At 38.1% G+C, this 121,896-nt stretch overlaps 1 protein-coding gene across 1 annotated transcript; it reads right to left on the reverse strand.

The window, feature by feature from the left end:
- Positions 1-31,152: 31,152 nt before the first annotated feature.
- Positions 31,153-121,399, reverse strand: CHSY3 (chondroitin sulfate synthase 3). Its single transcript, XM_063296723.1, has 3 exons — positions 120,366-121,399; positions 117,318-117,601; positions 31,153-33,661 (listed from the first exon to the last, which is right to left on the reverse strand). Exons 1-3 carry the CDS (start codon positions 121,147-121,149, stop codon positions 32,099-32,101), a joined length of 2,631 nt encoding a protein of 876 aa, XP_063152793.1. The 5' UTR covers positions 121,150-121,399; the 3' UTR covers positions 31,153-32,098.
- Positions 121,400-121,896: the final 497 nt, after the last annotated feature.

Here is a 121,896-nt window from a genome sequence, read left to right on the forward strand (position 1 = left end):
TCCTTTGGGAGCTCCTTTTATTTTGTCTTCAGCCTGGTGAGATACATCTGGCTGACTGATCCTAACTCCGCCAGAGTTCCTGCACTTAATACCATTCTTTTTTTCAATGGAATTTTTTTTATCTGAGGCTTTCCCATACATGCTTCCCCTAAATAAGGCTTTCCTATGTTATCTTTCACTTAGGACTCTTCTACAGTATAGATTTCAGTTGCTTAATTCCCATGTGTAGACTGGCTGAAAATGAAATTGGTTTAAGAAATCTCTTTCTGGATTTCAGCCTCTTCCTCCATTTCAGCCATAGTGATGGCCTACTCTTCTGTCCAGGCCACACTTACTATGGCCCTACTTCTTTATCTTCTGACTCATCCTGGGAAAGCAAGAACCAATTGGCTTCCTTTCCATATGGAGGTCTTTGAGGACTTCTAGTTTTAATTGATAGTTATTTTATATGAGCCTCTTCATTGATTCTGCCTTATATTTGACACCTTCCCACTTGATGTGTTCACTGGTGGACCAGCAAAAAGGAAAACACCACAATTTTATAATGCTTCCTGATACTGGAGCTAGAATGGGAAGTTGCCAAGAGAAGAGAAGAAGGGAGGAAGTATTAGTTTTACCATTAGTTCTGTCATGAATTGTAACAAGGAATTTATAGAACTCTTGTCAATTTAACATGGGGAAGGAGGGAGGGAGGGAGGGAGGGAGGGAGGGAGGGAGGGAGGGAGGGAGGGAGGAAGGAAGGAAGGAAGGAAGGAAGGAAGGAAGGAAGGAAGGAAGGAAGGAAGGAAGGAAGGAAGTCTTGCTTCTCCACAGGTCCAGCAGCCCAGGCAGTGAGGCAGTAACCAGTGATGAGGGACAAGGGGGTGTTCCCTCCAGAGTGCCCAGTAGCCAGGTGGAGTGGAGATGTTTACCAACAATGAAATGAAGCATGGCAGGCTAACCAGAAAACACTGCTTGAGCTGACACAAATTGGAAAACACTGATTTTGACATGTACATGACAGAAAAGAACAGGTAAAGATTGCTTCCCAGTGGGTTGGGGGTGGTGACACTGTACAATCTTACCCTAAAAACATGGTTACTTGCCTTTACTGGGGCAACCCAGTCGTACAGATCAAACCTTGCACATAATGCTTCCTCTCTTACATCACCACCTCTCTATTTCTCTATTCTGTGCTTGGAATTCAGGACGGTTGCATATCTGCTGTGACAGACAATGCTAATCAAGAAAAATGGACTTCCGGTGGCTCCCTGAGCTTTCTTCTCATGAGGAAGCAGCACTCTTCTTGAGCATGTTTTGGATGAGAATGAGGCAGAGCCAGAGTCATGATGCTCCGTCAGAAATTCCTACTGCCAATTCAGCAGGAGTGGAGAAAACTAGTTTGTCAGAAGTTGGAACTACTAAGAGATCTAAGCTAACCTACTCACCTGATGATGCTATTGTTCTAAACTCTTAATCAGGAGGGAACTGTTCTCTTGCATATCAGACAGTCAAAATAAAAGCTGGGGGAGTGACAGAAAGTAGAACAAAAGACATCTGGAGCAGCCAAGAAGCAGCGTGTGCTACAAAGCACACACAGAATATCAGTGGGAGGCTGTTAGCACATGAAATGCCAGCAGGAATGAGACAGAGAGTGTAGGTGGGTCTACTGCAGCTGCCACTGCTGTCTGTCCAGCTCAATTATGGGCAGGAATTGAGAAACTCACGTAAAAGACTTTTGTTCTGTGTTCCTCCCAAATATGTTGGAAATAAAAGAAGACCATGGAGGTAAAGTAATTCCCTTTTGAAGAAAAAGTCAGTCATAAAAGTACACACCTGACTGGGAACCTCCCATTTCCTCTTAGTTGCCTGGTGTTTACCATTTGTAGTAGACTTTCTGATATGTATACAAAAATATTTAAATTTATACAAAAATATTTAAAACACCTTGCCAAAGAGCCAAGATTGATCCAACTTTACTTCCAGTTACCTTACATTCTCTGAAGCACCTCAGACTTGTATCTTATATGAGGCAACCACACAACTTTGGGAACACTATCCACCTTTCAGAGAATCACTAAAATGAATTTATCAGACAAAAAATAATGACCTCCCCCAATTCCAACTGAACAGAAATCTCCAGTGAAAACATACATGCCTGCCACAGACTTTAGGCACAACTGGAACAAGCTGTCAAAGATGACATTGGTAAACCAATATCAGAAAAGATTTTCAAGATTTTCAAGAAATAGACATGGGAACTTCAAAATCATGTGTATTTTAATTTTCTGTTATTTATTTTAGTTCAGAAAATGCAGACCAGAAAAATAAATCTAAATAAACTGGGTTTGGAGTTTTGACATTACTCAGTAGTTTTCATGATCCCTATTATCATTGCATATAAGCATTAGACAATAGCATAAAGTTCAGCCCCTACATTTTGCTGGAGAAGCCAAGAAAAGAAAAATCCTTGCCTGTATACGATTACAGGTATAAGGAATATAAAAAGTTTCTTTAAAAATCATTTTTTACCATGCAGCCTCCATATGAATTTCATTTCCCATATTGTCCCCTAAGGATTTTCTTCATAGTTAGGAAGGCTCAACAAGATCTGAAGGATTTCATATAGTTTTTTCCTGCCTGTGATATATAGGTTTGTGCCCAAAGTATAATGAATTAGATGATCCCTTGAATGGGGTTCCTATTAGAATGGGTTCACAATTAATATGGTGGCTGAGAATGGATTCAGAATTCATATAGAGAGAAACACTAGATTGTAATTTCTGGAGGTAGGTTTTATTTTCTCTGGCCCTGCTGGATTAGTTAGGAGCCTACCTAACTCCATATACTATTTTCCACAGCAATCAACCAGATGCCTAGTACAACTCATTTATCTCATAAAATCACATACATGTTTTAATCTTATTTGTCCCGGAGTTTCCTACAAACTAAAGAAAAAATGGTGAGCAACCTATTCTTATGAGAAATGTTGGCCCTTAGAGCTTTATTTCACACCTTTTTGTTCTAGAATTAGCACAAAGGACCGAATCTTTCCAGACTAAAGTGGCGGGGATGGGGCAAAAGCAGTTGTTACACCTTTCAGCAATTTGTTTTCATTTCTAATGAAAAACTAAAGTTTGCCTCTTGGGATATTGTGGTTATGAAAGTAAAACATATTTCATAAGTTGACACTATGCAACCAGAAGGAAACATAATGGAAATTAATTTTTCTGTGGCTAGGGAAAGGATTCCAGACATACTGATCCTAATAGGTATTATCATGTATATCTCTTCTTTAGTGTGTTTGCACGGGAGAGAGAAAACACTGTTATGATCTAATACTGTGCTAAACCCTCAGAAAGCTATGTCTGCTTTGTATATTCTACTTGGCATAAAAAGCTCAATCATAAGAGAGAGATGATGTAATGATGCCTCAGTCTGATCAATCCCCACCCCCTTCAGCTTGTCCTGGGGCTCTCACCTCCTAAAATCCCAACACTGCACCATTTTAGGCTTTATACAGGAAGAAAAGTTGCCAGAACATGACAGATATTGGAGGAGACAAAGGGTTGTAGTACAGCAATGGTTATGAAGAATCCTGAATCCTCATTCCCTGTCCCCCCTTCCCCCCCTACCTCTTGCAACTGTGACCTTTTGCTTGGTTATTTCCCCTATTTATGGGGATAAAACGTCCATTGTGGTGAGACGGAACAAGTACCTAGAGACTCTGCTGAAAGGCTGATTGAGTTACAAATCTCATAAATGCTGATTAACTTCAATGCAAAAGGAAAGGGGATATTTTCAAGGCAAACATTTTAAAGACAAGCAGAACTGAGAAGCCTTTTGTGAATTTGGCCCTGGATGAGGGGGATGACTCAATAGCCTATTGTGAAGACCTTGGGAGACTGACTTTGTCGACCAGCCGAGTGAAGAAAAGAAACTTATTTTATGCTCCTTTCTCTACTTCCCAGTGAAGTCCCAAAAGGGGAAGCCAAGCCAGCTCTCAGCTATGCTCCTCTTTGCAAACCTCTGCTTATCCTACGGAATCTCTTTGAACCAGGTCTTCTAAACAGACTAGACTTGAGTCCAGCCAATAGAACCATGAAGTGAGCAAAAGCTTGTTGGGAGTCATCTATTTAATTGGACCCATGACTGGGCCTTCCAGGAGCAGAACTTAAATCTTCTAGTACTTTGCCTGCTTAGACTTCTGAAGTGTAGTCTTTTCGGGTCTCCTATCATCTCCTGGCTTCAGCAAAGGGAGAAAACACCCATGCAATTGGCAGGCAAAGTGAGGGCATGATGCAGGCGCTTGGAGCATGAGGCTTACAGAGGTGCTAGGTGGGAAAACACATACTCTGGAAGGAGCAGAGTGTTTGCAGTGAGGCTTGTGAAGACGTCAGGAAGGCTTAGCTGGAGAGATGGCAGCAGACAGGCGAGGGGGGGAGGCAACAGAAGAGGAGTCGGGAAGGAAGAGAAAGAGTGGGCATGTGCACAACAGCTTAGGAGAGGTTGAGGAGAAGACATAATCTGAATCAGACAGTTGTAATCAAATACCATACAATGTCTTGAAAAGTACCGAGAGAAGAGCCAGAGACTTGGTCAGGAACATACCGAGGTCAAGAACATAACAGGAGTCAAGAACAGCACAAAGCCAAACGCTGAACTTCCCTCCAGCAACGGAAGGCAGCCCCTGAGCAATTTAAATCCTTCCCCACCCAGTGTGCACAGCTGAGGCTTTCCTTGCTCATTGGTTGTCAGTGATGAGGCATCAGGCTTGCTTGCAGAATCAGCATCTTGCCGCTTGCTCGCAAGGCGCTGACTTTGACAGGATGCAGGATTCTCAGGCAGGAGGGAGGTTTACCCTGCTTCCTGGCACTTGTGTTGGCTAAAGACCGATCAGTACTGGCTGAGGAGGGACCTGAAAGGAGGTCACAGTTGGATTCAGTAGCTTCTGAATCAGTGGGCGCAATGCCCAATGGGACCTGATCCACCCACTGTCATGTTCACTGTTTCAATGTAGTTTATACATCATAATGTTTCACATGCCACGGCGCTGACGCGCATTTCTGTTTGGGAGGGAGCTGCTGTGAAACCTTGTACCAAGCTCTGTATCTGTGTTCATTACAATGGAATGTGTTTGGGTTATGTTATCTGTTCAAGGACTTTTCCCGCAGACCATCAGAAGCCGTTAGGAGCACCTGGGATTGTGAACTTGGGAAGATTCTACGGGGGGAGGGATTTCATTTACGCTGAGGGTTTTTAGTTTGCATTTGGTGCACTTTTATCATTCTCAGCTTTCTCTGTGATCCTGCATACTATTCTTTAATAAATCAGATATCTTTGAATTCCTGCTCATGAGTCTGATAGTGTTTTAGAATAGGCAACTATTACATAAAGCTGAGAATCACCAAAGTTGTACCGTTAGCTCCTACCAAGATTAGTTTCTTGTGAGGGAAAATAGTTAACGATGGCCGAGTCCAAGCTCATGACCAGGGCACTAGAGGAGACGGCTGGTTTGATGCCCGAGTCAACGGTCAAGAGCAGAGAACTGAGCCTCACCCCAGAACCTTCAGATTTCCAGGAGGAATCAAGTTCCAGTCCTGAGGTAGAGGAATCTGATGATGGGGGAGAACCAGAGTAACCAGCACCCAGCGAATCGCCTGCAGAGTTGATCACCTGGAATGAAGCGGGAGAACCCCAGCCAGGGATGTCCCAGGCATCCCGGAAGTATCAGCTCCCGCTGACCCCAGACATAGAATCTACCACGGTATCAACAGAGAGACAGCCTAACATGCGAGGGAGGGAGGAATCTCAAACCCCTGAAGGGCTAAGAGTGACGGAGGCCAAAATAGAATCAATGGAGTATATGCTAAGAAACCTGTCTCTGTCATTGGGGGGGCAGGGGAGGCACGGAGGAGATCCCAGCTTCACGCAACCATCCGCCATCCTCCCATACAGACCGCTGGTGGAGCAGGGCCGGAGACGGCTCCGGGATGAACCTCCACCCCACAGGGCTCGACCACCAGTGTCCCCACCCCAAAGAGGGAGAGCTACTGTAACCTGGGGCCCAAGCACTCAAGCAGCCGCCGATTCCACTCCAACAGGAGTGGGGGTGAGAGACTTTTCTGTCAAGTTTGATGGGGATCCAACCAAGTTATCTTTCTTTCTAACTAATGCTAAAAGTTACATGAGGCAGTTGGGAGCATACTTCCCTTCCGAAGACGCTAAGATAACTGCCATTGCCACCAAGTTGAAGGGTCCAGTGGCTGACTGGTATGTTCAATTAAGTGAGGCTGACTCCCCTGCACTTGATTATTTCGAGGACTTCATGTGGGCATTAAAGCTACATTTTGAGGATCCTCTGGCCAAGGCAAGAGCTAAGAAGGCGCTGAAGGATCTTACCCAGGGCCAACTGTCTGTAGCTGATTACACCCTGGAGTTTAAGGCTCTAGCTGGGAACATCCCTGACTGGTCTCAGTCAACCTTAATAGAACGGTTCAAAGAGGGACTCAACCGGGAAGTCCTACAGTGGGCGTTGTGTAGGGACGACCCAGAGTCATTGTACGAATGGATCTGTCTGGCAGGCAAGGCTGAGCACGCTCAGCATACCTTCATGCAAACCAGAAGACCTGAAAAACCACCAGCCACCATGAGGGGACCCCGAAGTGCTGCTGCCCGGCCAGGCTATAGAGCATGGGATGAGGAGAGAGATCGGTGCTACGTGAAGGGTCAGTGTCTCTGATGCGGAAAGGAAGGGCATCGAGCAGCTGATTGCCCAAAAGCCAAGGCTGGAGATCGAGAGGGCAAGCTGCCAGCTAAATCGCCCCCCCCCCTTGCAGCAGGTGACAGCAGCCAAGGGCGCAGCCGATGCTGAGGAAGTATTCTACTTCCCGGGAGAGGCTGAAGATGACTCTAAGGAGCCGGAGGGAAACACCAGCCACCTGCCATGAAGAGTGCCTGCGGGCAGATGGAGGAGGATGGGCGTGAGGATGCTATGGTGAGTGCTGACTGTCCCACTTTAGCAGTAAAAGTGAAATTGGGCTCCCGCACAAAAACTACAGAGGTCTGGGCTTTGGTTGACTCTGGGTGTTCCAGGTGTTTAATTCACCCTGATCTGGTTGCTGCTTTGGACCTGCCTAGCTTCCCCCTCCAGCAGCCTTTGATCTTCACACAGTTGGATGGTTCAACGGCGGGGGGGGGGGGCAGCAACCCATTTCACTGGAACTGTCGCAATGCAAATGGGCAACCACCGTGAGACTTTAAAATTCGTAGTAGCACCTGTTGGCAATCCCTTGGTAATTCTGGGGATCACCTGGTTGACCTATTGAAGCCCATATATAAACTGGGAACACAGAACTGTGACTTTTAAAGATGGATTTTACCAAGCTCCTACAGCAGAGCGAGCTGCACGTGCGGGGGTTGGAAGGGCTGCGGCCGCCACGCCGTGCCCTAACTTGGCACATTTAGAAGGGCTTGCCCAATCGATACCAAGACTTTGCAGACGTTTTTGGGGAAATGGAAGCAGATCAGCTACCCCCCCATCGGAAAACTGACTGTGCAATAGAGTTGGTTCCCAATGCTCAATTGCCCAAGTGAAAAATTTATCCAATGACTCAGAAGGAGCTTGAGGCATTTCGGGACTTTATTGACAAAAATCTATCAAGGGGGTTTATTGAACCTGCAAATTCCCCAGTTGGGGCCCCTGTGCTATTCCGGGAAAAGAAAGATGGCACGCTTCAACTCTGTACGGACTATCGAGGGTTAAATTCCATCTCAATTTTCAGCAAGTACCCTCTTCCACTCATGAAGGACATGTTAGCTCATTTGTGTAAGGGCAAGATTTTCTCCAAGCTCGATCTTCGTGAAGCCTATTTCCGCATCCGCATACGAGCTGGAGATGAGTGGAAAACTGCCTTTAATTGCCCATTGGGTTCATTACAGTACAAAGTCCTCCCTTTTGGGTTGGCAGGGGCACCCAGAGTCTTCATGCAATTGATTAATGAAGTATTACATGATCATTTGTTTAAAGGGGTCCTGGTTTATTTAGATGATGTTCTCATTTACACTGAAACTGAGGAGGAACACAAACGCCTCTTCAAACAGGTGTTATGCAAGCTTAGAAATGCCAAACTCTATGCCAAACTTTCCAAATGTGAATTCCACAAGACCCAACTTGACTATCTGGGCTATAGGGTGTCTGACAAGGGCATTGAAATGGACCCTGCAAAAATCCAGGCGATTTTAAGTTGGGAATGTCCCTGCACCCAGAGGCAATTGCAAAGTTTCCTCAGGTTCAGTAATTACTATCGCCAATTTATCCAGGGGTTCGCTGAGATTGCTTTGCCCCTCACTGATTTACTCTGTACCAAGGGCTTGGGGGAGACACACAAAGTAAAAAACCCTGGGGCAGTGTTGAATTGGATGCCTGAATGCCAGGCAGCATTTGAGAAATTAAAAACCCTTTTCACTGCTGAGCCTATTTTACAGTACCCCGATCCTGAACGCCCCTTTGTGGTCCAAGTTGATGCTTCTGACTCCTCAGTTGGGGCTATATTGTTACAGAGAGATTCTGAAAATCACTTAAAACCATGCGCTTATCTGTCCAGAAAATTTTCTGAAACCGAACGCCGGTGGCATGTTTGGGAAAAGAAGGCATTTGCTGTAAAAGCCGCTTTGGAAGCCTGGCATCACCTCCTTGAAGGCACTAAATGCCCTTTCGAGGTTTGGACTGATCACAGGAATTTGGAAGCCCTCCGCACACACACCCCCCCCGGCGTCTCAGTCCTAAACAAATTCACTGGGCTCAGTTTTTCAGTCGTTTCAACTTCCAGTTAAAATTTATCCCAGGAAAGAAAAACTTTCTGGCAGATGCTTTGTCACGTTTACCTCAGGATTTTGACCAGGGGGCAGATGTGGTTGGGACTGTTCTCACTGAACCACAACTGGGTTTGGTTGCTGTCACTCGGAGCCAGACCCGTGCTCAAGCAACCCCGCCCCCAGCCCAGTCTGGGAAGTGGAAGGTGCAAGTTCCTTGTCAGTTACAGAAAGACTTTCTCCAGGCACTGAAATCTGACACTTGGTTGCTAGCTAATAAAGACACAGTTTCCTTCGAAAACGGTCTGGCATGGGTGGAACACCACCTTTATGTACCCGAAACTTTAAGAGCTGAGATTTTACAGCGCTCCCATGATGATAAACTTGCTGGGCACTTTGGTTTTGTCAAAACATTACATTTGGTTCGTTGTCAGTTCTGGTGGCCTACCTTGAGACGCGATGTAAAAGACTATGTGGCTTCCTGTCCTGTTTGTGCAATGTCAAAATGTAAGGGGGGGAAACCACAGGGGCTTCTACAGCCCGTGCCCAGCCCGTCCCATCCCTGGGATGAGATTTCTATGGACTTTATTGTGGATCTTCCTCCCAGTCAGAAGAAAACTGTCATTTGGGTTGTAAAAGATTTTTTTTCCAAACAGGCCCATTTCATTCCATGTGCATCCATCCCGTCGGCCTCGCAATTGGCGTGCCTATTTCTCCTTCACATCTACTGCCTCCACGGTAGCCCCTCCTGTTTGGTCAGTGACGGCAGCACACAGTTTACTTCCCAGTTTTGGAAATCATTTTTAAAATTGATTGGCACCAAACAAGCGCTATCCATGTCTTCCCATCCTGAGACTGATGGTTCTACTGAGATTTTGAACTCCACTCTTGAACAATTTCTTAAAGCATACATTAACTACCATCAGGAAGATTGGGTGGAGTTACTACCTTTTGCTGAAGTGGCTTACAACAATGCTGTCCATCAAAGTACCGAGCAAATCCCTTTCCATGTGGTTTCTGGTCACGACTTTGTTCTCATCCCTGAACTGCCACAACCCCCTTCCCAAACATGTTCTGCCTCTGACTGGGCTATTAAGCTGGCTGATTCCTGGCTGGTGATTCAACAAGCTTTGGCTGATGCCCAGGCTGCTTACAAGTTTCAAGCCGATAAGCATCGTTCTTTGCAACATGACTTCAAGATTGGGGATCAGGTGTATCTATCTACCAAATTTATCAAGTCACCAAAACCCTCTAAAAAACTTGCTCCCAAGTTCATTGGTCCTTTCCCTATTGTTGGTCTTATCAATCCAGTTACTGTTAAATTGGACCTGCCTCACAATTTGAAACGCTTGCACCCTGCTTTCCATTGCAGCTTGCTCAAGCCTGTCCACCACTCCTCCCACTGGAATCCCCAACCTCCTCCTCCTGCCCCGATCATGATTGACGGCCAACAGCACTTTGAGGTCAAGGAGGTCATTGATACTCACAAGCTTTGAGGCACCCTCCAATATCTGGTCCGATGGAAACACTTTCCTCATCCTGAATGGGTGTCTGCTCGCCACGTTAATGCTCCTGATTTAGTTCGCCGTTTCCACCTTGCTTATCCTTTGAAGCCTGCTGCTTAGTCTTTTCTTTCTTTTGGGGGAGCAGTATGTCATGTTCACTGTTTCAATGTAGTTTATACATTGTAACATTTCACATGCCATGGCGCTGACGCGCATTTCTGTTTGGGAGGGAGCTGCTGTGAAACCTTGTACCAAGCTCTGTATGTGAAATCAGTACAATGGAATGTGTTTGGGTTATGTTATCTGTTCAAGGACTTTTCCCGCAGACCATCAGAAACCGTTAGGAGCACCTGGGATTGTGAGCTTGGGAAGATTCTACGGGGGGAGGGATCTCATTTACACTGAGGGTTTTTAGTTTGCATTTGGTGCTCTTTTATCATTCTCAGCTTTCTCTGTGATCCTGCATACTATTCTTTAATAAATCGGATATCTTTTAATTCCTGCTCATGAGTCTGATAGTGTTTTAGAATAGGCAACCATTACACCCACATCTTGGGGCCATGACATCCCCAGAGCCATCTTGCTGAGCTGAATTTCATAGCCTGGCAGAACCACCAGGCTTAACCTGATGCATTGGTGCCAGGTCAGATAACGTGGCAGGACAGTAATGCCCACCCTCTGAACTGGCCCAAGTCCCCAGTTGCAGGGGAAGCATGGCTTTGGGAAGCCAAGGAGTGTGCTAAGCTTGCCCAGACAAGAAAGCACTAGAGACTTGCTACTGAGGAGGGCCCTCTACCTTCCTTTCCCTCCTGTGATTTTCTAGAGATCTAACACCAAATCTCAAGGACTGCATGGCAGAAATATATACCAGTGCCCCTTCCTTTCCCTCCCTACAACCTGGGTAATCTTTAGCTGTCTCAACCTACAAGCTAACTTCTCAGCCCCCCTCCCCTTCCCCGCTTTACTGTTTATTCCGTAAGCTTTCTCTCCCCATCTGTTACATATAAACTGGCTTTCCAGTCCTCCTTTGCCCAAGGAACTTCTGATTCCCGCAGTGAAAGCATATGTGCTAGTACCAACTCCTCCTCCTCCACTGTCTCTCTTTTTCTCTCTCAAGGCAAAAAAAAGGGGGGGGGCTTGTACAGTGCTCTCTTCTCTCTAAAACTGCAGCACCCCATCCTTAGCCCTCAAGTATTGTTCACTGTTATTCTCCCTGTTATTGTTTAAATAATATTTCCCCACTGATTACTAGGGCAAGGATTTCTATGACCTAACAATGTTAGAAAGATGGAAGTATTTATGACCTTAAAACCATTTAAATATGACCAATTAAACCAAAAATATGACTTTTAAAGCAAAAATATGACTTTACAATTTTTCTGAAATTAGCACCCAATTTTTAAAAATCTGTGCTTATATACAAACACACACACACACACACACAAAGGTTTATTCTTCTTCACTTCTATTGCAGAAGTGCTAGTATTGAAGGAATCAAATGAAAATTTTGAGAGTAAAATGGTCATCCCTGGTTTAGTTTTCATTAACAGCAGAATTGCATTGGATGACCACGTGCATCTTGAGGTTATCAAACTCAAAACTCCTTCTGTTGTCCACCAGTATGTTCTTGTATCTGGAGAAACTCTGCTCGACATCACAAGAGGTTATAGGAACAAATCTGAAAAAAAAAGCAAACTCATCTGGAGAAAATTCTGGCTCGAAGTCTTCAACTTTTGCTTTGAGTCCATTTAGAATATTACTTATTTTGCAAAGTGTTGGATAACCCAGATTAGATTGCAGCACTCTTTGCAGTTTATCACTAAGTTTTTCAGCCACTTTCCCCTTTGCTTGCTTTAAATCATTCTCAGCTTGTTTTACAATGTTCAGTGCATCACTAAGTTTCATTCCTACAGTTTCAAGGCAGGTGATTTCTCTTGATAATCCACTGAAGTTAGATTCTATATATGCTAAGTTTCCAGCCAAGGTTTCAGAAAAGGAATCTTGCACAATCTTGATGGAGGAAGATTCACAACAATCAAAGCTTTAACTATCCACTGCAAGGAAGCATAATTTGTGAAATAATACATAGCTGCATCCAGCCAAGTCCCCCAATGTGTCACGGCAGGTTGGCAAGGGAGAGCCAAAGTAGGAGCAATTTCTTTGAACTTTTGTACTGGAAGTGGAGCTTTAATGAACATTTTTTTCTCATTTGAAATTTTCTTATCTACATCAGGATAGTTGCTTCGAATCTCTTCGGCCACTCTGTGTAAACCATGTGCAAGAAACGTGATATGGATCATTTTTTGGATAAAGAAGTTTAAGTTCCTTGGCTGCTTTAGTCATGTATGGAGCGGCATCTGTTACAAAGAGAAGGATATTTCCCCTTTTTACACCATCCTGCCAGAGAAGTTTCATAGAATCATCAAAGAGCATAGCAATAGTCGAATTGTTTACTTTTTGTAGAGTTTCACATGCTAGAAGAAATACTTCACCAGGCTTGTCACATTTCAGAGTGCCAATATAACATTGGCTACATATATTCCATTTACATCACTTGTTTCACCTACTGAAACCCATACCTTATTGTTGTCAACAGCAGATCTTATCTTTTCTAACACATCTTCATAGTAGGCAGAGATGTAATTTTTCCTTACAGTTGATTCATTTGGAATCGGGTGACTGGTGTACTTCTCCAAAAAATGCCTGAGAATTTCTACCTAATTTCCTTAAGGGAATATTTGAAGTAACCATCATTGTACAGAGATCCTTACAAAATTCTGACTGGGTATTTGATGAACCTGCAGTTGAAGAAGAAGCTCTCTCGAAAAGGAGACGTTGCCTGTTCTCAGTGAAGGTAAATCTTGCTAAACAACTCTTGTGTTTCACAGTGTCACAATGTTGTTGAATATTAAAATGCTTTTGGGCCCATACCTTAACTTCACACAATTTACAAAACAAAATATCACCATCACTACTGAAAATATGCTCTCCAAATTCTTGAACAAGATGCCGTAATTTCACACTCACTGAACATCTACTTTTAGGCATGTTGAAATCAGATTGCAGCTCTCACGTGACTCCACCACTGTGAACACACACACACCTGAGTTGGGGAGCAAATGAGAAAAAGAAGAAAAAAAATAGGTAAATTCTCAGTCTTTTTTTCAGGTCTGGTCAGGGGAGAAGCCTCTGCCTGCTGAAGTTAATTTTAAAAAGGTTGCTCTCCCTCTCTTACACACACAGAGAGAGAGAGAGAACCCTGAGTTGGGGAGCAAATAAGAAAAAGAAAACAAAACAGGCAAATTCTCACCTTTTTTTTCAGGCCTAGTCAGGGAAGAAGCCTTTGTTCCCACCTCTCTCTCTCTTTTTCTCACACATGCAGACACCCCTCCCTGAGTTGGGGAGTGAATAAGAAAAAGACAAAATAACAGGCAAATTCTCACTTTCTTTGCTGGCTTGAACTTGCTGGCTTATCAGGAGGGTTGCCAATGACCAAACTATGACCAAAATATGACGTTTGTTACAAAATTAAGCAGAAATATGACAGAACACCTTTAAAAAGTCAAAATATGACTTTTCATACAAAATAAAAAGTATCTAATTCTCACTAGATTACTTTAAAACATGTTTTAACTTATAAATTCAAATAAAGTTCCAGAAAAAATATGACATGTCATAGGAATCCTCACCCTACTGATTGCAATATACCCCAGTATTGCCATTATCAATTACTGTTACTTTTTCCACTGAGTAGCTTGTGAATGTTTTTACTGCTATTCCTTTTTTTTTATTTGATTATTTTATTTCCCCATTGGATGCTGCTGCATTTCCTCTACTTTATCCTTCATTACCATTTCCCACCACCATGCTTTCATTATGTTGTACCTCAGTCAAATCCAAGTCCTTTCTCTGTGCCCTGTGTGGTTGCCCTTTTTGAGGACCCCATGTTCATTTTGGGATTTTATTTTGGTCAGTGACCAGTGACCAGCCTAAAACAAGGTAAAACAAAATCCATCTATGCATATACTTACTTAATATGCTTAAGTATAAATAAACTAAAGCAGCACTGCACTCTATTAACTCCAAGAGTTAAAATCAGCTAAGAAAATAAAAAGAAATACTCATACAATTAATTATAAGTGAAGTCTAAAACCAGGTACTCAATCTATAATGCAATAGATTAACAATACAGAGATAAATTTTAAATAAATGTATATTTTAATGTAATTTTTATGTGGCTATGTTTTTAGTGCTATTTATTGTAAACCGCCCAGAGTCCCCCATTGGGGGAGATGGGCGGTGATATAAATTTAATAACTAAATAAAATAAATAAATAAATAAATTGTACTGTAACATTTAATAATCTAAAATATTAATGTTAAGTTACAATTAGTAGCTAATTCATACTTGACCAAAGATTGATGGAATAAATATTACTCATGTAGACCGGAAATCACACGTTCACTTTGCTACATTATGCATAATAAGGCTTTTCTTATCTGATAGGAGGAAATTAACATAAAATTCCTCAGATTGCCCCACAGCATGTAACAGTAACAGTAAAATTAGCCTTTTTTGGTTATCATTATAGAAAGACCAGTGTAACAGCAGATGGATGATGGATTCAATTCTGTCCTGGATTAACCATTAAGCAAAATAAGCACATGTTTAGAATATCAAGGGAAGGGTTGCACCAAAGAGATTTTTCCCCTAGCTTTCATGCCCTTAATTCTTTCATTGCCACACTAATTTCATTTTTTTTTGTAATTGTCCTTAACTGCCATGTTCAACTTTAATCTGCATTGTTAAAAGAAACATTAGCATGATGAGTGATTATAGTTTAATAGTTTGGTTTGAAAATGTCAGCTATCACATTTGTTTCTGTCTCATGGTATGAGAACTTTGCTTCCATTGAGGACCACCATTGTTGGGCTGTGCTTAGAGTATTAGTTGGCCTTAATCTGGCCATGATTCAACTGAACCATCACCACAAGGACAGGCTTGAGTTTTTAAATCTCCCATATAGAAGTGCTGAAGTGTTATATCTGATTCTGAAGAAAAGCCTTTGTTGAAATGGGGAGATAGTGAGTTGATGTAATTAGCTGGTTTCCACCTAGGAACTGATTAAACTGTCCCTGGACAGATTTTGGAATAAGGGCTCTCTCATTCTTGTATTCAATATCTAAAAGCCATTATATGATACTTCTTGAGTAAATTCAATGAGATATAGGAAATCAAGGGAGAAGCCATATGATGAAAGTTGTCTAAACATTGGAACCAAAAGGATTAGAATTTGTCAGATAGAAGAAATAGGATTAAACTGACTGAGAAATAATGGGATTTAAACCAATAATTGAACATGAATAAGCAGCTCTTATCACAACCCTCAACTGGCCAATCTCTAGCCTCAGAGTTATATTGAATACACATTTGGAGCTTGAAGCACTGTTGTTATAAACTTAGTTTGTCCTATTTCCATCAGCTAAAATTTGTGTAAAGGCCTAACTGGGATCCATAAAGCAACTGAGCCAAGGATTTAACTGTAAATAGTTTTAGACCTGCAGAGATACATTCCCCATCTATTGTGTGAAAAAAAAAACAATTAGAATAGCCCAAGAACTTCTTTGAGCCTGTGGGACCACATAATCATTGTGTGCATTCCATAACCCTGAGTCTTGAAGGACCACAACTAGATATTTAAAAGTCCCCACTTACTCAGTCTCCTGGCCTTTTATCCCTAACTGAAGCTTCCTAAATGTTTTAATGAAGACCATTACTTTAGTCTTCTGGAAGTTTATTACAGGGGATTTTCTCTGCAATAATGCACTAAGCTATTCAGTGCATGTCTGAGGCCAGTTGGGAGTCCTTAAAGTGAAGGCTGCCTAAAGCAAGAATGGGACTGTCATGGTTCCTGTTCCAATGTTACTGAAACATCGCAACAAGTCCCCATGCCATGCTGGTGCTGACACATGTTGTTGTCCAGGAGGGGGCTGCTACTGTTCACTTGTACCAGGCAGTGAGCTGGATGATGCGAGTATGAAGGAATGTATGTTTGGACTAACTTGACTGGTCAAGGACATTACCCGAAGACTGCCAGCAACTGTTACGAGCACCTGCAAGGGAATGGAATTGTATTGACATTAGGGGGAGGGTTTGGGATTGCTTGAGGGTTAATTGGGAGAAATCCTGTGCTTTTGGTATTCTCAGTTTTGCCTGTGATCCTGCATACTATTCATTATTAAATTATATTTCCATAGAAGTTCTGTGTGAGTCTGTTGATTTGGATAGGCAGTCATTACAGGGACATTCATTTTCGCTGTTCTGGGGTGTGTGTGTATGTGTGAAAGTTTGGATTTGAATGCTTCTTTGCCAGTGAATTTATATGTAAGTTAAACAATGGGTAGGTGTATGAACAGAGATTGGGTTTGATAATAGGCCTTGTGGCTCACATCTTATCTTAGAATCTTTTTTGCAGCTTCTAGATTAGGAACAGTAACCATGGATCAGCACCAAATCCCTATGTTTTTTCTATAGAAGGGGTCTCAAAATTCAATCAAATGCTGATTTGGCATCAGCAAAGGCCAGATAAAGAAAGGTACCAGATTTTCCATTGTATTTCTTGATAAGATCAGAATTATGGTCTAGTGTAGAATGAGGAGGTCTAAACCCCACCAGTTCACAGCCTAAAGTAGCTTCATTTGCCAGCCATTTTTGGAGTTTCCAGTTGAAATGGCATGTATAAAACTAGCTGATACTCAGGAGAGTTATAGTTTGATAGTTGGCAGGATCACCCCTATCCCCGTTCTTGAAAATTGGGACAATTATGGCCACCTCCTCATTTGGAGGTATATTTCCAGATTCACTGATGTGGAAAGTGAGGCCAAAACAGGAGCCCACAAATTAATATGAGTTTTCCAATTTTATTTATTTTTAAAAAAATAATTCTTATTTAAAGTTTTAATAACAATAGTAAAAGAAAATACAAAATTACTCAGAAAGGAAGTAAAGAAAAGAGAATAAAAGGTGTACAGAAAAATGAAAAAAAGAAATAAGAAAAGAATAAGAAAATGAAAAAAGAAATATAAAGAAGTAGCTTCCAATCTTCATCACAAGTACAAACTTATTATCCCCTATAACATTACATGCAAGTATCTTTTCTTCCTATGACCCATCCCTCATCCATATGCAATTCCATAATTCATTAACATTGAGATTTCCAATTTTAGTTTATGTGCTGCTGACAACATTCCATTAATCGAGTACCTGCCCATTTGATGCTAATAAGATAGAAGCAATCACCCATTGAAAATTTATGGGGCCATTTCAACCAATCTTATTTACCCCCATTACACAAACAAGCGGGAAGATCGGACAAGGATCTTGTGAAGTTCCTGTCAGAAGATTTGAAATCCTTCATCACTCATTCAATAGCTAAGTTTTATATTGCCACAGTGGAAAAAAAGGCAAAAGCTGGAACAGGTATAATTTTTATTGACTTTTTTCACCCAGTTCCATAGTGTTGTAGTTATACTGTTAAACTACTACCATTCTGGTTTTAGAAACTATCTTGTAATGGTTTTAGTTTCTGCTTTAGTCTTATAGATTATAATTTTAATGATAAAAATATTAAATTCTTGAGAATTACTCTGGTCTTAGAGATACACTGTAATGTCATAATATACTCTTATGCTCCTTCCATCTGCCACTTGAGATGTCTTTGGGCTGGGATTGTTGCTTTGTATTTTCTATTTGTCTCTCTGTTTGTTTTGTTCTGATTATTGCCCATCTTCTCAAAAAATGATGAGATTTCAGCATTTCAAGCAAGATACAATCACAGTCAGAAGCCTGACCTGGCTTAAGGCCATTGATAAGCTTTTTCACTTCAGACATCAATGTAGTGGCCTGTCTGGGGGAGTTTCATTATTTTGGTGTGAGACCATGAGTTCCTAAGATTCATATAGAGTATTAAAATGAGCTTCCCAACCCCACATGGGAAGCTGATTAGATACAGTACATATATGAAAAAATTGTCATTAACCCACCTGCTATCATGTGCCAAAATAGAGACAGGTTTTTATCTTCAGCTGCAATAAACAGCAGTCACTGTTGTTTCTCTTTTCTTAATTTTCAAACGTGATTTATACTGTTTCTTTAATTGTTGGTATTTGTGCAGGGTCTTGTTGGTACAGTCTGTAAGAATTAACTAGAACTTTTTTGGTAGCCCCAGACTCCTGATCAAACTATCCTTTCGATCTGTACTTATAATTTGACTTGAGCTTTTCCATCTCTTTGACAACATGTTTCTGGAGATTCTGAATAAGGAAGATGCAACTTTTAACCTCAGAGACTTGTCCAAGCACTCACCAGGAGTCAATACTGACTTGAAGGTACCAACCCCCCCTCAAAAAAACCACTTTCAAGTAAATGGGAATCTGTTCTAATACTTGCCATCTTTGCATGATTCCCCTTCATCTAAGGAGATGAAGATTTTGGAAAAGGAAATACGTCATTATTCATACTACTTAACACATGAGGTTTGTGTCTGTGTTTCTATAGGCGGGATATACATATCTGTAGATTGTTCTAGTTTAAAAGAGAGTTTGTCAGAGTCAAGCCTGCCTTTCTGGGTCAGAGGAGGAATTGGAAACTTACCAGGCTGAAACCAGGAAAACGAAACTCCAGGATGTGTCAGCAGCACGGGAAGAGTCCAAGGCGCTGACTGGCCAAGATTTGGGGAGGGATTTGAATCCTCCAATCAGCACATGCCAACGATGGGCAGAAAAGCGCACAAAGGAGAAGGCAGCCCAATTGGCTACAGGAGGGTCCAAGTGCGCCAAGGATTGGGATAAAAGGCAGCCACATGAAGAGCGACCTGCCAGAGACAACCAATCCTCCAAGCCTCCAGTGTCCACAGAAGAGTTCTTACCTGCATTGGAGATAGCGTCTGTTGCCAAAGAGGAATCAGTGCCTTCGCTCCGCTCTGAAGAGGACTTGAACTCTGCTTCTGTGGCCATCAAGGATCCTTTGCTCGCTGAGCCCAGCAGTCTCAGTTTTGCTTCCAGTCTTGAAACTCCGCAATCTTCCAAGCGGCTTCCTCATACCTCAAAACTCCAGCACCACTGCGTGCCTTCAGTTCCATTCAATTGTGCTTTGTGTGCTCAGCCGTGTTCAGATATTTCACACCTATCTTGTTTTGGATCTGGAATCCAGCCCAGTCCGGGGCTTCCAGCCGAGTCCAGTCTTGTTCCGAGTTCCCAGCTTTGTTACAAGTGTCCAGTTCAGAGAATCCAGCCTACTCCGGGGCTTCCAGCCAAGTCCAGTCTTGTTCCTAGTTTCCAGCCTTGCTCCAAGTCTCCAGTCCAGAGAAACCAGCCTAGTCTGGGGCTTCCAGCCAAGTCTAGTCTTGCTTCTAGTTTCCAGCCTTGCTCCAAGTCTCCAGTCCAGGGGATCTCTAGCCCAGTCCACAGCTTCCAGCCGAGTCTGGTATTGTTATGACTCCCCAGCCTTACTCCAAGTCTCCAGTCCAGAGAATCCAGACTAGGCAGGGGCTTCTAGCTGAGTCCAGCCTTGCTCCGAGCTCCAGTCTTGCTTCTAGTTTCCAGTTGCTGCTTCCAGCCCAATGCCAGTCTCCAGCTATCCAGTGATCTAGCGCCAGAACAGCTCCAGTATTGTTCCAGTTCAAGACCTGTTGCCTTCAGCTTCATCAGCACATTGCATTCCAGTCTTATCCAGCCTATGGTTCCAGTTAGAAGTCCTGTTCCGCTGTTTCATTGTGGCCCAGTTGGGCTTGACTGAATCCAGTTCTTCGTATTTCAAAGGACTTAATTATTGTAAATAGTTATTTAATAAAGAGTGTTTTTATATCCCTCCACCTGGTTGCATAGTCTGAACAGGACAGAGTTCAACCCTTAAGAGTAGGGGGAAAAGATCATTGTCTGTGCATAGTTCAACTTTCATAGAATTTACACTGATAACTAGATCAGAAGAGATCAGCCAATAATGTGCTGTCAATATACAAAACCCAATCCATTACGTGAATTCAGTGGGGCAATCTCCTCCTACAGCCTCATTTAAAATCCATACATTGAAACAGTTGGTCACTCTTGCTAGGGAAAATCCTGCAAGGTTGCAAATCCCATCCTTAGCTACATGAGGAGGAGGAGACAATATCCCTCTTCTTCCTTAGGAGGGAAACTATGATAGCGTGAATAGAGGGTTACTGCATCTGCTCCCATTCTGGCATTGACCTCCCCACCAAATATGATGGAAGCTGAAGGATTAGACATTAAACAATCTTCTAAATAACTGTTCAGCTCTTTCCGTAGTTGTCTGCTCTGTGTCTGTGAAGACAGGGGAGATAAACATTGAATAAAAATATTGAAATCTTGGATATGCAAGCAGAGGGCTGCTACCAAATGTGCATGATCTAGGAGGAGGATAATCTCTACCTGTAAAGTTACTGAGATTATTTTATTTTTTACTTATTTGATTTATAAATACATAATATAAAATAAAAATACATGGCAGCTGAGCTTCATAAAATAACCATAAACAAAGCCAAGACAGGGGCTCTATCGTACTTGTGCGACCCCTGGCCTGGGCACAAAACCAACTTTTTAGGGCCTTATGAAAGGCCAGCATGATCAGGGCTAATCTCAGTTGGAATGATGTTCCACAAAACGGCCTACCTCCTGGGTCCCACCAGTCAATATTCCTTAGCTGATGGCACTCAGAGCATGCCCCTCCTGCCAGACCAGGTGGGACAGGCAGGAACAATTGGGGACAGATATTGCTAATATTACTAGATCCCCTTTTGATCTGGCTCCATGCTCCCTTGGGGATGCCCAGCACAGCTAGCACTGTAACCATCTTTACTGAGTAAGGCCCAAGTCTCCTGTAAAAAAAAAAAGATGGCAAAAAAGGATAAAAGAAGCACTTCCTACCTTCAAATGCCACCCCACTACATTCCATGATGATAGTGAGAATTGATTTGAATCGGCTAATTGCCAGTCAATTTGACTAGGACCCATTGTTACATAAGCAAAGATTCTAGATTATTCAAGCAGCTGATTTAGTTCAGAGAGGCATCCAAAACTGGCAGATGATGATAGCTCTAACTCATAGCGTTCTTCATCTTTTTGCTCACCCTTCTGTCATAGGGGTGCCACTGCAGATATCCCGAGAAACTCCGAATAGTATTGCCTACAGCTCCTGTGCTTTTTTTCAGTTTCACTGGGTGCATTCTATATCAAATGGTATCAGTAAGAATGGTACAGGAGTCCGCAGGGCTAGGCTTGTTATCTTTGGGTGGTGTGTTCAAGCCAACAAGAGCAGATTTGGTGACAGGTTCTTCTAACCTCAGGAGTGGGTTGAAGAAGGGCTAAAGCATTTTTAGTTTTGCAGCCATCTATAGGGGTTAGGGAAATCAAATTGATTAGTGGGGCAGCTGTTTCATGCCTTGCGGATAAAGTTTGCTTGAGATTGTCCAGTCTCTTCAATAAATCCTCTTGCTTGCAACTTGGCAGGGCTCCAAAGAGAATTACTTCTGCCAGCAGAGGCTTAGCAGCACTCTGTCCTCCTATCCTTATTATCAGTTGTTTATCTGAGGAGGCTACTCTCAGGAGCACTGCTGGTTCACACCATTGTACCTATCTGCAGCTGCCACTTTTAGTTTCACAGTTAAAGCACTGAGGGCATGTTGGTGGTGTAATTCATAAAGTGAAGGAATCTGTGCCTCACAAAATACTCATTTTGGAGATACTGAGAGAATGCTCAGGAAGGCCACTCTCTTTTAAATTACGTTGTTTATTTAAATTGTGGGGTACTTAAATGTCAGTAAAATTCACTTGCTTCCCTTTCCCCTAGGAAACCACTCTACCTCCAAGAAATCAGTTGTATAATGTTGCAGCATAGTCACTGGCTTAAGGAGAAACATATTGCTTTCTTTGAATCCCACCAGCCACTATTGAGTTAAGAGGGATGTAAGTAAATCCAGTTACTTTGTAAGGTATGGCTGTTTTAACTTCCAGCCCCTCAGTCTCTCATGTATCAGGAGGGAGACTCTTTCTGAATTCAATTTCTTGAATCCAATTTCTTGTTGGATTCAATGTTAAAATCTCAGTTTGGGATTAAGATATTTTGTTCATTTTTAAACCCAGGGCTTTGTGCTATAGCAATCTCTGCTAATTTAGTGGGAGAAAACGGGATAAATGAAATTGCAGTCTGTATGGTCAATAAGCACTGCCTGGATATAAAATCTGTGATGTTATCATTTTTAAGGATTTCTTCCTGGTAACCACTTGTGATTAAGTGCAGCAGCTGAATGGACAGCAGAGAAGGAGCTATTGCATCTGAGGAGCCTGGGGGCTCCAATTCCATAGGGTAGAGGACTCTACCACACTCATTTGGCAAGTCCTACTCCAGCACATCACATCTGTTTAGAGTACCCAAGGCTTGCTCCCCTATCAGTATTGTTATAATTGCTATTTATTACTTACATTATCATTCCTCTTATTAAATCTCATAATATCAGTTGTTACTTAGATGGTAAGCAATGTCAGCATGCCAAAGTTCACTGTATTGTTTCTTTCTACTTTCCCTATTATCTTTTCTTCTACAGAGAAATGGAAATAAAAGTTCTTAGCCAGTTATGAGTAAGGCTGGCTACATACTACTAATGGTAGGATTTGAAAAAACAAAGTAACTGGTAATTTAAAAAAATAGGAATATACCTAATGGTAAGGTGCTTTCATTTTGCCATCTTCTTAAATGCTTGCTCTGGGATGTGTCATTCTTAGTTGGAAGATCTTGCTTGCCTACCAGGCCCTGTTGGATGATCCCTGCATAGCCCTGGAAGATTAGATCTTTCAATCTCTTTTTTCAAAAAATAATGTCAAAGAAGCTGAAATTGTGGTAAGAATTGGGGCATGAGATATGAAGTTATTTCATCCATTTCCCTTATTTTCCTAATACAAAACATCTTCTTGTATGCAGAAAGCTATACAGTAGTATGGTGTACTTGGGACTGGGAATACCAGGTTCCAGTTCCTAGGCAATCATAGAATTCATAGAGGTGAGACGGTCATTTTTTTCTCAATCCATTTTACTTCACAGGGTATCAGCCGTTCAAAGTAGACCAGGCCAGGAAACAGACTCTATAAAGACTTCTAGAACTTTATCTTATTGTTGCATGGTATAACAACAGAACCTTGAAAGACTGACATTGTTTCTCTCCCCCGTCTCTTATACCGAAGAGAATCAAAGGTAACCTTGAATTTCTTTCTCACTTCCTCCTTTCAAGGCTAAGCTAATGTTTATGTAACTGCCCTTGCAGTCCTTCAAGGATATGTCTGTACTCCTCTACACAGCTGTTATAGGGACATGATTATGGGACACTCCCATCTGTGTTGCCTTAAGCTTCCAGAGAAAAGTTAGGAGCAAATGCAATAAATAATCATGAGAGTGTCCTGGAAGATGCCCCACCATTTGCACTGCTAATAAAACATTCAGCAATGTGGGATTTTGCTAAGGGAAACTGAGTACTAGGGTCTGTGAAAGGAGAGGCTTTCTCCAGTGCCACTGCTGTGACATTAAAAAAAAATCTGATCCCATTCCTCTCACACTGTGGCCCTGATCTTAATACTGTGCTTTCCTTCTCCTGTACTGCTCCCTTTGCTGCTATTGACAAAGTTAATTGTATGTTCTACTGGTCCCAAACAATAGAAGTGTTATAAATACACTGAGATTTGCTCCCTGTGCAAGTCTCCCCCCAAATCAAGGCAGAGGGGACTGCAATGGCTCCTGCGGAAGGACTTATTTTGTATGCCATCAGCATAGTGACCTACACTGTTCAAACTTCCACTGTAGATCTTCTTGAGGGAACTAACCCTCCAACATTTCAAAATTACTAGCCTTTTCCTTGTGTTGTAAAAGATAGTACATAAAAAGTGCATACTATATAAATAAGAATGTGGAAACTTTCAAAGCATAACATGTTAATTTAGGAGAACATTACTCCCTAGTGATAGATTGTGAAGAAGTTTTAGATGCCTCTTCAAGTCTGTGGCTCAAAAAAAGTCCAAGCACACAAACTTGAATAACACCCTTTCTGATTCATCTATATTTTTAGTTTATATTACTTATATCAATTTCTTTCCTCACTGTTCTTTTTATTTTTCCTTCTAAGAAGTTTTATGCTCTACAAAAACAAAAGAATTTACATCTGCTAGTTTAATGACATCAATTAATGTCTGAAACAGTAGAATCATTTCGCCATGGAAATGGGAATAAAGCCCAGGCTTTCATTCATGAAGCTACAAATCTTATTTGATAAAAATCCAGTTCTAAGAAATCCATTTTAGATCTCAGACATTAAGAAATCATTATGGTTTAGAAGCCAATAACATTATTGCAATAATCAGGCTATTCATCTAGAACGATGGACAAGTATTTTTTTGCTTTCCAAAGTTAAGTGTTCTGCCTTTCAGTAGAAATGAGCACACTATTCAAATTATTTCATGACTTCTTGGAGTTTCTCTGAAATAGGTGGAAATATCTTTCTAAATATTGGAATGTGAGGATTTTCTCTCATGCATCCATCCATCTATCCAGCTACCTACCTAGGCCTCAACTGGCAAAGGTGAAGATTTTTAGTAAGTCCTCATATCAGGGCAAAAATTCCTTTCACACTATAAATATCAAGTTTCATTATTAAGGTGTTATACATGTGTGTGTGTCTATCTCAAATTTGATACATTTGATATGAAGAATTCAATGCGTCTATAAATCAGATACCTTGATCAGGATTCCACCCTAATCATCACCAATCCATTCCATCATCTTTAAGTATCATATTTATGGATTTATATCAATAAATCACATTTTTGGATCATATTTGTCTGTAACAGAATGGGTGTCAACTCACATCAAGATCTCTGATCTTTGGAGTAGGGAAACTTGAGCATTACCAAATATTTTGATCCATGCAGTAACTTGTTTTTCTTGTGTATGTAAAGTTGGACTGTAGTTATCCTTCAGATTGCACTTCTTCCAATTGTATGGGGTTTTGGGTCCCTTTGAGTGAGCGTTGACTGCTGGCGACTGCCTGGACTAGTTGCTGCAGTTTGCTTGGCAAGGTTTTTCAGAAATGATTTGCCGTTGCAAGGATTTCCAGGGGGGTATGGCAAACTATAGATGGCTCTGTGAAAGTGGAGCCAATGTCCACAGCAAAGACCAAGGAACCAGTGAGTAGACTGGCCCCTTGGAATCTTTCCAGATAAGGAGAGGATGGGAGATTGCCCACATGTGCTCTGGATGGCTGCTCCTTACTAGGAGATCACACAATAGCGGTTTTGCACAGGTTTGAGCACTGGGAGACAAAGGGATTAGCCACCTTGCTTGCAACTGTGGCGGAGACTTTTAAAGGACACTAAGTTCACAAACCACACTTTGTAATCACTTTCAGAAATTGTTCATTAATTATTTCTAAGGTACTAGAGACCTTCGGAATGGTAAGTCTGAAAGTGCTGTATAAGTCTGCCTTCAATTGTGAATGGAAGAACATTTTAATTATAACCTTAAGAATTTAAAGAATCTAAAATAAACAGCAAAAAACTAAATAAAAGCTTGTTCTCCTTGTTACCCTCTGAGAAAAGGTTCTGCTGCATTCAATGCAAAACAGCTAGATTAGGTAATAGTTTTGTCCCATAGGCTATTTAGACTCCTGAACTCTTAATAATCCCCTTATTTTATTGTGTACATGTTGTATGTAGGACTGTGATATTTATTAGGGATAATGATTAGGGAAGTGGAATGGTAAAGAATATGTATTATATATTATTTTTTGTGAGCCAATTGCAACAGAATTTCATTTTAATGTGCACTTTGGTGTATAGTGGAATGACAATAAAAGTCCTGTTCTATTCTTCTACTCTAATATTTTGATCTTAGAAAATTATAAATCGGCTAAGGGTCCAGATAAAATTGGAATATTGAAACTTTTACAACAAGATTTTGGAATTAATTATAAAGAACAAACAGCTTCTCATGGAAAATAGATTCTTTTTTGGTTTTTACAAGACAAAACAAAGATAAGCAATTTCATAATTGCAAAAACTGGACACTAGAGGGGACTAAAGATTTTAGGTAGGGGAAATATATACAGGCCTATAAAATGATGCCAAAATGTTATGACAATAAACATACTGAAGGAGACTTTTGAAAAATGGAATAATAGCAGCCACAATATCAACAATGTCAGTAATGATGCCTGCTTCAATGTATAGACTATGTCGAAAAGATGTTATTGAAGAAATGACATAGAACAAATTTTATCTGACAACATAAGAGATGGTATCGAAAGTGGATTTACCACTAACAGACGAAAAGAATGACTTAGAAAAGGATGTTTCACTGGATCTACAAAAGAAACTGGCTGAGGTTTTAAAATATAAAAGGGAAATACAAATGACAAGCCAAGAGAGTGACCTGGATAATTTTTTCCAATTGGATTTACAAAAGAGGCTTGTTAAAGCCCTAAAGAACTCTGTGCGATGAGACAAAGAAGAAATGAAATCAAATCCTATGACAATATTTGCATAAACTAAAGATTAAGACTGTTAGAAGGAAAAGGAAGGAATATAAAGTTGTTTTATTTGATCAAGGTTAAAACAAGATACGTTGTTACTTCTGGCAATCCTTTATGAACTTTATGCTAATGCTAGGACTGAAAAGTTGATGTTTTATGGATTTATTTATAGGTAAGAGATGGGATATGGGATGAAGAGATGTTTGTAACCTTAGAGGGGCTGAAGATTTGAATTTGTTTATACTTGTGATGGTTGGAAGTCATTTCTTTATATATATATTTTTTTCTTATATTACTTTTTCTTTTTTCTTGCACTTTCTACACCTTTCTATTCTATTCTCTTTAAGTTTAGTTTGTATTAGATTTTACTATTGTAATTAAAATTATCTCTCTCACACACAAACACACACACATATATACAGTATATATAAAATGATTTGCCATTGCCTGGTTCCCACTAAGGTCACTTAGCTGGCTTTGTGCCTAAGGTGGGACTAGTCATGATCTCCCAGTTTCTAGCTTGATGCCTTAACCACTATACCAGGCATTTTAAAATGCATTTTAAGAGGAAAATTTCTGGAAAAAATTGTTTATAATATGGAGATTTTGATAAAACATGTTAAAATGTTTATATTAGAGATGAAGTCTTGTGTGCATTTTTTTAAAATCCAGATTTTAATGTAGAAACAGGACTGTCTTTAAACTGACACAAAGTTGATACATCCCTAACCCAGCAATGCTGTACTTACATTAATTAAACCAAAATTCATTTCATTAAAATTACACACTACTGAAAATACCCTAAGCTTGCTGTTTCTGTGCTGGAACTAAGCCTTGTCTGACAGCATTTATTTCTGAAACCTAGAATAGATTGGTTTTGGAATTCCCTGACTTTACAAAGGGATTCCTGACTGAGCAAGGGAAGGAAGAAATAAAGTAATAACATTCATGAGGCTACTGAATTATTATGGTAGGCAAATGGAAACTATCAGTAATAGAACTAAAAACTCTTCAGCGAAGTGCTTTACTTCAGCATTTTGTATGGCTGCGATACCTTTAAGCCAAGACCAGGAATATCTTTTATTTTTTCAAAATGTGTGGTAAAAAGGCAGGGATATAATCTAGAAAGTAAGAAAATCCAGGGATGCAGTAGTGTAAGAATGAATCATGCAATTTTGTAACTAGATGGTGATGGAAAAGGGACAACTGGGGGGACATAGCAAAAGCAAATAAGACATTTGGACATTTGCTTTTATGTAAAATGAAAAAACACTTCCCGATTAAAAGTTGGTTATGTTACTTTACCACTGAACTTTTCTGAGATAGTGTGATTAACCAATATTTAAATTACTAGAAGCACAGAAACAGAAGGCCTAATCTCTTTAGGATCTGCCTTTTGAAAATGACATGGTGGTTTATTTAAAATTAAGAGTCAGAGAGTTGTACTTGTGGATGTAAAGCTTAATCTTGCCATCTGAACTATTTCAAAACCCATGGTGGCAGTAATAAGCTTAGTTTGAGGGAGCCTTTTGTAGGAACCCTTGGCCAATTGCCCCTTTCACCCCCCCTGCTTGTCTTGTCATCCCTGTAATTGCCCCTCTACTTTGTCTGGCTAGGCTTATCTTCTCCTGTTTCAACATCCTCCCCCCCACAAAAAAACAAAGGAATAAATAATATGTCAGGGAAAGGGTGTTTTGTTTTGTTTAAATAAGGAGTTGGCTAAGCAAGGAGTTGGCTATGCCTTGATTGGTTTGATGGTGCTGGGAAACCCATCCGCTGCTCCACAACCATGTTTGAAGAAGAAAAGGAACCCCATTTCCTGGCTCCCCAACACTGTTTGAAAAGGGAAAAGAAGGTGGTGATATTTATCCTGACCATTTTGCAAATTTGTTGTTCTAATGGTGACCATAATTCATTGGGAGCTCACCTGCAAGACACCCAGATCCTCCAGAATGAACAGCAATTGTAAGTTCCTTGGCACAGTTTCTATTCATTTGAGTATGGCAAAAGTGCAGAATATTGCATCCATTATGATTATGCCATAATGCATACAAATCCTACCACAAATCAACTAACACAATTTGTCTGAGAACAGTTATTCCAAAGACAATGCAATATTTTATAACAAACATTTATAATCCAGTTTACAACAAAGTAATCCATCATATAAACAAATGAATTGGTCATACACTAAATAAATATCTCTAAAGAATAAGAATTAACATTTCATTTTTCCCCCATCAGGACCCGATCCGGCAAGTCCTTTATAGACAGAATTCCCTGTACAGTCATCAAGTTCAACTTGCTTTATGCTGAAATTTAATCTGAGCAAACCATGTTAATTTAAGGCTAGGGACAAATATTCAACATTTTTATCAAGGAGTTAAGGTAAACTCTCATGATTTTTTGCTGTTGAAAGTAATGGGGAGAGCTTAGTTTCTTCAAATACAATTAACTGACATTTTAATAACTTCAAGTCACTTCTGTAACTAAAAAAAAAATTCAGGCAAAATGTTTTTAATTTTCAGTATCTTTTCTAAGTCCCAAACTAATGAGAATTGTTTAACCTGAAAGGGCTAGGCAGCATTTCAGATTTGAAGGGGAAAAGATGCTTTGGATTACGCTGGGGGGCAAGCATAGCACCTGTCTGCGATTTCTTGAAGCTGCCATACTTTTTCCTAGGAATGCGGAGCTCCAGAGGTGCATTTTAAGGAGTTGCAACAGGTGATGTTGACACTCCAAAGAACCTGTCTGCCTTCAGATCTGATTTGCTGCACAGCTGTATAGTCTATCATCTTTTATAAGGTGATAGATGTACTGGTACTTCATTTGTGACTTCTTTTAATAGCATTCAAAACTTTTTTTTTCATATCTCATGTATAATTTACTTTATGATTTCAATTATGAGTCAGGTTTGACTCATGGCAGCCACATGGTTTTCTTGGCAACGTTTTTGGAAATAGTTTGCCACTGCCTTATTCCTAAGACTGAGAGAATGACTGGCCCAAAGTCACCCAGCTGACTTTGTACCTAAGGCAAGACTAGAACTCACAGTCTCCTGGCTTCTAATCTAGCACCCTTAACCACTACACCAAATTGGCTCTCTTAATTCATATTATAGTTTTGATATTCCATATGCTAATCATGCATGTAAGAATGTATAACAACATCATTTAAATTACATTAAGTGTAAGTAAGAGGCCAACTAAAAATAGTAGCTTATTTGTTACAGCAGCTATGTAACGAAGATAGAAAGAGTACAACTGACATTGGTACAGTAGAATACCCAATCATATAAATAAAACTGAAAAAGATATGCTAATTGCTATTGATCTGGGAAGAATTTGCAGTATTTAATTTTGAATCAGGATTAATTATAGCTGCAGTGGAATTTGTGCTTGCATACATAGATGTGAAATGTAATTGTGTGTATGTATAAATGTGGCACAGAAAATTGGAACACTGCTGACAATGAAATCTAATAGGGGAGAAATTACAATTGATATGAGAAAATACTGGAATAACATTGCTGTGAAAAAAAGGAAGATACAAAAGAAAAAAAATCTTGGGGGAATCTTTGATGTAATAGTCAAGGGACTATGTTGCTCTGTCCTAAATTTCTAAAACTACCCATTTCATCACTAAATATGTCTCCAATTTAATAAAATCTTGATTTTGAAACATGATTGCCAGGGGGTTATTCTTATCTCTGTTATTTATAAAAGAATGTTGAACAAATAAAAGTGTATTGCCTACAGGGATACCTGCCTCTTGCTCTTTCTCAATTTGGTTTAGTGTATGTGCTGCCAAAGCAAACATGCTATGTGCCAATTAAATTGTGAGATCTGCTGATTCCAGTAGATGTTTTCAGAAATCAGTTCAAATTCTATCATGGCCATTATAACATATACTGTACAGCATCTTTCCTTAAAAACACCAAAGATATTATCTGTTCAGAGGTGCTTGCTATATTCTCTAAAGTTGATCACATTATATTGGACATTGGGGTTAACACATATTTCTTGGGTATGTTTCAGTTTCCTTAAAAAACGTTAACAGTTATATGCCATAAACTTGATCAAATCACTATATGAGTCATAATGTGGTCATGGTTTGTGTTCACTTTGACAAAACAAAACTAATATTCTCTTTTCAATACTCCATCAGTGTATTTTTGGAAATTTTTGGATTCCCCAGAGAAGGAAATCTTAACACATTCCACTTCCTATATATCTTCACTATTATAAATATATTTGCAAGAACTTTGACCAGCAATAGCACTTTCATAGTTAAATAATTACATTTTCTTTGAAGTTTAACAACAATTGATTCAGAATATGAATATTAATGCACAATTATAAAAAGACAATATTAAGTACCCTTTGATTTCCCTTTGTAACAAGTGCAGTCTTATGAAAGGAATTAGAAAACTATGTATATATTAGACGTTCAACCTAAACAGAAACAAAGCAATATATCCTCGTCTTAGAAAACACAAGAATATGGCATGCCTATTCTTTTATTATAAATAACCATACTGTGTCATGATTTCTTCTTGCCAGCAAATGAAAAATGGTGGTTCATAAACCTTCTCAACATATGCAAATATCTGATTAAGCTATGTTTCCTTGAGAAAATACAGTCCAATTGCAGAGTGCTAAAGAGGTCAATTTGATATGCTGTTTTAAGGTTCTTGGTAGCCAGTACCATTGCACCTGGAAAATGTATTTTTCCATTTTTTTAAAAAATAGATGAGTCCATTATTTATTACTTAAAAATTATAAAGAATAGTTTTTATTTTAGTCCTCATATAAATTATAAAACTCAAGTTTACCAGAGTCTCTTTCCCAGAGGAAGTATAAAGCACTTTTGTGATACCTTCACTGAAAAATATTTGTATCACATTAAGTTGACAGACACAATCAAGATCAATATTGCATCCTAAAGTCCAAAGAGACTATTCTTCTGACATGGTCCTAGTGATGGATGTGATCTACGGGATTGTTCTCCTGCAATGATTTCACTCAGTTTATGGATCAAGGAGAACAGAACGACACCACATCAGTTCAGTAGGAATCTCTTATATTCCTGATGGATGTTCATTAGAGGTCAGGACAAATCCTTTGGAAGACAAAGAGAAGTTTAAGAATGCAATGATGAAAGGAAAAAGGAATGAGGTAAACTTCCCCTAGGAAGGCAGAGCCAGTTAGAATGTCAGGAGAAAGTATGATTATACCTAAGACCTAAATGCTTTCCTAGCCATATTTCAGCTAGTTGCATTGCAGAGCCAAACGTACTTGCTTTAGACCCCAAGCACATCTTGTATTGTTTAGACTCTAGATTGGGATCACAATGAACTGGATGGAACACATGCACAACCCCCACTTCTTGGCTTCTAAATGCCTTCAAGCCGGAAGTTATCACTTTAGTAAAAAGGTCTACATCCTCAAGTCCCCAACCTTGAATTGAGGTATCAAATCCACCCACACTTATAAGATCACTTTTGTAAATGCAAGTGATACCAAACCCATAGTCCCTCCAAAACCCTGTTTTCTTTGTGAAAACAAAGTGACTGTCCACAGGAGGGTGGTCTCCATAGGTTACTTTAGGGTCATACTGGCTGAAAATAATAGGGTAGTAAACTTGTTCTCCTTGGATGGTGTTAGCTCGACACCGCTGAAGAAAGTCAGGAGTAAATATTAGGTCAACATCACAGAATAGCAGCAAAGTATCATTTTCAAACTGAGAGGAAGCCGTTTCAAGACCCAAACCTCTTGAAAAAGCTCCTGCCATAGGAATAACAGTGATGTCTGCCATAGGATACTTATTGCGATATGCACTGATCAACTCTATATGTTTACTGGAATCCTGACTAGAATCTGGGTTAAAGAGAATAACTGCCAGCCTCACGTTCTGCTTTGTAACAAGGCAAGTCTTTTCAAAATTCTCCATAAATCTCAAGAAAATATCATATCTTCCTGTGAGAGGGACAAGAATATGAATCTTCTTGTTACTCCTCCCCCTAGATTCTTTGATGCCTTGGAATGATGAAAACATCTTCAGGGAATTAGAAAGGAAAGAGAAAGATTGTGTGTCACTCTGCTCATTTTCCATCACACTTCTTACATCCAGTTCTTCTTCCTCTCTGAAAAATGGTTTACTAAATAATTGTTGAAGATAAGCATGCCTTCGAACTGGAACAGTAACCTTTCTTCCTTTGTGCCTTTTATATAAAAGCAGCAAATCCAGTATATACTCTACACCATGCAGAGGGTCAACCCTGCGGTATCCATACTGTATTTCATTGAAGTCAATAAGCCTTCCTCTAGATTTAGAATTCTCATTGATTATTTCCATTACCTGCATTACAGTGTCATCTAATGCTGCTCGCAGGATGTTATTAATGTTTTGTCTAGGTGGCTGATTCTCAGCTATTGAATAAAGGAGCTTTCCAGTCAGAAAATCCCATTCTATTACTTCATTCCTGTCACGAGGCTGGAAACGACTGAAAGATGGTGTCATTCCCAGAAGCTGATCTTCTTTGCTTATTTCATCATTACTGAGCTTGGTCATGAGAGCACTTTCTCTATGAAGCTGGATGGTGCGGTAACGCAATTCGGAAATTTTACGGGTCAATATGTAGTTATGAAGCCTATACTGATAGGCTGGTCTTTTATTTGGATGAAGTGTAATTGCTGTGTGAATTTTGCTGTTGTGAAGATCCTGTATGTAACCCTTCCGGTTGCGTTCATAGTTTTCATGGAATAACTGCTGCATCTAGAAAACAGAAAATATAATGCTATTAGATGTGTAAACAGGTAAATACTAACTAAACCATGTCAATTTAATTTTCAAGCATAAATCTATTCATCACTGAGTTTAAAACAGGGGTTATTTTGGGCTATGTTTTGTTAGGAGATGAGATGAAAATACAGAATAATTAACATAAACAGATTCCTATAAACTTTTAAGAAGTGAAATCAGAATCACATGCTTCATGGAGACAGAAGAGAGAAAGAGAGGTCACCTGGTGATACACTGGACTTTATGCTACATTAAGGTCTTGATCACATGTAAAACTTGATAAAAGTGCTGGAACTTCAGAGAGTTGACAACCAAATTAATATTACATTTGCAGACTAATGATTGGTTAAAAATTGCAAAACAGTGGGAACATATTTTGTATCTTCCCATGAGGAATATGAGTATATTGTAACACTGTAAATTTAGCTACAGAAGAAATTAAGGATATTCCAGAAGTTAAGGAAGAGTATGAACTCTCTTAACTATGGCCAACAACCAGAAAATGTCCGCCTTCTCTAAGGGGAATAGTCAGGGAATAGTCATTCAAGTGAATAGTTTGGAAAAAAAATTGTAACTGCAATCTTTTTCTAAAAAATTAGAAATAATAAGAGTTCAGAATTTTTTTTTAAGTGGTAACAGTCATGTTATTCAGAAGAATGAGTGCTGGACTCATATTTTGCTTCTGATTATTTATATAGAAATTTCTTCCTGGGATTACATGAAGAATTGAAAACAAAGGGGAAAAAAGCATTCAGACAGGAAATTATTTATAGTAGCCCATGAGAGTAGTAATAAAAAGTATTATAAAATTATTTTTATTATTGCTGTAATAAAAGTAATATAGATAGTGAAGAGAAGGAAAAGTAAAATTACATAGGTAAAGGTAAAGGTTTCCCTTGACGTAAAGTCCAGTTGAATCCGACTCTAGGGGGCGGTGCTCATCTCCATTTCTAAGCCTTGGAGCCGGTGTTGTCATAGACACTTCCGGGTCATGTGGCCAGCATGAAGACTCGGAACGCCGTTACCTTCCTGCCGAAGCGGTACCTATTGATCTACTCACATTTGCATGTTTTCGAACTGCTAGGTGAGCAGGAGCTGGGATTAACAGCGGGAGCTCACCCCGCCGCGCAGTTTCGAACCGCCGACCTTCCGATCGACAGCTCAGCGGTTTAACCCGCTCACTAAAAAAAGTTTTCTACATTTTTAATCAACATTTTAATCACTATTAAAATGTTAATATTAATATTATTTAATATTATCAATATTAAAGTAAAAGTCATAAATAAAAGTATTCAGCTAAAAGGAGCTTTTAATTATTTATCTTATTTATCAACTGAGGTACCATTTCATTCCAATGTGTAGGATTAAAAACAAAAGAAGCAGATCCAACAGGAATGTTGCCCAGAAAACGCAGTAAGAAATGCCCCCCACCATCCTATACTGCTCTCTGCACAGATTTTTATCACAGGCAATATATTCAGGACTGATGAAATATTTTTATTATAGCAATTGCATGTAATATATTTGGGCAGTAAATGGAATCTCCCTAAATGCATCACTATTACACTTCATTTGTCCGACGAAAGGCAACTTACAGAGTGATATCAGTGGCAGGGAATATTTGCTGTACTGGATTGACGCAGACCTAATTTGTAGGATTTTTAGAAAGAATGCATGGAACACCACCATCCTGATGCCTACCACACTGCCAACAGTACCAAACATGTATGTCCAGCATGCTACAACATATAAATGAGTATCTTAATCAATGTGGCAGATAATGCTAGTGCCATGCTAATCTCTGCACTAGGAACTAGTACAATGCAAGATTGATTTCTTAAGGTTTATGCACCTTAAGTAATACTTCAGACAGCGTTCCTTGCCATTTTACTAACCCCTTTTTTATTGTTAGATATAATAAAACAAGCCCTTAGTCCTTTCATTATAATCAATGAAATTAAGTGATTTCCTCTTAGCTAATTTTATTAACATTAAAAATTTATAATAACTTATGAACATCCCTAGAGCTACACATCCAATTAAAATGGCATAAGCATGGCATTTGTCTATTACGATGTTTCTGTTAAAAGGAATTCTAATTATATTGCCATTATACTTTTCTACAGCCATAGTTATGTTTTGTTAGGAGATGAAATGAAAATACTCCATAATTAACATAAATGCATTACTAAAAACTTCTCAAAACTAAAATCAGTCAGGGAATTGCATGCTTCACAGAGACTGAAAAAAAAATATTCAACACAGGTAACTATTGGGAAAGGGGGGGAGCTGTGTAACCAATTTAGAATGCACTGGCTTAAAAACAGCTCCTATATGTCTGAGGCACTTTTTAGTAATATAATGAAATACAACAAAATAACATTTCCTCCACTTGTTAGACTTAGCTGCCCATCTGTACCTTGTCCTACTTTCTCACAATTCCACTGATAAAACTATACATTTGAAGTCCTGTTAATCCAGTCTCTAAAGAAATTTTTATTACTGAATGTATGCCCACATCTTTCTGTTTGTGTACACACTCAAGGCAGCTTAGAACAATTTTAAAAAGCACACAATATAATTAACACAATTAAAATCATGGCTAAGCAAGCATACCTTCTATTCCAAACACAGCACTGTTTTAAATTAAATTCCAGCCAGATGGCACTAACCCAAGATTTTCTCCATCCCCCACTTTTTTAACCAGGCCAAGAGTCAGAAGCACATTTCGGCCTATTAAGAGGGGGAAAGATGAGAAGATGAGGGAAAATCCAGGTTTGGTCTCAGCTAGGTTGCCTTGGGGGTGCTCAGGAGTGAGTTGGGACTGTTGCTGTGAGCACAAAGGCAATGCCTTGACAAAGGCCACACGTAACGTATCTACGTGTAGCTGGAATATTGCCCCCTCAACATTGCTTGTGTCTTCTGGGATTGCCACCCACAGGTTGAAAACACTTGCTGTATTAAGTGAAACACATTGTAATAGTAAGCAATCTTGCATATTTTTTTTTAAAAAAACTGGATACAGGATTAAGATGCAAATTAGTAGTTTATAGTCAATTTTTATAAATATGTTTAATTTATTAATTTTAATACATTTTCTGTCCTGCCATTCACAATAAGCCTTCTAGTTTTCCATGATAGTTTCACTCATTTTAGTGTGCTATCGCCACTGTTCCAAATGGTTATATGCAAATATTCTGTTACTTACAATATTCAGAAACAACAATAGAAACCCAAACTAACTGGGATAATGAATTTGAGTTGTTTTTTTAACAGAGTAAAAGGTGATCCGGAATTAAGAATGGGAAACACTTTCATTTCTGCAAACATAATTGTCTGTTTAAGCACAAATATAGAATCGTTTGCAGGTGTTAACTATTTTCAAATTAATCTGTGACAAATAATATCAAATACACCTCCCTTCTTCCTTTTTAGTTATTGGAAAGCATCAGTCTATATACTAATTATTAACCATGGCTAGGATATTTCAGTATTTTAATTTCCTTGTCAAAACAATATATTCAAGAGATACACGAAATGATCACAAACTGCAAAAAATAAAATGAATAAAAATGAAAATAAAAATTTTCCATGCTAATGATACGGAGTACCATCCCTTAATTTAGGAACAGACAATCCACAGAATGAGATTTACAAATCAGATTTGCAAATCAGTCTTTCAGATCATGCTAAGGATTATTAAACGAATAAAACCAAACAAAGCTCCAACCATAGAACAGCTTGGATTAACCAAATATCAGCATTTCTACATACAGTATAGATATGCAAAGCATTTGAAAGAGGTGCTTTGCAAGTCTGTTAATATGACTGAAGGACAACTCCTCAAAGAGTATAAAGTGTCCCCTGGAAGTCACCAGCTTCACCTCACTGCTAGTCCTAATGAAATTGTGCATGTATGCCCAGACAAAATTTCGGTAACTGATGCAGTGGATGATCTGCTCTTGAGTAGGGCAAGATCCCAAACAGGAATTATCTCTCCTTGATTAACACAGGAAAGCATAGTACATGGTAACTGTTTTGGTTTTTAAAGAATATGACCATTTGCAGAAACATTAGGCAATTATGAGATGATGATGATTGACGAATTTCAGAGAGGCAGAGACAGGAATTTTGAACTATTACTTATAATGTTTGCTTCTATCAATAGGTTTTATTAATCTATTAAAAAAGGGCTTGTTAATTTTGTTATATGAATACATAATTACATAAATTCGCATTCATAATTGTCTACATTAAGAGGATAAATTACACCAAATTTCCTGATATGATGTTTTTATGAAAACAGAACCATTAAAAATTAGAGAGGGATGGCAAAAATTAATTAATTAATGACCTCTTATGGACAAGATCACTCAGGGGTGGGATTAAACTAGGTTTACTCAGCTACATCAAAATTACCTATGACCTTAGTTGTGCTAATGCATATTTATGGCACTCTTCAGTACAGGTGTTCCAGAATACTAATACTAATACTACTAATAATAATGCAGATGAAAAGCTTTGCAATGCAGAACATAACTTTTGTTATCTATGAACTGCCAACCTAACTCAAATATGTAAGAACAAAAATAAACTGATTTAAAAAATTTTCAAAATAACAATTTCTTTTACCTCAGTAACCAAGTTCATAGACTCTTTTTTCCCAGTTTCTCATGTTATAAGAAATAAAGGTGATTTGGTGTCAGAGAAAAACTAGACTGATGGCAATGATGTTAGATCTATCCAAAGAAAGAGGCATCGTTAATGAGTCTGAACCAATGGTTCTAAACTGATCTTTGAGTTGTCACATGAAGCTTTGTGCTAGGCAGGTCAGCAATAATCATAAATATCTTGGGGAGAACCTACAACGATAGTTACATAGATGTTCCATTAGAAGGCAAAAGATGCTGGTTTGGTTTCGTGTCATAAAGAGTCAATGCTGCCATATAGAAGTAGTTTCCAAACTGTATAAGAATCCCATTATTCAACTCAACAAGGAATAGAAAAAGCTACAAAAGATTCCAGGTACAAACAATAACTGAAAAAAAAGAAAAGAAAGCAAAAATATATTGAACTTGAATAAATATAAGAAATGCAGTATACCTCCCCCAATCATATCTGAGATGTGTACAAGGAAAAATAGGATGCACCACAATTGTTGATAATGTCTGAACTTTCCATACTTGTCTTTTTTCTGTAACAAAAGTTAATTATAAGAGAATTAGCAACATACATGGTCATGACCTGGGGCAGAACTCAATAGAAAACTCTGAAATATTCTCAGAATATGAAGATCTTTATACCTGAATAAACCAGTGAGGCAAGCAGCCAACAAAGCAAACATTCTATACAATTACATAATCTCATTAACTGATTAATCTGAGTATATGGCATCATTCTAAATAAATGCTTAAAACCCTAGCTTGTGATAGCAGTATGTAAGTCTTTGCTTGATGGAATGTCACAGTCAATAATTTAATATATAAACAGAAGTATGAAAGCTCTATTTTCCTCAGGCATCAAATCACACAATAGTAAGGTTCAAAATGATTGGAAAACGAATTAAATATTTAGTTATGTTAATAGAAATGTTTGCTCTTACACTGATACTGAAAACCTAAACCATTAGTAAATGAGGTGCATTTCAAACTGATATTTAAAAGCTTATTTTATAGAACACAGAAGCAATAATTATAGCAATACAGTTTATAACAACTTTGCTTTGCATACATAATTGGAGTAAGGGTTTCTTTTCATATCTTTCAGTATGATGTTTTGAATACCTTGCTTTCTGTGCAGATGGTGCTTTATGTGTCAATGTGCTCTGCAAAACACTTGTTTGAATGCTTTTGGAAGGTCTAATAGCTACCACATACCAGAACACACTTTGTATATTTCCTTCTATTCTTTAAATTTCTCATATCATTCTTTTTGAATATCTCATAAATTCTAACCAACCACAAATTATTTGGTCTTTCCCTTTTCAAGCCATTCACTCTTCCTTTATATATTTTTCAGTTTGACCCTCATTTATTCTCTTTATATGACCAAACCATCTCTATATAACTTCTTTAATACTGGTCACTCAGTTTTTATTCCACCCACCTTCATTAATTATCCATTCCATCTTAGCTCTTTCTCTTCTTACCATATACACTTTTGGGCAAACCATTCTCATTCTCCAGTTACTTTATATTTAGCCTGATACACCCAACTATAATTTCCATATAACAAAGTGGGCAGAAGCACATTCATTCAGAGCCATTCTCATTTATTTTTCACAACAAACTATGTACTTCCCATTACCCTTCTACCAAGATTTGTATGACTTAATATTTCTACATCCATTTCCTTAGTTTAGTAAACATTTCACTTATTGTTACCTCTATATCTTTTCAACCAGCATTCTGCCAAACTTCTACCCAGGCGAGCTTAGCCAACTAAATCTTTGTAGTTTTTGCATCCACTCTTGTTGCCTTTTCTTTTGAGTAAGGGAACAACAACTGTCTCCAATTGCCAACTATAAATGCAGTCTTCACACACATATTAAACAAGGTGCACAGCACTCCGTAAGCAGGCTCTACTTGTATCGTCTATATTTGTGCTCATATAATTTTTCAACATTCTCACAGTATTTATTACTTCCTTTCATTAATTTTTTTTCATGGACGCGAACATTCATAGTCTTCATTTCAATTGTATTCTTTGACTTCTCACTCTCAGACTTTGATTTGGCTATTTATCAATGAAGGGGAAAGATGAGATGCATTATTCCTTATACATCTATAATAATCGCTGTTGTGTTTTATTCAGTTCTTTTTGTTTCTTTTCTCATACAGAATTTCTTTCTTTTTACTTTTGTTGTAGTTGCATTAGTATTAAAATATTTTTGAAATATTTAAAAGTCGTACTCAAATTTCTAATATATTAAATCCAGAATTGAATCACTTGCTTCACCCCAAATCATTGCATCACTTTTACTCTTAAGGCATTCATTCTGTTGGACGCTTGTTTAGCCCTTTTCACTCTCTTCCACTTTGGGCTTTTAAATTTGTTTCCATAAAAATCACACTGCATTTTCTTTTCCTCTTTTAATCTGAACCATTTTTTGCTCTCATTCAGTACATTCTTTGTAACTATCTTTTTTTTCTCTATATGCACTATAAATCTTCCACTGTCTTCATTTTTTGCATTTGATTCATTTCTTTTTTTAAAAAGTCAGTGCCAGAAAGGAAGTGTTCCATGAAAAGACAGCAAAAAAGCTACACAATGGAAAATGCTTTATTAATACTTATGGTAAGAAAACAAAACCATAAACATAATTTCTGGATTTAGTTCATATGGTGCATGAGGAAGATATAAAACTTGTAAAAATGAATTGATTAATATCTGACCATTTCATTTGTGTTCATTATAAAAGAGTTAAATTCGTAATCTTGTATCTATTACAGAAAAGCATGCCAATAAGGCCTACCAGAAGGGCTGGTTAATATTCTGGTGGCATTCTCAGTGTAAGTATTTGCAGTATAAATATATATGATCAATACTACATTTATAATACCACTTAGCATCACAAAGAGGCATAGCCTTTCCAAACTTTAATGCACAAGTATTCAGCATGCTTTACAATTGATTTGAAAATGAAGTAATTCACTATTGCATTGCCTATTTATTTATTCATTTGAAATGCCTTCTTTAAATTCCTAAAATAGACTGATTCTCCCCACCTCCCAAATATCTTTGTTTTTAATCAAGTACATTTTTACAGGAGAGTAGCTTGTTATGGCTTAACTTCTTGAATGAGTATGTTTTTGCAATGGCAATTCTTAAAACAGTGCATTCTCATATTTCCACAATAAATTTCATAATATAATCCTATTTTTAAAAGAAAAATCTTAATGCTGACCAAATTCTATAATATATTACAACTAATTGAAAAAATATAATATCCTAGAAACTTTACTTTTCTTCCTGTCAATCAGAAAAGGTTGAAACATTACCTGATGAATCCAAAATTTTAATGTAACTGAGAATGAAACTCAGTACAGCAGTATTTAGAGAATCTTATATGTTAGAGAAACTTTCAAAGAAGAGTTTTCCAGAAGTGAACATCTCTGCCTGTTTGACTAAATAATCAATTCTTCCTATTTGTAAATCACATTTTAGAGCAATCCCCATCTGTTCAATAGACTTTTTACCATCTGAGGAGCTATTTATGTGGTCCATTAATCCTGCAGCCCTACTTGAACGTAGTATAAAATGAACTGGAAATTACCTAGGTGCTACCTAGGCAAAGCAGTAATACCCATCTCACTGCAGTGCAACCTAGATAGGCATTTACGACCCCCATGCCAGGTAACACCAGAATGTCAGCTTTTTATGCAAAATTGTTCAAATAACATATGTTTCCTCAAGAGAAAATGAATGTCCCACAGATTCAAGTTTAAAAGAACATGCTGCTAACTGGAAGTTGTGAAATATTTTAAATGTGAGCACTGGCAGTTCTGCATTAGTTCTGGAAATTTATTTTCTATTTCATTTGCCAAAACATAATACAAAGATGTATTAGTTGTGATACAAAGATAAGTACCAATCTTAGGACTGCCTTGTATTTTATTCTCTCTATTTGAGAGCTGTGTGCCTTCTATTTTTCTTTATCAGCATTAAAAAATAAAATTACAAACACCATTAATTCTGAATAATCTTAACCATGGTTCTCTTATAAACTTGAATTTGAAGCTGTGCTTCCATTATTGTGAGGAAATCTGGTTAACTTTTAGTATGGTTAGCCATGAAGTACAATTAATTTTAATTAAGGGGATTTAAGAGAAGAATCCATTGTGGAGAAAAGGGAGAATTCCTACCTGAGTTACACCACTAGCTTACAACTCAAGCTTTGAAGACCACCACCATGTAACAAAATTCATGAACAAAATTCAGTTTAGACTGCTAGGAACTTAGAACTACAAAACCATAATGTGAACTCAAACTTATAAACCAGAGACAGACAATCTAGCTCCTCACACATCTAAGCCAGGGCTAACATTGTCAGTCCATAACGGTGTTTTAATAACTGATGGGTCTCTGCTTTTTTCTCAAAGTCTTTTCCATATAATGCTTAAAACCTCTATGAACACGTTGAGACTATAAACTGCAAATGTTTTGGGACAAATTTTTGAATGTACTCCATTAAGTTATTTATAGCAAACATATGCTCTCTACTAGCATGGCAGCTATTTTTTGTGATATAATGTAATGCTTCTGGAAATATGTAGGAATATCACAACTTGACTGCTGCTGACTATATAGATCAGTCCCATTTAATAAACATTCCAGTGAAGAATGTAACAAAAATATATTGAGATAATCCTGGCTGGAATCCTCTGGTTCATTAATTGTGGTCCATATTTAACAATGTGTTCAGAAAAAAGCCTACAAAAAGTATCTACAAACTAACATTTAAGGTCCAAATAAACAAAAGTTTATTAGGAAATATACATGTTCTGGTAGAAAGCTTGAATATCTATTTCCCTCATCATGGGAAAAAGAAGGCATAAGAGAGAGCCTAAGAGTCTTCCAATCAGAGAACACATAACAACACAAAGAGCGAATCTTTTGCTTGATATCTCTGCTCTCAAAGACTCAAATGGTCATCAAAGTACAAAGAGTTGATACTTCCATAGCTGCATTCCCAATAAATACAAAATTACAGAATTCTGTATCTCTTAATAAATCAAGGTATGTGAATAATTTTGTGCCTTCCTAAAGACTGGGAAGATCTTGTTTGAAACATTTTAATGCCAATTATCTTGCTTAAGATGGGGGCCTCTACTGGAAGGTTGAATGGAAATTCTGCAAAGATGAGTTGAACCTCAAACAATCAATTTGTATGCCAAGACAAGACTCAGTGTTGAACATTTGTCAAATAAATGGTAACCATGTCACTCTAATGGCATCTTTAGACTTTCTAAAAATGTCCAATTATGCTTCTTTACCTGTTGAGTGCACCAAGCATTTCATGCTTTGTACAAATGAGTTCTGTCAGTTCAGCCAAATTTCCATTTCCAAAATACTTGGTAAGATGGGTATCTCAGTAGCATTTCATGACTTGTCTATTCATGCCTAGCCTAGGATTGTACTACAGATAGTCCTTGGGTTATGACGGCAATTGGGAGTAGAACTACTGTCACTAAGTGATGCAGTCATAAAGCATGTCACATGACTGCATTGCTTAACAATGGCAATCCTGACAGTTCTGGCAGCCATCATAACCTCAGGACTGTGTGGGACGTTAAGTGGTAGGCAGGGGTCCTAGGCAAGGAGCACAGGGGGTGCATGGCTGCTGTGGGCAGGCACTGTGGAGTGCAGGAGGGCTGGCAGGGGCTGCAGCCAGGCATTATGGAGTGTGGGTGGGTTGGTGGGGGCTACAGGTAGGCAGGGAGGTGCTGGTGACAGTGCTGGGGGCTATGGAGTATGAGATCCTAGGATTCATAGTGGGGCTCCTCAGGAGAAAAACCAGCAGAAGCAATGGGGAAGCTGGGAAGGAAGGACTTGCGACATTCCTTCCCAGCTTCCCCATTGACTTTGCTTGTGGGAAGCTGGCAGGGAAGGTTGCAAATGGTGATAATTTAACTGCAGGACACTGAAACATTGTAAGTGCGAGCCGTGATCATGTGACCATGAGGTGCTCCAAAAGCCGTAACTTCGAGTACTGGTCATAAGTACTACTTGTTCAGTGCCTTTGTAACTTTGAACAGTTGCAGAACGAGTGGCTGTAACTCAAGGACTACCTGTATTTCCAAATGGAGCAACTGTTGGGGGAATTTCTACATGTATGAATCTCGAAATGTGACTAAACTAAATGGGATCTTAAATGTATATTTACATTCAATAGTGTTTATATTGCAGAGGAAAATAATGGGATCCAACCTTTATGCCTGCTGATGCAGTATTTGTTTTCAATGCCCATTAAAGTTAAAATTTGTGCTTGAAAGAATATCAGGGTGAGTACTGATGGAACTGAAATAGAACTGCTATTCCATGCTTATTTACATCTTAAAAGAATACAACAGTAGGGGCTTCTCAAGGCACTCAAAATGGTGTTTTAGTGGTCCTCAAAGCAGTAATACCCATACTGAAAGACAAAACCCATATATGAAAGTACCCTGTGGAGGAGACAATTATACCTAGATGTCCTCACATGGCATTTATATTGTAACAATTTTGAAGACAAAGAAAAAAAAAGTGGAAATCTATTGCTTGTAACTTGTTTCAGCACAAGGCTAAATGGTTGCAGAAGGCTAGAGATAAAAGATTAATTGCTCATTAGATGTTTCTTTTAATAAAACATACCAGAAAGCTCAGGTCCAAGGGCTATCCCCAATCAAGATCATTTATTATAAAATGCAGGATATTTAATTAAGCAATCCTAGACCCTTGTATTTTTTATTATAATTTGACACAAAGGCCGTTCCTGAACATTTCAAAGTCTAGCTCCCTAGATTATGACTTTTGGTTATTTCTACTACTAACTAGTAGTAGTATAACCAAAAGTCTTAAGTAGTATCATCCCCTTCTATTATTATATTGAGTTGTTTTAATTAGCAATTTTCATGTATCTTTTGTGATAAAGACTACTAAAATAAGTGAAAAATAATCATATCACCATTAGTCTCATTTACATAAAAGCTAAATTAAATTTTTTGGGCAGAGGGTTAGATCTCCAGCACAGTATTGACAAATCTACTTTTTTTAAAACCCAAGAACAAAACCCAAGTTTAAAAGATTAACTGGTATGTGCCATGATTTTAAAGAAATACTTTCAACATTCATATTGTTCATGGCTTTGAGGCACAAATCCACATGAAGAAGAATTAGAAAGACTAAAAAACACTTTATACTGATCTTCATCTATCTATCAATCAATATTTTATTATGGTCACAGACCAGAATTACAAATAAAATACAAATTTATACAAATATGGATAAAAATGCATTAAAATAAAATAAAACCAAACATGGTAACATTAATGGTGGGATCATCAGTGGACAATCAAAGTCTTCCTAATTTTACAGACAGTATAACAAAAATTAGCTACATTCAAAGAAACTGAATCATACTGATCAGATAGCAACAAATGTACATAAAAAATGTCAGAATTTCCCAGGTATTTTATCTTCATCTATATTGTCTTACATAGACTTTTGTGTGGCATTTCACAATATTTTTAATACTAGTGCATATTTGTGAAATTGGCCTTAGCTTCTAATTTTCTGGATTTGTAGAGTCAACAGGAGATAGTCCTAACTCTGCTCTTAAACCAGCAAGATTTTACTCATTTAATTATGATCAATGCAAAAAAAAAAAAAGATTCTTCACAAACTGTTCAATAAAGGATATGATCAAGTCTAAGACCTTTTCCAAACATGTAGTTCAAAAGCTGATCTCAAAAAGCTAAGACATGATTAGGACTTGGATGAGGGACCATCAGGAAATCCTGGGCTATATAATCTAAACTAAGATGTTGACATAACATCCCAGAAGAAGACAATACCAAACGCCTTCTATATTGCTAGAAAGAGAATGATATCAGTGCATCTATGAAGTCACTAGGAGCCAATCGCAATTCATGTTTGTTGTTTAAATACAAATTACCAAACTCAGAAGGCTTTATTAGTGAAAAATATAAAGAGTAGATATATTAGTGTATCATAAATCCTGTATAATTGCTTGCTTAGAATATGTCTTTTAGATTCCAATCTTTCAGCCTTTGAAACTGTGAAATTTTCAGGGATGAAATAGCATTTTTAGAACAACTCTTCTTGCTAAAATTCTGTACAACTAATCTAATCCAAATGCATTGTGTATAATGTTGGAGTTTATACATAATGTGTATTTATCAAGCAACCATACATTCTGGGGCACATCATCTGCTGTGGAAAACTGGCAGAGTTCTGTTTCAAAATGAAATGCTGCAAATAGCTTTTGACATTTTCAGGAAGTCTAACTACTCTTATCCAAAAAAATCTATTTCATGAACACAACTGCCAAAGAGAGGGATCTGCAGCTTGAAGAAATGAATAAAGCATTTGAGATAAACTACTAAAGACAAAATTATCCAATTGTATATTTAATGGTGCATATTTTATTTAGGGTGCTTTTTTATAGGTAATTACTATGCTATTCCATTATTTTATGAGCAGAATATTACTTCAGTCTAGAACCAAATAAATAAAGCCAGTACTACATAAAACTGGTAGATAATTGTGGAATTCTGAAGACAATCCTGTAGCCTTATCAGTCTTGCAGTTGGTTGGATTTACTTAATTTATGAAAAACCCTATTAATTCATCACTTAATAATTTCTTGAGGTTGTTTTTTTCAAAGGAGTACCAGAAGACAGTTGTAGTTGACAAGAAGTTGACAAGAAGCATCTAAACGTAGCAGTATGTAATGGTTGCCTATCCTAACAGACTCAGACTCAGAAGCAGGAGCTTAAGAATATCTGATTTATTAAAGAATAGTATGCAAATACAGAGAAAGCTGAGAATGAGCAAAAGCGCGCCAAATACAAACTAAAAACCCTCGGTACAAACGTAATCCCTCCCCTCGCCCAACCATTTCAAATTCCCCAAGCCCAGGTGCTGGTAACGAGTTCAGCTGATGTCCTGGGAAGAAAACCTTGAACACACTGGATAACCCAAACACATTCCATTCCCCTGAACACAGATAACAAACCCAGCAGAAGGAGCTTGCAGCCCCCTCTTACACAGAACACGCATCAGCAACTTATCTTGACATGCGAAACGTTATGATGTACAATGCACACTGAAACGGTGAACATGACATACCGCCCCCCCAAAACAAAGTTAAAATCTCAAGGAACAGGCTTCAAAGGGTAAGCTAAATGAAAGTGTCTAACTAAAACAGGACCGTTAACGTTGCGAGCCGCCACCCATTCAGGGTGCGTGAAATGCTTCCAGCGGATAAGGTAGTGAAGTGTGCCACGTTGACTGCGAGAATCAAGGACTTCGTTCACTTCGAAATGCTGCTGCCCGTCAATCATGATCGGAGCAGTGGGGGGAAGCTGGGCACGCCACTGGGAAGAGTAGCTGACCGGATTGAGCAAACTGCAATGAAAAATAGGATGCAAACGTTTCAGATTATGAGGCAAATCCAACTTAAAAGTGACCGGATTCACAATGCCAACACTGGGGAAAGGTCCAACAAATTTAGGTGCCAATTTCCATGACGGCTGCGTGGACTTTATGAACTTGGTGGACAGGTAGACCTGATCGCCAACCTTAAAGTCCGGCTGAACATCTCTGCGCTTGTCAGCTTGCAATTTGTAAGCAGACTGGGCATCAGCCAAAGCCTGCTGAATCACCGGCCACGAATCAGCCAGTTGAGCCGCCCAATCAGAAGCAGAACAGGGCTGGGTAGAAGGTTGGGGCAACTCAGGGATGGACACAAAGTCCCGTCCTGAAACTACACGAAAAGGGGTGTGCCCAGTGCTCTGATAGACAGCATTGTTGTAAGCCACTTCAGCAAAAGGGAGCAAATCAACCCAGTTGTCCTGCTGGTAATTTATAAATGCCCTTAAAAATTGCTCAAGGGTTGAATTTAAAACCTCTGTAGATCTGTCAGTCTCAAGATGCGACGCAGTGGACAATGCCTGCTTGGTGCCCACCAATTTCAAAAATGATTTCCAAAATTGGGAAGTAAACTGTGTCCCGCGGTCCGTGACCAAGCGGGAGGGGCTCCTGTGGAGCCTATAGATGTGAATTAGAAAAAGGCATGCCAATTGGGGGGCAGTAGCATTTTAATTCTTTCTTTCCATTTAAACTATACAAATACCCACAGTTGAGTATAAATCTTAACTGCTTTTTCCTGTGCTATTAAAGCATGTTGTGTTGTTTATTCGTTTAGTCGCTTCCGACTCTTTGTGACTTCATGGACCAGCCAGAGCTTCCTGTCGGTCGTCAACACCCCCAGCTCCCCCAGGGACGAATCCGTCACCTCTAGAAGATCATCCATCCACCTTGCCCTTGGTCAGCCCCTCTTCCTTTTGCCCTCCACTCTCCCGAGCATCAGCATCTTCTCCAGGCTGTCCTGTCTTCTCATGAAGTGGCCAAAGTATTTCAGTTTTGCCTTTAATATCATTCCCTCAAGTGAGCAGTCTGGCTTTATTTCCTGGAGGATGGACTGGTTTGATCTTCTGGCAGTCCAAGGCACTCTCAGAATTTTCCTCCAACACCACAGTTCAAAAGGATCTATCTTCCTTCGCTCACCTTTCCTTATGGTCCAGCTCTCGCAGCCATATGTTACTGCGGGGAACACCATTGCTTTAACTATGCGGACCTTTGTTGTTAGTGTGATGTCTCTGCTCTTGACTATTTTATCGAGATTTGTCATTGCTCTTCTCCCAAGGATTAAGCGTCTTCTGATTTTCTGACTGCAGTCAGCATCTGCAGTAATCTTCGCACCTAGAAATACAAAGTCTTTCACTGCTTCTACATTTTCTCCCTCTATTTGCCAGTTATCAATCAAGCTGGCTGCCATAATCTTGGTTTTTTTGAGGTTTAGCTGCAAGCCAGCTTTTGCACTTTCTTCTTTCAACTTCATCATAAGGCTCCTCAGTTCCTCTTCGCTTTCAGCCATCAAAGTGGTATCATCTGCATATCTGAGATTGTTAATATTTCTTCCAGCAATTTTAACTCCAGCCTTGGATTCCTCAAGCCCAGCATGTCGCATGATGTGTTCTGCGTACAAGTTGAATAGGTAGGGTGAGAGTATACAGCCCTGCCATACTCCTTTCCCAATCTTAAACCAATCCCTTGTTCCCTGGTCTGTTCTTACTGTTGCTACTTGGTCGTTATTCAGATTCCTCAGGAGGCAGACAAGATGACTTGGTATCCCCATACCACTAAGAACTTGCCACAATTTGTTATGGTCCACACAGTCAAAGGCTTTAGAATAGTCAATAAAACAGAAATAGATGTTTTTCTGAAACTCCTTGGCTTTTTCCATTATCCAGCGGATATTGGCAATTTGGTCCCTAGTTCCTCTGCCTTTTCTAAACCCAGCTTGTACATCTGGCAATTCTCGCTCCATGAGTTGCTGAAGTCTACCTTGCAGGATCTTGAGCATTACCTTACTGGCATGTGAGATGAGTGCCACTGTTCAATAGTTTGAACATTCTTTAGTGTTTCCCTTTTTTGGTATGGGGATATAAGTTGATTTTTTCCAATCTGATGGCCATTCTTGTGTTTTCCAAATTTGCTGGCATATAGCATACATTACCTTGACAGCATCATCTTGCAAGATTTTGAACAGTTCAGCTGGGATGCCATCGTCTCCTGCTGCCTTGTTATTAGCAATGCTTCTTAAGGCCCATTCAACCTCACTCTTCAGGATGTCTGGCTCTAGCTCACTGACCACACTGTCAAAGCTATCCCCGATATTGTTATCCTTCCTATACAGGTCTTCCGTATATTCTTGCCACCTTTTCTTGATCTCTTCTTCTTCTGTTAGGTCCTTGCCATCTTTGTTTTTCATCATACCCATTTTTGCCTGGAATTTACCTCCGATGTTTCTAATTTTCTGGAAGAGGTCTCTTGTCCTTCTTATTCTATTGTCTTCTTCCACTTCCACGCATTGCTTGTTTAAAAATAATTCCTTATCTCTTCTGGCTAGCCTCTGGAATTTTGCATTTAATTGGGCATATCTCCCCCTATCACCGTTGCCTTTTGCTTTCCTTCTTTCTTGGGCTACTTCTAGTGTCTCAGCAGACAGCCATTTTGCCTTCTTGGTTTCCTCTTTCTTTGGGATGTATTTTGTGGCCGCCTCTTGAACAATGTTGCGGACTTCTGTCCATAGTTCTTCTGGGACTCTATCTACTAAGTCCAGTCCCTTAAATCTATTCTTCACCTCCACTGCATAGTCCTTAGGAATATTAGTGAGCTCATATCTAGCTGATCTGTGGGTCTTCCCTAATCTCTTTAGTCTGATCCTAAATTGTGCAAGAAGAGGTTTGTGATCTGAACTACAGTCAGCTCCAAGTCTTGTTTTTACCGACTATATAGATGTCCGCCACCTTTGGCTGCAAAGGATGTAATCAATCTGGTTTCGGTGTTGTCCATCTGGGGAAGTCCATGTATAAAACCGTCTCTTAGGTTGCTGGAAGAGAGTGTTTGTTATGCACATTGAGTTGTCCTGGCAAAATTCTATCAGCCTATGTCCTGCTTCGTTTTGTTCACCCAGGCCATGCTTACCTGTAATTCCAGGTGTCATTTGACTGCCCACCTTAGCATTCCAGTCTCCCGTGATGAAAATAACATCTCTTTTAGGCATGTTGTCCAGTAGGTGCTGCAGATCCTCATAGAACTGATCTACTTCAGCTTCTTCAGCATCTGTGGTTGGGGCATATATTTGGATCACTGTGATGTTAGATGGCTTGACCTGAATTCGAATTGAGATCATTCTATCGGTTTTTGGATTGTATCCGAGCACTGCTTTAGCCACTTTACTATTAATTATGAAGGCTACTCCATTTCTTCTGTGGTCCTCTTGTCCACAGTAGTAGATTTGGTGGTCATTTGATGTGAAGTGGCCCATTCCAGTCCATTTCAGTTCTCTGATGCCCAGAATGTCTATCTTTAATCTTGACATCTCAGCAATAACCACATACAATTTGCCCTGGCTCATAGATCTTACATTCCAGGTTCCAATGGTGTGTTGATCCTTAGAACATCGGATTCGCTGTTCACCACCAGCACCGTCGGCTGCTAGCCATCCTTTCGGGTTTGAGCTAGCTGCGTCATCACGTCTGGGGCTAGTTGAACTCATCCTCTGTTCCTCCCCTGTAGCATTTTGACCAACTTCCGACCTGGGGGTCTCATCTTCCAATGGTATACCATTAAAGCATAGCAAACTTTAAATAGCAAAACAGGAGGGACCAAAAGTTGCCTATTTGTAACACCTATGCAAAGCAGTAACTAATTTAAGACGCAGGAGACAGCACTGTATCTATAAGATTATAACAACCTAAAATCCTCATGTTTATTTTTTAAAAGAACTTTGGTTGTTATTTTAGTATGCAAGTAACAACAATAACAATCAAAGTAAAAAAAAAAAGTATAATGAATGGGATCTTCATTACATTAGTTTGCTCACCAACTAATTTCTAAACATCTCCCACATAAAAAAATGAGTTCATATTTTAATGCTAATATAATTAATTTAAACTTCCCAAATTAATATATGGACAAAAATGGCATATTGGAAACACATTATCAAGGTCTATTGAAATTCCAGGTGTGATTATGATCACAATTAGCTGTAATTCTCTTCTTTGGTAAGAAAACCATTACTTCATTCTTGCCATATTTCTCATTGCAAAAACTGTTTCTCAGATTTACTATTCCTGAACTGGCATCGACAAATATTTTAATCCATTAAAAATTTCAATCTAAGATTATTTTACTGCTAATCATGCACTGAAGTTGGCTTGTTTACATACTGTTATTCACATTGTTTTCAAGCAGTTTAGTATTTCATCATTAATTTAATTATATATTTGGGGAGGAAGCAATGCAAAGAAGCCAAACATTTAGCATCCCAGAGTTTCATAAATTCAATTAATTTGCACATATAGAACCCCTATATTCAAACACAAACACAATTGCTCCTTTTGCAAATATTGTGGAGTGAAAGTCAACACAATCTGCCTGTTAAAATAATACAGAATTATTCCCAGAGTATTTTGATGTATTCTAGCCTATTGTACTAAAATACTTCTTGTGTTTTCTTTTTTCTAGTTTTTTAATTTTTTGTTTTGTTTTTTTTACCCCATGAAACATGCTTCTGGAGCTGCACTGAATCAGTTACACTAATAGCTTTCTCTCTGTGCATCAGGTATGTTCATAATAATGTTTAAGTAAACTGTCTCACAAATACCTAAATAAAAACATAAAAACATACAACATACAAATCAAGAATTTTTTTAAAGCATGTGCTTATAAAGAAATGTGGTTTGACAGGATTGCTACATTTACCAGAAAGCATTTAGTGCCATAATTTACGTAGCTATAAAAGAATTACTGTATAGAAGTATATCCTGATAGATTTCAGAACGCAAATTATTGTTTCTGTGAATCAGCAGGCACTGATTTATGAATTAATGTAGAATACATAAGTGTTATTTTGCATATTAATGCAAATTAATAAATTATAATTTATATTATATTTCATACATGATAGAAATCGTTTGGTTTGAAGCTTGCATTATATGTTAAGTCCATTCATAGAAAGAGACTATGGCTCATATTTTGAAAGCATGATTTGTTGCTGGTTTATAAATCCAGGCATACTGGCATAAGAGAAGGAACAAGAAATCACACCAGGCTGAACAAGTTATGTTACTTCACTTGTCTGCCAAATTTATCCCAGCTTGTTTAATAGACTGCTTAAATCAAATAATAATAGTGCTATAGACTGATCTTTCATTTCTTGTATAGAAATAAAATATGTTTATGTATGTATGTTTGTATCTTTATACTTTTAGAAGCTTTAAATGATAACAAGTTGCCCTAAACCAATGAAAAATACATATTTTACAGAAAAAAGAATCGCCATGGATACATTATTATATTATTGCTAATTAACTGATATTTTAGGTGGGAATGATGGACTGAATGGTTGTGCCCACTGGTTCAGCGGGTGGAGCTGACAACACAGTAACTTTTTTCAGGCTCAGGCAGGTTTTCCTGAAGCCCAGAAACATTCTCCGGATCAAGGAGAACACCTGGAATCATCCCATCTGTCCTCCGGGATGGGTGCTTGCAGCCAGAAGATCGCAAACAGCATTTTGTGTTCGACTAGTAAGAGCCAGCTGGGAGGCGGCAACTTCATCACTTTCCAAGTCGCACTGTTAGCCTTAAAGGGACACTAAGTCCAGCCACCCCATTTCTAAATCACCAATTTGTATTTTTTTTTAAGTATATGTACCCCAAGAGAGGCTTTCTACAGTGAGGAGAAGCTGGTTCTCTTGGTGCTTAATGTTATTTTGGGGATTACTTAAAAAAAAAAAAACACCTATCAATCTCCTGGTGGAATGCCATGAAAAGAACCTGGAATCTTTGAGGGGGGCAGTTGGGCGGTTTGATTCTTTCAAGAGGGAAGCTCTGTACACGTTGTGGGGAAATGCTCTGGTTTATCCTGAAGTGGGATAAGGGTTGAAGAATGTTCATCTGGTTTGCTTTAAGGATTTGACTGATGCTATTTACCTTTAAAGATTTGGACTTACTGTTTAGAATTGGCTTTGTTTTTTGGGTTTATTAAGATGAAAATTATTAAAACTGTTGTATTAGGGTTAAAGAATGTTTATCTGGTTTGCTTTAAGGATCTGATTGATGTTATTCCCTTTTAAAGATATGGAATTACTGTTTTAAATTGTCTTTGTTCTTTTGATTTATTAAGATTGGGATTATTAAAATTGTTGTACTATTAAGTATAATAGCAGACAATGTATGTGCTTCTTAATTTTATTCTTATTATAGTAGACAGAAATGTATAGAATAGTGGTAGGAAGGGAATAATTAAATATGTTTTATCTTTTGGAGGGGAGAGAGATGTTTGGGAAGTTTATATAAACTTTTTTTTCTTTGTTTTAATGTAAGGGGAAGGAGTAACTGTACTTAGTGATTTTTATTATGTGTTAAAGTGGAATGACTTATAGAAACAGTGTGGTGTTCTGCTTTAATACAGAGTAAGAGATTGATTATGGAAATTTTTGTATAACCTTGCTGTTAAAAGTCAGAAGCCAGACACTTTTATAAATTTGAAAAAAAAATTCTCTTGTGCTTCTGCACTTTTTTAGTTTTTTTTTCTCTCTTTGTAGTCGTTTGGGTTTTTTTGTAGTTTTTATTCTTCTCTTGAAACCTAATAAAATTTACTATAATGAAACTGATATTTTAGAACTGTTTGCTTTATGTAGCTATTTAAAAACAGAAGGATATAACAAGAGTTATCATTAATGTAGCACATATATGACCAAAATAACTACCAAACTGAAACTGCATAAACATCTCTTTTTTCATTTAAGAATGGCAGAGAATGTAACTTGCTACTTTCATCAAAAATCCAAATCAGAAAAAATAAATTTCCAGGACAAATTAAGTGTTTGTGTGTGTGTGTGTGTTCATTCCAATTTAATCTTCTTTCCTTCATCCAACAAAAAAAAATAGTAAAGTAGCATCAAGATTATTGTTTCCATAAACACTGAATTATTAAACTTTGGTAGGTAAATGACACTTCCTAGTCAAAGCAGTGAAAAGCTAATCATCAGTTTTTATTTGTGGAAGTTGGTAAACAGCTAAAAATAACTTTATAGACATGGAGGTGGCAGCTCCTACATACACAGATCAAAATTCAGTAAATCTGAATAGAGGATTTAATGAACTATTATTATTACAAGAGGCTATTAAACAGAAGTGTTATCAGGAACTAAGAGCTTCTTCCAAATCAATATAAGTCCTGATGTTTCCTTATCTGCAGTATGGGGAGCCAGTAAAACATTTATGAGAGTTTCTCAATCTGGCATCAGAGGAAAGACTTAGGATATATAGCAGACTGATTTGAAGCAATTAGAATTAATAAACCAGTCTTGAATTTAGAACAAAAAATAAAAGCAGTAGAAATCAACTATTGAATGTAAAGAGACATAAAGGAAGGTGAATTTTATCAAGCAGAAATGTTTTGAAAAAGTCAGTTTAAGTCAGATAAATTGCTGTCCTATCAGCTGTGCGAGGAATAGGATAAAATTAGTAGTAACTATTACTACTATTTGGGATAGAGCTAAATTTGTTTTTACAATGCAAGTTGATGCAACAACTTGTGAATTACTATTCCAGATTATATAGTAAACCAACAACTGATCCAGAAAAGACTGAAGACTATTTAAAAATATACTACTTACAAAAATTACAGATTAACAAAACAAGTTCTTAATCAACTAACTGAAAATACTAAAGAAGCAATTAAAAACTGAAATTAAATAAAGCTCATTTATGCAACATACTATAAGACACTGCAGAATTAAATTGAGGAACACTAAGAACTTCATGGAAATAAACCTTTATCTCCAATTGAAAAGGAAAAGATTTGACTTGCTCAGAGTCACACAGACCTCCTTTACTGAACTTAGATCATCCGCTTTTTACAACAATACTTGCAAAGAAAATATATAGTTTTTTAACTAAACGATACATCCTGATCAGGCTGGATTTGTTCTGAAGAGATATATTAGCAACCATATCAGACATATTCTGAATGTTATCGATAAGGTTTTTAAAAAAGCACCAAAAAAGTGGCCACAATTTTTGTTGCTGTGGAAAAAGCTTTTGACAATTTGGAATGGTCTTTCTTGCTTGTAGTTTTGAAAGAGATGAGTTCTGGCTCTCTCTTTTTTTTTAACTTGTATACTGAATATTAATAAAGAATAAAAATGAGATAATAGTAAATGAATTTTTATCATAAAAACACTTTTTAAAAATGCTATGAAACTGAAGATCATTTTATTTTGTTATTAAGAAACACTGGTCAGTCTGTCTGAAACAGCTAATTTTTGTTTGGGGTTTTTTTTCCCCAAAATATATCAGCAATTGTTAAATGTTTAAGTTTCAACAGCAGGTATGACTATCTCCAGTGGGAGCACAGTGGCACAAACAATAAAACATGTATAATGCACAAAACTCTCAATCTAGAAGTTAGAATGCAAATATGTAAGGGCAGAATAAGTGTCATAACATCACTGCTTGTGTGTCATCATTTTTGAAGTAATCTTTTTTTTTCCCTTTGGATGTCCATGTAAACAGTTATATAAACTTGGCCTCCTAACATTTGTTGGGTATCACATCTATTACTTCAGTTCTCTCCAAATAATATACAGTTACACAACCTGGCGCTGCGGGTTAAACCGCTGAGCTGTCGATCGGAAGGTCGGCGGTTCGAAACCGCGCGGCGGGGTGAGCTCCCGTTGCTCGTCCCAGCTTCTGCACACCAAGCAGTTCGAAAACATGCAAATGTGAGTAGATTAATTGGTACCGCTTCGGCGGGAAAGTAACGGCGTTCCGTGAGTCATGCTGGCCACATGACCCGGAAGTGTCCTATGGACAACGCTGGCTCCAAGGCTTTGAAACGGAGATGAGCACCGCCCCCTAGAGTAGGACACGACTGGACTTTACGTCAAGGGAAACCTTTACCTTTACCTACACAACCTATGTATCAGAAGCAAAAACAGGGCAATAACAAACCTGTCCATATACACTAGTTTTGAGTATTACCTGTTGAGCAAGAAGGATCATAGATCTGATTATAACATAGAATCGAGGGTGAAAGGGTACAATTAGCCAAATATAGCAGGCCACATCTTGCAGCAAATTTTTGAATACTCTCCACCACACAAGTGTAAGAGCAATTTCTTGTTCAGGCCATATGTTGAACTAAAATGCACATTCTTGTATAAAATACGGTTCATATTTGAAGGGAAAATGAAAATAGCAGAATATAAGCATGCCTAAGAGAGTAATAGTACTTCTTAATTAATTAATATGATTAATAATACTGAATAATACTGAATTCAGCATAATACTGAATTATGAATTCAAGCAAGTAGGTATCTAACTCAAGTACCTACAAACAGAAAACAAAGCAAAATCCTTATAAAACAACAAAAGTCACATTTCATAGCCACTCATTAAATGCAAATATGGTGAATAAAGAAACAAATGGATAGAGTCAAGTGATTACCTAGTTTACCTTATCACTACAGGAGAGAGCTCAAGTTCCTGGCATTTTCTCCAGAGCCACTAGTTATGGACATAGTTGCGATGCACTAATCACTACATTGCTGTCTGGTATTATAGTGTTTACTATTAATGGGTATTCACAGGGATCCTGAAAAGGGTAAGCTTCAGTGTAGGATGAGACTGTAATCTGCATATATAGGATATGCTATAAGAATTTGTTTATCCATTTTTTAAAGAATACATTGGATTTTTTTGGCAGCATTTTAAAAATCAGTTTGACAATTTCACATGATTGGTCGGTCAATGGAGCCATGGTGACCATGAGGGGAAAAAATTCAAAATTAATTTTAAGGCAGTACTTTCATTAGGTCAACTCAGGGTTGACAATATAGCATATAAGCTTTTGAATTATAAGAACAAAATGATCATCAGGCAGAGAAAAAGTAATGGAAGAAAAATAGCCATGTTGATCCCGATGCAACTGCTTTCATGCTTTGAGAATGGGTTTATGTTGTGCTTTGCAAAGTATCACTTTCATGGGCTTGTGCAGCCCCATAACACAGTACCAATACCAAGGACAGAGTTTTTGTTTTTTTTTACATTGATAGTAGCATCTAAAAAACTCAAAATTTATTAGGGATTCATTCCATCTAGAACAGACATTCATTTGGATCAAGGTTTATCCATGTCAGGGGTTTCCGGTGTGGGAGTAATGGCGTCAGGCTGAACTCTACTGAAACTCTACAGTTAGTGTTCTCATTGCGGCTTGATATGACGAGTTGGAAGGTTTTTCCAGATCAAAAGCAACTCCTGGCGAAAGGAACTGTGAGTGAGAAAGCGAAAGTGCTCTCCGGACAGCTGACAAGCAAGAAAAACAGCAAATGTCACTTCTTTGCGAAGCAGAGATTCAGCTGGGAACACTTTCTTTTCGGTAAGCAGACGCTGCAATTGAACGTCTTGTTAAAAGACAATACCCTCAACCACCCCACTTCCTTGGCTATTTTACAACTTAATAGAAGAAAGAAGAAGAGACTAAATGTAGCTGTAGAGACCCAGGAAAGCCTGGTGAGTCGCTTTATTTCAAAACGGGTGGATAAACTGTAGAAGGATTAAAAGGAGAAAATAAGGACTACAGGAACAGAGTGCAAGTTAATTATTAATATATAGTAGCCATTTTTTTGTGACTATATTACTTCTCGCCATACAGTGGATTTGGTGGACAAGAGCTGTATAGCAAGTTTCTCCTTATAATGTGGTGGATATAACCTTTAAAATACAGTGTATATTATATGAACACTTTAACAATGAATACCAGGAGGCAAAACAGAAGAGAATCGGGAGCAGGAGAAAATGATGGACTTAGAGCAATGTTTGAAGAGTTTTCTGGAAAGACTTCACAAACCATCTTGCAAAATGTAAATATAATGTTGGAAAAAACTTTTTGAAGATTTTGAGAAACGATTGAAACAAAATTTAGATAAAATAAATGAGAAAATAGATGGGGAAATAAAAAAGGTGATTGAAAGAGTAGAAGAACTGGAAGTAGAGAAAGAAAATGAATTAGACAGAATAGCCCTTTTAGAATTAAGAGACAAGGAATTCAGTTTGAGGTTTAGGGGTATACCAGAAGGAAAGGAGGATGAGATAGAGGAAATAATAGTCCGAATACTAGCAAACTTACTAAATTGGGAAGAAGATAAGATGGAAGAGGAGATTGAGAAGATGTTTCGTATAAATTCAAAATATGCACAGACACATAATAAACATAGAGATATATTGATTGAATTTTCAAGGAGAAAAACTAAAGAGATGATATTACATGCACACTTTGACAATAGAATTAGAATTAAAGGAAAAGATATTATTGTGCTTAAAGAAATACCAATAAGAATTTTGAGAAAAAGAAAGGAATATGTAAGTTTAACAGAAATGTTGAAAAGAAACAACATACCATTTCGCTGGGAGAAATTAGAGGGGGTAAGCTTTACCTTTCAGGAAAGGAGGTTTAAGTTGAATTCAATGCACAAGGTTAAAGAATTTCGAGAAAGATACAAAAAGGATTTAGACCATATTAAGACAAATATCAAAGAAATAGCAGAGAAGAGTCAGCCACAACTTCTAAAGTATACAAAGAATTACTGGCGTGATGGGTATTAGTTATATTACTTGGAACATCAATGGGGCAAATAGTCCCCCAAAAAGGAAAAAAATCTTTCACCATCTTAAAAATTTGAATAATGATGTTACTTGCCTTCAAGAAACACATATTAAAAAAGGGTGTAAAGTATTTACTTAATAGAAAATTGGGTAATGAATTTGTAACAGCAAACAGTAAGAAAATAAACGGTATAGTAGTATATGTTAAATCTTATTTAAAACCACGTTTGTTATTCTCTGATGATCAAGGGAGATTTTTACAAATTGAAATTGAAGTTCAAGATATGAAAATAATTGTAGTGGGAGTATATGCACCCCATAAAGACATGAAGGTTTTTTTTGAGAATTTAATGGAAGAATTATTAAAATATTCTTATACCAGCTGGATATTAATGGGTGACTGGAATGGGGTTACGATACTGGCATTAGACAGAAAATCAAACAAACAAATTAAAGATAAACAGGGAAAATTACCAAAAAATTTTTTTTGAATTAATGGAAAATTTAGCTTTGATAGATGCATGGAGACATAAAAACAGTTTAATGAAAGACTATACTTTTTTTTCTGATAGATTCAAATCCTTTTCCAGAATCGATATGGTATGGGTATCTAAAAACTTAGCAAACAAAATAATAAAAGCTGAAATTTTACCAAAAACTTTTTCAGACCATAACCCAGTGAAAGTTATAATCATGAGGATTTCTAAAGGTACAAAATGGAGATTGAATGAGAGTATTTTTAAAAAAGAGGGAGTAACAGAGGAGTGTAAAAAGAAAGTAAAAGAATTTTTTGATATAAATTTGAACAATGAAGTGGATATTAGAACTGTTTGGGATACTAGCAAGGCTGTAATGAGGGGACATTTTATATCTTTGAACCATAAAATAAGGAACAATATCGACAAAATGTTCAATTAATAATGAATCAGATTAAAATAAAGGAAAGAGAATTAAAAGAAAATTCATCAGACGAAAATTTAAAATATCAAATCAAACTGTTACAACAACTTGAGCTTATGACAATAAAGGATATGGAAACAAAATTACACTATGCAAAACAAATTTTGAGTTTGCTAATAAACCAACTAGATGGCTGGCTTACAAATTAAGAAAAGAGAGGGAAAAAAATGATTACTAGAATAAGAGACAGTGGGGAAGATGTGGTAGATAACAAAGGAATTAAAAAAGCATTTTTTACTTTCTTCTCAAAGCTATATCAAAAGCAGGAAATTTCAGAAGAAAAAATTGGTAAGTATCTTAATAACCAAAATCTTCCCAAATTAACACAAAGTCAACAACTCAGTATTAATGGCCTGATTACTAACCAAGAAATTATAGATGTGGTAAGAAAACTTAAAATAGGAAAAACACCGGGCCTTGATGGTATATCTACAGGCTATTATAAATTATTTTTAGAACAAATTTTAACACCACTTAAAGATTTAATGAATTCGATTCTGATGGGATCCAAGATACCCGAGTCATGGTCTGAAGCAAATATCACTCTTATCCCAAAAGATCCCACTTTAACTAAAAATTATAGGCCGATTTTGTTGCTTAACAATGATTATAAAAATTTATGGCAATATTAGCTGAAAGATTAAAAATAGTCCTTCAAGAAATTATAAATAAAGATCAAAATGGCTTTCTACCAAAAAGACAAATAAAAGACAGCACAAGAACAGTGATAGATATTTTGGAATATGCACATCATCATAATGAAAGCCAAATAGCCTTAATATTTTTGGATGCTGAAAAGGCCTTTGATAATTTAAATTGGAGATTTATGATCAAGGTATTGGAGAAAATGGAGTTTGGAAAAGACTTTACGATGGCAATCAAAGCAATTTATTCATCACAAAAAGCTAGAATAATAGTAAACGAAGAAGTAACAGATAATTGTAAAATAGAAAAGGGAACAAGACAGGGATGTCCACTGTCACCTTTATTATTCATTCTTGTCTTAGAAGTTCTTATTAGAGAGATAAGATTTGATAAATGAATAGAAGGGATAAAAACTAAAAAACAGGTATTTAAATTGAAAGCATTTGCAGACGACTTGGTGTTTACTTTACAAAACCCATTAGATTTGATAGATTATTTATTGAAAAAAGTAACAGAATTTGGAGAGGTAGCAGGATTTAAAATTAATAACCAAAAAACTAAAATATTGAGTAAAAATATGACCCAAAAACAACAAGAAATTTTAAAAGAAAAAACTGGCTTTACAATAGAAAAGAAAATTAGATACTTGGGTATAATACTTTCAGCTAATAATAATGCATTATTCCACAACAAACTATGAGAAAATGTGGTCTGAGATCAAATTAGATTTAGAGAGGTGGAGTAAATTACAATTATCTCTTTTAGGAAGAATATCTGCAATTAAAATGAATATATTACCAAAGATGTTATTTCTGTTCCAAACAATTCCAATTTTGATAAATGAAAAAACTTTTAAGTTATGGCAAAAAGACATTTTGAAATTTGTATGGTAGAGAAAAAAAACAAGAATGAAATTTAAACTATTGCAAGATGCCAAAGAGAAAGGAGGCCTGGGATTACCTGATCTTAAGTTATATCTGGAAGCTTGTTGTTTTCTATGGATCAAAGACTGGTTAATATTGGAAGATCAAAAACTTTTACAGTTAGAAGGACACGAAATTAAATTTGGTTGGCATGCTTATATCTGGTATGAAAAAGTAAAATTAAACGAAGAATTTAATAATCTCATTATTAGAAAAACATTACTTAAGACCTGGGACAAATACAAAAGAAGATTACTTCCAAATATATCAAATTGGATATCACCATTAGAAGCCCTATCAAGAAGAGAAAGCTTAGGGGGGCAGACTAAATGGTTAAGATATGAAGATCTATTAAAATTCGATCAAAGTGGTCTGCCTATTCTAAAATCTCGGGAAGAACTACAAAATGAAGGCCACACGTGGTTTATTTTCCTCCAATTAAATGAACAGTTCAAGTTAGATAAAAAGAACTATAAATTTAAAACAGAAGGATCAGAATTTGAAAAACAATTATATTCAAATAAGGATCATATTATTACAAAAATGTATAAAATCTTGTTACAAACAAATCAAGAAAATGAACAAGTTAAAATATGTATGATTAATTGGGCAAGAAATATTGGTTATGACATTCCATTAGAAAAATGGGAAAAAATGTGGACTGAGGATTTAAAGTTTTCATTATGTTATAATTTAAAGGAAAATGTTTATAAGATGATGTTTAGATGGTACTTGACACCACAAAAACTAGGAAGAATGTATAATAACACTTCAAATACATGTTGGAAATGTCAGCAAATGGAAGGAACGTTCTATCATATGTGGTGGACTTGGAGCAAAGCAAAAAAAATTTGGGGGCACAGATTCATGATATGTTTCAGAAAATTCTTAAGAAGAAGTTGGGAAAAAAACCAGATTTTTTTTTATTAGGTCTCTCTGATGGCGATCAACAAGAAAAATATAGTAATTTGATGCTTTACATGATCACAGCGGCCAGATTAGTATATGCACAGTATTGGAAAAGGGAAACTATTCCAACAATGGAAGAATGGATAATAAAACTCATCAAATTAGCATAAATGGCAAAATTAACATGTTTAATGAAAGATAATATTTTGAAATTTAAGGAAATGTGGCAACCAATCTTAGATTACCTGTATGCAATTGATGAAAATGAAGCAATGATATTAGGTTTTGTATTGTAAAGAAGCGAATATTTTGAAATAAATAGTAAAATAAGAGTTCAAAATCATCAGGAGTTACATTAGGGGTTTTAATATATATCTTTAGCTAGTTTAGTCGGAAACCTCTTATTTATATGATTTGTATTGTTGACACACCTATTTTTCTTAGGAAAAAGAAAAGTTAAAATCATAAGACATTATAGCAAGATGTGTAGAAATGTATGTTTATTTTTTTGTTAATCTGTTTTGTTGAAAAATCTTTTTGTATATATGTCTTGTAGAATTTTTTTTTTGTAGAAACTTTTAATGAATAAAATCTTGCAATTAAAAAAAAAGGAAAAAAAAGATGTATCCATGTCAGAATAGCCTCCTGGAATCGAGTTTGTCCCACTAATTTAATTTAGCCTACTAAATTAAAGCGCAATTCTGGATCTAATTCTTTTTAAATTATTGACACACAGATACACACTTTTTTACTTTATGAAGTTACTTTGATGTTTTTATGAAGCAAGTGTTCAACACTAAAGTATGACTGGCTAGAGAAGCTAATAAGCTGCCCAAGAATCCTACCCATATATAAGTCTCCCCAGAGAAAGCAGCTGTGTTAATGCGTTGCATCCAGATATTGCCTGATAGCTTTCTATGCCTGAAAAAAGGAGGAAGAATTGGAGAGGTATGAATGAAAGGAAAAGATATTTAACAGTCTCAGCTAACATTTGGAAGAACAGATATTTGATGGTTTCAAACTAATATTTGTTTTATTGATATGCTTGTATTACAGTTTAATGTTGAAGGCATTATGAACATGCATCAAAACTCTTTTCACACAATGTCTTCACCAATTCTTCCAGATAAATCTGGCAAACATGCTTCAACAGATTTAAATACGTATTTCTTGACTCGAAAACATCTATTCAGAACATTTAAATATATGCATGATCATATCTCTGGCCATGATTGATTGATAACATTCATAGACTATTTACCTAAAAACCTAAGCAGTGGCCTATCAGATCAGATTCCTGGCCCTTCAAGTCCAGCAGTCTGTTGTCACAGTAGCCAACCAACTGCACAAGGAAGCCTAGTAGTCTCCAGCAGATGGCCTTCAGAGGCAGTCATACTGCCACCAAGGCTAATAGCCATTGATCCCCAGGACTTCCGTGAATTGGTCCAACGTTTTTTGAAGGCAGCCAAGCTGGTAACCAGCACCACACCCTGTGGTAACAAATTGTAGTGTCATGCATTGTGTAAAAAAAAAAAGACTAAAAAGAAGTTAAAAGACCCTAAAAACCTCTAAGCACATTTTTTAGCAAGTTCCCTATTTTGGTAATTTTATTACCCATTCCCCAAATTTCATTACCCCATCTATATTTTTATCTAGATTAAAAGGTGATAGTTGGCAACATATAAGTAAAGGTAAAGGTTTCCCTCGACATTAAGTCTAGTCGTGTCCAACTCTAGGGGGCAGTGCTCATCTCCGTTTTAAAGCCGAAGAGCCGGCGTTTGTCTGTAGACACTTCCGTGGTCATGTGGCCAGCATGACTAAACGGAATGCTGTTACCTGCCTGCCGAAGCAGTACCTATTAATCTACTCACATTTGCATGTTTTCGAACTGCTAGATTGGCAGGAGCTGGGACTAGCAACGGGAACTCACCCCGTCACGCGGATTTGAACTGCTGACCTTCCGATCGGCAAGCTCAGCAGCTCAGTGGTTTAACCCGCAGCGCCACCGTATATAACAACACATACATGTGTCTAAATTCAGTAAACTGGCATTTCCCTTAGACTGGCAATCTGATTTACACACACACTCCCCCAAACCTTCACAATTCTATCTATGGACCTTGGGTACTAACTACTCCTTGCAATATTATGCTTCTTAGGCAGAGAAGAATTAAAAGAAAAGATTTCAAACTCAAGTTTGCCCTCTTCCTTCCACATTTATGTATAGTACAATTATGAGGATGGCAGACACAGTGACAAAGAACTCCAGCATAGAGAAATCCATTATTGTCTGTACTTCCAAAATAGTATGGAAATAAAGACAAACTATTAAACAAAAAACAGATTTGTTGTTTTAATATTTATATTTATACAGTTGGGTGAAATGCAACTTCCTATGTTTGCAGTAGAAACTCATGGTCATACATACAACCAGTATCTATATTCTTTGTTACATTGCACTTCACACTGAGAAGCAACTCAGTGAAAATATGTAGTTACACTAAACAAAAGAACTGAAAGCCAAAAGAAAACTGCTGTTTGTAGAGTATATTTTTTGCTGTATTTACTCACTTTTCAAACTTTTTAAGTCACAAGCAGTATAAATAAACCTGAAAAAATATGGGATAATATATTAACTTTTACAAACCCAAACTTTTGAATAGTCTAGAAAAATACATGCTGAACAAATTGATTTCATAAGATTTGTGTGAAGATCTGTACCCTAAGAATCAGATGAATGGCAAACCAAAACTGCTTCTTGACTACATTCTTGAAACATTTCACTAGTCTTGTCTACTTAAACACATCAAGTAACCTACTCCTTGCAATCTGTAAAGGGGACTCATAAAATCTGTTTATGTCGTCCATTAAACAATAAGCGAAATCATTGTTTCTCAACCTTGACAACTTTAAGATGTGTGGACATCAACTCCCAGAATTTCCCAGCTAGTCATGCTGGCTGGGGAATTCTGGGAGTTGAAGTCCACACATCTTAAAATTGCCAAGGTTGAGAAACACTGACCTAAATAGTTAACAATTCTGGATAAACAGCCATTTTTAGGAACTACAGTTGTCATAAGATGCTAATGAAAACAGCATTACCATGGCACAGTATTTCTATCCCCAAATATCTTAGAACTACTGTAGAGTAGCTCCCAAATAATCTCAGTTTAAGCTATAAATATAAACATCCTGAGTTTATATAAAACAGTGAATCCAATGAATTAACTAAAATTTGCAAGCTGTCATTTTGCACTTAGTCTTGAGCAGGTAGCTATTTCTGATTTATTACCTCATCAATTTTGGCATCTTGTCTATTATAAATTTGTACAATTATTGCTTCACGCCCTTGATCTTGTAAATGCTATTCTTATGAAGATTAACACTAATGCCATTATATTATTGAGTTAAAAGGGGCTATGCATGATGCTGTTTTTAAAAGATATAGATGGATGTTCTGATATTCTAGAGGTGACGGACTCGTCCCTGGGGGAGCTGGGGGTGTTGACGACCGACAGGAAGCTCTGGCGTGGGCTGGTCCATGAAGTCACGAAGAGTCGGAAGCGACTAAACGAATAAACAACAAGATGGATGTTCATACGTTTGTGTGCGTACAAGTGATGTACATGAATGCTGTAACCCTTAACTAACTTCAGAGACTGTGGCATAATTTGATGAAAGGTTTAACAATGAAGTAAGCTGGTCTTAGAAAAATTAAACAAAAAGGAAAACATATTAAGGCAAACATTTGCTGTGAGCTACTTTCATCTGTTGCTTCAACAGTAGCATAAAAATTGGGCATTTGCCAAAGTAATGAGTTACAGAGCAAATTCTGTTCCCACCATCTGTATCAAATAAACAAGAACTTTAAAAAATGAAGGGGAAAAACTAGCTTTTGATTTTTACCATGTGAAAGAGAAAAAATGTTCTAAGTTATTAAAATGGAAAGCAGTCATAGGAATTTCTGTTTAAATACAGTTCAAGATATTTCCTCTTGGACGCAGAATTCATAGATTGTGCCCCTTTCCCACTACAGAAGAAAAGGAACTGGATTAGGGATAAACAAATATAACAGACAGACCCATTCAACTCTAATTAACAATATTTGGTTTCTAAAGCTCTGCTTTTTTGTCTTCTACATGTATCATCTCCTGCCTGGTCTAAATCTTCTGATGAGTTCTTCATAAAAAGGTTGAAATACTTATTCAAAACCTAAATATACATTTTGAGAAAGTTATATTTTTGAAAAAATAATTTTTAAAATCTTGTTCTAGGAATTTGCTGCAAACTTTAATCCTGTATTTAGATTCACAGAAGTAAGCCCTATTAAACTCTATAAATTATTTCACGTCAAATATATTCAGAAGTAATCCAGGTAAAATGGAACCAAAAAATCTAAGACAATTAAGTTTTTACGTGCGATATGTGAAATTGAGTTATAAAGCCAGTTTTATTGTGCTGGCCTGAATTATCTTAACCAATTAGCTCCTTTCTCTCTCTGAATCTTAGAAGAAAGATGTCTGTAACAAACCAAAGTAAAATAATTGACAATATTTCATTGTACAAGTCATTCAATATTTGGATATTGAAGCATTCACTATCTGAATTCATTAGAATTATCTTTATTTAAGTATAAATTAAGTATGAACTTTATCTCATTCCTGGTGTTGTCCAGGATTACTTGTAGCAATTAACTTAATTCTTGAACTATATTTCTGCTTCTGTATCTTAAACTATTGAAGTGAATAGAGAGCGCACTGCTAAATGATGAATGCCTTCAACTTCTCATATTCTCTGGCACGAAAAATGTTTCTTCAAATAATTGAATGGCAATTTGCCATTTGTGCTATCCACAAAGCATACTGCACATCTAGCAACTAAAGGTATGAAACTCATATACAAACTCATGTTTGTATTAGTTTTAATAAATATTAGTTTGTATTCGTTTTTTTTAATAAATATTAGTTTGAATTAGTTTTTTTTATTTTTTTAATTAAAAAAAAGAAACTAAAGGTATGAAACTCAGGGAGAGAGAGAAGATGTATCCTAAGGAAGGATGGCAATTGGTCAAAAGTGGACAGGAAATATAGACTGTACCATAGAAAGTGGCAAGAACTCTAATATCTGCATATTATTGTATCTTCATGGATCAAATAAATTCATCTCTATCCTTAATTTTATATCCCTTCATGTAATCTATTTTTCCTTCCAAACATATCTCCAATACCAAATATTCATGGATTGACATTGGAAACATCTGGTGCAGATAAGGAACCAAGAACTTACCTGTGCTCTCCCTTAGACATAAAATTCAACACTTACCTATTTTTTCAGAGTTGCATAATAGCTGTGGCTATAACTAGTTTGATCCTAGATATTTACAGGATTCTGTGTTCTCTAAAAACAGTTACACTCATTCTAGACGGGTAGTGTTAAAATCTATGGACCAAAAGCAGCTTTCCATCTTCTTTTCATGGACATGGTAGGAAGAGAGCCATGTTAGTCTATGGCTCAAAAAATGTTAGAAGGTGTCTAGTGCCCCCTTTTCCAACTAACAAATGTTATTAAATAAATAATAATTAATAAATTTTATTAATCAGATAAGGTGCTACCAGACTCCTCCTGATCTCTTTTTGTGCAGCCTTATTCAGACACAGCCAGAGAGCATTAGCCATAAAGAAGACATCAGCTTTCCCATCCTCCTTCAGGTGGACAAATGCAACATAGGATTAAATGGCACCACCACTGCCACAGTTCCTCCTTGCTATGGTTTTAATGTCAGAGATGCAGCTCGGACCTGGGTATGGCAGACTGAGGAGTAGAAGCAGCAGCACTCCTGGCCCCACAATCAGGTCCTGGGGCTAATCAGCTTTCTGCCAAGGGTGGAGGTATTGCTTCGTTCTCCAAGCCCTTCTCCATGTAACAGCCATCCACCACGAGAAAAGTTCCATAGTCAACAGCAACCCCAACCAACCCCTTGCCACTAAGACCTAAATGTGAAAGTGAAAGTGACCTAAAGGTCAAAGTGAAATAACAAAAGGGAGCTGTTTTCACTGCAGAGGATTTCTATTTAATAAAATTGTGTTTAACAGCTTACCATAATACTCTCCATTTTCTTCACTTCTGACACACCAGACCAGTCTGCACAGCATGCAGCCAACCAAGCAGCCTTGTGCGGACTGCTGGTAATTCTTGAAAAGAAACCAATCCACTGCCGCCAAAAGTCACTGCCACCAGGAAGTGGGCTGCAGCCACATTTGCCCTGCAAAACATGCTGCCGAGCACCCCAGGCCTCACCAACATTGCCAGCTTCATCCCTGCTGCCATGCCACTAGCCACCAAACAGCTGATCAGCACATCAGCTCTTCCTTTGTGGCAATTATTTTTACAGTATCATTGTGTCTCCTTGCCCTCTACAAGTTGTGCCAGTCTGCACTAGACATTCATGTCAATGAATCAAAAGGCTTCAGTGTTGCATCCCTCAGGCTAATTAACTACTTCTCACATAGCCCTTGTGATTTTGGGGAGCCTGAGATACCTGCTCTGTATCTTAAAGCCACTTAGGATGAGAACTACAACCAAAGCTTTATGCCTTTCTTCCTGAATTCACACACTGTTCTTATTAGCATAGCTGTAACAGTCATCTGCCCTGAGCCAAACTAGTCCTCTGTATTAGATTTGTTGTGCAACAGAAGGCACATCAACACAAGAAATCTTTAATCCAGCCAGCCATGGCATTTTGTAAAAAGCACATGAAGAAACAGGCAATGGAGTCTACCATCAGAGATAATGAATGTAACCACACACATTATACTCGTATCACACAATCATGACCAGAGGAGGCATAAATTCAAAAGAGGATTCATATGGGTTACCAGAATGTTCCATGCAACTCTGCCACAATTCTGCCCAAGTACTGTTGCTAATATAAGAATTCTATTCCTATGAAGATCAAGGAACAGGATGAAAACAGAAGTAAATGACTTATTTATATCCATATCAACCAAACAGCTGTAGTTTTTCAGGAAGAAACATGATTCAAAAAAAGTCACACACCAAAAAATGAGAATGGGCACAAGCAGCTTATGTTGTGTTAGGTACTCTTTACTGAACTTCATTTTTACTCTTTTTGAAATTAGAAGGATATTTGTGTAATCATGTCTGTTATATGAATTAAAAAGTATAATTTAGTCAGATGGTTGCTTACTGAATTTACTTTCATACTATTTATTAAAATAATTGGCAATATTATAACTTTCAACCTTATGATGAAACAGCACTTAAGGCATCTGAAAACATTCAGTGCCCACTGAGAGCCTATAAAACTTTAGTGTCTCCTCAGTGTTTTCCCAGAAATCTCACAATTAATCTAAGGGTGCTATACTACTTAAGCATCAAGTACGAGCATAGCTTTTTAAAGAATTAACCTTCTTTGTTCCCTATTTTATATTTCTCTCCAAAGCAGAATGTTTTGTCTTCTCTGCCTTAAGTCAAAACAAGAAGCATTAACTTTTGTGTGGTTGTGTTTAAAAATGAACCATTATTCCTATTTTTGTTTTTGTTTGATTTTTATAGCTACACTTTTGAGTTTGAAATAATTTAAAGGTATAGTGAACAATTCAGTATATAAATGGAGTTAAAATATTCTTAAATATTTTATCTACATAACTAGAGAACTAGAGATGGGAATTTTCTGAAATTCTGTTTTAAAAGCAACAGTGAGTCAATTTCCAAATTGTGCACCCCTTATAAATCAGGTAATGCCGCAACTAGTTGACTTAAGTGAAAGATCATGGGCATACATGTTAAAATACATGTACAAAGCATATCTTTTAAAATTTATTTTAAAAATGAACATGTTTCTTAACTAGAATGTCCTATAAGTACTATCCAACACTCCATTAATAAACATTTATCTATTGGTAAAAATAATTCTACTTTACATAGAAAAATGTAAGAAAATGGGAAAAGGTTCTGGATTTCAATCTGTTATCATATTTGCATAATAATATATTTGTATCCTAGTTCAAAGTTGTTCCCCTCAAGTCCTGTTATGCTGCCTCATCATGGTGATGGTGGGTGACATTCCTGGAATAGATAAGTGAAGGATGCTAGGAGTGTATGCCAAGAGTATATACTCCCAGCAGGGTTACCCAAGGGTGTAAACATCATCACAGCTGCCAGGTAAAGCTAGAGGCAGCAGCGTTATATAAAGTTGTTGGAGATAATCATTTTAGTCACAGGACAAAGGGATCATTCATACTGTGTGGGAGAAGGCAATGGTAATCGTAAACTGCTCCTGTATTTTACTGAGAAAACCACATGGACTGATAATATAAAGTGAATGTTATGATGCTGGAAGATGAGCATTCAGGTCAGGTGGCACTTAACATCCTATTGAGGAAGAGGTGAAGATCTTTGGAATACTAATGGTATTGGGATAATTGCTGATGTTGCCATACAGGAAAAGAAAACGCAAGTATAAACACAGAATCACAGTCAGAACACAGAACATAAGCAGCATAAATATGGGAAAGTGCAACACAGTGAAAGCTGAATTGAATCAACTCCACACTAATGTCAGCAAATTGGATTGGAATTGGACACATTCAGTCACACATTCATACAATTTACTAGTAGAAAATGAAAAAAGGAAGAATTCGCATTGCTTTCATAGTGAGAAAGGATACAGCAAAGATGCAACCAATAACAAAATAATATCAATTAGACGTCACAGGCAATCCTTTAATATGACAATTATCCAAGTTTATGTTCCAACTACAGAAGAAGAGGTGATACTGAGCTTTATGATCAAGTTCAGTTTGAAATCGACAGAACATGCAAACTGTGCTGCTTGTGGTTGAAGACTGGGATGCCAAAGTTGGAAACATTACGGAGGAAAATGTAGTTGGACCACATAGCCTAAAGAACTGAATTGAAGCAGGAGAACTAAGGAGGAAAACGAAGATCAAAAATTCAGCTGTTCATCTTGTTGATCAGGCAAAAAATGTATAGAACTCTGAAAGATACCGTTCCCAGTTAATCCAAAGGTACTGCTCCTGGACATTTCTAGATAAACTGATAACAGATAATTGGCATTCAATATATTAACAAAATATGAGATGGGAATTACACAAAAATATCAATTTAAAGATTATATGGAAGATTACTTGACTGAAAGCATTATCCTGAGCATGATGACTCAGAAGCACTGCCCATTTCATCTTCTGAAAATAAAACTACTTAAATCTTGGACTTAAGCACTTCAATTTCTCTCTTCGCTGGTACACACCAGACAAAATTATTGGAAGTTCCCAACAGAATAAACAAGTTGCAATTTATTTTTATATCTGATAAGGACAAGCTTCAGTTATGTTATCTATATTGTTTATTAAAAATGCTCTTTTCCAAACATCTATTTTAAACTAATTGCTCTTTCCAATTTACACATACCATAATAACAAACTGCTAGTTAGGCGAGCAAGTAATCCTTATAATTTCTCTTCTGGTATGCATCACAATGTGAAGGCAAAGGAGGATGTGGCATGCTCAAATTTGATATTAAACTGACTCATTTTCATAATATTGCGATTTAATATTAGCATTTTTATGTAAAGGAGAAAGAAGGTACACAAAATGATTTATGAAAACTGTTTAAAACATGTATTTATGATGCTCCACACTTAGAAATACAAAATACAGCAAAGTTAAATAAAAACTATATCATTATTAAAAAAATAAATCAGTTCTGATCAGCCTTAGACATATTAAAATCCCAAAGGAATGGGTAAAATGAATTAATATTTTTAAGAGCTTTCTTATAATGAACATACTATTATTCCAAGAGCTATGAGCTTGCTTAAAAAACTGTTGTGAAATCTTGAAATAATGTTCACATACACATTATTTAGAGACCAGTATAATTTTAAACTTGTTACAAATTGTATGTGGAATCTAGAAGAATGATATCCACCATAAGCATATACTTTAAAAGATCAGAGTATTTAGGTCTCCAAGGAAATCATGCTGTCCTTCATTTAATTATTAATGAGACACAGCATTAATCCAGGAAAACCTGCTTACTTTAAATACAAAGTAGATGGGATGTGATATTTTCTGGTCAGTGGACTGCATGCACAATGGATATGTGTACAGAACGTGTGCAGAAAAGAATTCACGATGTCAGGTTTAAAAGGCCAGGAACACTATTCCAAATCTAAAAAGACAAGAGCTCAAGTTATATGAAATAAAGTTAAGATGCTTAAATACAACAAGAAACAGTACAAAGATTTACCATGTGACCTTTTATATACCTCCAGCATTTTTATATTCGAAGACAAATGAACTTTGCTTTTTTAAAAATTAAATTTATTTATAGACAAAGAAACAAAAAGTGAAAGTACCTTTAACTAGGATAAAATGCATACAAACCCCCATTGCACTGAAGACATTTGTTGCCCAGTAACAGCAGAAATGTACAAAAATGCTATTAGAAGTGCACATATACACACATACAAACTCTAAATGTTTGGGCTGAATCAAGCATGCTAGGGAAAGTGATATCAGCCTGTAGAAACCTCTACCTTTAACAAGTTAAAGGTTTAAATTTGACCCTAATGGATCTTATGGTGTTTTGCTGGTCACGTTGTCTAACAATTCTGGAGTTTGAAAAGGGAATACCCTTAAAATTATCTCCCAGAGACAAGTTTGGGGTCCCACAATCTTGTGGGTCCCAAAGGAAATACTATACACCCAGGAATGTCCAGGGGAGAAGGATCAAAAAGGTCAGGGTGGCAGCCAAGGGGTATATAAACATTGGTCTTTATTTTGGGCCCATGTCTAAGTTAGAGTAATGCCTGAAGAATTAATGATAGGGAGAATGGAAGGCAAAAGGAAGAGGGGCCGACTAAGGGCAAGATGGATGGATGATATTCTAGCGGTGATGGAGAAGACCTCCAAATAAGGCGGCTGACACGTAACCAGAAACAGGAGAGGAAAACGTCACCCCCATTTTCTCCTGTCTTAGAAGTAGGAAAGGCGGAGAGAGAATGTCTGTCTCTTGGAACACACTTCTCAACCCCCAAGGGTCTTCCCCTAGGAAAGTCAAACCAAAGGGCCAAATTCACACCACACACCAGACTAGGCTCCAGCGCTGAGGAGCCCAGCTTGGGTGGTATTGCAGCATTTGGACTTTTGTTTGGGAAAATGTGCTTGTTGTGTAGGAGCTTCAAGATTCTGGCAATTCCCTTTTCTTGGGATTCTACTTGGCACCTAGTACTGAGATCTCTGGTTGCTACCTAGCCCCTTTTAACTCTGTGCCTTCAATCATCCTTGCCAGCACCCTAGGCCTCCTAATTCTCCTGCCAGCATCCTGTATCTCCAGTTGCCTCTGGTACCATGCCTGGGCATGTTTGCAGCGCCAGCAGAGCTGCCATCCCAGGTCCCAGTACTCTGAGACTTTGCCTGCCAGCACCCCAGGATCTCTTTAATGCTGTCAGTGTCCTGGGCCTTCAAGTTCACCGGCTGCCACTCAACCTTCACATGCTGCCATTCAATCATCCTGCACTGCTGCTACTGCAGCTCTGCTACTTCCCCTTGCCAACACTCTGTTCACCACTTTTTGATCTATTTCTGCCACCACCAAGGTTATTCTAGTCCCAGATACAGCTTTGTCTATCTGTCTGTCTGTCTTCTCCCTGACACCTCTCTTCTCCCCAGCACCTGGATTAAGCCTGCTGCATTTCCTCTTTCACTGTTCCTTCTGAAACAGCCAGCTCCGTATTTCCTGCAGGGGAAGACTTAAGCCTTAAAGGCATAGGTAGAGGAAGGGTGCAGGCACTTTAAATCTGTCCTTCCACAGGCTGATTCAGTAAAAGTTTCATCAAATGAAAATACCCCTTCAAAGTTTGCCCGACTCTAATGCTTAATTTTGCAGTGTAGGTTATGGCAACATACCAAAAAGTAGAATCTGATAAAATAATAGATTCTTCCGAGTAGCTAGGTCCACAATGAACAGTCATTAAGATGCTATGCATGTGTTCCACCCATTGTTGTTTCTTTCTTCCTAACTGTGTACCAACAATAGTTTTGTAACAGGCAAAATCAGACTACATGAACGTTTAATTTGCTGGATTGCAGACACTGGTGTCTAAAACAGAAAATGACAATGACAGTAAAAGGGTAAAGATGCATGTCTAACAATAATATAAAATTATTTGTCTTCCCCAGCTTCCTTTAGCAAGTTCTCTTGTGTAAGAGATTCCTAACAGAGGAATTACTGTATACAAGTTTTTAAAATGGTAATACATTCAGGATGTTAAATATGTGTGGGGTGTGTGTGTGTGTGTGTGTCATTTATTCATTAAATTGCAGCATCTGTAAGTATCATTTGCGGTTATGAACAATTAATTTTGTTAATTATTTATTTTAATACTGTAAGAGCTTATATATGTACAGCTTGCTAAATCTTGACAAGTAGCTAGTTCTAATAAAATATTCTTTATTCCTCAGAGAAGGATTTAATACAGAGATCTTGGCTGACTTGCAGTTTGTATAACTGGATAGTTTTTGTTTTAAACCATAGAAATCTTCTCTCACTTTTTTGGATTTAGTATAACTTGTTTTAAAAAAAGGCAGTGTCTGTTTCATTTCCAAAGCATATAATTTCCCCTTTATTTATAAACCTGGCCTACATTATAAAAGTTTCAGAAAATTTCATTTAGTGATACCATCTTAAATAGTGCACGGAAATACATGTAATATTCTCAAGAATGAAACTGCAAATAAAATACCAGAACAAGCCTTTTGGGTCCCAGTTAATTGAGTTTTATGTGAAACCACCCAAGAATAATGGAAAGGAAAAACACTCTTCAGAGAACCAGTTTCTGTAGTTCATTCCTGTATTTCTGAGCTGCTGTAAAGGTATATTAACCCATCAACATGGTACATATCTCTGAACCTTTATCAGGTAAACTATCTCTCCACTTTGACTAAGACCTGGATGTGTGAGAAAAAGCACAAATAACTCAGATTGTGTTTCTTTTTTGGAATATCCAAAGCAGCTACCTTGAAGATAAGCTACTGAATTTCACAACCTGTAATTCTCACCCATGTTTTCCATGTAAATCATGGTTTGTGCAATCTATAGTTTGTCAAATTCAGTAAAACAGTAAAGTAGTGAAAGAAAATATGTTTTGGCAAAAAACAACACAAGAGACAGGGAATCACACCACACAAAAAAAGGATAACGCAGGCAAGACTGAGATTATGATATTATAATTAGATAATAAACACATTTGGATTGCATGACAAATCATAAGCATCTGTTGCCTCCTTCCTACAAATGAAGTAACTAGGCACGAAAGTCCTCAGTGGGGGCTGAGAGGACATTTGCTCTCTGGATGAGCTTTAAATCCCAGATTCTCTGCTTTCATTAAAAAGGCCCTACTTTTTAATCTTTCTACAAACTAAAGCAAAATCTGTCGTCATTATTTTGCCCATTTTGTTAGAATGTGTGCTCCTGTTTTTCAGTGTTTTTAGCATAGAAAACCCTTGTTCAGCCCTAACAACGATTGATATAGATTCTGGAAAAAGATTTTTAAAATATCTTCCTTGCTAGAGAGTATAGTTATGATTAAGCAGTAGAGGGTCTACTCAAAAACAAAAGGTAGGATGAAAGACAGTAATCTGTAGTATTTCTAATCCAGATTTTTAAAACAGTATTTTTTTTAAAAAAAAAATTATCCTGCCAAGGCATGTAGATAAAGTCCATGTTGTAAAAAGGAGGATGGCTGCGAGTTATGCCAACACTACAAGGTAACCCAATATTGCTGTACTCATTTCTGGGACTGGGGCTGGCGGCGTGGTTGGGATACCGTAAGACAAGCCTACAAATACATGCTCTTCTTATTTTCCAAGCAGTCTGCCATTCCTTGATCTGCCTTTGATGGATCAGGAACATCTGTTTTAACCGTACTGAGTATCAATTTGTTTTTCATCAACCAGTCAATGATTGATATTAAACACTGTTTTAAGTTATGAACCCTTTCCTTCGATTTCAACCCTTGTGAATTTTTAAACATAGGAGGAAGTTGTCATAGAAGGAATATTGCTATTATACCAATTTTTCAAGGTTAACTTAAGTGCTCCCCAGACTGTTCAATCTTGGAACTTTCAGAAGTTGTGGACTTATTCTCTCAAACTGTCAGGCCTTTTTTAATTAACTGAAAAACTAAACATAAAATCTGCAGTTCTAGGACAAAACTACAATTTCAAGAGCACTGGCATAATATAGTAATCAAGAAACACAAAAGCCATATGTTAGCTGATTAAAATAGAGGTTGATCAACAACGTGAAAGTTAACATGAACTCCAAATCCTGCTTATGTCTCTCCCGTTTATACTGTCACTCCTCCTCTACAGAATGCTTACCAGGGTTTCCAATATAAAGAGAACAGCAGCCTTTAGCTCAGTGGTACAGACTCTACATTGCATACAGAATATTCTAGGTTTAATCCCTAACTTTACCTCACAGGGCTGTGAAAGACTGCAGCCTTGAATTCTGGAAACATAAAAACAGCTAGTATGAACAATACTGAGGTAGATGGACATTGGTCTGATTCAGTATACTTTCATCTTTCTATTCTACAACATGAGGCCATTTTCCTGGCAAATTATGTGAAAATATCTAATTAATGAAAAGGAGTAGCTGCCAAAATATATCAAAGAATACACATTTGAGAAAATGGATGGATGTGTAGCAATGTGCTATTTACTGATTTATCAATCAAATTTGCATTTATTTATTTATTTATCAAATTTGTCACTGCCCATCTCCACTCACTAGAGGGGCTCTGGGAGGTTTACAACAAAATACTCAGCAAAACAATAAATATATAAAATGGCCGCCCATCTCACAAAAAAGTTACTGGGTGGCATACAAGACTTAATTAAAAAACCAATAAATATATTAAACCATTCATTATTAAAAACTATAAAATGCACACAAACAAGGGAGGATGATGTTAGCCGCAGTAAGGGAACCATTGCAGGATCTCCCCGTTCCCCTGGGCCTGAAGGCATAGCCAGGTCTTGAGGACTTGGAGAATGTTAAGAGGGATGGAGCTAACCTCACTTGAAAAGATTCCAAAAGGCCATGCATATAAATTACAATGAATCCTACTTTGCAGTTTTGTTCCTCCTAAATTCCTGTGGATGACCATGTGGCTAGGAAACATCAGAGTACCGTATGTCAAAACATCTAGACATCGAAAGTTTTTTCCCTCGTGCCATTGCTCTGTTGAACTCTAATTAGCGTAGCATGATATAATGATTGATAATGTATGGTAAGACATGACTGCTAAGATGTGACTGGTAATGCTTTGTTAAATATGTTAAATAAACATATTTAACAAAGCTGGCTTTGTTAAACAAACGCTGACTCTTTGGCTTTGAAACGGAGATGAGCACCGCCCCCTAGAGTCAGACACGACTGGACTTAATGTCAAGGGAAACCTTTACCTTTACCTAAACATATGTTAGACAATGCAGTATATGCAGTATATTGTCCCTTAATTCTCCCTTTAAATATGAGTGTGTGTTAGTTAATAGCCATAGTATTATTTTCCTTCAATTTTTTTTCTTTCTTGATTGTATAGTTTTAGTAAATAACATTACTACTTTATTATTGTTTATTTTTGATGTTATGTAAATATATTGAGAGCTCTTGCACCGAAGTCAAATTCCTCGTATGTCTAATCATACTTGGCCAGTATCCTATCCTATCCTATCCTATCCTATCCTATCCTATCCTATCCTATCCTATCCTATCCTATCCTTATTTTGTTTTATATAACCACTCTGTCACCTGCAGGATACTTTCAGCTACAGCTAATCAAAGTAAAACCTTATGTTAGTTCATAAGGTTACTGTCTGGCTAATTGTACCTGGAAGTATCCTGCAGACAATACTGTAACTTTACAACGAACAGTAGATGGCTGTAGAAAAGGAAGGAAGGAGTCAGCAGGTGCAAACAGGTATATTTGCATATATGTCATTTTTACAGCTTCTCTGAACAGAGACAGTATAAATCTCATTCAGGTTGCTCAGGAGCTCTCTGATTAACTCTTCATACTCACTCTAGAAAAAACATTATTTGTACATCTCAAGTCACTACTGTGAGATGGTGGCTCTATAAACTATTTAAATAAATAAACAAATATTGGGGGGGCTGGGGACAACTTTTTTCCCTGCAAAATGGCTGCCATGGTAACAGTGGCCAATAAATCAAGCTACAGGAAATGAAACTTCTTCCTTCCGCCCAGTGTAGCTTCCCAGTGTTCCCTAACACTTCAACTTACTTTGTATGTGGGGGAGGGGGGGCAGGTGAGTGGGTGTATTTCTTTCTGGACAGTAGGCACACTTCCAAACGAAGAATTTCAGCCACCCATAATTTATTTTTTAAAGAATATCTATGAGGTCTATGTGGGATCTAGATTTTCTAGGAAATAAAGATTGTCCCTGAGGCTAAAGCTCTGCTTTGTAGCATGTCAGCTTTCTACCCACCCATCCCCAATAATATAGAGGTAGGGAGCTATGGGGCACCTAGGAACAGACTTCTATCTTGTTAAACATTTATTTATGACTGTTATCATCTACTGCTAGATGGTTCTATCATATTAGAACAGACTTTATCAATCTTTTGACCTGAAGGAACCCTTGAAATGTTTTTCAGCCTCGAGGAACCCGTGCACATTCAGGCTCAAATATAGGCCAGATGTTATAAAATTATTATATTTGTTTCATGTGTAGGCCTGTATATATGCATTAACAGTGTTCTTAAACTAAAAACAAAGAATGAAACTTGCCTCTTTAATGTGAAACCTGTGCTTATTTTTTGCTGCACAAATACTCAGTTCTGGGCTGAACTTGACATAAGCACACATGGATTTCATCTTCAACTGAAATAAGAGGATTTCTGTCTGCTTTTGATGCTTGTTAAAGAAGAAAAAGCTTGCTTACACACACAAGAAGCTGAAAACTGCAGCAAAATGTTCAATCCCTTCTTATAAATGGCAGGATACTTGTTTTTTCACAGAAATCCAGAACTTGTCCATGGGCAGATCAGTGAAACCCATCTTAAGTGTACGATCACACTGCAGCTCATAATGTTCTTCCTCTTCCTTCGAAGTGAAGTTCTCCGGCTGAGCAGAAGATGCAGAGAAAGGATCACTTACCCACTTACATATGTGTTGAAAGGGAGGGAAAGTACTGACCAATTTTGTTCTGCAGTACTTCCAGGTGGTTTTCAATTAGATTTGGGACTTTCTGGTATCCTTCCGCACTCTCAAGCCCAAGCAACAGTAGAAACATTTCAATATTTCCTTTGCCAACATGATTTTTCCAAACATTCAGTTTTCTTTCAGATCCAAAAATCTTGTAACTTGAAGTCAAAACATTTTCTCCAGTGGCTTGCAGAGACTTGTTCAGCTGGTTCATGTGATGAAAGATGTCTGCTTAAGTATGCTAGTTTCTGCAACCATTCTCCATCTTCAAAGCACTTGGCAAAATGTGGAATACTATTCTCTCAAAAATACTCTTGCAATTCTGCCTTCAGCTCAAACACCCTGTTGAAAACGCTTCCTCTGCTGAGCTACCATATTTCTGTGTGTAACAAGTGACTTATGTGCTCTTTGTCCAAGTTTTCAGTTTTTAAAACACTCTGGAGTGAACTAGTCTTTGTTTAGTAAAGTTAACCATTTTTGTAGCATCATCCAGAACTGTTGTCATTTCATCTCCAAGAATTTTTGACACCAACACCTCTGTGTGAAAGCAGTGTGTTGTGACAACATCAGGATTTTTTCTTACAAGAGAAACAAAACCTCTAATGGAGGCAATCACTGCTCAAGCACCATCAGTACAGATGCCAGCACAGTTCCTCCAAGACAGAATTTTTGTTTCCAAATATGAAGTTTGTTGTTGTTTATTCGTTTAGTCGCTTCCGACTCTTCGTGACTTCATGGACCAGCCCACGCCAGAGCTTCCTGTCGGTCGTCAACACCCCCAGCTCCCCCAGGGACGAGTCCGTCACCTCTAGAATATCATCCGTCCATCTTGCCCTTGGTCGGCCCCTCTTCCTTTTGCCTTCCACTCTCCCTAGCATCAGCATCTTCTCCAGGGTGTCCTGTCTTCTCATGATGTGGCCAAAGTATTTCAGTTTTGCCTTTAATATCATTCCCTCAAGTGAGCAGTCTGGCTTTATTTCCTGGAGGATGGACTGGTTGGATCTTCTTGCAGTCCAAGGCACTCTCAGAATTTTCCTCCAACACCACAGTTCAAAAGCATCGATCTTCCTTCGCTCAGCCTTCCTTATGGTCCAGCTCTCGCAGCCATATGTTACTACAGGGAACACCATTGCTTTAACTATGCGGGCCTTTGTTGTCAGTGTGATGTCTCTGCTCTTAACTATTTTATCGAGATTTGTCATTGCTCTTCTTCCAAGGATTAAGCGTCTTCTGATTTCCTGACTGCAGTCAGCATCTGCAGTAATCTTTGCACCTAGGAATACAAAGTCTTTCACTGCTTCTACATTTTCTCCCTCTATTTGCCAGTTATCAATCAAGCTGGTTGCCATAATCTTGGTTTTTTTGAGGTTTAGCTGCAAACCAGCTTTTGCACTTTCTTCTTTCACCTTCATCATAAGGCTCCTCAGTTCCTCTTCACTTTCAGCCATCAAAGTGGTATCATCTGCATATCTGAGATTGTTAATGTTTCTTCCAGAGATTTTAACTCCAGCCTTGGATTCCTCAAGGCCAGCTTGTCGCATGATGTGTTCTGCATACAAGTTGAATAGGTAGGGTGAGAGTATACAGCCCTGCCGTACTCCTTTCCCAATCTTAAACCAGTCTGTTGTTCCGTGGTCTGTTCTTACTGTTGCTACTTGGTCGTTATACAGATTCTTCAGGAGGCATACAAGATGACTTGGTATCCCCATACCACTAAGAACTTGCCACAATTTGTTATGGTCCACACAGTCAAAGGCTTTAGAATAGTCAATAAAACAGAAATAGATGTTTTTCTGAAACTCCCTGGCTTTTTCCATTATCCAGCGGATATTGGCAATTTGGTCTCTAGTTCCTCTGCCTTTTCTAAACCCAGCTTGTACGTCTGGCAATTCTCGCTCCATGAACTGCTGAAGTCTACCTTGCAGGATCTTGAGCATTACCTTACTGGCATGTGAAATGAGTGCCACTGTTCGATAGTTTGAACATTCTTTAGTGTTTCCCTTTTTTGGTATGGGGATATAAGTTGATTTTTTCCAGTCTGATGGCCATTCTTGTGTTTTCCAAATTTGCTGGCATATAGCATACATTACCTTGACAGCATCATCTTGCAAGATTTTGAACAGTTCAGCTGGGATGCCGTCGTCTCCTGTTGCCTTGTTATTAGCAATGCTTCTTAAGGCCCACTCAACCTCACTCTTCAGGATGTCTGGCTCTAGCTCACCGACCACACTGTCAAAGCTATCCCCGATATTGTTATCCTTCCTATACAGGTTTTCTGTATATTCTTGCCACCTTTTCTTGATCTCTTCTTCTTCTGTTAGGTCCTTGCCATCTTTGTTTTTGATCATACCCATTTTTGCCTGGAATTTACCTCCAATGTTTCTAATTTTCTGGAAGAGGTCTCTTGTCCTTCCTATTCTATTGTCTTCTTCCACTTCCGCGCATTGCTTGTTTAAAAATAATTCCTTATCTCTTCTGGCTAGCCTCTGGAATTTTGCATTTAATTGGGCATATCTCCCCCTATCACTGTTGCCTTTTGCTTTCCTTCTTTCTTGGGCTACTTCTAGTGTCTCAGCAGACAGCCATTTTGCCTTCTTGGTTTTCTCTTTCTTTGGGATGTATTTTGTTGCCGCCTCCTGAACAATGCTGCCAACTTCTGTCCAGAGTTCTTCCGGGACCCTATCTACTAAGTCCAGTCCCTTAAATCTATTCTTCACCTCCACTGCATATTCCTTAGGAATATTAGTGAGCTCATATCTAGCTGATCTGTGGGTCTTCCCTAATCTCTTGAGTCTGATCCTAAATTGTGCAAGAAGAAGTTCGTGATCTGAACTACAGTCAGCTCCAGGCCTTGTTTTTACCGACTGTACAGATGTCCGCCACCTTTGGCTGCAAAGGATGTAATCAATCTGATTTCGGTGTTGTCCATCTGGTGAAGTCCATGTATAAAGCCGTCTCCTAGGTTGTTGGAAGAGAGTGTTTGTTATGCAGAGTGAATTGTCTTGGCAAAATTCTATCAGCCTGTGTCCTGCTTCGTTTTGTTCTCCCAGACCATGCTTACCTGTAATTCGAGGTGTCATTTGACTGCCCACCTTAGCATTCCAGTCTCCTGTGATGAAAATAACATCTCTTTTAGGCGTGTTGTCCAGTAGGTGCTGCAGATCCTCATAGAACTGCTCTACTTCAGCTTCTTCAGCATTTGTGGTTGGGGCGTATATTTGGATCACTGTGATGTTAGATGGCTTGCCCTGAATTCGAATTGAGATCATTCTATCATTTTTTGGATTGTATCCAAGCACTGCTTTAGCCACTTGACTATTAATTATGAAGGCTACTCCATTTCTTCTGTGGTCCTCTTGTCCGCAGTAGTAGATCTGGTGGTCATTTGATGTGAAGTGGCCCATTCCAGTCCATTTCAGTTCACTGACGCCCAGAATGTCTATCTTTAATCTTGACATCTCACCAATAACCACATCCAATTTGCCCTGGCTCATAGATCTTACATTCCAGGTTCCGATGGTGTGTTGATCCTTAGAACATCGGATTCGCCGTTCACCACCAGCACCGTCGGCCGCTAGCCGTCCTTTCGGCTTTGAGCTAGCTGCGTCATCACGTCTGGGGCTAGTTGAGCTCATCCTCTGTTCCTCCCCAGTAGCATTTTGACCATCTTCCGACCTGGGGGTCTCATCTTCCGATGGTATACCGACATATCTCTGGTTGTACTGATCCATTTAGTTTTCACGGCAAGAATACTGAGGTGGGTTGCCATTACCTTCCCCAGGGATCGCATTTAGTCTGACCTCTCTGTCATGACCTTCCCGTCTTGGGTGGCCCTTCACGGTTTAGCTCATGGCATCATTGAGGTGCTCAAGCTCCAGCACCACGACAAGGTAACGATCCTTTGCTGAAGCCAAATATGAAGACAAAACATTAAATACATCTTGGCCGTTGCATGTTTCATGTAGTTCTTTGAAGCAGAAAAAGTTTTCTTGAATTTCACCATCATTTACAAATCTTACAAATGCCGTAACGTGACATTTATTGGTGAAATCTGTTGACTCATCAACTTGGATAGAAAAGCTATTGTTCTTCAGTTTATCACACAAAACCTCTTCAGCATCATGCGACATGTCATCAATACGCTGACTAATTGTACTGTTTGACAGTGGAACCTTTTCCATTTCTTGTACTGCATCTGGTCCTAGCATTTTTCCCACTATTATTTTACGTGCTGGCATGATTACTTTCTCACCCAAAGCATAATTTTTCCTTTGCTGTGTAGTAAGTAATAATACACTGCCCAGAGTTGCCTTTTGTGCAATGGGCATACAAATGTGAAAATTTAATTTAAATTAAATTAAATTCTGCTACTAAATAACTTGCTTCTTGGGCTTTTTAACTCACTGTCATTTTATTAACAAAAGCTTTACTCTGTTCTGTGATTCCAATAGCCATTTAAAATAATCAGAACTTTTACTTGTTATATGGCTGTGATTTGTAGTTAAGTATCTTTATACATTGTTGGAGCCATTGCTGCATTTGTAAGTTGTTTGCCACAGATGAGGCACAATGGAATACTGCAACCTGGATTACCAGTCCATGCAAAACCCATTGATGAATAGCTTTCATTATAAAGACAGACTTTTTTTTCAGTCCATTGATATACTGGTACAGGGAAATGCTGAGAGTTAAATTCTTCATTATCATTATCATCATCATCATCATCATCATCAAACTTACCGGTGTTATCCATTCTAGAATCCTCCTCTCACACACCTTCTCTTCAAAAATCGCCACACTGGATCCTCAGACATAACTGAATAAATGTGTATGAAATTTATTTAAAATAACAGGATAAAATAACTATAGGAAAACGGCAGGAAAAAGACTGGGAGGGAGAAATTGACATCACAGACTAAGTTGGACAAGTCCATTAATTTCTTGAAAAATGCACTTCACCCTCCCCTTCCTTCAATATATCCCTCCCTTTCTGCAATATATCCTTCCATTCCTGCAATATAGTGTTCACCTGTTATCAACAGTCTCCCCAACTCGTTCAAAAATTAAGAATGGATGCAACCAAATAAACACAGTCCTACAGCCAGAGAGCTCAGAAAAAGCTGTAACTAGATTTTTGTTCAGTCTCTGCTCATCAAGGATTTCCCAGCAAGAAAAAGCAGCAGGAACACCAAACTGCTATGCCATACAATTTTAAAAAAAAAAACTGCGAGAGTGCATTGCCCAAATTTGAAATAATTTTTAAAATAAATCATGATCTCCCAGGGAACCCTTAGTGACCTCTTGTGGAACCCTAGAGTTCCATGGAACCCTGGTTGAGAAACCCTGTATCAGAAGAATGCTGTTGAAAATAAATACTAAACTTCAGAAAAAAGCTTGTTAGTCACAACAACCATCTGCCAGTGAAATGTCAAATCTTTCTACAAAAACACTTACTGCAGAACTCACTACTTTGTCCAGAAATGACACAGATGTTAGAGATATACAACATGAAGCATGCTTCCAGAATCAATAGAAAATATTTCCTTACGAACATTTAAGTAACCAATAAATATTTTTCTTTACACATACTAATTAATGAAAGATGACCACCTACATAAACAATATTTCATTTTATATATCAAGGATGCTGTTTGAATTGCTGACTAACTACTGCTTCAAAGTATTTGTAAACAAAATAGGAAAGTAATCACATATAGGGACACTAAATAAACATGCATAAGGTTAGGAACACTCTTTGCAGCAGTTGTAGTAGTTACCATTTTGCAAAAGTGGGATATATTGATTATATCTATATCATGGGAAAAAATCATTTTGTAGGTAATAAATATTTTATTTTTTATACTGAAGTGCGGAAAAGTGCTTTTTGTACAGTCTGTATAAGCATCTATACAAACAAATATTCAGTTCTTACAAAATACTATGTAAGCTTTTGAATTTTCAGTTTTCACCAGTGTTTGTTAAAAAAATATAAAAAATCTGGCAAAAAATAAAGTTATGCCCACATTAGTTTATTATATTAGATGGAAGAATAACGACAAATGTATAAATCGGATGCAAACTGGGATTTAAGTTACATCAGAGAATCTCCCAAAACTTGCAGAAATAACATTTGTTACTCCCCCATTTTTGAAAATATAAAATACAGCTATTAAAGTCAAAGTTGTATCTTCTGTCTAATCCTCTTCCCCACCTACACCTCCAACCCAGAAGTAAGCTATAAAGTAAAAAGCTCCATAATGCTTATTTCCAGGTACAGGTGCATTCTTTAGTACTGTCAGTCATATCAGGTAGACCAGGAAACATGACCTGATGAACTAGTTCTGCTTTATTGTAAGGCTACCTTAACAGAATCTTGCAAGTCTAAAAGTACAGTTCTCCCGCCAACTCATTTACCCCCGAGAAATTAGGAAGGGGCTCTACTGAGTCTCTTGCCCCACCCACTATCCAGCTGCGGACTATGCTGTCTCTTATTTGACCATTTCCTAGGCAGTGTCTCTGAGCCCAGTCTCCCAAGGTCATTCCCACATACCATTACAAATACATCAATACATACCTGAGATACAGCATGGAGTTACAGCATATATGATTTAAGAATGACAGCATGCATTTAAGTCATTTTGAGATTATATGTATTTATTCCATTTTAGCAGCACATGTTCTCTCCCAGAAGGAAAGAAACAGAATGCCATAAACATAAGGCTTTGCTAAATTACAGTTTAAATATTTTCTTAGTCCTTTAACAGTCTCAGGAGCCCAAAGTGTTTTAAAAGCCTTTGTTTTTAAAGGGTTTTTTTTGCATTTATCCCCAATACATTTTGTGTTTAAGTTATTTCTGAATTTATGTTTACAGAAAGAAATGAATATTAATAATCAAATATTAAAATGATACCATATAAAAATAAGGGATAATACATTGTGGAGTCCTTGGTGCTCTCTGAGCCTTGTTATTTTATTGCAGGCATTTCATTGCCAGACTAGGCAACGTGTTCAGTTGTACTGAAGATGTTGCCTAGTCTGGAAATGAAACATCCACAAGAAAACAATAAGGCTCAGAGAGCACCAAGGACTCCACAGTTCAACCCTGAGCTACAAATATTCGCTTTGATTGGAATACATTCTCTAAGTACATAAAATCTGTTTAGCCAAAGAAGAAACTAAATCTAGCTCAGAGCATTCATTCTTACTGGAATTAAATTTTATAATGGGTACTGATTTTACACAACTAAGTGTACTTCTTCTTAACCAGCTGAGACTTATCATAGTAAGGATTATTTAGAAGAAAGTATGATTTTTAGCTTTAAAACTTGAGGGGAAAAAAAAGACAGGTTTAGATGTATAAGGCAATGGGCTAGAAACCAGGAGACTGTGAGTTCTAGTCCCGCCTTAGACATAAAAGCCAGCTGGATGACCTTGGGCCAGTCACTCTCTCTCTCAGCCCAACTCACCTCACAGGATTGTTGTTGTACAGAAAATAGGAGGAGGAAGGAGTATTAGGTATGTTTGCCACCTTGAGTTATTTAGAAAAATAACAAAGGCAGGATAGAAAACAAACACACAAACAAATAAATATAAAACTATTGGTGGCATAAATTAAATTAAGTCAAATCAACCAAGGTTTTGCAAACTATGTTCTGTGGAACCCTAGGATTCCATAAGAACTTGATGGAGCTCTATGAAAAACAAAGGGCAATAAATAATAAATATTCACTGAAACATACCCAGAGGTTTTCATGGTGGAACAAGCAAGACTTCTTCTTCTGTGAAAAAAAATGCCATGACCCAAATTCTGTAAATCACAGATTCTGGGAATTATGTTTTAAACTAACAGGTTTCGTGTTCTGAAAAGGTTTGAAAAACGCTAGTATGAGTTATTTATTGTACAAATGGCACTCTTATCAGTATATGTGAAACAGATTTGACTTCTATATTGGAACAATTATGTCCTCAAAGTAGCTTGCAAACCGAGTTCAGTAAACATAATGAAAAACAAGTCAGGCTACTTGAAAAAGCAAAATGAGATTGTTACCAAGGTAGCAATATAAGCGGCAAAGTAGATTTTCCTATAACTGTCACCACCACAAAGCAAATGAAGCTTTACATCTTGATCATCCTCCTTATGATTCTTACACTTCACAATATTTTAATCTCTGTATTTGTGTAAAATGGTAAATTTGTGACTTGAACTCCTTAGGGCTAGAAAGGCATTCATTGGGTCACTGTATTGCACTGTTCCATAGCAAAATCATAGCCTTGGCAGAATAGCCAGTGCTGGCAACTGGAAGAACTCCCAAAGCACTAAAAAAAGTCTGTAATATTCAATAAACTCTCAAGAATAGATAAGCTTTACTGGATCTCCATCTCCCGCAAGAATAATTCCTCCCTTCCAGTGCTTTGATCATGACACTGGGACAACACACACACTCAATATCTAGCTCTAGAGAATCTCAAATCTCATGACTAACCTTTCACAGATAACTCAACATGAATGCTAAAATCTCCTAGACTTTTATACAGGTAGTCCTCGCTTAACAACCATTCATTCAGAGACCATTTAAAGTTATGACAGCACTGCACAAATGGTACTTATGCCCGGTCCTTGAAGTTACGGCCATCATATGATCAAAATTTGGGCACTTGGCAACCCACCTGCATTTATAACTGCAGTGTACACTTCAACTTCCTCCCATCTGCCTATCTCCCTCCCATCTCTGCCTTTTTGGCCACCCGGCACCCCTCGACCCTGCACTCTGTGGCCCCCTGGCCCTGCTGCCCCAGCTGATCTTCACCGTCTCCTGCTGCTGCTGATGAGCCATGCCCAGCCTGGCCCTTTGCAAGGCAGCTTCTGGCTGTGCGCAGCCTTCAGAAGTCCTTGCAATGCATCAGGAAGGCTGCACGTGTCCAGCAGCTGCCTCGTGAAGGGCTAGGCCGGGCATGCCTCATCAGCAGGGGGAAGAAGATGGCAAAGGTCAGTTGAGGTGGCAGGGGTGAGGGCAGCTTGCACGCACACCCTCCCCCAGCAGCAGCCACCCCCACCCTGGCTGCACTTGTGCTGGGCCATGACAGCCACTTACCCATCTGCCAGCCTGCTTGCAAGCCGCCCAGGACTCGTAACTTCCTTCCAGCTTCCCCATTGACTTTGCTTGTTGGAAGCCGGCAGGAAGTCACATGGAGGTCCTCGCTTAGTGACCTGCAATCCTTGCTTAACAATGGCAACTGGGACTGCTGGGATTGTCACTAAGTGATGCAGTCATGTGATATCGCACTTTATGACTGCATCACTTAGCAATGGACACTCCGGTTCCAATTACTGTCATTAACCAAGGACTACCTGTAACTCTTTTGAAGCATGAGTAGCCTGCCATATAGTTTGGGTTCCTGTAATATATTACAGTTCCTGTAATTCTTTACTTTGATCATAGCAAGTCCCTACACTCCTGTCCCTAATTTAAGGAATATAAACATATCTGTGACGTAATACAAGGATTTGTAACCTCCACTTACAACTGGTAAGTCTCTCTTTGGCAGCCTTTACTATCTAGAATGGATGAAAGTCCAACAACAACAAAAAATGGTTGGCTTTAGTCTTCCAATCAATTTTTTCATACCCTTCTGCAGAACAAAATGAAATGTTCCTAACAGTTAGACAAAGGGCCACTTCTTTACCATGCCAGAACTTGCTTTCAGTGTAGATTCTAAATTGTAGCAGATCAAAGTTGCAGATTTGTTACCAGCAAAATGTTTTACAACCTCATCACAATACCTGGCCTCACAATTATTAACTCCTTAATGCATGAATTCAAAACAACTCTACTGGTCAACACAGTGGTGGCAAAGGTGACATTATTTCCATCACCACATGGTTTGGTTTCTGTTTAATCACATTTGTTCCAAATATTCTTCTGCTGACATTCTAGCCAAAGTATTTCTTTCATGTACATTCTTCTGAAAACGAAGGAGCATTCGTTCTATGTAACAGGTGTGATTTCTTATGATTGGTAAATTCCCCACCTCCCATATTCTAGAATTGTGGTTGTCCAAGGATGAACCACCCACCTATCTCCTAGGGTAGACCTTTTCTTAAAAAAAATTAAAAATAATCAACAGTATACAGGTAGTCCTTGATTAACAACCACAACTGGGACTGGAATCTTGGTCATTGAGCGAATTTGTCATTAAGCAAAATGCCCACGTGACTACTTTGCTCAACGACCGCAATCCTAGCACTCCCAGTTGCAGTTGTTAAGCGATCTCCCGGGCGGTTAAGCAGATAGATCAAAAGAGCTGCCTGCCAAATGGTTTCTCCTCCCCTCCATACAGGGAAGGTAAATCCTTGATGGGGCTGGAGGAATGAAACAGATATCTTCAAGATTTGAGCTTCGTTCCTTCAGCTTGCCGGGGGGGGGGGTTCCCCTCACCTCCATGGACAGAGGGGAAATCCTTAGTGGGGCTGGAGGAATGAAGGAGAAATCTTCAGGATTTGAGCTTCGTTCTTGCAGCTCCATGAAGGGTTTCCCCTCCCCTCTGTCCCCTCCACTTCCAACTTTCCCTGCCAGCTTCCCCATTGACTTTCTGGAGAAGCCAGCAGACAAGATTGCAAATGGCGATCACATGATCACCGGACGCTTGGCAACCAGTTGTAAATGTGAGCCAGTTGCTGAGCGCCCAAAATGCATGACCACAGGGGGTGTGGCACAATGTTTCATGACAGCTGGAAGTGCTTTACGGGCCGTAAAGGACCTTTTCCAAGGCTGTCATTACATTAAATGGTCATTAAGAGACCGGTCATTAAGCGAGAACTACCTGTAATTAAAACTGAGCAGTACTAAATTTAGAGTTTATGCAGTACACCATTCTGTTCCAATGATGCTCAGTCATAGATTTATAGGAAGTCTTCAAACTATACCTGAATACAGGTTATATTCTCCCACTCATGTGTCCCAGCAATGTTTTCTGAGAAATATACTGCCTCTGAGCTATTATGACTAGTTACTGCTGACAGCCTTATGGGAGTCATTTATAATCAACATATTCTTGTCTTAAACTGCAGTACGTGTACCAGAGTAGAATATATCTGACAAGAAAACAAATGAGAAAGTCTCATCCACGTCACTTAACAGCTGAGCAACAACAGATTGGCACTCCATTCTCCCACCTCCTCCTCCTGGCCTCTACCCCCCCAAATCACAAACTGTATCTACGTTCAGTTCATTCTGCAGTAGTCACTGGTTTTGGCTGAGAAACTTCTAATTTTTGAAAATGATTTTAGGCAAGCCAGGAACGCGGTGGCGCTGCGGGTTAAACCGCTGAGCTGCTGAGCTTGCCGATCGGAAGGTCGGCGGTTCGAATTCGCATGATGGGGTGAGCTCCCGTTGCTAGTCCCAGCTCCTGCCAACCTAGCAGTTCGAAAACATGCAAATGTGAGTAGATTAATAGGTACCGCTTCGGCGGGCTGGTAACGGCGTTCCGTGTAGTCATGCCGGCCACATGACCATGGAAGTGTCTGCGGACAAACGCCGGCTCTTCGGCTTTGAAACGGAGATGAGCACCGCCCCCTAGAGTCAGGCACGACTGGACTTAATGATTAATATGAAAAATTTAACCATTTTTATTTAAACATACACAAACACACACACAGTGAACTACATGTGCCATGAACTGCTCAAAATTCTTCTATTTCAGAAGTGGTTTGCAATATGATGTAAGGAGGTCTTCTTCCAGGAACTGTTCATCTAAAATACAGAACCAGCTGCACAATTATTAAAATCAGCAACATACATCCTAAGGCTCAGAACTGCATTCTGTTTCTCAAAGCCTTGAGGGAGATTCTGAAGGAACTTCAGAAATTGTTACCAAATTGTAATTTAAATGGGGGAGAATATGGTTAAATATTTAATTGTAATTGAGATAAAATGGAATTCAGTTTTTGCTCTGCTCCCATCCCAAAATCTTCTGTAGTGTGAGCATTCAGAAGACAAATAAAGCTCTCAGCCCCATAAAGATTGACCATCCTTTCTTTAGTCCCTGATTTTGGCCTCAATTATATTTAAAGCCCTATTCAAAAGGTAGTTAAGCCAGCACACTCACCACATGATTGCTCCAATTAAGCACTCTCCGAGTGTCACTCAAATGATGTTTCCTGAAGCATTTGTGCATTCAGCATGAATGCCTGCAGGAGAAAAGATTTAACTCATGGAGGCCAATGCAGCTTCTCTCCTGCAGACTTTTATGTTCATTATATGGATGTCTGTAGGAAAGCTGATGTCATCAGAATGACAGAGTAGTGACAGATTCATAATGCCTGGATGGATTTATGATATGCAGAAATTGCTTCTTAGATGAATGTATTGATTCCAAAAAGGTGCTTGTTATTTGCATTTTAATCATTTGAACCCAGGCAAAATTACTCAAGCTTTCGACCTTTTAAATAAAAAGGAGTCAAATCAGTTTTGATTAAAGCTGAATAAAACTATAAACCAAGGAGACTTTCCTGGCAATTAAGTACTACTGAGGATTGATTGATTGATGGCTGTCCCAATCTCTACGACTTTGGGAGGCTTATAGGATACATGGTAAAAAGCAATAGAACATAGAATATAGAATTCAAAAAGAAATCTGGAGAAACACAACAATCAATTAAACAGCCAAATATTCCATCCACTGTAGCCCATAGATTCAGTGAATCTTACAAATGCTGAACTGCTTCAATATACATATGTCAAAAGCTATTGTTGTACACTTTATATTTAGAATTCTTTACAATGACAAAAATTCCCCAAACTGAAAATTGCAAATAGAAAAACTGCAGATAAATTGTGTATGCAAGCAGGAAATTAATTCTGATCTAAATCTTGAATTGAGAGTATAGCAAGCTGAGTTTTATTCTGGCCATATTTTCATTAAAAGAACATACCAATGATTATAACTGGGTGAAACTGCATCCACCTAACAAATGTTTAACAGCAGCAACAACAAAGCTGTAATTGTAATGCATGGAAGCCATTTTGTTCCATTGCCATATTAAAGTCCATGAGACCCAGTGACTGAGCACTAAACTACAACTTTTGTTGATTGCATAACGGTAATTAATATGCTTCTTCCTCTGCCTTTAAATAACTGAGTGAGATAGTTGAAGAAGTTGCAGGAAAATGGCATAAGAGAATTTTAAAAAAAAATTTCCTTTCTCCCTCCCGCCATTTCAACCTCTGAAGCACCTATTACCCAGAAAGGTTTCCATTTCTTTCTGCTAAATGCTTGGAACTGTATTTCATTCTACTGGTTCTTTAAGTGCACAAATCTGCCACAAAGACAGTAAAATATTCTATAACTATTCCAAACTTCTTGTCTATGAAAGGTGGCAAATTTATCCTGGCAGTCCTTAAGGTATTCAAAGCCAAACTTTATAATTCTAAAATCTGTACTTTACACCACTGCAAATTATCCATCCAAATTTATAAGATCCATTTTTAGGAGGCCACATTGTGTTTGAAAAGTTTCCTTGCATATTAACTCAGGGATATCATCCAATGAGGCCAGAATATAACAGTACAGATAGTCCTGGTTTAACGACTGCCTCATTTGGCAACCACAGTTACAACGGTGATGAAAAAGTAACTTTGCGATCAATCCTCACATTTATGACCTTTGCAGGTCTGTAAAGCAAAAGAAAGCGCAAGTAAGATCATAAGCACAGTCATGGTTTCACTTAGCAATCGCTTTGCTTAACGACTGAGTTGCCGGTTTCAATTGTAGTTGCTTAAATGAGGACTACCTATACCATGCAAATTACTGTTTTAAATTCATCTTTTCTTCTGAATTCTGGACTTCTAACTCTCTAAGGTGGATTTTAATTAGCCTGGAAAAAAACAGTTGAAGGAGATATGCAAAACTCTGGGGTCTTTTCATCTCTGCATCTCACTGGGGCTGCATAAAGCTAGAGTAGTTGCTACAGAATAGTACTAAATACTGACCTTCTAAAAGTTAGGAGCATAGCTGCTGTTCACCTTAGGATAGGCCAGTGTGGAAAGAACAGATTTATTAACAGTCAGCTTTGTATTGAACCTCACACATATAAACCAAAGAACTTTATTTTAGTGCAGATTAATGCTTTATCCTCAGGCCTCCTGGAGGGGAAATTTGGTAATATCCCATTGATCCATGTGCTTGCCTGTGACTGCTAGAAGTAGAATCAGTGGATCATGTACTATTTGATGTCCATTGTACAGACTATACAGAACAATTCATATAGCTGCTTTTAAAAAGCACATTTTTTTTAAAATCAGTTTAATTGTGTCCGATCTTGGAGATTGCCTGGACAAGTGCCTGCAGTTTTCTTGGCAAGGTTTTTCAAAAGTAGTTTGCCATTGCCTCCTTCCTAGGACTGAGAGAAAGTGACTGGCCCAAGGTCACCCAGCCAGCTTTCTGCCTAAGGCAGGACTAGAACTCACAATCTCCTGGTTTCTAGTGTGGTGCCTTAACTGCTACACCAAACTGGCCCTCCTAACAAATTAATGCACATTAATTAAACTTGGCAATATTGTTAATTTTTGTCTACTGGATATGCATATGCGGCACATAGATCTGTAAATCATCTCATCCAAAATCTCTTTGAATTTCAGTTTAGCACAAATCAGATTGAATCCCCTACTGTTCTTTTCTCCAAACTGTTTCAACCAGCATCTATGTGGAAACAAAGGGGAGAGCTATCCATTGGACAATTCTTATTCTTGCAATCCCCCTTTAAAAAACACCCCCAAAATATGATATAATCTGAATTCATCATTACTAGAATACAACTTATCTCAGCAACTAGGCTTGTATGCTGCAGTGCATAGTAATGGTGCAAAGATATACAAACCTCTGTCTGTTCTTTAGCTTCTTTAGAAAGGACAGTTTGAAATGCTTTTTTAAGAATAAATGTTATATATCAGCCAATCCCAGGGTATAACTCTTCCCAGCTATCGCGTCACCATTCAAGATGGAAAACAATTCCCTAAAACTCAAGACTAGACTGCACAGCAATTTGAAGAAAACAAATAGGCAGAAAAGATGCTTCTTTTTGTTTAGCTTTCCCATTCAGCAATATAAATTAAGATAAACCATAGCCTCTTCTACGAATCCTGCACATATCAGCCAGGTGTGAATTAAAGAGTAGTGAAAATTGTACCAAGAATGCATCAAAGCTTTTGCAATAAGCTAAGGTGCGACTGTTTGCTCAGAGTATATATTTCAGAATCAGGTGATATTTACATTTGTCTTCAGCCTCTTTTATAATCTCCTATGTAATTGTGCTATGCCAAAACCAACTTCTCACTGACGGTACATCTCCTTCTAGCCCAACTGGGCAATCCAAGCCCTAAAGCAGCATGCAGTCCATGAATTTTCTTTTCTACTTCTTTCATTTTTGTAGCTACCTAGTGCCCCCTACTTCCATGCTTCCTCTGATAACTGCTAAAAATTACAAGAACAGTTTCCTATTGTTTTGAGGCAGGAATATTTATTGGTTTATTTAGTCATGTGAAAAAGAAAGTACACCCTCTTTGAGTTCTATGGTTTTACATATCAGGACATAATAAAAATCATCTGGTCCTTAGCAGGTCTTAAAATTAGGTAAATACAACCTCAGATGAACAACAACACATGACATACTACACCATGCCATTATTCATTTTACAAAAATAAAGCCAAAATGGAGATCAGGAGGCATGGGACATTTCCTAACTCAGGAAACAAGCTATTCCAAAGTGAGAGGACAGCCATGGAGAAGGTCCATCATCAGGCTCCTGCTCTCTTTGCTTTGTGTGGGGTGGAGACCCTCAGCATTTCTTCCTCAAAAGAATGCTTGGAGCAGGCCAAATCCTGGGAGATACAATCCTGTAAGCACCTAGGAACTGAGCCATGGACTTCAAGTTAGACTTGGAAGCAGCCCAGTAACCACTGCAGCAACTGTAGTATCTATAACCTATTGATAAACCTGCTACCCCCAGTTATCAGTCAAGCCATCATATTTTGGACCAATTGTGCCTTATCAGTTGCCTTCAAAGGCAGCCCAAATACACTGTCTGCATGAGATGAGTTGGGCTGCTAATAAATTCAACTAAATAAATGAATGCAGGGGCATAAGTTACTATCAAGAGCCCCACAGTCCAGAACAGCATGTAACTGGCATACCAGAATTGACATGCCAGCCAAAGCTGGGCATAACATGACCTCCACCAATTATTCTACCAGATGCCTCAAGTCCAAACATGGGTCTGCTTAATTAGGGGGCGTGTAAATGCATCCAGAGCCAAAGCTAAGACTGGAGTAGAGTGAGATCTATTACCAAGAAACAGCAACTCCCATCTTGGAGGGCTCTGAGTTTGTTTTGATCCATCTTTTAGATACTAGACCGAGAAAGTGATCTGATCATGATAAATAGCTGATGACAATGTTGACAAACTTCAAATCACATATCATCTGCTCTGAGATAAAGGCCAAGTCCAGCATATTCCTGGTCCCATGTGTCAGGTCCAAGATACATTGGGGCAAGCTCATGGAGCCCATCTGGAGCCCGCTCCTGGGCCTGGAGGTTGAAGCATCCTCCAATAGCCTAGGAGACATATGACCAGCTCCATGATTAGATCCCGGAGTTTGGAAAGAGAATCTGCCAAGTTGTGGACCAGTTGGTGCACCAGCAGCAGCCCCAGCCTGAACCTAAAGCCTAATGTAACAACACAGACACTCACACATGGCTACCTGGAGGGTAGTACTCCAGATCACATCCAAGGTCTCACAAACAATCGTTGCCACACCACTTCGCTGACCACAGCATCGAGGCTGCTGGAGTTAACAGATAACTGGTGGACAGATCTTAAACAGGGCAATAAAGGTAGTCCTCATCTATGTATACTTCTCAAGGCTTGTATATAACTCAGTATACACTGTAAATCCTTGTGCCTAGCGCTGTCCCTAATTGCTAATAGCTCAATCTTTTGGCTATTAAAGCCCATCAAGTTGTTATTTTTTTCTATAATTATCTCTCCTTTGTTTGCATTGTCCTGTTGATTTTAATAATTATATGCCATCAAGTCAGCATGGACTCTTAGGAATCACATGGATTTTCTCAAAGGTGGTATGTCCCTAACTTGACCTCTCAGATCTTCCAACGATGCACCCATTGCCACTGTTAATGAATCCATCCTCCTTCCTGCTGCTCTTCTTCTTATCTTTTCCTTCAACCTTTCCAAGCATTAGAGTCTTCTCCAGAGAAGGGGGAGCCTACTCCAGAGTGGGGGAGATGGGCGGTAATAAAAATAGTAATTAAATAATTAAATAATCTGTCCAACATTAGCTGTAAAGCTTACCTATATACTGTCTAAATACAAGAAATACATTTAAAACTCGTATCAAATTGCTGTAAAGGGAGGGGAAGTGTGTAACAAGATAAGAAAGATGTTTCTGTGTTGTGCTTCTCCAATCTGGAGTTTTAAAATGAAAAAGCTACTGCCTTTTGTCTTGCCTGCATGTGCCATTAATTTTCTTAAGTCTGGAATTCTAACAGTAAATAGACTTAGGCATACATATAACTTTATCATCATATAACATATTTGGAGTTTAAGGAGAAATGGTGAACCCTAACCCCTCCCTTCAGAGTTTTGTGAGGAACTTATTTCCTACACCTTTCCAATGTTTTACTATGGTAGTCTTGTCTTTTTTGGTCCATGACCATAATAAAGTTTTATCTATCTATCTATCCATCCATCCATTCATTCATTTCCCATGCTCATAGTGGCTTCATTATTTTAAAAAAATGACTTGTGATATTGGCCAAGTTTATCCATCACTGTGCTTAAAAGTTCAAGAGTTAATAAGGTTTGTTTTTGTTTTCCTGCAGATGCTGGAAAATGTTTGATGGGACTGAGCTTTAGTGTTCCAACTAACATTCATGCTTATCTTTAATTGTTCTTTGATATCACCCTGTTTCTAACATTGACATTGATCACATGACTCACATATACCTCCAAAAGGCATAGCTGTGTGAGAATACTCATTCATTTTTATCTATATTATACTTCTAATACAACTTACATAGTTTATTAAAATCAGGAATGTATATTACTGCAAGGTTTACCTACAATTAATTGAGCAGGCAAACATAACATCAAATGGTATTTCTTTATGAGTACTGTGGAATCATAAAGTAAGCAGTCAATGTCAACTCTATTATCACTTACGCTTAAGAACTTCATAAATTTGATGGCATTGGCCTACATTCTCTTAACTGCTAGTTTTATAAAATAGAATATTTGCCCAGGCAAATACTTTTTCGCATACCTGTGATGTGAACTGATATAAGCTGTGGAGAATTTAAGCAATTTGAGTATTAGTAAAATTTTAGCATTGTGCTCCTGGGCATAGCCAGAGTTATAATATAACAGCCATTATAAAACTTACTATGTAGCATAGGTTTCATATTGTGGTAGAAGTCAGAAAGATGGGAGAGGAAGTGAGCTAAACTGTTAGAGCTAGCAGAAACAGCCTGACCTACTTATTTTTATCTTTGAATTCCTGAGTAACCAATCATATTCTTTTTTACAGACTCCTTGCTACTCTGTAATAGATACACGTGTGCTTCTTCTGTTTGGGGAATATGGAATATTACTGAACATGCCCATGTGTGCTTGACCTGGCTTCACAAACTCATAGTAAACTCTGGAGACTGAGCTACTCTGTGTTGTCCAGACTGAATAGAGAAAACAAACATCTTGTCCCTAAGGGACAAGGGAGAAGGGAGAAGAAAGTGGAAGTCGAAAAAGGGATAAAAATTCTTAAGTTCCCTCTTACAGATTTTTCTCCAACAAAGTCAAGTTCCCATCTTTCACTGAAGAGGACCCAACTGCTGTTGTGTTCTAAAATAGCTTAGAAAGCTTCATCACTGCATTTGAGTTATGTAATTTATGAGCAAATTCATGAGACTGATTAAATTGTTTTCTGCTTGTGAAATATATCACATCTGAGAGACAAAAACTGGCATAACAAGCGTTCTAAAGATGGAACAACCTCTGCAGTGCTTAATTGTACAGTAACCAACTGATGAGTAAGAAAATCACCTACTCTCTTACTTCCAAGTGAAATATCACAAGATTTATATGTAGCGCTCTACTCATTTTGCTAGACCATTTTTCTCTCTTGTATAAATAAGAAATAGAATGATTCCTTACTTTTGCTTCAAAGACAAGTTTGTAAACACCAATTTCTAAAAAGAGAATATAACAATATGATCTTGTTATTTGCAAATCATGTTCTCAATTTACATATTTACAATTATACAAATTTAACATGAAATGGTAATTATGTGATACTATGATAACGAAGCATAAGCAAATATGGAAAATTAATATATTTTCTCCTATCTCATAGTTCTTACAGTATTTATTTTAGCTCTGTGTTATATCACAATAGCATAAACAGTATAACGTGTAAAATGGAACCCTGGGCATAATAAAAATAAAAGATAAGCTAAACAACTATTTTATATTCTACTCAGAGTAATTCTGTTGGAGGAAAATTCTGAGAGTGCCTTGGACTGCAAGAAGATCCAACCAGTCCATCCTCCAGGAAATCAAGCCAGACTGCTCACTTGAGGGAATGATATTAAAGGCAAAACTGAAATACTTTGGCCACATAATGAGAAGACAGGACACCCTGGAGAAGATGCTGATGCTAGGGAGAGTGGAAGGCAAAAGGAAGAGGGGCCGACCAAGGGCAAGATGGATGGATGATATTCTAGAGGTGACGGACTCGTCCCTGGGGGAGCTGGGGGTGTTGACGACCGACAGGAAGCTCTGGCGTGGGCTGGTCCATGAAGTCACGAAGAGTCGGAAGCGACTAAACGAATAAACACACACACACTCAGAGTAATTCAGACACATTTTATCAGATAGTCTAGACGCAAGAAACAAATAAAAGCACATTAATCTAAAAAGTTGAATTAACTTTTTAAATTAAAACAAAACTGCTGAAGATATGAAATCCATGCCAGCAATTTAAACATTCATTTTAATGAAGATACAGAGGTCAACAAATATTTCTGGGGGAAAATATCTGTGGGAATCTGAAGAATCCTGATGAAGTTATTTAGGATAAATTCAGATCCTAAATTTGGATATTAGGTCTTGTATTATCTGCAGTTTTATCATATAAAATGTTCAGGTCAATGCAAGGCAAAGATTTTTCAAGTACCCTTAGAATTTGGTCTGGATGTGTTTAAGCAAATTCTGAAAAGTATTGTAGTGAAGAATGCAAATGTTCAAAAGTTCTATGGCCTTTATTGTATCATTTACAGAAGTCCTTCTACAGTTGTTACTGGGTTCTTGAAAAAGACTTAAAATGCAATAGTTTGAACTGATATATTATTTTCCTCTATACTGTGTCATGTTTATTGTGGCAAAAATATATAGATATGAGAAACTGCCACAGATTTATTCTTCAGTTCCTGTGTCACATAATAGCATGTTTCCTGTTTCAGAAGGCCCAAAACCTTTCCGTATAGTTTCATGAGATCAATGATTGATATTTAAACTGACCTATGAAGACTCTCGTAACACTGACTTCCCAAACATCATGTTCTAGTTATTTATAAGCACTTATTTTGATTGCAAAAACCAAACACCCCAAGAGTTTCCCATCCTTTATCCACTCATGATATTCCTCTCAAAACATGAGATAGGCCCTTAAATTCTTTTATTACCTGAATAAGTATATTTCCATTAAAGAAACATTTCTATATAATTTAACTAGCATTAAAGTCAACTGAAGTTTTATCTATTTCACTGAGTTAAAAAATTAATTTGATTGACACCCTTTAGCTCCTTTTTCTTCCTTTATCCAGAGATAGGCAACCTGGCTCACTCTTCATAGTTTGCATAGTTCACATAACCATAACTGGCCATGTTGGTTGGGCTGATATTAATTCGGAGGCATCAGATTACTTCTGAATCAAATATTTACACATCTCAATCAGGCTGTGTTGGCTGACTGCTTTTATACATTTACACACCTCTGACCTGTCATCTTTTAGAAATATAGGAGTACAACTTTAATCAATCCTAACTAACTATTTATGTTATGTACGCTGTAAGTGTATACAAAATGGGGGGAAATTCCAATGCATCAATATCCCATAATTTTTAAATAAAAGTATATTTCTGGCAAGTGTAATAAAAATTGAATATATACAGTGGTGCTTAAAAGTTTTGAATTTCAGTATTTCTGCATAAATATGATCTAAATATGATCTGTTCTCCAAACCCAATTAAAACAAAAAGAAAAAAAACATTGTATTTGTTCATTTATTGATTGAGGAAAATGATCCAAAGCTATATTTGTGCGTGGCAAAAATATGCGAACCTCTAGGATTATCAGTTCATTTGAAGGAGAAATTACGAGCCAGGTGTTACAACCAATGGGATGATTTTATTTATTTCGTATGGTATAGCAGAATGCAGCATTGTTGCATAAAAATCACAAAAACAATATATAAAAGTGTATAAAATATAGGACATTGGGACAATAAATTATTTTAAAAACATGCAATACAAATGATGAATAAAATTATGAACAAATTAAGTTATGTATGAGCAGTTACTAAAGTAACTAAGCCTATGGCCAAATATCTAGATCATTTAGCCATTGGACAGCAGTACCCTCGAGATGATGGAGTTCTTGCAGGGAGCCAGAAAACCTGAGGGGACATTCCATCATGATGTGATGTAAAGTTTCTGGGATGTTCCCACAGCCACAATTAGGATTATCAACCAGCCCCCATTTACGTTTCCAATATTGGCATGATTAGTTCGAATCCGATTAAGCGCAGTCCAGTTTTTCCTTGGGAGATCAAAGCCATAAGGGCATTGTGCTGGATCAGACACTAAATTAAACAGATCTGGGTTAGAAGTTGCCCACTCCTGGCGCCATGTTGTCACAATGTCAAAGCCTTCTCTGACTAATCGCTGTCTAAATTTCCACAGCGGGTTCCGAGATTTGAGTCTAAATATTTGATCATGGCAATCCTTGTGTATAGGTAATAATCAATTTGCCTCGCATTTCTGTCACTCCCTTTTTAAGGCAAGTTGTCTTCTAAGATGTGGGGGTGGTATGTTGGATAGTACCAACAGCCATTCGGAAAGCATCAGTTTAATGGTTCCTGATATTAGCCTCATAGTGTGGTTAAGCTTGGTGTCCACTGCTTTTATATAAGCACTGTTTAACCATACAGGACTACAATACTCAGCTGCCGAATATACCAAAGCAAGAGCTGATGTCCTAAGAACTGTGGCACTTGCTCCCCAGCTGGTGCCAGAAAATTTGTGTACAATATTGTTCCTAGTTTTTATTTTATCCATGGTTTTTCTTAGGTGCTCCCTATAAGTTAAAGACCAATCAAGGGTCACTCCTAAATACTTCGGATCATGATTGAACTTCAGCAGCTGATTCCTAAATTCCACTTTTGGTATATAGTTGGCTTGTCTGTTGTTCAAATGAAAACAAGTGACCTCAGTTTATTGATGTTGGGTTTTAGCCTCCAAATTTCAAAAAACGTATCCAATTCCTTTAAGTCATTTTCAAGGGCTTTTTCAGAGGCATTGAAATCTTCAGATAGTTTAATCAACACAATATCATCAGCATATATAAACTTTTTTTGCAACAGCGCCTGGTAAATCTGATGTATAAACATTAAAGAGTAGTGGGGACAGCACAGAACCCTGTGGCAAGCCGTCATTTAACCTATACTTCTGGCTGGTTTGGCCATTTAAATGTACTTCAATGTATCTGTTTGAGAGCATGTTGTTAAGTATGGTAGCTATTTTCTTACAGGGCACAATACGTAAGAATTTTAAGATCATCCCTTCTCTCCACACTGTATCATAGGCTGATGATAGGTCGATGGAACACGGCGACAGATTTTTTTCTCCGCTGAAGTCAATTTTCTATGTGGGAGGTTAGTGATAGTACCTGACTGCAGCAACTTCTTTTTGATCTAAATCCAGGCTGTTCTATAGGTATGGCTGCTGGACCTTACAAGGTCCACTTCAGGCAGATCATGTACAAATGAAGGCAATTCAACACCACTGTTACCCTCCCCAGGAGTGGTTGTCCAACCAAGATCACACAAAGAGCATATTCTGGGAGGTCTCCAAGAATCTAGGGTAACATCTAAGAAATTAAAGGCCTCCCTTGCACTGGCGAATGTCATTGTGCATGGGACCATCAGGAGATAATGAACACCAATAGTGTGAATGGCAGGGTTCCAAGGAGAAACCACTACTCTCCCAATATAACATTGCTACCATTTGCTAAAGACCACATGGATAAGCCAGAAGGCTACTGGAAGAATATTCTGTGGATGAGACCAAATAGAACTTTTGGCTTCAATGAAAAGCACTATGTTTGGTGAAAGGCAAACACTGCTTTCCAGCATAAGAAACATATCCCATCTGTGAAGCACGGTCATGGCAGTATTATGGTTTGGGCCTGCTTTGCTGCCTTTGGATCAGGACAGCTTTCCATCACTGATGGAACTAGAATTCTGAATTGTAGAGTGTCTGTCCATGAACTGAAGCTCAAGAGAAAGTGGGTCCTGAACCAAGACAATGACCTAAAACACACAAGTCATACGACCAAACAATGGTTAAAGCAGAAGAAAGCTAATGTTTTGGAATGGCCAAGTCAAAGTCCTGACGTTAATCCTACAGAAAAGTTGTAGAAGAACCTGAAGTGGGCATTTCACGCAAGGAAGCCCACCAATATCTCTGAACTGAAGCTGTTCTGTAAGGAGGAAGGAGATGAAATTCCTTGAGGTCAATGAGCTGATCAACAATTATCAGAATTGTTTAGATGAAGTTACTGCTGCCCAAGGGGGGCACACCGGTTACTGAAAGCAAAGGTTCACATACTTTTGCTACACATAAATATGTAGTTTTGGATCATTTTCCTCAATTGTTAAATGAACAAGTATATGTTTTTGGCTCATTTGTTTAATTGGGTTCTCTTTATCTAGTTAAGTTTTGTGATTCTTCAACAAAGTTTTACATCCCTGCTATTTTTATTGGGAAGACTTTAGAACAAGTTTCTAAAAATGAACTGAAAAATTAAGCATTCATACGATGCAGGTTTGCTATTGCGTCTTTTTCTGGTTTCAGAAACAGCACTTCATGTGGCGGAAATAACATAAATAATGTAATGATTGCCTATAATGAAAAAAAGTATGCCAAGAAACTCAAATAGTCATTTAAATAATATTGCCATATCATTTTTTCATGAGAACATCCTACAGTCAAAAGGAGAAATATGGTTAGCATATTGAAGTTTGACAGGATTAAAATGTACTGGGGCCATGTTCACACAATGTGCTAAACCGTATCAAAGTGGTTTCTTTTTGCCTTAGCTTTTTGCCTTAGCTTTGTTTCTTTTTGCCTTAGCTTAGTTATATGAAAACTATGTCATTATGGTTTTTTCAACAAATCATCTTAAAAAAAAATCCAATCTTGATGTTACTTATGTATTACTCCGGTTACTGAATTGCAAGCCTTTGGTCTCCTAGAAACCTCACTAAAGGTAGTCTTCGTTTATCAACCATTTGTTCAGTGACCATTCGAAGTTAATGACAGTGCTGAAAAACGGTCAGACAGTCCTTGAAGTTCTGGCTGTCCCAGCACCCCAGCGGTCACATGATTTGTGATCTGGGCGCTTGGCAACAAGCTCACACTTATGACAGCCCCAGCATCCTGCGGTCACATGGTCGCCATTTGCAACCTTCCCTGCCAGCTTCCCACAAGTGAAGTCAATGGGGAAGCTGGTAGGGAAGGTCGCAAATCACTCTCATAAGTCGCTCACATCCTCCCCTGCTCAGCAGCAACCACCCCTGGCCCTGTTGCACTTGCACCACTTGTGTACCTTCCTCCCCCTAGCAACAGCCACCCCTGGCCCCATTGCGCTCATGCCGTACCTTGTGAGCTACTTGCACACCTCCCCTGCCTGGCAACAGCCAACTCTGCCACACACTGCACCTTCCCTGCCTGCCTGCTTGCTTGCGAGCTGCTTGGGACTCGCTTAACAGCCCGCAATCCTTCCTTCACAACATCAATGAGGAGTGCCTGGATTGCTGTCGCTAAGCAATGCGGTCACGTGACATTGCACTTTACAACTGCATCGCTTAGCGATGGAAATTCCGGTCCCAATTACCATCATTAACTGAGGATTGCCTGTATAGCCAACTGGTATTTTCATTTTTTATTTTAGTTTATAAAAGTGGTTTTAAATCTCACTAAACACTGTGGTAAAGCAGCAAGTTTAAACCTTTCTGGTATGTCTATATTATATCAAATTGCTATTACTATTTTGTTAATAGTAATAACAAGTTATTGTTAGCAGTGGAAAAAGTTAACATCATATTCTCTGCTCCAATCAAATGCCCAACTTTCAGAGCTGAATTTCATTTTTACAGTCAAAACAAAGTTATACACTTTGTGTTACACATCCAAACAGTAATCTCCAAATGAAACGGAAAATGGAAACACATTTTTCTTATCAGAAGCAAAATAGACTTTCTGACCAAGAGAAATGAAGAATCAAACATCAGCTTAAGGCAGACAAATTTAAGATTATTTTGGAATCCAAAAGCATGTGATTAATGTAGCTGAGCAAACTGTAGTGCAAACTGACATGTATTTGTGGTATACCAGTTCACCACAGAGTTGTTTGGCTGGCAAGGCAAGGTAGAAATTTTGTCAGCATCCTGAAATTAGTATGTATAGTACAGAATAATTTATCATCCTCTTAGTAACATTTCTCATTCTGCAACTTCAAGCTGGAGATTAATACTGGAATTCCTACAAAGTAAAACAGATGAAGCCAGAAGTTCAAAATATACCACAATGTCCTATTTTTTTCCCCTAAAATCAGGATACCTAGTAATCAGCTGGGAATCTGTTCATGAGGAAAGTAGCCTCATTATTTTTTTTGCAAAAATTCTTTGTATCATTCACATTTACAGAGTACAAAAATAATCTATCATTTCCGCTTGTGTTGTTTAAAAAAATAAGAAATGTTGACTCAATAAAAGTGAATCATAATAACAGAATTTATTATCCTTCGTTTTAGCATTGTTCCTAACCATGTATCACTTATAAACTAGAAACAATATAAATGAAAAGAGGTTTACATAAGCATGAATTGAAATAGTTTTCATCTTGCTTTCTCATACAACAAAATTAATATTGGTCAAAATCTGAATGGAAATTGAATCCAAATAATGGATTTTGATAATTCTTCTCAGTTCCATAAAGCATGATTTGCATATTAGCAGCCATTATACTGAACCAGAGAATGCTGGCTAAACGTTAGTTAATAAACCAAAATTAAAAAAATTAAAATTGCAAGCAATTTGAAAGAACCCAAATTATATTATTCAGGAAAACTGGCAACAAGAAAAACAAGTACATTCCTTTAAACAAGACAAAGAGAGAGCTAGCAAATTGATAAACTATATACCAGCACAATCCACTTTGCTTGAAACAGAGAGTTCACAAAATTCTAGCTTCACTCCAGCTCCAGCGATTGGCCTGCAATCAGTAGGCTAAATTATTTTTATTTGCACTACCACATATTTCAAATCCAGTAGGATGGATCTATGGTAAGGTAACTGTTTCTTAACTATTGCTTGTATATATTCCATTTTCCCAATCCTTTCACTTTGTGACAAATGCTCTCTCAGTTTGTGAGACAATGAAGTGGTTATTTAGGGCTAGAACTCCTCAACCGTTTTAAAACGAAATGTCCTAACGTCCTATTTGCAACTCTCACTTTTTTGACAAAAATAACAGTTTGCCTTCCAAATATAATACAGCTTTTGAAGATTCCTCTAAGGCTCACTATTTATTTCTGAAATATTGCAGAAATAGTAATATGTCTTAGCTTGAAGTCATTCTTAGTAGCTATTATACAGCCTGATTTTCCTTTTCCTAGTGTTCATTTACACTGTCTCATCTGAACACAAGTAAGATGCCAGTCGCAATCTTAAATACACCTATTTGGCAATCAGCTTGCCTTATTTTGGGATAAAATTGAAACAACATTGCATGTATGAAATTGAAAGGTGATCCCTTATTCAGATCTCATACTCCAACAAGGAATAATCTTGTGGAGGAACCAAACCCTTCTTTAAAAATAACTACAAAAGAAACCATTTAATACACTCCTGAATAGGAGCTATGCAAACCCAAGCCCCAGAAAAAAGACCATCAGGGAGCTCCATGTACATTACTCTGGCCTCCTCAGGAAAATGGTAGAGTATAAATAAAGCAAGTAAAATAAATCATAATTTCCCCAGATTCTGTACAACCTCAAGAACAGTTGTCTCATCAGACCGATGCAAGGCGCAGTGTTAGTTCGCTTCCCTCCAATAGTCTGAAGAAATGCAGTAAGTTAAAACCAAGGCTTCTCATGTTTCCTAGATATATTAATTTTTTTTTCAAAAATTCACATTAAAGAGGCTATAAACTGTTTTCCAACCTCTTGACAAGACATTAGTAAATTAATTCCTTAATACTCTACATATAACTACTACTATACAAGTTAATCGTTTCAACTCTAATTTTATGTAGTCATCACACCGTAAGAACAGAATGCAAAGGGCATCTGACAATGCTGTTTAATAGCTAGATTGCACTGCCAGAAACAAAAACAGACCCATGAAATCAGTGGGAATTAATTTAGTCAAGACTAACTTAATTTTCATTAATTTCTATTGGCCTGTTCTAGACATAATTAACCCAGAATCCAGACCACAGTAATTATACCCAGAAAGCTAGGATTCCAGTTTACGAGGAAGCCAATATATAAGTATTTATATGCACGAAGACCTCTTTCCTTTAGTCATCATACAAACAATGTTAGGTATTGTGGAGCTTAATCAGATGAGTATTTTATTTATTTATTTATTTAAATAATTTATATAGCCTCCATCTCATGACCTAGTTTTCAAAATACCCGAGCAAGGTTATTAAATAACTGATACAGGACATATAAAGCTAGACAGAATCTTTGGGAACGTATCGTTATCATTTTATTTGTGAAGAAAAATCAGTAGAAAATATACTGTGCTCCTCCATTTATCTTTAGTGCCCAGCATAATTGACATTTAAGCAACATAATATAATTTAGGATAACATAATATAATTTATCATACCAATAACTATATTCCTGTAATCTTATATAAATGCTGGCATCAAGTATATATTGGAGCAAACAAACGTAGTAAGAATATTCTTTAAGAGTGCTAATACACAAGCCATTAATAACTTAGGATACTCTTAACCAATACTGGCTTTATATTAATATTGTTATTTCCAGCTAATATTGGTCAGATTAATTTCATGTTATTTCCAATGTAAAGAAAATGCATTTTGGGTATCAAAGGATTTCTGGTTACCTGAGCAGAAAGCAGTAGCATTTCATGTCACTATTCACTACAGAAGTGCTCTCTGGAGCAACTATGCTAAATGAATTAAAAAGAGGATATAGAAGTAAAATCACTGCCCTCCTGTGGAGAACGTAACGTGAACCAATTTCAGAAATCACAACTGGAACTCCAGCTGAGAAAGTCTGGCTAATGAACTCCCAATCATCAGATCAAATATGGAGTAATGTCTGAATTAACCAAAAAGGGTTAATAAAATCTAAAAACATATGTAGTAAAACTAATTTTCTTATACTCATCCCCAAACCAAGTTATACTAAAAGAAAGGAAGCACCAATGCTCAAAAGAAAACAGGATGTGGATATAAGAGCATGTGTATGAATTCCTCTGTGTGAGAATGATCATTAGCTATGACTATGATTTTGACATAGGCTTGTTTGTAGAACACACTGAATAACAAATCCATCTAATGTGTTGTGCAAACTCACTGAGTAATCATGTGTGTCAAGTGAACACCTCCATTATAGTTGCATCTGGACAACGTAATGAAAGTGGAATCAGTTGTTTCCCATCTCCTCCTGTGCAAGCAAAAATAGTACAGATTTCCTTCCATTTCTAACAGCTTGTGTCACCCGAAATCAACAAATTTTGTTCATTTTAATTATGACTTGTTTGAAACAAATCAATTTCTTGCCAATGTGACTAAGGAACTGATTATGCAAATTTACAAGATTTAAAATTATTAGCTGCATTTTAACATTCAAAGGTAGCACAGTGGATAACTGAAGAAGAAACTTCCAAATTCCTCACAACGACACTAGAGGAGAGCACATGAGCAGGAGAAAGGATAGGATTATTTCTATGAAGTAAACATCACAATTTATTGTAATAGTCCAACATGTCCACTCTGTTCATTCCCCAAAACAGAACACTGCCAAATTCTGTTAATTTAAGATACTATGAATAAAGGCACTATTACTATGCATAAGGGATAAACATAGGCAATATTTAGCTCCGTATTTGTTAGTTTATTGCTGTTTAAGTGGTTAATATGCATAAAAATGGGTTCTTCTTCATTAGCAATTACACTAGCTCATTGACTCAACACATTCAGCAAATGAATATTGTCTGTACACGATATTAAGCTTTTAGTACACAATATTAAGCTATTACATTCTATAACAAATTTATCATAACCTAAATGCTTCCTAGAAATCAATATATTTATGGGCAATAATTAATAATAATTGAACATATATAGCTAAAAACTAATGGAGAAAAATCACACAAAGTTTTACATGTGGAAGAATAATTATATACATTTTCATTTTTTGCATTTTTCCCCCAATATTGCTGCATTAGGATGTACAATAATGTCAAAATCATGGTTTGTATGTGTTACGTTGCATGGTTCGTCAGACAGCAGCTGATTCCTGGTGGTTCTATGGATAAGGCACTCCAAGATGCATCTCTCGCCACATTATGCAATTCTTGCTGGTGCCTTTCTGTAGCTTCTAGTACTCCATCTAATCATTTTGTGCGCTGTTTGTCTCTTCTTCTCCTCAGCATTATCATCTTTTCCATACACGTATCAGTCCGCATGATGTGTCCAAGGTATGATAGTTTTTGTCTTGTGATCCTTGCTTTCAAGGAGCATTCAGGCTTGATTTCCTGTAGTATTGAATGGTTGGTCCTCTTGGCTATCCAGGAAATGCAAAGCAGCACTATAGTTCAAAGGAGTCAATCTTCTTCCTCTTGCTCTTGAGCAAAGTCCATCCCTGTCATCTGTACATCACAGTAAGGGGGACTATTCTGAGTTCTGTCTTAATTGAAATGTCACAATCTTTCATGAGTTTATGGTCTCCCAATGCTTTTTTGCCCATAGTTATATTCTCGGAATCTCTTTTTCACACCCACCTTCTTTAACTATTCTGGAGTTTATAAAATCAAAACTATCAACCACTTCAATTGCCTCACTGTTTATCTCAAATTCCTCTAGTAGTAGTAGACATTTCTGGTTTCTTGATTGTTCATACAAAGCCCAGCTTTTTTTACTGTCCTGTTTTACTTTTATAATAATAGTTCTTAAATCTTCTTCAGTTTCTGCAACTAAGATGGAATTTGCCTATCTCAAATTACTGACATTCCTTCCCCCAATTTTGACCTGCAGTACATGTTCACTGTATTCACTGTACAGGTTTAACAGATATTGTGATAGAATGCAGCCCTGTCTGACTTATTTTCCAATGCTAAACCATTCAGTGTTGCTAAATTCTGTTTTCACTGTGGCTTCTTGGTTATTGTAGACATTAATTTATGGAAAGAGAAATCATGATTTATCATTAGATAAATGAACAACAGCAAGCCAGAAACATACTCTTTTCACTCTCTTTCTCCTGCATCTGTGTGGGGAATAAAAGCTTTTGTTACTATTTAGTCTATGTCTAGTATATCTGAAATACACTGAAAGTATGTTGATTTGAAACAAGCTGATCTTCATTTGACACAAATAAACCACAGTTTATATTAAGCATAGTTTATATTAAGCATAATGTCCACCTGAGTTGGGCGGCCAATAAATTTAAATAAACAAACAAAACAAATAAATATTTGTGGATTACAATACTGTACGGAAACTCTTGAATTCCTCCTCTGGCTATTTTGGGGGCAGAGGTGGGGAGGGAGCAAAAGGGAAGCATGATTGCCATGATTTAATCAGTAATGCTCAGCTAGTTTTGCATTATAACCAAAGGAACTGCTAATTTTGTTCTGATCATGAAAGTGGAGTCCTTGGTGCTCTCTGAGCTTGACCCTCTGAGCTTGACTTGCAGATGTTTCATTACCCAACTAGGTAACATCATCAGTGCTACTGAGAGTGGAGTTTACTCCCTGTTTACATACAGTAGCTTGCCCTGCCAGTGTTGATGGGGGTGTGGCTTTCTCCTTAGTGGTTCCTCGATTAGGGTATTGTTTTCTGCTTGCTTATTTGTTTGTCTGATGTTAATCCCTGATTATCTAGATGTAGGCTGCTAGTCTTTTTGTTTCCGTCTTAGCTTTGTTATTGTCTATTTTGAATAGTGTGTAAATGTGGTTTATCTCTTAACACAGAGTTACAGTATGTAAGCCTGAGCTTACATTCTATTGATAATGAAATTTTCAGAACTAGAGCTAGCACAGAATATAACGTTTGTGATTATATTGTATGTCTGGGACAGAATCTAAAAAATGCAGAAAAACAGAAAAATAACTTTTCTCTAGAAAAGATGCCTTGAATACCTCACAAATGCTTCTCAGAAATAAAGTTCTTTTAATGTAGTATATCATAAAATATAATAAACGAACAAACAAAACAGGAAAGGAGTCATCACCAAATACTTATTAGTCTTATCCAGAAATTAAGCATACGAAAGGCTTTCCAGAAAGCACTTATTGATTTTAGAAAGAGAAAGCATTACCTCAAGCTTACAATTTAACACAGATCTAGCAGTTGTCCTGTTTCCATAGATGATGACCATGCAATCACACATCCCTTCTCTCCAAATAACTGAGTCAAACAGATGACAACATTACTTGGTGGCTATTGCAGCAATCAGAAGGGTGGCCTACATGGAAATAGCCAAGTGTCCTAAGGTCACACGGTATGTATAGCATACCTGCAAGTATTTCAGATCCAGGACACACAACACAATTAGCCATTCAGTATTCCTTTTTTACTACTACCCAATTCCAGCCAGTGATTCTAAGAAAGATTACAGCTACTGCTGCCCACCTCTCTTAAATCTTAAATCTTTGCTATCTGGATGAGATTTACAGTTGGTGGTAATCATGCACCTATACTGATGGAATATATTGGTTCTGGATGCCAGCATTAAATCCCATAAAGAGAAATTGAGGGAACTTAGTACATTTAGTCTTGAGAAGACTCTTTCAGTTTTTCAGGAAATGTCAGGCTTCCTCTTTTAGCTGGTTTGAACTCAGATGAAACTACCGAGACATGCCACACAGCACACTAAACTGAAGCCTCTAAAAAGAGGTTACTGCCTTCTACCAAAATAAGGGTGCAGTCCTTTTAATAACTACTGGCATCCATTTCTCCCACCTTTTCCCATGGCTAAACCGTGGTTCACAGTTGTTATTGAGGTATTTTATATGTATGTATGTATGTATGTATGTATGTATGTATGTATATATGTATGTAGAGAGAGAGAGAGAGAGACGGAATATATTTATATGAGCACAAAACAATATAGAGTTAGAAAAGAGGAAAAGTTAAAGAAAAAAGTGTTAAAGCAATAAAGAGTAAGAAAAAGAAAAAGAAACAGAAAGATAGTTAAGGAAGCAACTTCCAATCTTCTTCACAGCAGTTATAGACATATTCACTACCAGACTCCTGACAGCTACTGAACGTGCCTTGGTAACACAAATTGGCTCAAGCCCCCCACCTCCCACAGCCCGATGGTCACTTGGTTTGCAGATTCTCCTCCAGCAAGCATCCATGACCAGCAGGGACTCCAAATGAGGAAAAAAACACCTAGCAGGAGCCTCTCATATCTAAGCTTTGAAAATATTCATATTTTTTCCAACAGAAGTCCAAACAAAGCCAGCTGGGAAAACAACTCATATGCCTGATGTATGATGGAGAGGGACTGGTATATCCTGTCTTCTTTTCAGCAGTCTCCCAGTTCTGTCTAAATGTCCTGCATGCCAAAGATGTTCCCAAAGTTATCTGTGCCTTTTTTCCCTCCATTTTCCCCTTCTTGGATTGTCTAATTCAGGGCTGTTGCGGGACTGTTCAGGGATTGTTGAGATTCAGGGAAGTCGCCTCTTTTGCTATTGTTTTTCTCCCTCATGGAAAGAACTGTTTTTCTTACAAGTGTGTGAACAGTCTTGAAAGTGTGAAAACATCTTATTCTCATGGCCATTTTGTAGGCTGCATTACAGTTGGGGTGGTGAGGGAGGTGGAAACTTGTACACAGCGCCCATCAGCAGCTTGTCTTCTACCTTCTGTAACTATGCTGAGGAAGAACCTAGAAGGGAGATACTGAAAAAAAATCAGTGGAGCAGATAACATGCAGAGAGAAGTAGGGAAAGGGTTACTGGAAGAGAGGACTACTCAGACCAGAGTCACAGTGAATGAAAGGTGTGAGTTATTCCAGGACTATTTCTGTGCAAACACAACTGTGAAAAATTAAAGCATGAAATTATATACATGAATAGAACTATCCATATTCCACAGGACATTCTTCCACAAGAATACATACAAGCCCACATGGTTGTTGGATGATTATGGGGATGCTTTTGTCATTCAATGCTTCCAAGCCACCCTACCTCTCCACGCCATCCTGCTACTCTGCATCCAAAAAAAATGCTCTAACTTCATTATTATCCTTGAAAAAAATACTCAAGTACTTGGATGGGTAGCTGCTAGGAAATTCCAGGGTTCTAGAATTTTCCAAGGCTCTGGAATTTTTTCCACCATTCCAGAAGAAGGCAATGGCAAACCACTTTCATACTGTTGCCGAGAAAATTATATGATTGTTTCCCTGACTGGTCAATGAGAACGTAGAGATGGGAAGCTAAGAACTCTTCTTACCAAAAAACTTAAAAGTTACTCTTATCCCCTCCTCTGGCCATTAGCAGTGAAAAACACAAAACAAAAGAAAACAGAAGCATTATTCCCTTTTCCCCAGATTGCTGGGAGTTACCTGCTTCTGATTTCTTTCTGCAATCTATCTGTGTTTTGCTCCCTAGTCCTGACCCTCAAGGTACATCTAATTGCTCCCCTACAGTGCTTAATAGCAAAATCCCCCTAAAGAAGGAACAAAAGTGTTAATTTAAGGCAAAAAAAAGTGAACCAGCTAGGAAGTTTGCCTTGCCTGGGACAGTTTAGAGTTAACTCCTTCTCCAACAGAATGAGCCCAGAATTTACAGAAACAGAATTTATTTGCTGCCTCATTATGGCCAGTGATAGGGGAGGCTGTATTCCCACTCTACTCTGCCTTGGTCAGGCCTCACTTGAAATGTTGCATTCATTTCTGCAGTTTAAAAAAGACATTGGTAAACTGGAGCAGGTCTAGAGAAAGGGTACCAAAATGGTGAAAGGATTAGAAACCAAGTCCTACGAGGAATGGCTAAAAGACCTAGATATATTTAGTTTGAGACCCAGTTTGGTATAGCGGTTAAGGCACTGGACTAGAAACCAGGAGACTGTGAGTTCTAGTCCCGCCTTAGGCATGAAGCCAGCTGGGTGACCTTAGGCCAGTCCCTCTCTTTCAGCCCTAGGAAGAGGGCAATCACAAGCCACTTCTGAAGATGTTGCCAAGAAAACTGCAGGGACTTGTCCAGGCAGTCACCAAGAATCAACACTGACTGATAGGTGTGCACACACACACTTAGCTTGCAGAAGACAGGTTGAAAGGGGACATGATAGTTGTCTTCAGATATCTGAAGGCCTGCACACCGTAGAGGGTTCGGACTTATTCTGCAGAGTCCCTGCTCCAGAGGGTAAAACTAGAACTAATGGGATGAAACTTCAAGGATGTAGATACAGATTAGACATTAAAAATAACTTCTTGACAGTACAAGCTATCAATCAATGGAATAGGCTACCACATGGAGTGGTTTCTTTCCCTTTACAGGAGGTTTTCAGACAGAGGCTAGACAGTCATCTGTCAGGGATGGTGTAGTGAAATCTAGACTGTGCAGGGGGTTGGACCTCTTAGATTTCTTCCAACTCTTATGATTCTATGAACAAAAAATGTCAAGAGTTTATACCAGGAGTAAATACTCCCAGCAGAGTCACCCAAGGTGTTAAGGTCATTCCAGCTCCCCAGTTCAAGAAGCAGGCACCTGTATTGGGCAGCAGCAATATAGGAAGATGCTGGAGGAAGATTATCACTTTAGTGACAAGGGCAAATAAATCATTTCATACTGTGTGGAAGAAAGCAACGGTAAACCATTCCTGTATTTCACCGATATATGGATTAGCAAGATAAAGTGATTGGAGCTGGATAACGAGGCCCTCTATTGGATAGCACTCAACATGCTATTGAGAAAGAGCTGAGTACTAATGGTGTTTATGATGTGGCTAGATTAAAGCCTCCAGATACCTAGTTACAGATGTTGCCATGCAGGAAAAGGAAATTCAAAGCTGCAAAGGCAGAATTACAATGGGAACATGGAACATAAAATTACAATGGGAACATGGTACATAAGAAGCATGAACATGGAAAAACTCAACAAAGAGAAAGATGAAATAAATTGACATTTAATGTCAATGTATTGAAACAGACTGGAATTGGACAATTTCAATCAGAAGATCATACTATTTACTACTCAAGACACAAGTAAAAAAGAACAGTATTGCTTTCATAATCAGGAAAGATATAGTAAAGACATTATTTAAATGCAATGCAGTCAATGACTAAATAATATCAATTAGACTTCGCCGATAACTCCATGTTTGTGCTCCATGGATGGTTCTCCATGTTTGTGCTCCAACCAGATGCAGGAGAAGAGGAGCTTCATGGGTGCTATAGTCAAGTTTAATCTGAAACTGACAGAACATGCAAGCAAAATATGCTGCTTCTGGTTGAATAATGGAATGTCAAAGTTGGATACAATAAGGAGGAAAGTGTATTTGAACTGTATAGCTTAGGAAACAGAAATGAAGCAGGAGAATGACTTGTCAGTTTTTACCAATTTTTTCACTGTTAACACATTCTTCAAACAACCAAAACAATGCCTATATACATGGGCATCACAGTAGAATTATACCACCACAAAGGCCTAGCAGGAGAAGAAGTTTGTAACTTCTGTCCTAAAAGCAGCAAGGTTAGGGTTAAACACAATTCCCAAGGTATTAAACTCCATAATTTGGAAACAACAGATATAATTTGCAGACATATGTAAAACAGTAAGAGGTGTTCTGAGCTTGAAACACCCTGCTTTGACCACACAGAAGTATTCTATGTTCCTACATCACTAAAAGTATTCTGATCTTACAACAGCCACATTTTGAGATTAAAATTGCTGTTTCAAGGTCAAGTTAATAACAAAACCATGAAATAACAAACAATATACTCCAAGAATATACTCCAATATACTGTCATGGTGGGGTTTAGAATTAGCACTAAATTTCATTCATACAACCCCTTCCTCCAATTAACTGACTGAGTTCCAGCCCAATAATACATACTGAGGCTGGTATGATATTTTTGGCATTCACCGAACGCAGTATAAGTTGATTGGTAGCATGCCATCAAGAAGACCAAAGTATGTTTGGTTACTGTCATGCACTGAATGCAAAATAGCACTTAGCCCATGCAGTAAATCATACAACATCTTAAAATATGTTGATTAGGTCTGCAACACAGCACACACTGTATTTTTTTGTGAACTGACACATGGGGTCAGACTGTGAAGCTGAAACATTTATTCATATAATGTACATCATCATCATTCCTTACCTCATATGACCAGACGCACTGAGTACCACCAAATCGCCGAACACATCTGCCCACTTCCACATCCTCATGAGTAGTGTACATCTCTTGAAGACATTCACCTATGTGTGGCACCATCCTTTTGAGAACCTCACGACTGAAGATCATCCCAGGCCCTCCCATGCAGAAGTTTTCTCCTGGTTCAAGACCCAATTTTCCAAGTTCTTCAATATTTCCTAGTCCTGTCTGTCCCAAATAGAGAGGTTTGCTGCTGTTCAGTGACCGAAGGAATTCCTCCAATTTTTCACCTAAAAGAAAAAAAATCAGCTTTTACACTGAAAATAACATCTTCTCTTTGCAGTGTAAAGTGCTCTCTATACAATCGGCCTCACTCCCAGGTAATGGAAATTAAATTGAATCTTATTGTGTAATGAAAATTGTTTGTTTTTGTTAGCAGAAATCAGTCTGCTGAAGCCAATGGTACACTAACCCTTCTTTCATAAACAATATCTCAAAAGCATCTTGAGTAATAATCTATTTATCTCTCTTTACATACAAGCACATTTACAAAAATTCATAATTTAGCAAATATTTTTATTTAGATAAATTCAGAGGCTGAATGATTTGATTTCGTCCCCAATCTCAAGCAAGATTCAGAAAATCAAAACTTCACTGATTAGTATGGAAAATCCATATTTTGCTGGAGGCAGGCACAGTAGACGGTACTCTTGAAAGGAAGCCTGCCTAATTCCAGAGAAATACATATAAGTGTTTTTGAGTTCAATTCCTTTAAATTCTTATTAAAACAAAGAAGAAGAAATATACCTGTAACTTTTTTGTCTTTGAAAAGAATTAGATATTTGCAGGAAAAGGTAACATAATGCTTCATATAATTCCTTCAAAGTACTATGATTGGAGACACTAGAACAAACCTTTATCTGTGATTAGAAAGGAGACATATCAATCATCCAGCTCTACTCTCCTTCCAGCCTATCATTTTAGGGAGAAATCACAACATACAGTAGCAAGTAGATTGTATTTTGTAGTTATCAGCATCTGCAATACAAAGCCCACTAATATACACAGAATTTCTTTATGGTCCTAATTGTTCTGGTTATTCTGTAGGGATCCCACTTTGTTTCAGAGGTCTAGCTCTGCTCTGGATTTAGCTGAATCCAGTCCAGAATGTAAACTGCATTATTGCTTTGCAACAAATGATAATCAGGGGGTCTCAGGCAAACATCCAGAAAAGCTGGGGTGTATTTGTACCATAGTTAGATGCAGTAAAGAAAGGCTCTTTAACTACTTACCAGAAAGAGTGATTTAGTTATCTAGCTATCAAGTTTACATTCTTGTCCAAAGCATACTTTTCTGAGAACAGCAGAATCCTACACATTTACTTCAGGTGAGTAAAAATAAAATTGTATTACAAGGCATAGCTCAATTGGGATATACTTCATTAAAAAGCTAAATTAGTTGATGTTAAGAGTTTACAAAGCAGCCTTATGAACTGAAACAGCCTTTGCTATAGTTGAATAATAGATATTCCTTTAAAGTTCTTGGGAGCAGTCAATTCAGTTTATCCTGCAGTTTAAAGACTATGTTAGCTAAGAGCTGGTATTAAAACCTTTGAAATACAGAGAAAATAAAATAAAACTCGTGACATCTGGCAATTTGCTACCACAGAAACTATAAACCAGCCTTCCACAACTTAATCCAGCTGCCTCCAGATGTGTACAATGCAATTCCCATCAATGGAGATGATGTAAACAGTAGTTGAACACATTTAGGACCACCACCAGATTGAAAAGGACTGCTACAAACTTTTCCTTCTAATCCCACGTTAAGAGAAGTTTATCTATGTTTCATTCTAGTTATGGACAGAGAGAGGTGGTGATGTTAAGAGTTTATTATTCTATTTCCTGCAATGATCACAGCACTACGGACCCCCAATTTTATAGAGCAGTGTAAAAGAATTCTAAATGAACTTGCAAAAAAATAACTTTGTAAATTACTTTGAAAATTATATTAATACAGTGTTTGCATGTGGTACATTACACAAATAGTGGTTGTGGTTTATTTTGTTGCACTTCTCATTTTCAAAATTTAAAGGATTAGATCATATTCTAACTATATATTCTATCCCATGCTTTATTCCCAGTTATCAATATCAATTAGAGGTCTTATATTCAATGCGTCACCTTGTTCATTCCCTCTCATCTCCCCACCCCATAACTTTCTCTGTGCACTTCAGCTTAGTAAAACTTTTTTTTTTGGTATGGGTTTCTGAAAAAATAATTTAAATTAAAAGCATTAGTAGAGTTCCTTTTTCCTGTTTTTATTGACTTAAAGGTACACAGTGAAATCCTACAATATCAACAATGTGCTAAAACTTCTGTGGGGAAAAATAACTCACTCCAATACAGTACAGGATACAACCAACAGTATGTTGTATCTAGATGTAGTCCTTCTTACAGAATAGCCTCACTGTTATCAACTGCAGAGCTGACTCTGGATAATTGCCCCTTAGACCCAGGTTTATTAATATGTCTGCATGGCTACTGCTATTCTTCCATTAAATGATTTTGGACAAGGGGTGTGTTCATGCAACCACCAAGAGTTCAGCTCAAATCACAGAAGTCTTTTTGTAAAGGTGTACTTTTTGTAGCCTGTTTATGAGTCAGTTTTGACTTTTTTACCAAGCAGATAACAAGGGACCAGTGAGTCCAAATAAAAGGGTTTCTATACTTGCTCAGCCTTAGCAAATTTTTAGCATGTTCTTGCAGCATTTCGGTGAGACTTGATCCCTCATAATTTCAAATATTTAGTAAATTTTGGAGGCATGGACGCTACGGAACAATGTGGACGGATGCTGCACAGACAGTTCTTTGTATCTGCAAAAGGTAGACTTTAAAGCTTTCAAGAAGCCCTGCCGTTTATCTACCAACCTCATACCTATTGGCGCTAGTTACACTTTACCGACCAAGCCACTCATGCCCTCTGCACATGGCCAATCCGTCTCATTTCTCTCTTTTGCACACGCAAAGTCGGATATTAACGGAACTCTCTCACCTTTGATGTAGACATCGTCGTCCGCCCGCATGAACCATTCATAGGTGTCCAGGTAATGATCGTACATATACTTGAGCATCATGAAGGATTTCTTCTGCGGCGGATACGAGTCGTCCACGCCGGGCAAAGCCACAACCGGCAGAGGCGGCTCTCCTTTCAAGGCGGGAGGAGAGACTGATCCCTCGCTGGAGAAGAACTCCACTCGGCCGGAGATGGAGCGCACCCAGGTCCGCTGCGCTGCAAGCGCTCGGCTGCCCAGGTACTTCTGGGCGGTCATCACCCCGACGTAAAGGAAGTGCCGGGTTCTGGCACAGCCCGGGGTGCCCGCGTAGTCCCCGCTGCCGTTGTGGCTGCTGCCGTGGCGGCCGGCGCCGCCTTCTTCCTCCTCGTCCTCCTCCTGCGGGTCTCCTCCAGCAGCTGCAACCGGGAGACTCGGCACTGTCCCTTCTGCGGCGGGCGGCGCCGGGGGCGGCTGCTGCTCCCTGTCCTTCTCCCACAGCTTGTGCCTAATGCTAGTGCCCCCCAAGCCCACAGCCGCCACCGCCGGCTCCTCCGGTCGCAGCTCCCTCTTTCCTCCGGGCAGACCAGCCACGCGGCCATAGAAAGCACAGAGGCTATTGCTGCCGTCGCCGCCGCCTCCACTCATGGAACCGCCGTGGCCGCCGCGCCTTTTCCTCTCGTTCAGCTCGACCACTTTGGGGGCGATGAGCCAGGAGGCGACAGTGAACCCCAAGACCAGCCCCAGGACTACACTCAGCCAGGGGTGCCGGGACCGCGCGGCCATGGTGGTAGCCACAGGATGGGGCGGCGGCGAGAGAGAGGGTTCCGTCCCGCGAGGAGACGCCCACCGAGCTGCGGGTCCCGCCGCCGCCTTCTTTCCCTCCGCCTCTTTCTCGTCACACTTCCAGAGCCCGAGACCGCCTTTGCAAGTCCACGAGGCGTGGTCGTTTCCCACCGCAGCAGAGGCGCCGCCAGCGGCAGCAGAAGCTTCGGACTATTGCTCGGAGTGGAAGTTCTCTCCGCGGGCAGCGGGATCAGCGGAACAGGCCGCCGGCATCCAAAAAAGCTGCCCGCTCGCCCTCAGGCTCCGCGGGCAGCACCTTCTCAGCGCTGCTGCCGCGCTGGTCCCCTCGCGCCCCTCCCACCACCGTGCTTTCTCCACGCAAGAGCGGCAGAGCGAAGGAGCGTCCAGGGCCGTCGTAGCTTCTAAACGAGGCTCTGCTCGCTGCTCATCCCGCTCCTTCAGAGCCGCCGAGCGCGGCTTCCTAGCGCCGCGCTCCGGAGAGACCTGCAGCAACAGCAGCGTCGATGCAGGGATGGCAGATAGCCGACTCCGCCTGAAGGGCCGCTCCGGAAGGAAGCCCCCCCCCTCCGTTCTTCCCTGGAACTCCCCATAGTTTCTCGGAGTTCAGTGGGCGCGCGCCTCTTAAGTCGTTTTTCCTCTCACTTTTCCCGCCACTATCTCGGTTCCTCACATGCACACTTGGTGGGGGGTGTGGGTGTCTTCGGGTCCCCTCCCAAACCGGTGCCG

Source organism: Candoia aspera, chromosome 2 (genome assembly GCF_035149785.1).
Source record: "Candoia aspera isolate rCanAsp1 chromosome 2, rCanAsp1.hap2, whole genome shotgun sequence".
In the NCBI taxonomy this organism is placed as follows: Eukaryota; Metazoa; Chordata; class Lepidosauria; order Squamata; family Boidae; genus Candoia; species Candoia aspera.

Coding starts and splice junctions, on each gene's coding strand:
- CHSY3 (XM_063296723.1), bottom strand. CDS start 121,149: ATGGCCGCGCGGTCCCGGCACCCCTGGCTGAGTGTAGTCCTGGGGCTG. Junction 117,602..120,365: donor CGACGATGTCTACATCAAAG/GTGAGAGAGTTC, acceptor TTTTTCTTTTAG/GTGAAAAATTGGAGGAATTC. Junction 33,662..117,317: donor AGTGCGTCTGGTCATATGAG/GTAAGGAATGAT, acceptor TCTGTTTTCTAG/ATGCAGCAGTTATTCCATGA.